The sequence below is a fragment of the Triticum aestivum genome, chromosome 6D, assembly GCF_018294505.1.
Source record: "Triticum aestivum cultivar Chinese Spring chromosome 6D, IWGSC CS RefSeq v2.1, whole genome shotgun sequence".
In the NCBI taxonomy this organism is placed as follows: domain Eukaryota; kingdom Viridiplantae; phylum Streptophyta; class Magnoliopsida; order Poales; family Poaceae; genus Triticum; species Triticum aestivum.
In genome coordinates, this window is record NC_057811.1 from 221,061,092 (window position 1) to 221,205,270 (window position 144,179).

The following is a 144,179-nucleotide window of genomic DNA, read 5'->3' on the forward strand; positions in this document are numbered from 1 at the left end:
CGTCGGTTCTATCTAAACATATCGTATATGCTTTAATACGCTGCCCTAAGAAGAAGGCATGCCCCTTTCCCTGAGAGAATATTGGACAATAGTAAGCACTTTGAATATTCAAGACTAATTATCTAATGCATTTGCTTGTATCTTAATCGAATTTAGTAGTGACACAAGTAAAATATTCATTTATTAAAATAGAGTGCAGGACAATTGTTGTTAAGGTAGTCCTTATAGACAATTTACAAGTTGTAAATGGATTTTAGTTAGTTTAACGCATGAGTGTACAGTGTACAGTTCAACAACATGTTATATAGTACAACTAAAAAATAAAGGAAAGAGAACCAGTATAGTACTAACAACATAATTTGGAGCATTACATGTCCCGTTGTAGAGAGGAAATAACCTGGCCATGGTGTCGTATGTCGAAGTGCGTACACACCACAAAGTAAGTGTTGTGAAGGTCCCAATTGCAATATACCTTTGTGTATGATTGGAATGAGCAAACACAACAAAAAATTAACTGAAATCTGTTGACATTCTACTTTTTATAGGTTTTGTCTAATTCTCCACACATTGTTATTTTTATTTCATCTTTATCCTACGACATCAATGTCTGAATGAACATTCTTCAGGCACAAACCTATTCGTAGGTGCCAGAGATAAATATATCAACATGGATTCTATTTATGCAGCTCTCATAGGCACTTGGTTAAACAAAATGTCAAGAATAGCCTAACATGAGATCCTGAACAAAAACAAATTAAGGAGAGAGTATGTACCAATTATGCCCAAGCATATAGAGAATTCCATGACAATTCAACACCAAATCCCAAAGCTCGTGGTTAGAGAGTACTCGTCCAAGCAGTATCTCTTACCTCCAATCCCCTAGCTGTTGTAGCCTGAATGCCTGATGAGATGACATAGATATTTTAGAGAAAAGGATTACTTCCCGAATATTCCTATAATAATGGTGAAAAGGGAGAGAAAATACTTGTGGGATTTAGAGACATGATGAGCAGGAAGAAGTGCACGATAAGAGACCTGTGGAGCTTCTTGGGAAGTTCAGTCACCAAATTTGCATCATCCATTATCCATTTTAAGAGACGACAAATGCAACAATCAAATTCCTACAGGCATAGATCAGTCGATAAGAATTTAAGATAAACATACAAGCACTAAAGTACATGGGTTGTCCTTCAACATTTCAGTCAACCTTTCATAGGAACCCGACCAAATCTAATAAAGCTTCTCAACCGGAGAGGGTAATAAAACAAGGGGAGAGGAGGTGCTAGGTGGGATTCTTCGCTGCTGTTGCCATGGATCTGGAGCTTGGGGAGAAGGGGTGCCGCTGCTTGCCATCTGCCTTGCCCGATCCTGGCCGCCAAGGCACGACACCATCAAACAAGTTCACCAGAAATTTTCTAACCTGCATACACTGCACTCTCCTGAGCCAACTATTGGATTGACAAATTTATGGACCTACACAAGCAGCATATTGTCAATTCAGATGAGAACATGATTTTTTTTGTAAGACAAGGCAGATTTACAATTCCATCTTCCTTTTGCAAAAATATGTATGATTTCACATGTATAACTGCATATCTAATCTCTTTTTCTTTATGATATTGCTGGTATTAAATATCTATGTGTGTGTAACTGTGTATACAACAACAAGCATGTACAAATGTGCAGTCCTGCATAGAGAGATTGATACCTGATTCTTGTCTAGAAGCATGTCTAAATTAACACAGAAGAATGCTACCCAAGCGCTTCTGTAATTGCCACAACAGTACAAATGAGCAATTGTTGTTCAGATAACCCGAGTGCTAATTCAGGTTCTGTCCAACTTTAGTAATTAGATCAGATCTCCTATGGTGATTGTTCCATAGATATCATGTTCACGCATGCTTGTTCTTCTTATTTGTAAGATTACAAGATCATTTCCCAGGAAGTAATATAAATATAGGAAACCAGTGCAAAAATATAAATTGACGGAATATGGTTATCATACATCCTATCTGCTTAAATGATATGTGCCTACTGTAGGCATAGATGTATAACAATATGCAAGATCATAACTTCCCTCCAGCACCACCGTGCTTGTCAACATATTTTCCTGAACCACCAGCTTGACAAGCTTTCTTAGATGGCCCAGCAATGCCGGTATACCTCCTGAAAGTTTGTTCCTATGTAGCCTCCTGCGTACACCAACAAATTGTTTTTAGAAGTTGGAGACAATGGGCATTTTAGCATCCTGTCAACTGAAAATTGTTGCAGCAATTCACGTCATACAGGAAACGCAACTTCTCACCTCCAGTTCTTCTTGGGCTTACACCCGGATGCGATGATAGAGGTGGGGGTGTCCCGATCTTTCGACGAGATGATAACTATCGATTTGGTGGAGACGACTTTGACGATCCGACTACAAACGTGCATGACGTTGCGCCTTAGCAATCGCTAAACCAACTCCGAGAGGTTATTGACCACGCCGGAGCATGATCAACCTGACCACGAAGGTCTATTCCTGCAAGCAATCAAAGAACAAGCAAGAATATGATTAAGCAATCTGAATATTATGAATGTGGATGAAGTATTGATAAAAGTGGGGTTTCATAAGCGGTCTTGGTCTGGTCGTTGGACATAAACGAAGTACACGAAGTTGCAGCGATGGCTAACTTTTAACTAAATAAAACTCAAGTCTAAACGATGCCTTAAGGGCTATATTTATAGAGAAAAGAGAGGGGATTTTGTCCACCCTTGGCAAGGTGGGACTAAAACACCTCCTAAGTCGTTTCCCCTACAATATGGACTCTAAAAATAGATTACATGGGTCTGGCCCAAAATAAGGTGGCGCAACACCAATAATAAGCTATGGACGAAATTTATGAAAGACCATCTTGTATATTTCTTCCATCTTCTTGTATGTCATCATGGTGGCTTCAAAGTCCGGAAATCTCCACTTGAACCTCCGTTCTTGTTCTCTTCGCACGCACCTTCATCTCCGTGCTTGACCATGCTCCAATGCTCAACCTTCTTATCCGTGCTAGGCCCTTCAATTGCAAGCAACACAAATGTATCTAAGTTAGGCAGCATCATATTCTCATGAACACTAGAAACATTACCAAGAAACGAAAGTACCTGATAATCTAATTGGCGTATCTGAGCTCTAGCAACTGTTCCAAGAGGTAAAACAGCAGGGGATATGGGTGTAACTGTGGTAGCCATGTCCTCATCATCCTCCCCTTCTTGAAAACAAAGCCGTCCTCGGCGTTTCTTAATCTGAAATCTGGCTAACAAAAGAGACAAGGTGTACATGTTGTATATGTATATGTCATCCATTTTTACTGATCTCAGTTGGGGCACATGTGACACAGTTATACAAGAGCACCCTTCAAAAGTCATGAAATATAAATCCAATATATTATCACAAGAAGTCAAAGGCATGAAAATATTGCAACTCAGTTTGCACATATAAGTGAAGCTCTTATTCATATCAAAAGATTGACAATGCTTATCATTAAACCATCCCAACATTGATGAACCATCACCAAGATTATAGGTCATATCAAAGTGATTAAACATTGGCACAATTATTTTCGAACGTATTTGATCCAAATCTGATTTATTCCATGACTCACTTGATTCTTTTGCATCGATAGTTAATTCAATGGGTTCACTCAAAATTGTTTGATCATATGGCAAAGTCAAATCATCAACATAGTCCTCTAAAATAGCTGGTGTGATCAAAGTAGTGCCGCTCACCGCATGGAGCATTTAAATTGACAAGACATTCATCATACTCATGTGGAGGTGGAAGATTAGTACCTTTGTCATTACCTCTTATGATCAACTCACATGATGTAGGCACTCTTGGTGATGATGTGTCACATGGTGGAGGTGATGTAGTCCTCACAACAACGGATGTGGTTGTCATAGTATGCCTAGTAGTTGAAGGGACAACCGTATCAACTCTTGGAATGTGCATCTCGCGCTTGTTCTCCTTGTGGGCAACACGTCGTTTTATTTCCTGTTCAGCTTTGCAAGCAAGATGAAACAAATGGTCCATAGGATAACACTATTCATGAATTAGTATCTCCTGAATGTCACGATTTAATCCTCCCCAAAATTTATCCATAAAATCTTCTTCACTTTCTACTAAAGAGGAATGCAGCAGGGTAGTTTGTAAAGTATCATAATATGCGTTACGGTGTCACTACCTTGTTTTAAATGTTGCAGCTTTTTAATCATGTCACGAGTATAATAAGCGGGAACGAATGTATGTCGCATGGCAAGTTTCAGATCATCCCAAGTAGTAGGTATATCATTAGGGTGTAACCGACAATATTCACTCCACCAAACTATAGCATAACCAGTGAAAGAACCAACCGCAACCTTAACTTTTTTACATTCATCAAATTTATTGGAAGCAAAAGTATTATTTATGTCAAACTCCCATTCAATATATAAAGCGGGTCTAAAACGGCCATTAAATGGTGGTATAAAAACATTAACCTGATCATGTGCATTTGGATGTTTGTGCACCTTTCGTGACGGTTGTGGTATTTGCATAGGTGATGGCACGTCTCCCACGATCGACAAACCCCATGAATTGACTCTAGATCCTGTCATGATTAGTAGAAACAAGAAACAAAATCCAAAAATAATATTCATATGAACTACTGGATGGTAAAACACTCACAGTATAGCAAATCAAAGTCTTACAAGTTCTTACCATGCAGCAGGTGGTGACCGGCAACCAGCGGTGTCAAATAACTCCAAGAGTTGGGTAAAGCGATTGCCAGGTGAACGTATGTATGCACGATGTAGAAATATGTGGAGCTGGGTTGGCTTTATATATGTGGGAAAAATGCTACAACCACGTTAATTAATGCAAGCTGAAAATTCGTTCAAAGTGATTGAGTGTTGGTTCTAGGGTAGACTGTGCTAGAGACGCGAGCCTAAGACACAGACAAGTTCACGAAAAACAACTATAATGAGCGACGGAATGGTGGTGTGAAAATGGACAACCGTCTGATCTCTGTGAATAGCACACTTGTACGTGCAAATAATAGATGAAGGGCTCACGACAAAAAAAATATGTCTCGGAAATTGCATGTCACCAAACTGCAATGTATAGTCCAGGGAAACAGATTCCCAGTTGCTCTCACGTAAAAAGTTGATGTGGCCACTTTTTTTTTGCAACAACAATCGTGCCAAACCAGGACACAACTTCAACACGTCAATGAAGTCCGAACAGACTATTTGACATGAGTGGTAAGCTATAAAAAAATGAAGTCCGAACAATGTTTTCTTTCCTTTTCTTTGAAACTATCCACGTGCACACCGAAAACAGATCTGCAGCAAGTTTTTTTTCCTTTCCAAACGCGCAACCTTTTTTTTTGGCCGACCCTACCTTCACACGTAGAATCTGTCAACCACCAAACCGTTTTTTTTACTGCTCCCTCTCTCTTATCTCCACGTTTGGCTCTGCGTGCCACCAAGATATTCTGGTTTGAAAACAGCACGAAGATTGGAAACTTAAACCAGTAGGATTCCCAACGAAAAAAAAACACAACCAGCACTTTCCTTTTCTTTTAATTTCGTTTGGAAACCCAAACTTGCCAACAAAACTGATGTGTTCCTCCAAAATACGTATCTTTCCTTCCCTAAATATCTCTCTTAATATTTTTTTTAGTAAATCTCCACGGATCTGATTCTCAAGACCACAAATCCAATCTTTCCAAACCAACTCAACCGACCAGCTTTCAATAACTTGTTTTTTTACCAACGAAGTCTCCCCAGCCAAAAAAAAGGAACTTCTTATTTTGGGGACCCGGCCAATATTTCTTTCCTTTTACTTCTGAATTTTTTTTCAACAACCACGTGACCTGATTGACTTGCAAAAGGAAAGAACCACGTCGGGGATCAGGCCCCTAAATATGCACCATGTTATTTCGTGGTCAACACTTTCCAATCTCCACAAAATCACGAAATTAATTGATGGCTTTATATGGAAAACTGGTACACAAAAAAAACTTCCCAAAGGCAGGAAACAATTAGTTATTTGGTAGCCGAACAAAACCTCCTTTTTTCTCTCTTTCCAAACGTGATCTTGCCAAATAAACAAACCAATCCACACTTTCCTTCTCTCTTTGTGTGGAGAGACCAAACTGCAGTTTTTTTTTCTCCTTTCTTTTCAATCTGGCTGATCCACTTATATTTTTTTCCAAAAACCAACGTGGCTGACTAGTACTTTCCAAATAAACCAAACAACGTGGGAGGGAATCACGTCCCAATCCTAACTGATCTGCTCTTTTTTTTCCTAGCTGATTTGGTCTCTTTCCTTTTCAACCGATCCGAGCTTGCTCTCTTTTCTTCCAATTTTTTAAAGGAACCGTGAGAGATTGCAACCAACGATGGATGTGTGCACCTAACCTTTTTTTTGTGCTTCGGTCTCTACTTGCAAAACGAATTTGATCTCTCTTTTTGTAGGATCTTTCCTCAACTTGTTCTCTCCACGAGACTAATGATGCTCCAAGACGGCGACGAACAACAACAATGGATGGATGGTGGTGGTGGCGACAGTGGTAGCGGAAAATGAGAATGAGATGAATGATGGTGTATGTGGACGTGGCGTGAACAAAACGTGACTAAAACTCGAAATTCTAAAAGTCTAACACCAAAAGCAGCAACTCGACACACGATGCAACCAAAAATTCAACAATGCAAAAACTAAGTGGCAATGGCGAAAAGGCTGAGACTGTCTGGGATATGATGAACTAATCTAACTTTTTTGTGGCTTTTCCTTGGACTCTAGGTATGAAGAACAAATGCGATCTAGACTATGAAAAACTGGAAAAATCTCACCGAGCAACCTGAAAACTGATACCACTTGATAGAGGCGGGGGTGTCCCGATCTTTCGACGAGATGATAACTATCGATTTGGTGGAGACGACTTTGACGATCCGACGCACGACGTTGCGCCTTAGCAATCGCTAAACCAACTCCGAGAGGTTATTGACCACGCCGGAGCATGATCAACCTGACCACGAAGGTCTATTCCTGCAAGCAATCAAAGAACAAGCAAGAATATGATTAAGCAATCTGAATATTATGAATGTGGATGAAGTATTGATAGAAGTGGGGTTTCATAAGCGGTCTTGGTCTGGTCGTTGGACATAAACGAAGTACACGAAGTTGCAGCGATGGCTAACTTTTAACTAAATAAAACCCCCAAGTCTAAACGATGCTTTAAGGGCTATATTTATAGAGAAAAGAGAGGGGATTTTGTCCACCCTTGGCAAGGTGGGACTAAAACACCTCCTAAGTCGTTTCCCCTACAATATGGACTCTAAAAATAGATTACATGGGTCTGGCCCAAAATAAGGTGGCGCAACACCAATAATAAGCTATGGACGAAATTTATGAAAGACCATCTTGTATATTTCTTCCATCTTCGTGTATGTCATCATGGTGGCTTTAAGGTCCGGAAATCTCCACTTGAACCTCCGTTCTTGTTCTCTTCGCACGCACCTTCATCTCCGTGCTTGACCATGCTCCAATGCTCAACCTTCTTATCCGTGCTAGGTCCTTCAATTGCAAGCAACACAAATGTATCTAAGTTAGGCAGCATCATGATGAACACTAGAAACATTACCAAGAAACGAAAGTACCTGATAATCTAATTGGCGTATCTGAGCTCTAGCAACTGTTCCAAGAGGTAAAACAACAGGGGATATTGGTGTAACTGTGGTAGCCATGTCCTCATCATGCGAGGTAGGCAACGAGGTCCTCCATGGTGAGCAACCTCCGTCAACTTCGTTGCCTCATAGGGGGGCAGGCCGCCACAGCCCTGCCGTGCCGCCTCCCACGCCGCACCGCCGTGGTGCATCTCCACCCCCACCTCGCATAAAACGACCACCTGTGCAACTCCTGCCCCGAGGCAGGGTCTCCGTCGGCACCTCGATGGCACCACCTTCAACCCCCCTCCCCCTCTCCTCTGCAACCATCGTGGAGGTTGGGTGGGACGTGAAGACGAGAAGGTTTGGGAAGAGCTGATCTGAGGAGGGCGCCTTCTCCAGTGGCGGGCCGCCGGAGGAGCTGGGATGCGCCGATGGGGCGGGGCGGCGGCTGCAGCAACCCTATCCCACCCGGGGAAGGGAGAAAGGAAAGGGGAGATTTTTAGGGGGAGAGAGAAGAAAGGGTGGCTTCGTGAGGAAGGAAAGGCAATATTTCGTCGTTGTAATGACTTGCGCTAGGCGCTGCCCAATCGGGATCAAATTGTTTTCTTGCCCAACGATCTCTTTTTGTATCCTAGCGATCCGACGTGGCATAGCTCAGATAGCGCACAACTCCCGTACCTTATTGTTTTCGATACTCTGAAACAACACACACATTCAGCAAAGAACAATTGCAATGAGCTCACAAGCTATAATTCTGCGGGTGCTAGATACATTAAGCTGGAACAAAAACAACCAAAGACATGCTCCTTGTTGCTATGCAGCTCATACAAGTGTAGCAGGCGCATGTCATCAGGGTAAGAAGCAAATACTGCATGCGAGGGAGGACCGGCAAGACGGCGGCCGGGCGCAGAGGTAGGCCAAACACGGTGGATCTCGGCACGGCTATCAAAAGGATATGTGCGGCCGTTTGAGGCGGACGACTGCGGAGGCCGGCCAAGCGCGGCCACCGTCGAAAAGATCATGGGGCCATGGAGCCGTTTGAGGCAGAAGAACGCGGAGGTCGGCTAACTGCGGTTGTTGTCGAAGGATTCGCCAGGCCATCGCCAGCGATTGGAGAAGATCCAAATTGAGAAATTGATATTTTAGCAAAGGTCTACTTTGGTTGAGGGTTCATTAGAGCAACTCCAATGGGCCGACCCAAACGGACGGCGCATTTGTTCGCCTTTTGTCCGTTTGGGTCGGCCGTCCGCCCGGCGTCCGCTGATAACCCACAAGTATAGGGGATCGCAACAGTTTTCGAGGGTAGAGTATTCAACCCAAATTTATTGATTCGACACAAGGGGAGCCAAAGAATATTCTCAAGTATTAGCAGTTGAGTTGTCAATTCAACCACACATGGATAACTTAATATCTGCAGCAAAGTGTTTAGTAGCAAAGTAGTATGATAGTAGTGGTAACAGTAACAAAAGTAACGGTAGCAAAAGTAATATTTTTGGTGTTTTGTAGTGATTGTAACAGTAGCAACGGAAAAGTAAATAAGCAAAGAACAATATGTGAAAAGCTCGTAGGCATTGGATCGGTGATGGAGAATTATGCCGGATGCGGTTCATCATGTAACAATCATAACATAGGGTGACACAGAACTAGCTCCAATTCATCAATGTAATGTAGGCATGTATTCCGAATATAGTCATACGTGCTTATGGAAAAGAACTTGCATGACATCTTTTGTCCTACCCTCCCGTGGCAGCGGGGTCCTAGCGGAAACTAAGGGATATTAAGGCCTCCTTTCAATAGAGTACCGGAACAAAGCATTAACACATAGTGAATACATGAACTCCTCAAACTACGGTCATCACCGGGAGTGGTCCCGATTATTGTCACTTCGGGGTTGCCGGATCATAACACATAGTAGGTGACTATAGACTTGCAAGATAGGATCAAGAACACACATATATTCATGAAAACATAATAGGTTCAGATCTGAAATCATGGCACTCGGGCCCTAGTGACAAGCATTAAGCATAGCAAAGTCATAGCAACATCAATCTCAGAACATAGTGGATACTAGGGATCAAACCCTACCAAAACTAACTCAATTACATGATAGATCTCATCCAACCCATCACAGTCCAGCAAGCCTACGATGGAATTACTCACGCACGGCGGTGAGCATCATGAAATTGGTGCTGGAGGATGGTTGATGATGACGATGGCGACGAATCCCCCTCTCCGGAGCCCCGAACGGACTCCAGATCAGCCCTCCCGAGAGGTTTTAGGGCTTGGCGGCGGCTCCTATCGTAAAACGCGGTGAATCCTTCTCTCTTATTTTTTTTTCTCCCCGAAAGCAAATATATAGAGTTGGAGTTGAGGTCGGAGGAGCTCCAGGGGGCCCACGAGGTAGGGGGGAGCGCCCCCCACCCTCGTGGCTAGGGTGTGGGCCCCCTGGTCTTCATCTTTTGCAAGGATTTTTTATTATTTCCAAATAGACGTTCCGTGGAGTTTCAGGTCATTCCGAGAACTTTTGTTTCTGCACATAAATAACACCATGGAAAGTCTGCTGAAAACAGCGTCAGTCCGGGTTAGTTCCATTCAAATCATGCAAGTTAGAGTCCAAAACAAGGGCAAAAGTGTTTGGAAAAGTAGATATGACGGAGACGTATCAACTCCCCCAATCTTAAACCTTTGCTTGTCCTCAAGCAATTCAGTTGACAAATTGAAAGTGATAAAGAAAAACTTTTACAAACTCTGTTTGCTCTTGTTGTTGTAAATATGTAAAGCCAACATTCAAGTTTTCAGCAAAGATTATGACTAACCACATTTGCAATAACTCTTAAGTCTCATGTTTACTCACATCAATGGCATAATCAACTAGCGAGCCATAATAATAAATCTCGGATGACAACACTTTCTCAAAACAATAATGATATGATATAACAAGATGGTATCCTGCTAGCCCTTTCTGAGACCTCAAAACATAAATGCAGAGCACCTTTAAAGATCAAGGACTGACTAGACATTGTAATTCATGGTAAAAGAGATCCAGTCATAGTCATACCCAATATAAATTAATAGTAATGGATGCAAATGACAGCTGCGCTCTCCAGCTAGTGCTTTTTAATAAGAGGGTAATGACTCAACATATAAGTAAATAGATAGGCCCTTCGCAGAGGGAAGCAGGGATTTGTAGAGGTGCCAGAGCTCGGTTTTGAAATAGAGATAAATAATATTTTGAGCGGCATACTTTCATTGTCAACATAACAACCAAGAGATGGCGATATCTTCCATGCTACACACATTATAGGCGGTTCCCAAACAGAATGGTAAAGTTTATACTCCCCCTCCACCAACAAGCATCAATCCATGGCTTGCTCGAAACAACGAGTGCCTCCAACAAGCAACAGTCCCAGGGGGAGTTTTGTTCGCAATTATTTTGATTTAGTTTGCATAAAGCATGGGACTGGGCATCCCGGTGACCAGCTATTTTCTCGTGAGTGAGGAGCGGAGTCCACTCCTCTTGAGAATAACCCGCCTAGCATGGAAGATAAGGGCAGCCCTAGTTGATACATGAGCTATTCGAGCATACAAAACGAAATGTTTATTTGAAGGTTTAGAGTTTGGCACATACAAATTTACTTGGAACGGCAGGTAGATACCGCGTATAGGAAGGTATAGTGGACTCATATGGAATAACTTTGGGGTTTAAGGGATTGAATGCACAAGCAGTATTCCCGCTTAGTACAAGTGAAGGCTAGCAAAAGACTGGGAAGCGGCCAACTAGAGAGCGACAACAGTCATGAACATGCATTAAAATTAATAAACATTGGATGCAAGCATGAGTAGGATATAATCCACCATGAACATAAATATCGTGAAGGCTATGTTGATTTGTTTCAACTACATGTGTGAACATGTGCCAAGTCGAGTCACTTAAATCATTCAAAGGAGGATACCACCCCACTATACCACATCACAACCATTTTAATAGCATGTTGGCACGCAAGGTAAACCATTATAACTCATAGCTAATCAAGCATGGCACGAGCAACTATGATCTCAAATTGTTATTGCAAACATGTTTATTCATAATAGGCTGAATCAGGAACGATGAACTCATCATATTTACAAAAACAAGAGAGGTCGAGTTCATACCAGCTTTTCTCATCTCAGTCAGTCCATCATATATCGTCATAATTGCCTTTCACTTGCACGACCGAACGATGTGAATAATAATAAGAGTGCACGTGCATTGGACTAAGCTGGAATCTGCAAGCATTCAATAAACAGGAGAAGACAAGGCAATATGGACTCTTGGTTAAATCAACAATAATGCATATAAGAGCCACTTCAACAATTTAATTATGGTTTTCTCCTATCGACCCCCAAAGAAAAGAAAAGAAATAAAAACTATTTACACGGGAAAGCTCCCAACAAGTAAAAGAAGAACGGGAAATCTTTTTGGGTTTTCTTTTAATTATTACTACTACAGCAAGGAAAGTAAACTAACTAAAAGCTACACTATTTTTTTTTTGGGTTTTTCTCAAGGTTTAACAAACACACAAGAAGAAAGCAGGAAAAAGGAAAAATAAACTAGCATGGATATTACAGTGAAAGAGTATGAGCACCGACATCTAGCAATGAGTGTGTGTGAACATAAATGTAATGTCGGTGGGAAATACGTACTCCCCCAAGCTTAGGCTTTTGGCCTAAGTTGGTTCATTGCCAAGGATGGCCTGGCGGATATCCGTAGTTGTAGTCGGGGTCGTACTGAGATGAAGAAGACTCTGACTGCCACTGGCTGGCAGTCATCTCCGGATCCCAAAAGTAATCAGACTGTCGTGGAGGCTCAAATTGTGGTTCCGGCTCAGGGGCTGGTGTAGGGTTCCGGTAGGCTTGAATGGCCGCCCACGGAATGAGATACGGACCTTCAGATAAATTAAACAAGGAAGGAGCAGGCAAGGTAATAGTCTCAGGGTGATGTTTATCAAAGAACAATTTGTATTTAAGCTCCCCTTCCTTATTCTTAACAATAAATTCATGTGCCACCATACTCTTATAATCTAAATAAGCATTGGGCAGCAATTTTTCTTCTTTCTCATAGAGCCTGATATGTATGTTATAATGTGCAGCAAGGCGTGAAGCGTAAATACCTCCAAAGATGGGACCCTTAGTACGGTTCAAACTTAACCGTTTAGCAATAATACCGCCCATACTAACAATGTTATCGAAAAATAAACCATGGAACAAAATGATAATATCAGGAACACTAAGGTTTCCACAGTTTCCGCGACCAATCAAGCAACGACTAGCAAATATGGCAAAGTAGCGTAAAACAGGAAAATGTATGCTGGTGATTCTTGCATCAGAAACCTTCCTGGTTTCCCCCACAGTAATGGTGTCAATAAACCCGTCCACATCTTTACGATGTGGTTCATCTAAGGTACCCTCGAAGGGTATTTTGCAAACCTTGCAAAATTCATCTAGTGGCATCTTCTTAACAACATCATATAAATGAAACTCTACTGAAGGAGGTGTTTCTTTAGGAAAATAGTAGAAGTTTTGCACAAAAGTATTGGTGAGTAAGAGATACTGATGACGTTGGTCGCGGAGGAAGTCGGTGAGGCCAGAATTCTTAGCCAATGAATAGAAATCATCATATATCCCGGCTTCTCTCAAGAAATCATTGGCAGGCCATTCACACGGCCGAACCTCCGCGGTGCGAGGCAAATTATATTTGGGCCTCTGTGCTTCTTCATTTTGCTTTTCCTTCGAGCTTCGACTCGATGAGCCCCTCAAAAATCTCTTCATTATTTTCTGAAAAATTCTGAAATTTTTAGTAACTTCAAACAAAAGTGAACCAAGCTCAACAAAATTGATAGCAACTACTCCTACAAGTGCCTAGAGACTATATCATGCATTAGAACTACTTGGAACCATGTAAATTTGACATGCAAGCTCAAGAACATGGTCACCTAGGCAGCACAAATTTGCAATGAATAAAGCACTAGAACAAAAACTAATTGGACCAATGGAGGAGTCACATACCAAGGAACAATCCCCTAAAGCAGTTTTGTGAGAGGTGCTTTGAGCAAGGAGATCGAAAATCGCAGCAAAAATAGCTAGAACTCGTGCTTGAGCTGGATGGTGATTTTTTTGGGAGGAACAAAAAGTGTGTGGGTGCAGGAATAAGTGGAGGGGAGCCACCATGGGCCCACGAGGTAGGGGGCGCGCCCTGTAGGGGTGGGCGTGCCCTGGACCCTCGTGGCCAGGTGCTTGCTCCCCCTGCTGTGTTCTCAGTGCCAGATATTCTCAAATATTCTAGAAAAAATCATATTCCATTTTCAGGGCATTTGGAGAACTTATATTTTCGGGGTATTTTTATATTGCGCGGATAATTCAGAAAACAGACAGAAAAATACTATTGTTGCTTCATTTCAACTAAATAACAGAAAGTAGAAAGAGGGTACAGAAGGTTGTGCTTTCTAATTTCATCCATCTCATGCTCATCAAAAGGAATCCACTAACAAGGTTGATCAGGTCTTGTTAACAAACTCATTCCGAATAATCATGGAACCGGAGAAATTTCGAATAACACTATGTTACCTCAACGGGGATATGCACATCCCCAATAATAAGAATATCATATTTATTCTTGACAGTAGGAAGAGGAAATTCAAAACCTCCAAAAATAATCGATGAAATTTTTCCAATAGAGTTGATACCATGAACTTGAGGTTGTTTCCTCGGAAAGTGTACCGTATGCTCATTACCATTAACATGAAAAGTGACATTGCCTTTGTTGCAATCAATAACAGCCCCTACAGTATTAAAAAAAGGTCTTCCAAGAATAATAGACATACTATCGTCCTCGGGAATATCAAGAATAACAAAGTCTGTTAAAATAGTAACGTTTGCAACCACAACAGGCACATTCTCACAAATACCGACAGGTATAGCAGTTGATTTATCAGCCATTTGCAAAGATATTTTAGTAGGTGTCAACTTATTCAAGTCAAGTCTACGATATAAAGAGAGAGGCATAACACTAACACCGGCTCCAAGATCACATAAAGCAGCTTTAACATAGTTTCTTTTAATGGAGCATGGTATAGTAGGTACTCCTGGATCTTCAAGTTTCTTTGGTATTCCACCTTTAAAAGTATAATTAGCAAGCATGGTGGAAATCTCAGCTTCCATATCTTTCTTTTATTAGTAACAATTTCTTTCATATACTTAGCATAAGGATTCATTTTGAGCATATCAGTTAATCGCATACGCAAAAAGATAGGTCTAATCATTTCAGCAAAGCGCTCAAAATCCTCATCATCCTTTTTCTTGGATGGTTTGGGAGGAAAAGGCATGGGTTTCTGAACCCAAGGTTCCCTTTCTTTACCATGTTTCCTAGCAACAAAGTCTCTCTTATCATAACATTGATTCTTTGATTGTGGGTTATCAAGATCAACAACATGTTCAATTTCTACATCATTGTCATTACTAGGTGGAGCATCATCATGAACATCATCATTAGTATTTTCACTAGTTTCATGTTCATTACCAGATCGTGTTTCTACATCAGAAATAGAAATATCATTTGGATTCTCAGGTGGTTCAGCAATAGGTTCACTAGAAGCATGCAAAGTCCTATCATTTTTCTTTTTATTCTTTTTAGAAGGACTAGGTGCATCAATATTATTTCTCTGAGAATCTTGCTCAATTCTCTTAGGGTGGCCTTCAGGATACAAAGGTTCCTGAGTCATTCTACTAGTTCTAGTAGCCACTCTAACAGCATAATCATTTTTCTTACTATTCATTTCATTGAGCAAATCATTTTGAGCTTTAAGTACTTGTTCTACTTGAGTGGTAACCATAGAAGCATGTTTAGTAATGAGTTTAAGTTCACCTTTAACATTAGCCATGTAATCACCCAAGTGTTCAAGCATATCGGAATTGTATTTCAATTGTCTACCAAAATAAGCATTGAAGTTTTCTTGTTTGACAATAAAATTATCAAACTCTTCTAAGCATTGTCTAGCAGACTTATAGTTAGGAATATCAGCTTCATCAAATCTATAGAGAGAATTTACCTTTACTACCTGTGTCGGGTTATCAAGACTACGAGGTTCTTCAATAGGTGGAGGATTAAGATCATATGTTTCTTCAACAGGCGGTAGATTAAGACCATGTATTTTTTTCAATAGGAGGTAAATTCTTAACATCTTCAGCTTTAATACCTTTTTTCTTTCATAGATTTTTTGCATCTTGCATATCTTCAGGACTGAGAAATAGAACACCTCGCTTCTTCAGAGTTGGTTTAGAAATAGGCTCAGGAATTGGCTCAGGAGCTGGCCCAGGAAGTGTCCAATTATTTTCATTTGTCAACATATTATTCAATAGAATTTTAGCTTCATCCGGTGTTCTTTCCCTGAAAACAGAACCAGCACAACTATCCAGGTAATCTCTGGAAGCATCGGTTAGTCCATTATAGAAGATATCAAGTATTTCATTTTTCTTAAGAGGATGATCAGGCAAAGCATTAAGTAACTTGAGAAGCCTCCCCCAAGCTTGTGGGAGACTCACTTCTTCAATTTGCACAAAATTGTATATATCCCTCAAAGCAGCTTGTTTCTTATGAGCAGGGAAATATTTAGCAGAGAAGTAATAAATCATATCCTGGGGACTATGCACACAACCAGGATCAAGAGAATTAAACCATATCTTAGCATCACCCTTTAATGAGAATGGAAATATTTTAAGGATATAGAAGTAGCGAGATCTCTCATCATTAGTGAACAGGGTGGCTATATCATTTAATTTAGTAAGATGTGCCACAACAGTTTCAGATTCATAGCCATGAAAAGGATCAGATTCAACCAAAGTAATTATATCAGGATCAACAGAGAATTCATAATCCTTATCAGTAACACAGATAGGTGAAGTAGCAAAAGCAGGGTCAGGTTTCATCCTATCATTAAGAGATTGCTGATTCCATTTAGCTAATAACCTCTTGAGTTCATATCTATCTTTGCAAGCTAAAATAGCTAAAGTAGCTTCTTTATCAAAAACATAACCCTCAGGAATAACAGGCAAGTCTTCATCATCACTTTCATCAATATAATCAGTTTCAATAATTTCTTTCTCTCTAGCCCTAGCAATTTGTTCATCAAGAAATTCACCAAGTGGCACAGTAGTATCAAGCATAGAAGTGGTGTAAGGGCATGTTTATCCCTTAGTTGGTTTTGGTGATTGATGACAATGCTTTTGCGGACTAATCATGTGCATCGAATATTTCAGATATATTGACTAGGCACAAGATGATTTGGTTCCCCTCGAAGGCTATGGAAGACGGTGTTTCTCTTCGGTTCTTTTCGGTGGTATTGAGTCGTAGGGAAGCCGTACTATTAAGAGGGGGTCCACATTGGAAAGGTTGGGTGGATTCATCACGTACACATCTTCCTTTGCACCTCCTTTCCTCTAGCCTTTGGAGCATCCTATGTTTTCCTTGTCTATGCAAATATTGCTCTTGCTTGCCGAACTAGGGCATGCGGTAGTACTGCTCCTTAGAGCGGTAGTACCGCAGGACCTTGCGGTAGTACCGCCTGCTGGTGCGGTAGTACCGCAAGGACCCACGGTAGTACCGCTCCTAGCAAGCGGTAGTACCGTGGTCTCTGACTTAGTTCCGCAAGTACGCGGCAGTAAGGGGCAGATGTAATTTTTTTCATCCGCGCCCCGCGCGGTAGTACCGCTGCTGGCTCACGGTACTACCGCGTCGGGTTTTTGCATCGACTCCAACTCTGCGGAAGTAGCCACGGATGTAATTTTTTATATCCGTGCCTTCCCATCTCTGGACAGCCCCTGCCTTGCGGTAGTACCACAAGGGGGAGCGGTAGTACCGCGCCAGCAGTACTACCGCCCTCTACTTTAGTGCATTTTAGGCTATTCTGGTCTCTGCTGTGTGGGCGGTAGTACCGCGGGGCCCTGCGGTAGTACCGCGCTGCGCAGGCTGAGTTGGTGGATAACAGTTGGATTTGTTCTTCCACTATATAAGGGGTGTCTTCCTCCTCTAGTTGACCATCTCTTCCACCTCCAAGCTCCATTTTCGCCTGATCTCCTTCCCTAGCCAATCAAACTTGTTGATTCTCTAGGGATTGGTCGAGAAGGCCCCGATCTACACTTCCACCAAGCGAAATTTGAATCCCCCCACTAATCCCTTGTGGATCTTGTTACTCTTGGGTGTTTGAGCACCCTAGACGGTTAAGGTCACCGCGGAGCCATAGTCCATTGTGGTGAAGCTTCGTGGTATCGTTGGAAGCCTCCAATTAAGTTGTGGAGATTGCCCCAACCTTGTTTGTAAAGGTTCGGTCGCCGCCTCCAAGGGCACCAATAGTGGAATCACGGCATCTCGCATTGTGTGAGGGCGTGAGGAGAATACGGTGGCCCTAGTGGCTTCTTAGGGGAGCATTGTGCCTCCACACCGCTCCAACGGAGACGTACTTCCTCTCAAAGGGAAGGAACTTCGGTAACACATCCTCGTCTTCACCGGCTCCACTCTTGGTTATCTCGTGCCTTTACTTGTGCAAGCTTATTTGTGCTTTAACTCTTGCTTGCGTGTGTGCTTATTGTTGTAGCATCATATAGGTTGCTCACCTAGTTGCATATCTAGACAACCTACTTTGATGCAAAGTTTAAATTGGTAAAGAAAAGCTAAAAATTGTTAGTTGCCTATTCACCCCCCCTCTAGTCAACTATATCGATCCTTTCAATTGGTATCAGGGCCACGTCTCTTTATTAAGGACTTACCGTCCGAAGAGTATGGTTGACGTCGTAGAAGGTGTGGAGGAGCACTCCGGTGCGAATCCGGTATCGTCTACGGGAGATGGGGGTACCGCGGTTTCTCGTGAGGAATTCAATATGGCGTTGGACACATTGAAAACCTCCATGACGACCGAGGTCGAAAGCATGTTTAATAAATTTCTCGAATGGCTTAAACTTTCCACCGCACCGTTGAAAGTGGGTGATCCCGTTAACAAGGTGACGGATGCTACCTCCGACAAGGGGGGAGCTACTAGCGAGAAAGCTCCTTCTTCTAGTGGTAAAAATGGCACCGACATCTTTGCCCATGTGGAACCTCCACTTGTCTATGATGGACCGCTTCCTTCCACTCATTTGAATCATGCCGGCCCGGCCCCTAAGATTGAGAAGAATGTGGAATTTGATTCTTGGGTCTATCGTTTTAAGCGTCATTTAAATCATGTGAACACTAACCTTTGGAGAATCATTGAAGAAGGTTTCTATCCGCATGACCAAAGCAACTTCACCCCTAGAGAAGCCGTGGACCATCAATTCAATGAGAATGCTCTCTTCATCATCCAAGAAGCAATCCCACCCGAAGATCTTCCTCATCTCCGGCCCTACACCATTGCCAAAGATGCTTGGCAACAAGTGGTTTCCCTCTATCGAGGAAGCGCAAGCATTCAACGCTCCAACTATGAAGTGGTGCAAGATGAAGCCGATGAGTTTGCAATGAACGAAGATGAAGAACCTCGTGAGCTTTATCGGAGAGTAACCAAACTCGCGGTCTCTCTCCGAGATCATGGAAGTAAGGACACGGATGACAATTGGATCAAGCGCAAATTCCTCAAGGCAATGATGCCCTACCACAAATCCATGTCCTCCGTCATTCCTCAAAGGCCGGACTTCCACACCTTGCCCTCAAGTGAAGTGTTGGATGAGTTCGTTGCTATGAGCATCCTGGACAAGACCGCTGACAATGCGGTTCTCCGCTCTCAAAGAGTGAAGAAGCCCAACCTTGCTCTAAAGGCCAAGGTTAGTATGCAGGAAGAGGATGAAGAGGAAGAAGAGGAGAGCAACCTCGAAGATACGAAGTATGCCTATCATGAACACATGGCTCTTGCTTCAAGGCAATTTTGGAGCAAGAAGAACTCAAGGCCAAACTTCAACAAAAACAATTCAAGTGGCGCAAAGGGCAAGCAACGAGTGAGGACTTGCTTCAATTGTGGCAATGTGAGCCACTTTGTTGCGGAGTGCCCTTACGAGAAGAGGGAAGACAATGGTGGCAAGCTCATCCGAAAGGACAAGGCCAAGTCATTCCCCAACAAGAGCAACTTCACCAAGAAGACTCCTCCCAAGGCATTGGTGGTACAAGAAGAGTACAATGAGGATGATGACGATGATGAAGATGGTGAGTCGGTTTCCATGGCCTCCGTTGCCATTGCGATGACTCCATGGATGTCTCTCTTCGACTCACCCAATGAGAACATCACCGCCAAGTTCCTCATGGCTAAAGCCACCAACAAGGTGTTTGCTTCCGATGGGGGATCATGGTTGCTCGATAGTGGAGCTACAAATCATATGACCGGAAGCAAGGACTTGGTGGTGGACGTGCACAAGATTCCATCTATGCCCACCAATGTCGAGTGGGGTGATGCCTCGTCTTCTAAGGTATTGGGACTCGGCAAAGTTGTCATTTCTCATGATCTCACGGTCGAGAAGGTCATGCTTGTTGAGTCCCTTGCATACAATTTACTTTCCGTTCGTCAACTTGCAATCATGGGTTTTGCCACTTTCTTTGATATTGATACCGTGGCCCTCTTGTGGAGCAAGACTCTTAAAGTAGCCTTTGTTGGGCATGTCGAGAACGGTCTCTATGTGATTAACTTTTCGGAGCGACCCACTAAGACCGCGACATGCCTAATGGCTAAAGTTGACGTGGGATGGCTTTGGCATTGCCGTTTAGCCCATGTCAATATGAGATCTTTGCAAAGTCTTCTCAAGGGGGACCATGTCCGTGGACTAACGAATGTTAGTTTTGCTAAAGATCGTGCTTGCAGTGCTTGTATCGAAGGAAAGCTACATGAGAAGGCTCACCCTCCCACGACTATCATTTACTCGAAGAGGCCTTTGGAGCTCCTTCATTTGGATCTCTTTGGGCCTCCATCTTTTGATAGTCTTGGGGGTAGGAAGTATTGCTTGGTGATTGTGGATGACTATTCAAGATACACTTGGGTGTATTTCTTCAAGAGGAAGAGCGAGACCCAACAAACCGTCATTGACTTTGCAAATGAAGCCCAACGTCAACACAATGCAAAGATCTTGACAATAAGAAGTGACAACGGCACCGAGTTCAAGAACTACACCTTGGATGAGTTTCTTAGTGATGAGGGGATCAAGCATCAATATTCCGCACCTTACACCCGTCAACAAAACGGTGTTGCGGAGAGGAAGAACCGGACGTTGATGGATGCGGCAAGGACCATGATGGCGGAGTTCAAGTCTCCATACAACTTTTGGGCCGAAGCCATCAACACCGCGTGTCATGCATCCAATCGGCTCTACCTCCGCAAGGGCTTGAACAAGACTCCATATGAGATACTCACCGGTAACAAGCCCAACCTCAAGTATTTTCGGGTGTTCAGGTGTAAGTGCTTCATACTCAAGAAAGGTGTTCGGTTGTCTAAATTTGAGGCTAGAGCTTATGAGGGCACATTTGTTGGTTATGCTACAAACTCTCATGCTTACCGTGTCCTCAATAAATCCACGGGACTTATTGAGGAGACATGTAATGTGGAGTTTGATGAGAATAACGGCTCCCAAGTGGAGCAAAGTGGCACTTGTGATGTAGGTGATGAAATTCCTCCTCAAGCCATAAGAAGAATGGGTGTTGGTTTTATCCTACCCATTGAGGAACCCCTTGTGGCCGAAGGAGAAGGACAATGCTCCACTCAAGTGGAGCCATCACCAACCCAAGGCCCACACGCTTCCGAAGAACAAAGTGAAGGCCCTCAACCTCATGAACTAGACCAAGGGTAAGATCATGCTCAAGACGGTGCTGACACACCAAGTGATGCCCAAGGTCAAGTTCTCTCCTCCGAGCAAGTTCAATATCAAGAACAAGCTCAAGACGGCGCTCAAGATGATCAAGTGACCGCTCCTCAACTCACCACCGAGGAGGAATTGGAGCGTCGTGCCGCCAAGATTGCATCCAAGCTCTCCACCTAGGGTAATCTCATGAAGAATGTGCTTGGAAGCATTCAAAAGGGGGTAAGCACTCGTAAACAATTGGCAAACTATTGTGAACATCACGCGCTTGTCTCTTGTGTGGAACCCCAAAAGGTGTATGAAGCACTCGAAGATCCGGATTTGCTTAATGCCATGCATGAAGAACTCAACAACTTCGAGTACAACAAGGTGTGGAGATTAATGCCAAGGCCAATGGGGAACCACAATGTCATTGGAACCAAGTGGATATTCAAGAACAAGCAAGATGCTCATGGGACCATCATCCGCAAGAAGGCACGATTGGTGGCACAAGGCTACTCCCAAGTCGAGAGTATCGACTACGGTGAAACCTTTGCTCCCGTTGCTCGCCTTGAATCTATTCGTTTGTTGACTGCTTATGCTTCTCATCACAACTTTAAGTTGCAACAAATGGATGTGAAGAGTGCTTTTCTTAATGGTCCTATTAATGAGTTGGTTTATGTCAAGCAACCCCCCGGGTTCGAGGATCCCTACTTTCCCGATCATGTGTATCAACTCGATAAGGCACTCTATGGCCTTAAACAAGCCCCACGTGCGTGGTATGACCACCTTACCGAGCTGTTACAAGATCATGGGTTTGAAGTTGGGCTAATCGACCCCACTCTTTTTACTAAGAAGGTCAAAGGGGAGTTGTTTGTGTGCCAACTATATGTTGATGACATTATCTTTGGTTCCCCTAACAAAGCTTTCAATGAGGAATTTGCCGCACTCATGACCTCAAAGTTCAAGATGTCTTCCATGGGAGAGTTCAAGTTCTTTCTCGGTTTCGAAGTAAAGCAAAGAAGAGAAGGAATCTTCATCAACCAAGCCAAATACACTCAAGATATGCTCAAGAGATTCAAGTTAAGTGATGTCAAGCCGGCGTCCACTCCAGTGCCCACCAAGTGCCAACTTGACATCGATCCCAATGGTAAAGTGGTGGATCAAAAGGTATATCGCTCCATGATTGGCTCCTTGCTTTACCTTTGTGCATCTAGACCGGATATCATGTTGAGTGTGGGAATTTGTGCATGGTTTCAAGCCGCACCTAAGGAAAGCCACTTTGTGGTGGTCAAGCGAATCTTTCGATAGTGCCAATTCCTTGGTTGCTCTTTGGTAAGTTGGTCTTCTAAATAGCAAAATTGTGTGTCTCTCTCGTCCACCGAAGCAGAGTATGTGGCGGCCGGTAGTTGTTGTGCACAACTCTTATGGATGAGGCAAACTTTAAAGGATTACGGTGTCATTTGTGACAAAGTGCCTCTTTGGTGTGATAATGAAAGTGCCATCAAGATTTCTCTCAACCCCGTCCAACACTTCAAGACGAAGAATATTGAGATTCGGTATCATTTCATCTGAGATCACATTAGGCGAGGGGAGATCGAGCTCCACTATGTCAACACTCATGATAACCTTGCAGATATTTTCGCGAAGCCTTTGGATGAAGCAAGATTTCGCGAGTTAAGGCATGAGCTAAATATCATTGATTCAAGCAATGTTGCTTGAACCCTTGCACACCCCACCACACTCAACTTGTTGTCTAATCTAGGTGTAGGCATGGACATAGGGGGAGTGTTGTTCTCTCAATGAACTCTCCCTCCCCCATTATGCATAAAGTGATCAGCTCTTTCACATTAGCCATTTTTGATGGTACTTGTACTTCAAAGACGAGTTTTGGTCATGGTCCCAAGGATAATTCTTCGCGGTGCCATACCAATTGACTCAAACATAGGTGGCTCCGGCCACCGCCCCTCTCCTTGGAGAGTTTGTGTCTCATTTTTGTCTATGTTGTCTCTTACCTCTCTTCCTTCGTGCCGAGCTTGTGCTTGTGGTGTCCAGTGTGTTAGCTCTTTGGTGTGGTCTCTCGCTTGAAGGTTCCGTGCTTCGGTGTTCTCTCTGTTGGTTGAAACTGTCTTTTCTTGAGCTCACGGTACTACCGCGGCCTGCCACGGTACTACCGCAAGGGGGGCGCGGTACTTCCACACCCAGCGCGGCAGCAATTTTTTACTGCCGCCTGGGGGAGCGGTACTACGGCCTCGGTGCGGTACTTCCGCCCAGGCGGTACTACCGCAATGACGTGCGGTACTACCGCGTGAGGAGCGCATGGTACTTCCGCACCCAGCGCGACAGTAATTTTTTACTGCCGCCTGGGGGGCGGTACTAAAGTCACGGTGCGGTACTTCCGCCCGGGGCGGTAGTACAACGATGACGTGCGGTCAAGGGCACGTGGGGGTTAAACACGGGCAGGGGGAGTTCTAACTCCCCCATACCCATTCGTCTCTCTCCCCACTCCGTCTCTCTCTCTCGCTCAAGAACGGCGCCGGAGGTCCTCGCCGGATCTTCGTCTCCGGCCGCTCTCCTCGGATTCCGACCGGTGGGATCGTTCCCCACCACTCCCTCTTGCCATGGAACAAGGTTTCTCCCCAATCCCTCCCTTTTTCTTGTTCGTCTTGTTTCTTTTAGGTTTTGGGGAGATGCAAGTTGTTCTTGAGATTTTAGGCCAAATCTATGCAAGAGTAGGATGTAGGAGAGTAGTTTTGTGTAGTGTTGGTACTTGCTATAGTTGTCCCGTGATGGATTTGATCGACCGTAGTACCGCGTGTTGACACGGTTGTGCTCAGATCTCCATGGTTGTTTCGAATCTGCAACCGTGCGGTACTACCGCTCTTCAGGTGCGGTACTACCGCCCTGCTGGTGCGGTACTACCGCGTCTACAGTACTACCGCTCCTTGGAGCTGTACTACCGCACGTGGTGCAGCTCGCGATACTACCGTTGTCTCAAATCCCTCTTGTGGCACTTCTCACGTGCCATGTCTACTTGTTTCTCCTACTTTGCTATGGTCTTTGCATTGATCCTTCTCGTGTTTCGTGCGTGTTTGTTTTGTGGTGTGTGTTTTAGGTGGTGGCTCAGGTGCTCCAGCTCGCCGCTCCAATCCAAGCCGTGACACGGGCTCCAAGCGTATGCGCAACACAGAGGAAGCAGAGGGCTCCAATGCCCCCCAACGCAGAACCAAGACCACAGCCACCAAAGAGAAGGAACCCGCCAAGGGTATGGATGAGATATCGCTTGTTGAGTTCATCTCTCAGAGGAAGATCAATCCGTATGGAAACCCTCGTACTAACTTTCGAGGGAATGATCTATTCTGGACCAAGCAGCAGAATCTCATTTATCTGGATGTCATCAAGGCCAAGCAAAATACCCATGTGGAGGTGAAGTGGATCAACATGCATCACATGCGAAAAGAGGCGCACCGGGAATACTTTGGTGAGGATTTGGACCTAGTGGAGCAATTTGGCATTGAGCATATCATCTCATTCCACAAAGACTATGATCCTGAGATCCTTGCTCAGTTCTTTGCCTCAGTGCATTTTCATCCCAATGAGGAAAGGACCATGACTTGGATGACCAATGGTCGGCAGCTGACTACTACTTGGAAGGAATTCATGACCTTGCTTGGGGTTCCGGATGAGGGGCTCGCCACACCCCAAGGTGTTCGCCCTCATGCCAATCCCGAGTCTGCCAACAAGAACAAGCTTATGCCCTACTATGTGGAGAAGAGGCTCTCCAATGGCAAGTCATCTTGGGTACTCAACTCCTTTCTTGACATCATGCACCGGATCTTCCGTAACACTCTCTTCCCACGCATTGGGCACAAGGACAAGGTGCATGCCTATCTTGTGGATATGATGCTCCTGTGTGAAGATGCTCGCAACTCTCACACACTACCACTTGATGTCTCACATATCATGTGGCATGAGCTTCGGCTTGCGGTCTACAACCGCAAGGTCCCCATCTATGGACCTTATTTGTTTCAGTTGATCTCAGCTACTTGGGAGCGGGTCTACCCTCAGGATAAGTTTGAGGCCCCTGGTTGGATCCGGCATGAGCCCATCAACCTCCGCATCAAGCCTTAGTGGGCCAACACTACCTCTCGTGTTGATACTGCGGCTGCCATGGACGTGGATGCAGATGAGGATGAGGAGGAGGCAGCAGACGAGGACAGCTCTGAGGGTTACATCCCTCCCACCTCTGAGCCTTCTTGGGCTAAGCGACTGAAGAACAAGATGAAGATGTTGTTCTGTATGTAGGCAAAGGGGCAGTACCAGACCCATGTGGCTTCCAAGGAGACTCGCCGCCGCGACAAGCAGATTTTCAGGACCTTTGGCGAGAACATTTCTAGCGGGTCAGAGGTGAACATCACCCCAGAGGCAGAATGGATGCACAAGCAGGGTTATCGGTGGACCGAGTCTGAGGAGGAGTTCGTCCCAGCTACAGAGTCTGACGGGGAGCGTGCAAGTGACTACTCCGCTTGAGCCACCACTATTGCTGTAGGTGTCCTCTCTGCCTTTTTGGCATCTCGATGCCAAAGGGGGAGAGAGTGTAGGATTTGCGAGTTGTGTCGTGTTTGGGTCAGTTGAACTTCGTTTTATTTCGTTTGCTTTGGTTTGTGCTCGTGAGACCTTCGATCATATGGTGTAAGACATATGCACTCTATCGTACCGTAGTGAGCTTATTCTATCTTGTGCTTATTACACTATGCTCCTGTCTATCTTGCTTAGCTTTAGCCTTATTGCAAGATTTGCCATGTCTATAAAATATAGGGGGAGTGTTGATCCTAGTATGTGTGTCGTGCAGTCCAAAGCACTCATCAAGATAGCACACATCTAGGGGGAGCCCGTCTATATTTTAGAGACTTGGGGTTTGCCCTTACTCTTTGCGTTATACCATCATGCAACTCCTGTGTTGTCATCAATCCACCAGAAAGGGGGAGATTGTAAGGGCATGTTTATCCCTTAGTTGGTTTTGGTGATTGATGACAATGCTTTTGCGGACTAATCATGTGCATTGAATATTTCAGATATATTGACTAGGCACAAGATGATTTGGTTCCCCTCGAAGGCTATGGAAGACGGCGTTTCTCTTCGGGTTTTTTCGGTGGTATTGAGTCGTAGGAAGCCGTACTATTAAGAGGGGGTCCGCGTTGGAAAGGTTGGGTGGATTCATCACGTACACATCTTCCTTTGCACCTCCTTTCCTCTAGCCTTTGGAGCATCCTATGTTTTCCTTGTCTATGCAAATATTGCTCTTGCTTGCCGAACTAGGGCATGCGGTAGTACTGCTCCTTAGAGCGGTAGTACCGCAGGACCTTGCGGTAGTACCGCCCGCTGGTGCGGTAGTACCGCCCGCTGGTGCGGTAGTACCGCAAGGACCCACGGTAGTACCGCTCCTAGCAAGCGGTAGTACCGTGGTCTCTGACTTAGTTCCGCAAGTACGCGACAGTAAGGGGCGGATGTAATTTTTTACATCCGCCCCCCGCGCGGTAGTATCGCTGCTGGCTCACGGTACTACCGCGTCGAGTTTTTGCATCGACTCCAACTCTGCGGAAGTAGCCACGGATGTAATTTTTTATATCCGTGCCTTCCCATCTCTAGACAGCCCCTGCCTTGCGGTAGTACCGCAAGGGGGAGCGGTAGTACCGCTCCAGCAGTACCACCACCCTCTGCTTTAGTGCATTTTAGGCTCTTCTGGTCTCTGCTACGTGGGCGGTAGTATCGCGGGGCCCTGCGGTAGTACCGTATGCCCCTGCGGTAGTACCGCGCCTCAGGTGCGGTAGTACCGCGCTGCGCAGGCTGAGTTGGTGGATAACGGTTGGATTTGTTCTTCCACTATATAAGGGGTGTCTTCCTCCTCTAGTTGACCATCTCTTCCACCTCCAAGCTCCATTTTCGCCCGATCTCCTTCCCTAGCCAATCAAACTTGTTGATTCTCTAGGGATTGGTCGAGAAGGCCCCGATCTACACTTCCACCAAGAGAAATTTGAATCCCCCCACTAATCCCTTGTGGATCTTGTTACTCTTGGGTGTTTGAGCACCCTAGACGGTTGAGGTCACCGCGGAGCCATAGTCCATTGTGGTGAAGCTTCGTGGTATCGTTGGGAGCCTCCAACTAAGTTGTGGAGATTGCCCCAACCTTGTTTGTAAAGGTTCGGTCGCCGCCTCCAAGGGCACCAATAGTGGAATCACGGCATCTCGCATTGTGTGAGGGCGTGAGGAGAATACGGTGGCCCTAGTGGCGTCTTGGGGAGCATTGTGCCTCCACACCGCTCCAACGGAGACGTACTTCCTCTCAAAGGGAAGGAACTTCGGTAACACATCCTCGTCTTCACCGGCTCCACTCTTGGTTATCTCGTGCCTTTACTTGTGCAAGCTTATTTGTGCTTTATCTCTTGCTTGCGTGTGTGCTTATTCTTGTAGCATCATATAGGTTGCTCACCTAGTTGCATATCTAGACAACCTACTTTGATGCAAAGTTTAAATTGGTAAAGAAAAGCTAAAAATTGTTAGTTACCTATTCACCCTTCCTCTAGTCAACTATATCGATCCTTTCAAGTGGTTTCATCATAAGTATCATGCATAGCAGAAGTGGCACCATCAATAACATGCGACATATCAGAACGAATAGCAGAAGCAGGTTTAGGTGTCGCAAGCTTACTCAAAACAGAAGGTGAATCAAGTGCAGAGCTAGATGGCAGTTCCTTACCTCCCCTCGTAGTTGAGGGATAAATTTTTGTCTTAGCATCTTTCAAGTTCTTCATAGTGACCAGCAGATATAAATCCCAAGTGACTCAAGGAATAGAGCTATGCTCCCCGGCAGCGGTGCCAGAAAATAGTCTTGATAACCCACAAGTATAGGGGATCGCAACAGTTTTTGAGGGTAGAGTATTCAACCCAAATTTATTGATTCGACACAAGGGGAGCCAAAGAATATTCTCAAGTATTAGCAGTTGAGTTGTCAATTCAACCACACCTGGATAACTTAATATCTGCAGCAAAGTGTTTAGTAGCAAAGTAGTATGATAGTAGTGGTAACGGTAACAAAAGTAATGGTAGCAAAAGTAATATTTTTGGTGTTTTGTAGTGATTGTAACAGTAGCAACGGAAAAGTAAATAAGCGAAGAACAATATGTGAAAAGCTCGTAGGCATTGGATCGGTGATGGAGAATTATGCCGGATGCTGTTCATCATGTAACAATCATAACATAGGGTGACACAGAACTATCTCCAATTCATCAATGTAATGTAGTCATGTATTCCGAATATAGTCATACGTGCTTATGGAAAAGAACTTGCATGACATCTTTTGTCCTACCCTCTCGTGGCAGCGGGGTCCTAGCGGAAACTAAGGGATATTAAGGCCTCCTTTCAATAGAGTACCGGAACAAAGCATTAACACATAGTGAATACATGAACTCCTCAAACTACGGTCATCACCAGGAGTGGTCCCGATTATTGTCACTTCGGGGTTGCCGGATCATAACACATAGTAGGTGACTATAGACTTGCAAGATAGGATCAAGAACACACATATATTCATGAAAACATAATAGGTTCAGATCTGAAATCATGGCACTCGGGCCCTAGTGACAAGCATTAAGCATAGCAAAGTCATAGCAACATCAATCTCAGAACATAGTGGATACTAGGGATCAAACCCTAACAAAACTAACTCGATTACATGATAGATCTCAGCCAACCCATCACAGTCCAGCAAGCCTACGATGGAATTACTCACGCACGGCGGTGAGCATCATGAAATTGGTGATGGAGGATGGTTGATGATGACGATGGCGACGAATCCCCCTCTTCGGAGCCCCGAACGGACTCCAGATCAGCCCTCCCGGGAGGTTTTAGGGCTTGGCGGCGGCTCCGTATCGTAAAACACGATGAATCCTTCTCTCTTATTTTTTTCTCCCCGAAAGCAAATATATAGAGTTGGAGTTGAGGTCGGAGGAGCTCCAGGGGGCCCACGAGGTAGGGGGCGCGCCCTAGGGGGGTAGGCGCGCCCCCACCCTTATGGTTAGGGTGTGGGCCCCCTGGTCTTCATCTTTTGTAAGGATTTTTTTATTATTTCCAAATAGACGTTCCGTGGAGTTTTAGGTCATTCCGAGAACTTTTGTTTCTGCACATAAATAACACCATGGAAAGTTTGCTGAAAACAACGTCAGTCCGGGTTAGTTCCATTCAAATCATGCAAGTTAGAGTCCAAAACAAGGGCAAAAGTGTTTGGAAAAGTAGATACGATGGAGACGTATCATCCGCCCAGTTTTGCATTTGGGTCGGCAGTGCGCCCAACGCGCCGACCCATTACATGTCCGCACTCAACTTTTAAAAAAAGGCCCGTGGCCGATCATGCCAGCGGCCGTGTCTCATGCCGGCACCATGCCAGCGCCGGCATACAATGCCGGCTTCAAAAAATATCACCACAGTTCATGCTGGAGCACTCGCCAGCCGACCGGCACACATGCCAGCACACAAAAAAGGGTGGGACTTGAGTTCGACCACGCCATCGCGGCCCCCGTGGTCATGCCAGCACACCTGCCGGCATATAAAAAAGATGGCGATCGCCGCCATAGATCACTCGTCGTCGAACTTGAGCATGTCGGCCTGCATCTTCTCGAACCACGACCTCTTCCTTGGCGACACGGTGTTGAGATCCACCTTCATGATCTCCACCATGGTCATCATGCTCGCGACAGCCACTTCTTTCGCCTTGATCTTGGCGTTGGCGGCCTCGATCTCTAGCATCTTGGCTTGCTTCTCCGCCTCCAGCTCGAACATCTTGGCTTGCTTCTTCGCATCCATCTCAAGCCTCCTCCTTTGGATCTCCATGAAAGCGTCCATTTGCTCCGCCTTGAAATGCTGACGCTCCTCCTCCCTTGAGTCCTTCTTGTTCGTCATGCCCTCCACTCTTGCGATTAAAGCGTTCGATGCCACATCCCGCTTGTCCTCCTTCTTGGAGTTGGTCTTCTCCCGCGGTCGTGCCGGCTCGCCCTTCCCAACCTCCTCCACGACTTGCTTCCCCCCATGCAACTTGAGGGCGACATTGAAGGAAATATGCCCTAGAGGCAATAATAAAGTATTATTTATTTCCTTATATCATGATAAATGTTTATTATTCATGCTAGAATTGTATTAACCGGAAACATAATACATGTGTGAATACATAGACAAACAGAGTGTCACTAGTATGCCTCTACTTGACTAGCTCGTTAATCAAAGATGGTTATGTTTCCTAGCCATAGACATGAGTTGTCATTTGATTAACGAGATCACTTCATTAGGAGAATGACGTGATTGACTTGACCCATTCCGTTAGCTTAGCACTCGATCGTTTAGTATGTTGCTATTGCTTTCTTCATGACTTATACATGTTCCTATGACTATGAGATTATGCAACTCCCGTTTACCGAAGGAACACTTTGTGTGCTACCAAACGTCACAACGTAACTGGGTGATTATAAAGGTGCTCTACAGGTGTCTCCAAAGGTACTTGTTGGGTTGGCGTATTTCGAGATTAGGATTTGTCACTCCGATTGTCGGAGAGGTATCTTGGGCCCACTCGGTAATGCACATCACTATAAGCCTTGCAAGCATTGTAACTAATGAGTTAGTTGCGGGATGATGTATTACGGAACGAGTAAAGAGACTTGCCGGTAACGAGATTGAACTAGGTATTGAGATACCGACGATCGAATCTCGGGTAAGTAACATACCGATGACAAAGGGAACAACGTATGTTGTTATGCGGTCTGACCGATAAAGATCTTCGTAGAATATGTAGGAACCAATATGAGCATCCAGGTTCCGCTATTGGTTATTGACCGGAGAGGTGTCTCGGTCATGTCTACATAGTTCTCGAACCCGTAGGGTCCGCACGCTTAACGTTACGATGACAATTATATTATGAATTTATATGTTTTGATGTACCGAAGGTTGTTTGGAGTCCCGGATGTGATCACGGACATGACGAGGAGTCTCGAAATGGTAGAGACATAAAGATTGATATATTGGAAGCCTATGTTTGGACATCGGAAGTGTTCCGGGTGAAATCGGGATTTTTCCGGAGTACCGGGAGGTTACCGGAACCCCCCAGTAACTTAATGGGCCTTAGTGGGCCTAGGTGGAAGAGAGGATAGGAGGCCAGGGCAGGGCCGCGCCCCCCTTCCCCCCCAGTCCGAATAGGACAAGGAGAGGGGGCGGCGCCCCCCTTCCTTCCTCCCCTCCATCTCTTCCCCTCTTCCACTCCTAGTCCAACATGGAAAGGGGGGAGTCCTACTCCCGGTAGGAGTAGGACTCCTCCTAGGCCGGCGGCCTCCCCCTTGCTCCTTTATATACGGGGGTAGGGGGGCACCTCTAGACACACAATTGATCAACGATCTTTTAGCCGTGTGCGGTGCCCCCCTCCACCATATTACACCTCGATAATATCGTAGCGGAGCTTAGGCGAAGCCCTTCGTCGGTAGAACATCATCATCGTCACCACGCCGCCGTGCTGATGAAACTCTCCCTCAACACTCGGCTGGATCGGAGTTCGAGGGACGTCATCGAGCTGAACGTGTGCTGAACTCGGAGGTGCCGTGCGTTTGGTACTTGATCGGTCGGATTGTGAAGACGTACGACTACATCAACCGCATTGTGTTAACGCTTCCGCTTTCGGTCTACGAGGGTACGTGGACAACACTCTCCCCTCTCGTTGCTATGCATCACCATGATCTTGCGTGTGCGTAGGATTTTTTTTGAAATTACTATGTTTCCCAACAGTGGCATCCGAGCCTGGTTTTATGCGTTGATGCTATGCACGAGTAGAACACAAGTGAGTTGTGGGCGATATAAGTCATACTGCTTACCAGCATGTCATACTTTGGTTCGGCGGTATTGTGAGATGAAGCGGCCCGGACCGACATTACGCGTACGCTTACGCGAGACTGGTTTCACCGTTGCGAGCACTCGTTGCTTAAAGGTGACTAGCGGGTGTCTGTCTCTCTCACTTTAGTTGAACCGAGTGTGGCTACGCCCGGTCCTTGCGAAGGTTAAAACAGCACCAACTTGACAAACTATCGTTGTGGTTTTGATGCGTAGGTAAGAATGGTTCTTGCTAAGCCCGTAGCAGCCACGTAAAACTTGCAACAACAAAGTAGAGGACGTCTAACTTGTTTTTGCAGGGCATGTCGTGATGTGATATGGTCAAGACATGATGCTATATTTTATTGTATGAGATGATCATGTTTTGTAACCGAGTTATCGGCAACTGGCAGGAGCCATATGGTCGTCGCTTTATTGTATGCAATGTAATCGCCATGTGATTGTTTTACTTTATCACTAAGCGGTAGCGATAGTCGTAAAAGCAATAGTTGGCGAGACGACAACGATGCTACGATGGAGATCAAGGTGTCGAGCCGGTGACGATGGTGATCATGATGGTGCTTCGGAGATGGAGATCACAAGCACAAGATGATGATGGCCATATCATATCACTGATATTGATTGCATGTGATGTTTATCTTTTATGCATCTTATCTTGCTTTGATTGACGGTAGCATTATAAGATGATCTCTCACTAAAATTTCAAGATAAAAGTGTTCTCCCTGAGTATGCACCGTTGTGAAAGTTCTTCGTGCTGAGACACCACGTGATGATCGGGTGTGATAGGCTCTACGTTCAAATACAATGGGTGCAAAACAGTTGCACAGGCGGAATACTCAGGTTAAACTTGACGAGCCTAGCATATGCAGATATGGCCTCGGAACACGGAGACCGAAAGGTCGAGCATGAATCATATAGTAGATATGATCAACATAGTGATGTTCACCATTGAAACTACTCCATCTCTCGTGATGATAGGACATGGTTTAGTTGATTTGGATCACGTAATCACTTAGATGATTAGAGGGATGTCTATCTAAGTGGGAGTTCTTAAGTAATATGATTAATTGAACTTGAATTTATCATGAACTTAGTACCTGATAGTATCTTGCTTGTCTATGTTAATTGTAGATAAATGGCCCGTGATGTTGTTCCGTTGAATTTTAATGCGTTCCTTGAGAAAGCAAAGTTGAAAGATGATGGTAGCAATTACACGGACTGGGTCCGTAACTTGAGGATTATCCTCATTGCTGCATAGAAGAATTACGTCCTGGAAGCACCGCTAGGTGCCAGGCTTCCTGCAAGAGCAACACCAGAAGTTATGAACGTCTGGCAGAGCAAAGCTGATGACTACTCGATAGTTCAGTGTGCCATGCTTTACGGCTTAGAACCGGGTCTTCAACGACGTTTTGAACGTCATGGAGCATATGAGATGTTCCAGGAGTTGAAGTTAATATTTCAAGCAAATGCCCGGATTGAGAGATATGAAGTCTCCATTAAGTTCTACAGCTGCAAGATGGAAGAGAATAGTTCTGTCAGTGAGCATATACTCAAAATGTCTGGGTATAATAATCACTTGATTCAACTGGGAGTTAATCTTCCGGATGATAGCGTCATTGACAAAATTCTTCAATCACTGCCACCAAGCTACAAGAGCTTCGTGATGAACTATAACATGCAAGGGATGAATAAGACAATTCCCGAGCTCTTCGCAATGCTAAAGGCAGCGGAGGTAGAAATCAAAAAGGAGCATCAAGTGTTGATGGTCAGTAAGACCACTAGTTTCAAGAAAAAGGGCAAAGGGAAGAAGAAGGGGAACTTCAAGAAGAACAGCAAACAAGTTGCTGTTCAGGAGAAGAAACCCAAGTCTGGACCTAAGCCTGAAACTGAGTGCTTCTACTACAAGCAGACTGGTCACTGGAAGCGGAACTGCCCCAAGTATTTGGCGGATAAGAAGGATGGCAAGGTTAACAAAGGTATATGTGATATACATGTTATTGATGTGTACCTTACTAATGCTCGCAGTAGCACCTGGGTATTTGATACTGGTTCTGTTGCTAATATTTGCAACTCGAAACAGGGGCTACGGATTAACCGAAGATTGGCTAAGGACGAGGTGACGATGCGCGTGGGAAATGGTTCCAAAGTCGATGTGATCGCCATCGGCACGCTACCTCTACATCTACCTTCGGGATTAGTTTTAGACCTAAATAATTGTTATTTGGTGCCAGCGTTGAGCATGAACATTATATCTGGATCTTGTTTAATGCGAGACGGTTATTCATTTAAATCAGAGAATAATGGTTGTTGTATTTATATGAATAATAACTTTTATGGTCATGCACCCTTCAAGAGTGGACTATTTTTTGTTGAATCTCGATAGTAGTGATACACATATTCATAATGTTGAAGCCAAAAGATGCAGAGTTGATAATGACAGTGCAACTTATTTGTGGCACTGCCGTTTAGGTCATATCGGTGTAAAGCGCATGAAGAAACTCCATACTGATGGACTTTTGGAATCACTTGACTATGAATCACTTGGTACTTGCGAACCGTGCCTCATGGGCAAGATGACTAAAACACCGTTCTCCGGAACTATGGAGAGAGCAACAGATTTATTGGAAATCATACATACAGATGTATGTGGTCCGATGAATATTGAGGCTCGTGGCGGATATCGTTATTTTCTCACCTTCACGGATGATTTGAGCAGATATGGGTATATCTACTTAATGAAACATAAGTCTGAAACATTTGAAAAGTTCAAAGAATTTCAGAGTGAAGTTGAAAATCATCGTAACAAGAAAATAAAATTTCTACGATCTGATCGTGGAGGAGAATATTTGAGTTATGAGTTTGGTCTTCATTTGAAACAATGCAGAATAGTTTCGCAACTCACGCCACCCGGAACACCACAGCGTAATGGTGTGTCCGAACGTCGTAATCGTACTTTACTAGATATGGTGCGATCTATGATGTCTCTTACTGATTTACCGCTATCGTTTTGGGGTTATGCTTTAGAGACGGCTGCATTCACTCTAAATCGGGCACCATCAAAATCCGTTGAAACGACACCTTATGAACTATGGTTTGGCAAGAAACCAAAGTTGTCGTATCTTAAAGTTTGGGGTTGCGATGCTTATGTGAAGAAACTTCAAGCTGATAAGCTCGAACCCAAATCGGAGAAATGTGTCTTCATAGGATACCCAAAGGAGACTGTTGGGTACACCTTCTATCACAGATCCAAGGCAAGACATTCGTTGCTAAGAATGGATCCTTTCTAGAGAAGGAGTTTATCTCAAAAGAAGTGAGTGGGAGGAAAGTAGAACTTGATGAGGTAACTGTACCTGCTCCCTTATTGGAAAGTAGATCATCACAGAAACCAGTTTCTGCGACACCTACACCAATTAGTGGGGAAGTTAATGATAATGATCATGAAACTTCAGATCAAGTTCTAACTGAACCTCGTAGATCAACCAGATCAAGATCCGCACCAGAGTGGTACGGTAATCCTGTTCTGGAGGTTATGTTACTAGACCATGACGAACCTACGAACTATGAAGAAGTGATGGTGAGCCCAGATTCCGCAAAATGGCTTGAGGCCATGAAATCCGAGATGGGATCCATGTATGAGAACAAAGTATGGACTTTGGTTGACTTGCCCAATGGTCGGCAAGCCATTGGAAATAAATGGATCTTTAAGAAGGAGACTGACGCTGACGGTAATGTTACTGTCTATAAAGCTCGACTTGTTGCGAAAGGTTTTCGACAAGTTCAAGGGATTGACTACGATGAGACCTTCTCACTCGTAGCGATGCTTAAGTCTGTCCGAATCATGTTAGCAATTGCCGCATTTTATGATTATGAAATTTGGCAAATGGATGTCAAAACTGCATTCCTGAATGGATTTCTGGAAGAAGAGTTGTATATGATGCAACCGGAAGGGTTTGTCGATCCAAAGGGAGCTAACAAAGTGTGCAAGCTCCAGCGATCCATTTATGGACTGGTGCAAGCCTCTTGGAGTTGGAATAAACGCTTTGATAGTGTGATCAAAGCATTTGGTTTTATACAGACTTTTGGAGAAGCCTATATTTACAAGAAAGTGAGTGGGAGCTCAGTAACATTTCTGATATTATATGTGGATGACATATTGCTGATTGGAAATGATATAGAATTTCTGGATAGCATAAAGGGATACTTGAATAAGAGTTTTTCAATGAAAGACCTCGGTGAAGGTGCATATATATTAGGCATTAAGATCTATAGAGATAGATCAAGACGCTTAATTGGACTTTCACAAAGCACATACCTTGACAAAGTTTTGAAGAAGTTCAAAATGGATCAAGCAAAGAAAGGGTTCTTGCCTGTACTACAAGGTGTGAGATTGAGTAAGACTCAATGCCCGACCACTGCAAAAGATAGAGAGAAGATGAAAGATGTTCCCTATGCTTCAGCCATAGGCTCTATCATGTATGCAATGCTGTGTACCAGACCTGATGTGTGCCTTGCTATAAGTTTAGCAGGGAGGTACCAAAGTAATCCAGGAGTGGATCACTGGACAGCGGTCAAGAACATCCTGAAATACCTGAAAAGGACTAAGGATATGTTTCTCGTTTATGGAGGTGACAAAGAGCTCATCGTAAATGGTTACGTTGATGCAAGCTTTGACACTGATCCGGACGATTCTAAATCGCAAACCGGATACGTATTTACATTGAACGGTGGAGCTGTCAGTTGGTGCAGTTCTAAGCAAAGTGTCGTGGCGGGATCTACGTGTGAAGCGGAGTACATAGCTGCTTCGGAAGCAGCAAATGAAGGAGTTTGGATGAAGGAGTTCATATTCGATCTAGGTGTCATACCTAGTGCATTGGGACCAATGAAAATCTTTTGTGACAATACTGGTGCAATTGCCTTAGCAAAGGAATCCAGATTTCACAAAAGAACCAAACACATCAAAAGACGCTTCAATTCCATCTGGGATTTAGTCCAGGTGGGAGACATAGAAATTTGCAAGATACATACGGATCTGGATGTTGCAGATCCGTTGACTAAGCCTCTTCCACGAGCAAAACATGATCAGCACCAAGACTCCATGGGTGTAAGAATCATTACTATGTAATCTAGATTATTGACTCTAGTGCAAGTGGGAGACTGAAGGAAATATGCCCTAGAGGCAATAATAAAGTATTATTTATTTCCTTATATCATGATAAATGTTTATTATTCATGCTAGAATTGTATTAACCGGAAACATAATACATGTGTGAATACATAGACAAACAGAGTGTCACTAGTATGCCTCTACTTGACTAGCTCGTTAATCAAAGATGGTTATGTTTCCTAGCCATAGACATGAGTTGTCATTTGATTAACGGGATCACTTCATTAGGAGAATGACGTGATTGACTTGACCCATTCCGTTAGCTTAGCACTCGATCGTTTAGTATGTTGCTATTGCTTTCTTCATGACTTATACATTCCTATGACTATGAGATTATGCAACTCCCGTTTACCGGAGGAACACTTTGTGTGCTACCAAACGTCACAACGTAACTGGGTGATTATAAAGGTGCTCTACAGGTGTCTCCAAAGGTACTTGTTGGGTTGGCGTATTTCGAGATTAGGATTTGTCACTCCGATTGTCGGAGAGGTATCTCTGGGCCCACTCGGTAATGCACATCACTATAAGCCTTGCAAGCATTGTAACTAATGAGTTAGTTGCGGGATGATGTATTACGGAACGAGTAAAGAGACTTGCCGGTAACGAGATTGAACTAGGTATCGAGATACCGACGATCGAATCTCGGGCAAGTAACATACCGATGACAAAGGGAACAACGTATGTTGTTATGCGGTCTGACCGATAAAGATCTTCGTAGAATATGTAGGAACCAATATGAGCATCCAGGTTCCGCTATTGGTTATTGACCGGAGAGGTGTCTCGGTCATGTCTACATAGTTCTCGAACCCGTAGGGTCCGCACGCTTAACGTTACGATGACAATTATATTATGAGTTTATATGTTTTGATGTACTGAAGGTTGTTCGGAGTCCCGGATGTGATCACGAACATGACGAGGAGTCTCGAAATGGTCGAGACATAAAGATTGATATATTGGAAGCCTATGTTTGGACATCGGAAGTGTTCCGGGTGAAATCGGGATTTTTCGGAGTACCGGGAGGTTACCGGAACCCCCCGGTAACTTAATGGGCCTTAGTGGGCCTAGGTGGAAGAGAGGAGAGGAGGCCAGGGCAGGGCCGCGCCCCCCTTCCCCCCAATCCGAATAGGACAAGGAGAGGGGGCGGCGCCCCCCTTCCTTCCTCCCCTCCACCTCTTCCCCTCTTCCACTCCTAGTACAACATGGAAAGGGGGGGAGTCCTACTCCCGGTAGGAGTAGGACTCCTCCTAGGCCGGCGGCCTCCCCCTTGCTCCTTTATATACGGGGGCAGGGGGGCACCTCTAGACACACAATTGATCAACGATCTTTTAGCCGTGTGCGGTGCCCCCCTCCACCATATTACACCTCGATAATATCGTAGCGGAGCTTAGGCGAAGCCCTTCGTCGGTAGAACATCATCATCGTCACCACGCCGTCGTGCTGACGAAACTCTCCCTCAACACTCGGCTGGATCGGAGTTCGAGGGACGTCATCGAGCTGAACGTGTGCTGAACTCGGAGGTGCCGTGCGTTCGGTACTTGATCGGTCGGATCGTGAAGACGTACGACTACATCAACCGCATTGTGTTAACGCTTCCGCTTTCGGTCTACGAGGGTACGTGGACAACACTCTCCCCTCTCGTTGCCATGCATCACCATGATCTTGCGTGTGCGTAGGATTTTTTTTGAAATTACTACGTTTCCCAACAGACATATTGCGCCTTGAACTTCTCCTCGTCCTTGATGACCCGAAAGCAATAGGAGAGGTTGAAGCACTTGCCATTGTGTTGAACCTTGAATGCCTCCAAAGCTTGAAATGCCTACAAAATGTTTCCATGCAAGCATATGGGCAAATGATATGCAAATGAACATGCAAGCATGAACTTGATGACACAAAAGAGGGCGGCTTGCTAGCATACCATGTCTTGCATGCCGATGCCGCTCACGGGGCGGGCCTTGATGCTCTCAAGAGTGGCGCAAAACTTGTTGCACTCTTGTTGGATCACCCTCCATCGCTTGGAAATGGACACCCACCCGCGCGTGCTCACAAATTGGTAAGGCAGAAACTTCTTGCGCTCATGAAACTCTCGGTGGACACGAATCCAAAAGGTTGAATGCTTTTGTTCGGCGCCCGTCTTGGGGTCTTGTCCAATGTCTCGCCAACACTCGCAAAGGAGCTTGTCCTCGGCAGCCATGTATGCCTTCGTGCGCTTGCTCATGCGCTTCGGCTTAGGTCCGGCGGCTTGGTTGGCGAGCTCGTCCTCGAACAAAGGCCCCACTTCGGTGTCGCACTCGTCCTCTTCCTCTAGCCGTAATCGTCTGGGAACTCATGGTCGAGTGGGAAGCCGTCCAGGTCGATGCCGACCTGATCACACATGAAGGCCGCCTAGTCGGGATCATAGCCAGCTACCGGCGTGAACGCCCCGCGACCGTCCTGCCTTTGTGTCTCATCAGGATCGTAACCAACGGCCGGCGCACCGCCCTCGAAGATGAGGTTCTTGCTACCTCTTGAGCACTGCGTTGGTTTTCCCTTGAAGAGGAAATGGTGATGCAGCAAAGTAGCGTAAGTATTTCCCTCAGTTTTTGAGAACCAAGGTATCAATCCAGTAGGAAGCCACACGCAAGTCCCTCGTACCTACACAAACAAATAAGAACCTTGCAACCAACGCGATAAAGGGGTTGTCAATCCCTTCACGGCCACTTGCAAAAGTGAGATCTGATAGAGATGATAAGGTAATATTTTTGGTATTTTTATGATAAAGACTAAAAGTAAAGAAAGCAAAATAAACGGCGATATAAATAGCTTGTTGACGGGAGATTAATATGATGGAGAATAGACCCGGGGGCCATAGGTTTCACTAGTGGCTTCTCTCAAGATAGCATAAGTATTACGGTGGATGAACAAATTACTGTCGAGCAATTAATAGAAAAGTGCATAATTATGAGAATATCTAGGCATGATCATGTATATAGGCATCACGTCCGTGACAAGTAGACTGACTCCTGCCTGCATCTACTACTATTACTCCACACATTGACCGCTATCCAGCATGCATCTAGAGTATTAAGTTCATAAGAACAGAGTAACGCATTAGGTAAGATGACATGATGTAGAGGGATAAACTCATGCAATATGATATAAACCCCATCTTTTTATCCTCGATGGCAACAATACAATACGTGTCGTTTCCCCTACTGTCACTGGGATCGAGCACCGCATGATTGAACCCAAAGCCAAGCACTTCTCCCATTGCAAGAAAGATCAATCTAGTAGGCCAAACCAAACTGATAATTCAAAGGGACTTGCAAAGATAACCAATCACACGTAAAAGAATTAAGAGAAGATTCAAATATTGTTCATAGATAATCTTGATCATAAACCCACAATTCATCGGATCTCGACAAACACACCGCAAAAAGAGTTACATCAAATAGATCTCCAAGAAGATCGAGGAGAACTTTGTATTGAGATCCAAAGAGAGAGAAGAAGCCATATAGCTAATAACTATGGACCCGAAGGTCTGTGGTAAACTACTCACACATCATCGGAGAAGCTATGGTGTTGATGTAGAAGCCCTCCGTGATGGGATCTCACAGGTACAGAAGGTTGCGGCGGTGGAATTAGGTTTTCGTGGTGCTCCTCGATGGTTTTGGGGTACGTAGGTATATATAGGAGGAAGAAGTAGGTCGGTAGAGCCACGAGGGGCCCACGAGGGTGGAGGGCGCGCCTAGGGGGGGTAGGCGCGCCCCCTGCCTCGTGGCCTCCTCGTTGATTGCTTGACGTCCACTCCAAGTCCTCTGGATCACGTTTGTTCCAAAAATAACTCTCCCGAAGGTTTCATTCCGTTTGGACTCCGTTTGATATTCCTTTTCTGCGAAACACTGAAATAGGCAAAAAAACAACAATTTGCACTGCGCCTTGGGTTAATAGGTTAGTCCCAAAAGTAATATAAAAGTGTATAAATAAGCTCATTAAACATCCAAAACAGAATATATAATAGCAGATACGTTGGAGACGTATCAGTTCTGCATGTAGTCCTCGTCGACGACGAACAACATTCCCTCAAACAGGTTGCGGGCGTCCGGGAGCACGCCGGCCGGCGTCTGCCGTGCGCGTTTCCTCGCGCCGCCAGATGACGAGCCACCGGGCACCGGGGTGGCGTTGAGGTCGATGGGCGCGGGCGTGGAAGGCGCGACCACGCTCACGTCGGGGGAGCACTCCCCGGAGAGGCGGGAGGCTTGCGGGTACACGTGGAAGCCGGGCATCGGGTTGCAAGACGACGCGCGGGGCGAGTCGGGCAGCACCATCCGAGGAAACACCGATGAGCCGGTGCTGGCCGCGACGACGACGGCGTTGACGAGGCCGTGCTGGCCAGGGTTTAACCCTAGCATGTAGAGCGCCTCCCTCGTTGCCGCTGCGACGCGGGCGTTGGTGACCTCCTGCTGCGCGGCGGCGGCGGCCGGTGCGGCGGCCTCATCCCTCGCATCCGCGGCGTGCCTCCGGTCCTTCCTCTTGGCCGACTCCCTTGCCCGCTGTGCGGGCGTCAGCGGCTTCTTTGGATTGGCTGCGGCGGCTGTCTTGCACGTGCACGAGGCTTGCCTTTCCCGGAGAGGGGGGGGGGGGGGGCGGCGCCGGACGAGGCGAGGCCGGCGGCGGCGTCGAGGTCGATGGCGTCGCCCATGGCGGGTGTGGGGCGGGAGCGCGCGAGCGGGAGGGTTTTTGCAGGAAATGGTGGTGGTTGCCACCGACCGACGGCCCGGGAAAAGGAGTAGGCACGCGCGTGCGTCTCATATCCGCGCCGACACAAATCCGGCTCAAAATTGGGCCGGGAATGGATCGCCATGCGGACGCCAAGCGAACGCGCGTCCGTTTTAGTCGGCGCGTTGGGCCGTTTTTTCTGTTTGCGCGAACCCAAACGGACGCCAGCGGATGAAATAGGTCGTCTCATTGGAGTGCTCTTAGCAAATTAGCAAGAGCGGCTGCGGATGTGTTTTTTTAAGTCGGTGTTGCTTTTGATCCCATGCGTGAGATCTTCGTCGGCTGGCCGAGGAGCCACCGGATATAGGGATGTACGAGCTATCCCGGATGCATTTGATATGACGCCTTTTCCATTAGTATTACTCCCTCTGTTCGGAATTACTTGTCATTAAAATGGATGTACCTAGAATTAAAATACATCTAGATATATTCATTTTAATGATAAGTATTTTCGAACGAAGAAAGTATTAGGTAAAGAAAGATAAAGATGTGCTCTAATACCTTCTCTTCCCAACCCACCCACCCTCAGCTGCACTACTAATCACGTCACAAGATCCCCTTTTCCTCTCTCCCACAACCACCGAACGACGTCGTCCCCCGCGCGCGCTACTTCACGCGGGGCTTGGGCTCGCGTGGCCGCCGGAATTCCGCGGGCGAGGCTCTCCTCTCCCCGCCGCGTCCCCAGGTATGCCTACTCCCCTCCCTCCACTCCCGTCTCGTCCTGCCGAATGCGACCGCTGTTTGTTCCTTGCACGAAGGGGATCTGTTGATGCGTCGGTGCGGCATTCGGGGCATTCGTCGTTGTGAGTGGGTCGCGACTTGGTGGTGGAGCGGAGGGGGCTGCGGAGGGTACGGGAATGGTGGTAATGCTGCTCCCGGCGTTGACCTCGCTGCGTTGGTCAACGCCGCGAGGGTTTTAGGTGGAGTTGGATGGGAGAGAGATAGAGTTCGTCTGCCTTGGTTGTCTGATAGATTGTGCCACACCAGCGTGAATGCGTGTGAGGCTGCGGACGCTCAATGGTCAAACGAGGTTGTGGTGTTTGATCAAGAAAGGGGGTTCAGACTGCGTGCTGAAAGAGACTGACACCCGAATATGGATTAGGCATTTCGCTGGTTATGGCCGAGCGTTGTGGTGGGTGAAGTGAATGTCGCCAATCTACTGACCCGTTTGGAAATTGGTGATTTTTTTGGGCTGTTGTATAAGTTTTTGTTTGACTTATTTGAAAAGAGCCATGCTTCCCTTCCCTATAACCTGTCATATTGATAGTATAGTACCTCATCCAGTACTAGAGTAGTTACGTGGATTACTGGGTGGAGTTGGATTTCTTGCTTTTCAACTTTTGGTGGTAAACTGCACTGTGCTGGCTGTTGAACCACACCAAACATGTTGCTGTCGGTCTGATTTGGTCACATATATATTTACATCTGGTTACTGTGACCTCCACAGCTTGGATCTCCGAAAAACAAAAAAATGTCGCAAAACTACCACGGCAAACTCATATATCTATGTTGAGATCCCCTGCCTGTTCTGAAAGTAGCACATGGAAGAACATGTAGATAATTTTTTTTGGGGGGGGGGGGGGGGGGATTTTCTGGAATCACCTCTCTTCTCTCGCGTGCCATGAGTACCAACACACACACCATTCATAATCTGCTTGTAGAACAATCTGCTATTTGTTCTCCAGAGGTTACATGGCTTACTTCAAGGTACCTCATGGAGCCTCTCTTTGATGAAGAATTGATCTGTTTCCACATGCTTCATTCGGTCATGCTGAACTGGATGTTTGCAATATTAATGGCTGACTTATTATCGAACCAGAGATTTAGCGGCCCTCTCTTTAATAAACTCGAATCGGATAGGAGGCCTTTCATCCATAGCATCCCACTCAAACACTTACATGTTACTCTATACTTTTGCTTTTGCGGTTGATCGGGGGACCACCTGCTGCTTCTTGCTCATCCAAGATACCAAGTTTCCTCCAACAAAGACACAAAAGCGAGATGTTGACCTTCTATCCACCAAGCAAGTAGCCCAATCAGCTTAGCAATAGCCCTCTACATTCAAGTGCCCATTGGCATTGAACCATAGATCTCTTTGAGGACTCTATTTTAGATAGCACAAAATTTGGTGTGTTGCCTCTAAGTGCCTGCTTCTTGGATCATGCATGTAGCGGCTGACCACACTCACTGCGTGGATAGGTGTCATGTGACATATATAGATGAGAGACCTACAAGCTGGTCGTGGCTCTCTCTATCAATTGAATTCCCTAATATCCCTAAAAAAATGGATTTCTTGATTGCGCACACAGCTGATGATTTTGCTCCATCGGAGTTCGAAGAAGAGGTGGTCGACAATGACTTTGCTGTGAATCGCGGTCGCCGCAAGTTACCCGCTGTCGAAATGGCGTGGATCTGAATCTTTGGAATTGGATCCGGGCGTGGCAGGCGAAAGGTGCCGCGGCGGCACAAGCGAGCACGGTGTACAGAAGCTCGAGCGTGTAGCGAGGCAAGATGTGAGAAGCAACACTACGCAAGGAGTGTAAGGAAGGTCAAGGAAGGATTTGGAAGGTGACAGGGTAAAAACACACTTATACCCCACCTTCCTATCTTAGGGGTATGAGCCCAGGCGGTGCAACCCCATCATGTGCCATGCATTGGCTCCCCCACTATCGCCAAGGAGGTGGCATGACGCCCCACGTCACGCGTAACCCCTCGAGTTCCATGCTCAGGGCAGAAACGACACATTGATTACCACTCCTCCACCACTTAGTTTTTCGCGCCAAATCAACTGAAGGGGTGGAGATCATGTGAATCTCTTGGCCCCAAGCAATCGTTTGACTGAAGACCAAAGGAGCGACGGCTGTTCGCTCAACTACTTAGTGGGCTCCATGCTCGTCGTGATGTGCCTCGGCCGGTCCAACCATAGTACGCCTTCACCAGGCTTTCGGCCGAGAACCGAGTTAATCGAGACTCTTATACTGCCAACAATGGGCTGCCTTTATGGTCCAAACCACTCACGGGAGTGAAGGGCTACTGTGGTGCACCTTCAATATGTCACTAGACGGATGCCAAACCACCCAGGCACCAAAGTACCATGGCCTTGGTTCCATCCTGAAAGGAGCATGACGATATTCCCCAGAGGGACACTAGCTGCCCTCGATTTACTCAGGAACCAAGTATCGTTCGCTGCCTCAAACTTGATTCATGGTATGTCCTTAGCCGGGTCACGAGCCAGTTTCCATCTGCTGGAGATAATTGGGTACCATCGAAACTTACCCGTTATTAGCTCATCTGTCACTACCAACCTCTCGTGGTGAATACTGCTCGACTCCTTGTCCTTTTTCTTCCATGAGTTTAATGAGTCCCTCGCAATCTACCTGCAAGCTCCAATACGTCGCACTCGGACTCGGACGGGAACCGCAAGGACAAACATTAATTTGCTCGTGAAGGACTTGAGAGCTACTGACGAGGATACGACACTCGGATATGGCCAGCAAGGCCGGAAGCCAGCCCAACAACCTTGACATGGGCCGACATGGTGACTCGGGCCCATCTTCTAGACGGGACGCCTCCATCAACTTGGGGGCAAGGCAACCATCCAGCACACCCAGTGAGCCATGGACGAGTGCGGCCTCGACATGGGCTGGCATGGTGACTCGGCCCTACCTTCGAGACGGGACGCCGACATCAACCTGAGGGACAAGGCAACCATCCACCACACCCAGTGAGCCATGGACGAGTGCGACCCAACAACACATACTGACTTGTAAATCGCCCCCAACCATGTAACCCTAACCGAGCAAGGTACATAAGGTAGTTAGGGGCCTCTCGATTGGGAGGATTCCAACTGGGACATTCCTTACACCATCGAGGTCTAGGGTTCCTCACCTAACCCTCCATCTCCCACCTTCGTCGCCTCCGGTGGCTCACCTTGTAGCCAAGAGCTCTTACCGAGATCCCTTTGATCTCCGGCAGTGTCGAAATCGGGGCTCCGGGGACCCAAGAGGTTTGAACTCTGGGGTGTACTCGTTCCTACCGCCCTACTCCTTCCTGCTTCTAACCACGGCGATGCTGCGTTGAGAGCAAGCTAGCGGGGGCAGGCCGGAGACACAACAGTTACCCAGGTTCGGGCCACCTTGCGGTGTAAAACCCTACTCCTGCTTGGTTTGTGGGTTGCTATGGTGGAGGAGACAAGAGTACAAGGGCTGGAGAGCCAGAATGGTCGATCTTCTCTACAATGGCACCTTGCCTTCCTTTATACATGCCTTGGTCCTCTTCCCCGAAAACATTGGCGGGAAGGGTTGCCACACAACGGCAATTTGAAGGGGGACATGGGCGTAGTCTATCCTGACAAAAGGGCGGTCTTCCTCTGCAAAGCCACCACCCGTGAGGCCGTGACGCGCTGGTGGGCTCGGTGATGACCTTCGTCCTGGCGCGTCCGTCGTCTTGGTCTTCTTGCACCGATCAGGCAACCTTTGGGGTTTGCTTTGGGAATTGGCGGGCTGGCCTTGCTCCCTTAGCACCAAAGTGGAAATCCTCTTCATCCGCGCCTGCTGGCACGGCTTCTGGCGTCGCTCGTCATTGTGCACGTCACCCACGTGAAGGCACGCGGCCGCGCAACAGGCTGAGCAGCTCTTGACCTGCTTGCCCCTGCGAGGGAGCCTCGGGAGACCGCCTCATGAGGGGGCCTTGCGAGGGGTCTTGCTCGTAGTGCTTGCTGGTGGGCCAGGGGTTGAACCCTTGTCGTGCGCCGCGCCTGGGTACCCCCGGGCCCGCGGCGTGCACGTCTCCGCCCTCTGGGAGGGGGGGGGGGGCGAAGCGGTGTGGGCCCTAACCGCCTGCGTGCCAGGTGCGACACGTGGCATTCAATGGTGCGGGGGACGCCCACACTCCTCCCACGACGCCTCGGCAACCGCCTAGGCTGACATAAAGCTTGCCTGCGCGCGACGTGGAGCCATCATTGCCTTCCTTGTTCTCGTCCGCCTTTTGAAGGCGAGGGGGCGCGAACTGCCCCTCCGTCGAACGCTATATAAAGGCAAGGGGGAAGGACCCCTGGCTCATTTCTCCTTCCAGCTCCTCCCTCTTGTCCCATGGTCCGAGCCAATCTCGCTCCCGCAGCTGCTGCAGTGCCCAAGGTGTCGCAGACGCTCTCCTGTGGCCGCCTACGTTGGCCCCAGCGAGCGCGGGGGGCGAGGTGGTCGAGGCGGCGCGGCCGCCCTGCCTCCCCAGTCCCCAGGTACGGAGCCATTCTGCCGACGCGGCCCGCGAGTTCATCGTGGGCATGCACCCCGCCAACCCTGCACCTGGCTCCGGCTCCCAGACTCCTTCACGGAGGAAATGGCGGACCGCACGCCGCTGGGCCTGTGGGTGCAGCCGGGCGGCTGCTGCAACGGCCCCTCCTGGGTGGCGACGGAGTTCACCCCCATGGGCTTCATGTTCTTGAAGCAGGGGTGGAAGTCATTCGCCCTCGCACGCGGCCTGAAAAAGGGGCACGTCCTCCGCGTCAAGTACGACCGGGCCGCCACGCTTTTCATGATCTTCGTGGTCACCGGCTCCCGCTTGAAGTGCTGCATGGAGAGCGAGGGTAGCGACTACTCCGGTGTAGGCGACGGCGACAACGACGCGTCCTCTTTCGTCGGGAGCGGGAGCAGCGACGGCTCCCGCCGTGTCAAGAGCGAGCATGAAGACTTCGATTAGGCGCGGACGGCGTCCGAGCCGGAGCCTCGAGGATGGTCGCGCCTCGTCTCAGGCTTCCCTCTTTATTTTGCCCTGTTTCCTGCACTTAGACCGACGTAGGCCCCACGGGGGGTGTGTAAGAAGAATGGCTCTCTCACTTTAGGTTTAATGCTTTTGCGATTCGAATCCTGTGTTTCCCCCTAAAAATTCCTCACAAGGCTCACTCCTTTTTTTCTTGCTCGCCCAAATGCTCTACATTGTCAGTACCCAGCCCTCGGGCGGGCCTCACCGTCGCTGGTATGTCAGGTCGCGATGCCTGGAACAAGGGCAGGAGGTGAGGGGCGCCGGGAGCTAGTGAGGGCTCCAGAGACGCGACGCTTTGGGAACCCCCCTTTTAATGTGCAAGCGGCTCGCGCGAAAAAGAGGCGACAGGCTCTGCCAAGGTCGCGAGAAGAGGGAATTCTAGGGATGATAGCTGCACCTCATGAGGTGGTTAGACTTAGCTTTTGCGAAGGGCAGTGCCGATAGAGCCACGACCCGTGAACGCGGCCGCTCGAGGTGCACTCCTCGAGGCTTGTCTCCTTGGGGCTTCGCGAGCCGTCGCTTTTTGGTGCACGGGGCGCCAAGGACCTTGGTGAGGTGGCGTGTGCAGGGGCAGGCCCGCAAGCCAGAGCTCGATCTCTTGGATTTATCTACGATGCAGAGACGGACCCAAGCACATACGCCATGCCAGTAGCCCCTGCTCGTGGGACGGTCAAGAGGGTAGTCGCGAGCGCATGGCGCTCTCAAGGTGGCACGGCACCCGACACATAGTGATGGAAAAACACAAGCTTAGCAAGGCATAATTAAGATTCTTTACACAACCAAAAAGTGATGCTGCTACCGGGACGAACCCTAGCCAGCTTGAGGATGATCCAGCCCGTGGGGCGCCCTCAATTTAAGCAACCAAAAAATCACCTGGCGACATGTCGCTGTAGGAGCGTCGAGCTGCTTGACGAAGTGTGCCATGGGGGTCCGTTGCTCAGAGGCCGGGAGGCTCCCAACGCCCAGGGGGCTCGCGACAGCCAGAAGGCTCGCGAGGTTCTAACGTGAGCCGTGCTAGCCTTTGGAAGGTGGCACCGGCGTTCATCAGGACGAAGGGCATGCGGGTGTAGTTGGTGGCGAGGCCCATGCTCCGGCCGATGCGCAACGACCAGAAGAGGTCCTGAGAGCAAGCCCTGTTGAGGCTCGCGAGGTCGATGCACATGCGTGCCTTGCCGCCCTTCTCGGGGACGATGGCCGGGTTGACAGGCTGCTCGAGGCGGTGCTCCCCACAGATGGCTCGAGCTTCCTGCAGCTTGGAGATTTTTTGGGTGATGAGCTCTTGCTTCTCTAGCGCTTGGCGTCATATTCCTTGCTTGGTGGGGCGTGCGCTGGGGCACCCCGCTAGGTGGTGCTCGATCACCTCCCTCGGCACACTTGACAAGTCTGATGCCTTCCTGACGAAAACACCCGAGCCTGCCTGAAGGGAGGTGTCGAGCGCGCCTTCCTATGTGGGAGGGAAGCAGGAGCCGACGGTGAGGGCAGGGCCTGGGCCACTGCCGTCAGCCGATGCCTTCTCTGCCTCACGGTGGGCTTGAGAGAGCAGCTGCTTCTTCCTTGCGGGAGCGGCCTCGGGAGGCCCGGTGGCATCCTCGCCATCCAAGTGTGCGGCCGCGGCGGCCCTGTAGGCGTGCTCGAGGGAGCAGACCACGTCCTTCTCGTCGCATGCGATGGTGATGACGTCGCTGTAGCTAGACATCTTGAGGACGTTGTAGCCGTGGTGGGTCGCCGCCATGAATTTGGCGAGTGCCGGATACCCCAGGATGGCGTTGTATGACAGACCAATGCACCATGTCGAAGTCGATGAGCTCGGTGTGGTAGTTGTGGCGGGCGGGTGCCGAAGGTCATTGGGAGGCCCACTTGCCCCAGAGGGATGGTTGACCCATTGGTCACCCCGGAGAAGGGACGGGTGGGGGGCCAACTGGTCGTAGGGCACTTGGAGCGTTTTAAGGTCTTGATGGAGATCATGTTGAGGTTGGCGCCTCCGTCGATGAGGGTCTTGGTGACTGTGACGTTGCCGATGGTGGGGGTGCACAACATGGGGAGCGCGCCGGCAGCGGCCATGCACCTGAGGTGGTTCTTGGAGTCGAAGGTGATGGATGGCGTACTGCGACCACTTGAGGGGCCGCGCGGTCTCAGGGCTCGGGAGGGCGGCGTTCACCTCGCGAGAGAACTGCTTGAAGACGTGGTTCGACGTGGGGCCTGAGCTCCGCCGAGGATGTAGACTACCGCGCGAGGCCCCCAGTCCCCTTGTCATGCTGGTTGATGTCGTTCCTTCTGGGCGGTGACGACAGCGGCGGAAGTGCAACATTGGCCTGAGGGTGCGCCTCGCGAGGCTGATCACGCAAGGCGCTCTCACGCGGCTGGCCGCGCCAGGCCTGGCGTTGGTTGCCGTTGCGGCTGTCCCATCAGCCGCCGCTACGGCCTCCCCCACGGCCGGGGCCGCGATCATTGCGATCCCCACCGCGGCCCAAGCGCTCGTCGCGGAGTGACTTGAGCTGGCAGTCTTCAGTGTTGTGGGTGCGCACGTTGTGGTAGACGTAGAACGGGCGGTTGTCCTTCTGGTCTCACCGCAGTCGCGACCGCGCTTCTGCTCAGGCCCCGCTGCCAACACGGCAGGCCCTTGCGCTTCACCTCCTTGCCCTTGGTCTTGTTGTCGTCGGGCGCGACGTCGGGGTCGTTGTGGATGAAGAGGCGGCCTTCTTCGGCCAGATCGTCGTTGATGGCGAGCTTCTCGCGCATCCTGACGTCCGTGATGTCGGTGGAGAACGCCAGGATGATGGCCTCATCAGAAGCGTGCGGAATCTTCTGGCGCACTTGGCTGAAGCGCTGGATATATTTGCGGAGGGTCTTGCCAGGGCGCTACCGCACACGTCGCAGGTCGTTGACGGTGAGGGGGCGGTCGTGCCTGCCCTTGAAGTTAGCAATGAACTGGTCACAGAGCTTGCTCCATGAAGAGATCGACTCATCGGGCAGGTTCATGAGCCGGGAGCGCGCGCCGTCCTTGAGGGCCATGGGGAATTAGTTTGCCATGACCTTGTCGTCGTCGTTCGCAGCCTCGATGCTCAACGCGTAGAGCTGGAGAAACTCCGTGGGGTCTGGGACGCCGTCGTAATGTGGGGGCAACTCTGGCTTCAACTTAACGGGCCAGACCACCCGACGCAGCTCGCGGGTGAAAGCCCGGCAGCCCACGCTGTTTGAGGGTATGCCGCGCGCGAGGGCTGCGAGTTTCTGGCGCCTGGCCGCTGCGACTTCTTGGACGATCCGGTCTTGGCGCTGACGCTGTTGCTCGAGGAGCACACGCGCATCAGGCGGTGCGCGGTGGACGATTTGGCAACTGGCCTCATCTCGGGCCGGCGGGGGCGCTCCGCAGGTGGCTCGCGTGGACGTGCGTAGCGTCAGGGTTCGGTGAGGTCGCTGTGCAGGGTAGGTGGCGGAGGCGCACCGTGGGCCACGTCCCCAGCGCGAGACGGCGGAGGGCGGAGCGAGTGAGAGTGCCCCGGCGACGTCTCCGGCGGCGTTGACGAGCTCGGTGATGCGGCCAAGCAAGGCGTCGTAGCCCACGTCGCCCGGGCGGTAACGTAGCAGCTCGCGCGCCATGAGCAGCATGGCCTGCGTGTTCGGCGGCCGAGGGAGGAAGAGGCCGTATCGGTGCGGCCGTCCGACTGCACGGAGGGGTGCATGGAGGAGTCTTGCTGCTCGCGGGCAGCGGGGTCGATGGTGGCAGCTGCCGCGGCTCTAGCAGGGCGTCGGCGTCCGTCGTGGCCCACAGGCGCCGTCTGGGCGATGCGCCCTGCCCGGTGCTTAGCGCGCTCGCGACGAGCTTTAGCCATGAAGCTTGGTGAAGGAGGCGAAACGAAGCGGGAGAACGGCGGCGCACCCCTACCTGGCGCGCCAAATGTTGAAATCGGGGCTGCGGGGTCCCAAGAGGTTCGAACTCTCGGGTGCACTCGTTCCTACCGCCCTACTCCTTCCCGCTTCTAACCACGGTGATGCTATGGTGAGAGTGAGCTAGCCGGGGCAGGCCGGAGGCACAACAGTTACCCAGGTTCGGGCCACCTTGCGGTGTAAAACCCTACTCCTGCTTGGCTTGTAGATTGCTATGGTGGAGGAGACAAGAGTACAAGGGCTGGAGAGCCAGAATGGTCGATCTCCTCTACAACGTGATGTAGGGTAGAACCCTAGATGCCCGATCTTTCACGAAATGGAGGGGATCCTACGAAGAACACGAAGAACACCAGGAGAAACAAGAGGGAAAACACGAGGGGAATCACTCAAACCAACAAGATTCGATTACACATGTGCTAGATCTTCGAAACACAAAGAGATACACGATCCAAAGTCAACAAAGGACGATACAAGAGGTAACTAGTTCATCTCCGTGAGGAGGCCTTGAGGGGGTCTTCCCGTGAGGGGTCTTGAACCTGCTTGGGGGATCTTCTCCGAAGAGGTCGTGAACTCCAATGGAGAAGTAACCAAGTGGATGAGGAAAGCTCTATCCCTCAAATGAGCTATCACATTGCTAACCCTAGAAAGAGGTAGGAGGAGGTCTATTTATAGTCTAGTGTTACGAAAGGGTAAGTGGGCTTCGGCCCAACACGCGGTCGGCATACAGGCGTCGGACGTCCGACCTTCATCGGTCGTCCGGAGGCTCACGGGGGATTGGACGTTCGGGAAGGGTCGGACTTCCGATGTTTGGTTCTGTTGGGGCTTTGTCGGTCGTCTGGTTGTGGTCGGTCGTCCGGGCACTTCCATACTTCCAATGTTTTGGTGCTGTGATGGTGGTGCCGGTCGTCCGGAGGGGCTCGGTCGTTCGGACGCTGGGAGGAGTAGGTCGTCCGACCGCTGTAGCGTTAGCTGGCTGGGACTTGTCCGGCTGACTGGAGCTTCAGGCGTCGGCCGTCCGGTCGGGGTCGGTTGTCCGACGGCTGGAGACTTCTAGGCTGCTTTTCTTCTCCCTCCTTGTACTTGGTGTCCTCGCCGTCTTGTCCGTCGGGTGTAGCTGCTTCATGGCCTTCCTCCAAGTACCTGATCACGCATAGGGTCTCCGCTTGAGGTAGTAACCATGTCTCATATGTAGAGAGTGGAAGTTCGGAGAGGAGCGAGTTCACCTTATCTTCGATTGCCTTTGCTCGAGCTCTTGTCATTAGTCCAAGTGGTGTCGTGGGAGACGTAGGTAGGTCCATGGGGATGACCTTGGGATGCTCCGCATCGTCTCCCCCCTTGGGAAAGATCCGACCTCAGATCAAATTCTTCATCACTATGGTAGGGCGAGAGATCTTTGACATTGAAGACGTCGCTCACGTTGTACTTGTCACGTGGGAGGTCGATCTTGTAAGCGTTGTTGTTGTAGCGTGCTAGCACCTTGAAGGGTCCGTCGGCTCGAGGTAGAAGTTTGGACTTGCGTTTGTTGGGGAAGCGGTCCTTGCGAAGGTGTAGCCACACGAGATCTCCAATTTTGAATATCATGGGTTGCTTGTTGAAGTTGAGCTTGGTCGCGAGTCGTCGTACTTGACGCTCGATGGTGTGCCTTGTATCTTCATGCATTTTCTTGAGGTAGTTGACTCGGGCACTCGCATCCATGTTGATGCGCTCTTGTAGTGGTAGAGGAAGAATTTCCAATGGGGACAACGGGTTGAAGCTGTAGACGACCTCGAAGGTGGACTTGCCGGTAGTCGAATGTCTTGCGCGGTTGTAGGCGTACTCGGCGATGGGTAGGCACTCTTCCCACTCCTTGATGTTCTTCTTGGTCAACACGCGTAGTAGAGTGGAGAGCGTTCTGTTCGTCACCTCCGTTTGGCCGTCGATTTGAGGATGGTATGCCGAAAAGAACAAGAGCTTGATTCCTAGCTTGGCGCATAAGGTCTTCCAAAAGTAACTCAAGAACTTGACGTCGCGGTCCGAGACAATCGTCTTTGGCACTCCATGTAGGCGCAAGATTTCCCTACAAAAAAGATTTGCAATGTGTGAAGCATCATCTATCTTGTTGCATGGTATGAAATGTGCCATTTTAGAAAATCGGTCCACAACAACATAGACGGAATCTTTGCCATTTCTAGTTCTAGGCAAACCAAGTACAAAGTCCATACTAATATCTTTCCATGGGTGATATGAAATAGGAAGTAGCATATAAATGCCTTGAGATTGAGCTTTAGACTTAGCTTTGCAACATGCAGAGCATCGGTTGGTGAAGCGTGAGACGTCGCGGTACATCTTGGGACAAAAATAGTTCTTGAAGAGCGTAGCAAATGTTTTGTCGCGTCCAAAGTGTCCCAATAGTCCAAATGTTGTATGATGCTATGGTTCTTGCTTAAAAGCTCTTTGTTTATCTTTCCCTTTTGCTTAAAAGCTTGTTTGGCTCTTTCTCTTTTGAGCTCTTTTGATGGCCACTTATGCAAAACTTCACGAACCAAGATAGCAATTAACATGCGATGACAACCTTGTGACACAAGAGATGATATCAAGATATGTATCAAGATGATATGGTATGTATGCAATGAGAGGTATGATCACTAATGTGCACAAGTAACGTTGCCGGCAATACTCAAAGGCTAGTCTCGATGGGCAAGGTACGCAAAATGGGTTTATGGGGTTATCAATGCAATGGCAAGAATGTACAATGATGGGATACCACGAGACCGAGATGATATAGAGGTTACCGTTCTTGCTTACGGTGATGGTGTCAAAATGGTGGAGTGGTCGATGTCGATGACGAGTCCGTGGCGAAGATGAGCGGCGGTGATGTCGATGTCGAACCGTTCCTAGTTAGCCGAAACACCCTAGGAAACGATGAACCACAACTCAACTTCTCAAAACCAAATGTGTCAAAATTTGTCGGGGTGCGTAATGAGTAAGCAATGGTGGTTTGCAAGTGCGTATGCGGAAGTGGAGGTATGGGGATAGAGTGTGTATGCGGAAGTGGATGCGGATCGGTGAAGGTGACCGAACTAAAAATGTTCAGTTTCGTCAGGGATCGTCGGTCGTCCTATGGTGGTCGGACGACCGGTACTCGTCGGACGTTCGGTGCCTGGGCGATTTCGGGCACGGGATGAACTCGGGTTTTCGAGGTAGAGGTGGCAAAATTGGTCAAATTCGAGCGATTTTTTGGATGGAAATGGTGGAGATGATGGGGGAAAGCTAGATCCACTCGTGGCAAAGCAAATCCATGGATCAAATCCAACAAACTTCATCACACCAACAAATCACAAAAAATTTTGGGGCTATTTTTGGTGGGGAATTTTCGAAATTGGGACAAAATCAACAAAACTAGGATAGAAAACAAGGGGTAGAGGCTCCAAATTCGTGATCAACGTGGCTCATGATACCAAGATGATGTAGGGTAGAACCCTAGATGCCCGAATGGAGGGGATCCTATGAAGAACACGAAGAACACGAGGGAAAACATGAGGGGAATCACTCACACCAACAAGATTCGATTACACATGTGCTAGATCTTCGAAACACAAAGAAATACACGATCCAAAGTCAACAAAGGACGATACAAGAGGTAACTAGTTCATCTCCGTGAGGAGGCCTTGAGGGGGTCTTCCCGTGAGAGGTCTTGAATCCGCTTGGGGAATCTTCTCTGAAGAGGTCGTGAACTCCAATGGAGAAGTAATCAAGTGGATGAGCAAAGCTCTATCTCTCAAATGAGCTATCACATTGCTAACCCTAGAAAGAGGGAGGAGGAGGTCTATTTATAGTCTAGTGTTACGAAAGGGTAAGTGGGCTTCGGGCCCAACACGCGGTCGGTATACAGGCGTCGGACGTCCGACCTTCATCGGTTCGGAGGCTCGCGGGGGATCGGACGTCCGGGAAGGGTTGGACTTCCGATGTTTTGGCTCTGTTGGGGCTTTGTCGGTCGTCCGGTCGTGGTCGGTCGTCCGGGCGCTTCCATACTTCCGATGTTTTGGTGCTGTGATGGTGGTGCCGATCGTCTGGAGGGGCTTGGTCGTCCGGGCGCTGGGAGGAGTCGGTCGTTCGACCGCTGTAGCGTTCGCTGGCTGGGACTTGTTCGGCTGGCTGGAGCTTCAGGCGTCGGTCGTCCGGTCGGGGTCGGTCGTTCGACGGCTGGAGACTTCCAGGCTGCTTTTCTTCTCGCTCCTTGTACTTGGTGTCCTCGCCGTCTTGTTCGTTGGGTGTAGTTGCTCCATGGCCTTCCTCCAAGTACCTGATCACGCATAGGGTCTCCGCTTGAGGTAGTAGCTATGTCTCATATGTAGAGAGTGGATGTTCGGAGAGGAGCGAGTTCACCTTATCTTCGATAGCCTTTTGCTCGAGGTCTTGTCATTGATCCAAGTGATGTAGTGGGAGACGTAGGTAGGTCCATGGGGATGACCTTGGGATGCTCCGCATCACAACGACACCTTGCCTTTATACATGCCTTGGTCCTCTTCCCTGAAAACATTGCCTGGGAGGGTTGCCACACAACGACAATTTGAAGGGCGACAGGGTCGCAGTCTATCCCGACAAAAGGGGGGTCTTCGTCTGCAAAGCCACCGCCCGTGACACGCCGGTGGGCTCGGTGATGACCTCCGTCCTGGCGCGTCCGTCGTCTTGGTCTTCTTGCACCGATCAGGCAACCTTTGGGGATTGCTTTGGGAGCTGGCGGGCCGGCCTTGCTCCCTTAGCACCAAAGGGGAAATCCTCTTCATCCGCGCCTGCTGGCACAGCTTCTGGCACCGCTCGTCGTTGTGCGCGTCACCCCACGTGAAGGCACGCGGCCGCGCGACAGGCTAAGCAGCTCTTGACCTGCTTGCCCCCGCGAGGGGGCGTCGGGAGGCTGCCTCAGGAGACCGCCTCGCGTGGGGGCCTTGCAAGGGGTCTTGCTCGTACCGCTTGCTGGTGGGCCAGTGGTTGAACCCTTGTTGTGCTTCGCTCCCTGGGCCGAAGGCAGATGGGCCTGGGTACCCCAGACACACAGTGCAATACATCTCAGCATCAGGAGTAGGGTTTTACCTCTCTATGGGGGGCCCAAACCTAGGTAGATCGCTGTTTGTTCTGTGTAGCCATCCCTATTTGCCACTCGTACGCCCCTTCGAACAAATTAGCTATCCATCTCAGAACATTGACAATGTCCTTTAACTTGGACCAACTTGTAGGTAGGTTCTTCGAAAGATGTGAGTTGCTAAAAGGGAATGAATTGTACCAAAGTTACCTCTTGCAGGAAACATGATACACTACGTTATCGCAAATAAAAAATTCTACCACGAATGCCCAAGAATATGCCGCGGTTGTAGGTCAAGGGATTAGCAGTAGACGCGTAGTCACCTAGCGGAAGGAGAGCCGTTGAACCGTGTTTCCTCCTTGTGGATCCCTTGAGCGATCATACAAGCGTCGCAACAGCAACACCTCCAAGGAGCCCATAAGTATGGTGTGCCGGCAACTCCGAACAACAGTTAAGGTGGAGGCTTTCTAGGGTAGCGGCCCCTAGCAGTATGTGGCAACTCCCAAACATACGGAAAGATCATATCAAATGAACCTACACAATGTTGTGTACTTGGAATCCATTGCTAGGTTAATTCTTAAGCTCAAGTAGCACAACCATGCATTTTTGGATCTGATCACTCGATGACCCTAGAGATATCTCTCTCATTGAAGAGAGGGGCAAATCCCATATCAACCGGCCATGGCTCGAAGTATGCTTCATGACAAACAAGAAAGCGAACTTTATAACTAATCAGTTATGAGGTAGTGTTTGGCAACTCCTAAGTAAGTCACCACACATCTCAAGTACATATGACCGTCTCACATCTAAGGACATAACATACACATTGTAAGAGGTAATTAACATTCACGCTATGTCTCAAGTTGGGTTTATCCAACCCCACATAACATTTCACATTGTTGGTCTGACATCTCCATGTCCATGAAGTGTGAAACATGGTCATCAACCAATACATGTGCTAGTCGAATATTCATATGTGTTCTCAAATTAAGTCCCACTAGGGACTACTTCAGAATAACCATTCAAGTATAGAGTTTCACAAACAAGTCACATACTTGCCAATCAACACAAATGATCTTATTCAAGGAACATTTAATAATTCATGGATTCAATGGAATATAATCATTGCTATGATTGCCTCTAGGGTATATTTCTAACACCTTTTTCCGATGAAGTTGAAAAGTAAAAAGGACCTCCCGATTGACAGTTGGAAATGAGAGATAAGTTGGCAAAGAACCTTGTCTGCGCACCTACACACTCGCAACAAGGCTATATGTGGATCTTGGTAAGGTCAGTGGAACAAAATCAAGGATTAAGTGGACCAAGATATTGAAAAGATTGGTAAATATCCACAATGAACTCAATGTAATGCAATTTGATCACAAATGTAAGAATGATTGGCTTATCGAAGACTAAGCTCTTGTTACACAAACACAAGAAAATACGCTAGCTTGATTTCATGATAGGGCAAAGATTTGCAAACTTGCATGCTTGACTTATCTCTATATTATATATACCTGGCACATATATCTCTTTTGCTCTTAATCTTTTTGCTTATAAGCTTTGTATCTTTATTGTTTTAACTTTACTTGCATTTGTCACTTCCTTTGAGACTTGACCAAAAATGCAAGACAAACTATCGCAAGATACTAAGTATCTCTTTTGGTTATATATCACAAGATGTATCTCTATATTAAGTATACCTGGCACATATATCTCTTTTGCTCTTCCTCTTTTCGCTTATTTAAGTTTTGTATCTTTATTGTTTGAACTTTACTTCCTTTTGCCACTTTTTTGAGACTTGACCAAAAATGCAAGACAAACTATCACAAGATATTGCACGGATTAACTATGAGGCACCAAATGGTGTGCAAGATGTCACTACGATGCTCAAGGCCACGAGGCCCAACAATACTCAAATAGCTAGTCTCGATGGGCTCAAATTTGTCGTGAAGGGGTTGAATGACTCACAAAGGTAATGTCAAGGGAAGAGTAAGCTTATGTTGGAATGGATACCTCAAGTCAGCACCCTTGACAAAATCAAAATGACCTGCCTCGCTTCACGTAAAGTTGTCAAAAGAGGATGAAATTGTCGCCGACGTGGGCGATGTATGTGGTGTAAGTTGATGTGGTAGGGGTACCCAATGGGTAAATGTGAATTAGAAGGCTTGGAGCTTTCCTATCCCTCCCGCCTTTGGTTGGGAGGCCTGGAGCTCCCTCTCCGTCCTGCCTTTGCTTCATCTGGGTGAGTCACTACTCCTCAGAGAAGTAGACCTTGCTGCTGGATAGGATCGGCTGCTCCAACTTGGTTTACGGCTCACAATGATCATAAGCAGTCTTGAGCTGGCTTGTCACCTATTCAATTGAGAGCTTCGTTGTATCGAGTATAGTCTCGATTGACGGCACAATCTACACATACCTCCAAGGGATGACACACAAAAACTTCTCGACAACCCAATGTTCATCGATGGGATTGCCATGGATGGTCAATGAACTAATGAAGCCCTCCATATAAAGAGAAAAATACATTGTATGCTAGAGGCGACGAATCGTAATCGCCGGGTTCGCGAACCCCTTCTCTAACTACGATTCGCGAATCGTAGATGTGTATCCCCCATCGAATCTGATTTGGTAGATGTAGCGAATCCTGAATCGTGAACCGAGCGAATTGCGAATCAGGTAACTGTGGGCTGAACAAGGGAGGTTGAGCTTGTATTGTTGTTGTGAGGTCTAAATATAGTACATAGACAAGTTGATTGCTAGCAATCGACCCATATATGCAAAAGGCATCTGCTAGTACATGTAATAGGCAAATTGACTACGCTGTGTACCTGCATATACTGTCTTACTGACTAAGAAAGTTCTAGCTGACCTGTGTTAATGTGCCAATAAAACAAAAGGCACAAGGATTACAGCTAACACTAAGCGAAAACTAGGATCACTTATATCGTGGTAAATACTGCCCATACTGTATACACACTGCTAGCTAAATGCAGCAACTCTTGCTGCATAAGTAGGGTGTGTATAACCAATGAAGTTTAAATAATAGAAGCTGTGCTATTGGTATCTGCTCTTTCCTTTTTACTGGCCAAATACAAGAATCAACATTCTATCTCTTTTTAGCTTATGCACACTAAGAGTCAACACTCGTCTAATTCAATCTATTTGTTGTACTTTTTCGTTTGCAGACTGGTTGATCTGTATGATGACATTTGTAAAATGATACTGTATTTTAACATATATTTGAGATGGATGATCTGCCAGATGGTGAAGGGCAATCTGATACACACTCTACTGATGCAAATTGGCTGTCCTCACATGAAGAGCATAAGTTCCAATCCATTTCCTTGGCTAAGCAGGACCACAATTCGGATTTGGCAGATTCTTCTCTTAACTGTATGAAAAGTGACCATTCATTTTGCGCTTCTCAGGAATTATGGTCTACTGGATCTCTATCGAGTCCAATACCCAATGGATTTTACTCAATTATACCGGTAAGTGGATCTTATTCGAGGTACCAATTTGTTAGCACTCTCTCTGTACTTCTTTATTTATTTTATATTATCATTCTGAACTTTGCAGGATAAGAAACTGAAGGAGTGTTTTGACGCCATTCCTTCTCCTGATGATCTATATTCCCTTGGAATAGAGGGCTTCAAGGCTGAGATAATTCTTGTGGACTTAGAGAAGGATAAAAAGCTATCTGCGATAAGGCAGCTATGTGTAGCTCTGGTAAAAGGATTGAGTTCTAACCCAGCCGCAATGATAAAAAAGCTTGCAGGTTTGGTAAGTTCTCTCTGAGATCCTTTATGCAATGGGGGACAATGATGCCATCTTCTTTTCTTCTTTAGAAAAACCGTTTGCTGCAATTTCTCTATGATCAATTGCTGTGTAAATAAATTACAAAAACTCTTACTACTTGGAACTGTTCAATTTGTTGTTCTGCAACCATTTTAACTGACCTATTTATTCCTTGAAGTGTTTCGTGGATTTTAGTTGCTGCTTGATGTATAAAATAACTCATTTCTGAAGTATAGATTGTTTTTTCTTGTTTTTCCAAGCCTGTACAGATATGGTTCTAATTACACATTTTAAAAGGCTGCCTTTAGTTACATTTCTTCCGGCCTGTACTGATGTGAAACTATTTACATATTTCCGTGTGAGCATAATTTTTAATGATAATTGCAGGTTTGTGACTTCTATAAGCGACCAAACCCACAGCTAAGCCCTGCAAGAACTTCTTCTGAAGAAATTTTTCATTTCATGGAAAACAAGGGAATTCAATTATTGGGGCAGATAAGACATGGATCTTGTCGGCCCAGAGCAATTTTATTTAAAGTCCTTGCTGACTCTGTTGGTATAGATTCTAAGCTGTTGGTGGTAAGTTCTATTACCTTCTCATTAGTGCGTCTGCACTTTGAAATAGGATTCTTCCCACTCGTGAAATTCCTGAACCCTACATTATTATGTTATTTAATATATGCAGGGCATTTCAGATGAAGAATCTCATGAACACGATGACTCACCCAAACATATGACTGTTGTTGTTATGCTGAAGTCCATGGAGTTCCTCGTTGATCTAATGCGTTTTCCAGGACAACTAATTCCATTCTCATCCAAAGCTATAATCACATCCCATATATCTGCTGCTGGAGAGAGTGACTCTGCTGACTATGATTCTTGTGATTCTCCTCTTGAACCGAATAGTCCTTTGTGCTCTCAACGGTATGCTTGTGTATTCCCTTTTTGATATACCTGTTTCTGGTTCTGGTTATGTTTGGTCCCTTGCAGGGATCTTATTATTGCTGATACTGCATTAGCAACATATGATAGTATGATACTGCTCTGTTTGACTTCAGCTTTGGGCATAGAAATACCTGTGCAAACTTAAAATCATCGTCTTGTTTGCCAGGAACAATCTATATTTCTAAACATCAATCTGTAGTCTTAGAACTATACAATTGTAGCCTTCTAGTGCCTTGATATTGTTCCTGATAAGCACTATTGCCAATTTATGTCACTTTTCAGGCAAGAGCAAGATGAAAACAATAGGTCATTTAAAGTTACGTCCCTAAGAGACATCATGCGCCGAACTTCAAACTCTATGGAGGGCAAATTGAGATGGTAAGCCTCAAATAAATATAACAATTTTCTTCCATTCTTCTGCATTCTCTTTCATCTTTGCTCTGTTTTTTCAGTGTTCACGTTTCAGAATTACCTTTTTATTTTTTCCATTTCATGGTTTACAAGTTCATCACATAGTGAACCAAATGTTGCCAATGCCTTATGTGGACGCCGTGGGAGGAAAGCTAATGAACATCAAAGAACTGCCAGTTCAAGGTTCTTAGTTTTATCCTTTTCTGTTTACACAGTAGCTATTGTCACCAATCTGATAAATTTGTTCATTACATGGTTCAATCTGGTAAATTTGTTCATTACATGGTTCTTTTAGTCTGGCGTGAGATCTCTTTTGCCGTAGTAATCTTCTGCACTGTCAAAGTTCTGTATCTTACTATTTTCTACCTCTAATATGCATGATAGCTGCTCAGACTCCGTTCACCATCAGAACTTAGTTCTACACATGATGGCGGAGGGTCACACTTCTGTAGAATGTTAGCAACTAGAGGCTATGGTTTTTTCGTGCAGAGATTAGCAGTTGTTTGTTAGAGAGATAATCATGTTCTATCTATCCAGCACTTCTAAGGGCCTACCTGAACTGTAGAAATTCGAGAACGTAGGAATAGGAATAACACAGGATTGATAGGATCTTCAAAAACATGGGAATATCTGCAGTGATGAGTTTTTTTTTAATATTTCACTGTTTTGACTATAATCTTAGGAAAGATGAAAATGTTGTAAATTATATGAAGAATTAGATCAAATGTATCTAGATATTTATCTTCTTTTAATTTCCTTTTATTTATACCAGTTTTATGTTTTCCATTTCTGCTTATGATTACTGGTTTCCAAATTTATTTTCCTCATTATTTTTTGATTTTCCGAAGTTTATTGAAATTTTACTAAATTGTTCATATTTTCCTTGATTATTAAGATTTAGACTTAGTTTATTGGCACTAAACTATGTTGTATTGAACTTTCCTTATAAATTCTGGGCGGTAAGTAGCCACGAAAGCAGGAAAAAAGATGGTTAGCCAAATAGAAAAAATAGCAAAAGCTGGATTATCATAATCCATCTCAATGCCAAATGCAGCCTTACCATGGTGGTTTAGGAGTGCAGGTCACCTTGTCGCCGAAAAAGACGAGGTCCTCCTAAAGCCCGAATATCTGGTAGAAGGAATATCCTAATGGCTCTCAAAAGACAAATATGCCCATGAATTTTGCCTTCAAAATTATCTTTTCAAGGGCACTTGTGTCTTTTTAGATTTAACCACGTGACCTTGCTGAGACAGTTAACACCAGCCTGGGTCACCATGTCAACCAAAAACCATCCGGGTCAGCGGGGTTTGTCTGTATAACTGCCGTTGTCATTGTCGAGCTGTAGCCCGTAGGAGTGTGGGTCACCTTATCGCCAAGAAAGACAAGGTTTGAGCCACTGCCTAAAACCCACATTTCTTATGTCCAGCCGTCAGATCCAAAATGATATACATGGAATATTCTAATGGCTCTCAAAAGACAAATATGCCCATGAATTTGGCTTTCAAAATTATCTTTTCAAGGGCACGTCTGTCTTTTAGCTTTAAGCATATGTTGAGACAATTAAAGCGAACTTTGGTCACAAGGTCAACCAAAAACTATCTAGGTCAGATGGTTTTTGTTAAGAGGAGCCACTTGTCTTATATTGCAGAGCCCAAGGCGTAAATATACAATACAATGGACTTAGAGTACAAGGAAGGAAATCTAGGCTAATAGACACCTAGACCAATACGTACTGTTGCAGTGTTGCAGTAATGGCTCTGACCCTTCTTAAGGCACCACCCCTACCCTGTGTAACATGCCATGTGGGCAGTCAACACAAGTCAGAGTAACTCTTCATGGGTCCAAGCAAGCCACCCTGGCCAACAAAAGTCCAAGCAAGGCTTCATGGTCAACTAGTCAAATGAAGATCCCAAAAAGTCAAAGATGTGTAGTTTAGGGGTTCTCCCCTAATGGGCTACAACCCATCTCCAACCCCAACTAGAGACATATGGGACCAAAGGAGGGAATATTACCTAGTAGCCTTGGTCATTTGCCAAAGACCCCTAGGCTATACAAGGCCCTCCATAGGCATGTAAATCACCCACTCCCACTTGAAAAAACTTAAGAGGGGGGTCACTCTCCCTCACTAGCTCTCTTAAGAGTTAGGAAGGCCGAGATCTGGAGTCCGAGGGACCAGGTGTGGACTAGTTGGGAGTCGTGGCGACACAAGTGTTACCGTGCAGCGGGCACCACTCTTGACGACCCTTCCATAGGATATTGGTCGTGCTCCCACGAGGCGACCAAACCTATTTAAAAACATCGTTGAGTCGAGTGTACGACGACCTTTACTATAAGGCCGCCGTATGCAGCCCTGCCTACTCGTTCCCAACCACGCTGCTAACGATACCCTTAGTCGAAAGTTGATTCTTGAACGTCCGCAAGTAGTCCTTAACACCCCCTCTCTCAAATGCAAAGCGTAAGCAAAGCATTTCATTTGAAAAAGTGTAAGACTAAGATAAATAGCGAAATCCCAAAATCCACGTCTTGAGAGTATCATAGTAGCATGGAGTTTTTAGAAACATGTTGAGTCAAGCCAAAAAGGGATAGAAGAAGCATGTTGCAAAGATCATAGCAAAAGAAACCGGTGGCGCAAAAAGCTCGGGGGCAAGAAAGGGGTGTAGATCAACAGCAGTGCAAAAGGAGGCTACATAAATCGTACAAAGACAACCACGACGAGAAAGGCCGCAAAAATTGTACAGAAAGGGCCAATGCTAGAAAAGAAGGCTGACATATAAATGTATGGTGGACACACATGACATAATAAACACGAGAGAGCAACAAATTTGGTGGACACAACGGAAAGTAGAAAGCTTGAAGCTAGAAAGCACTCAGGAGACTGATACACGAGCCATTGTGTCTACAGGGAAGGCTCGGCTTGGGAGGAGGCCTTGCAAGTGAAATGCCGATCAATACCCAACACCGATGCAAGGTGCATGTGTGAGACGTGTCCGCGAAATGACCACCGTAAGAAATCAAGAATCGCCAACAACGAGAGAGACGAGGTTTGATGCCACTGTACCTTTTTGATACCCATTTTCTGTTTCTTTTTCTAAACTAAACACATGGTCATGAAGGATGCTTCATGAGAGAAACAAAGCACGTATGGTGTCGAGCAAGAACCGGGAAATGGTGGGATAGCGGCGTGGGGTGGGACATTGGAAGGCTTGGGGAAGTGTGTGCATAAGAGATCAGGACATGGAAGGCGATGACATCCTTCGAGTCGGGGGGGGGGGCACGGAGTCCCGACGTCGAACGAGTGCACCCAACCCAGTCACCGTCGGAGTGCACCACAAGTTCGTGCGGCGGAGTGGCACAATGAAGTTGGAGACCTTGGTGAGCTGCGCTGTGCACATACCACAATGAAGATGGGGCTCGGGCAGCGCGTGCATGAACAAACACGCTTGCTGCACAATGTGAGTGATGCATGCATGAGGAAGGAGGGTCAAGTAGTATACCATCCTTGAAGGGGTCAAGTAGACACGTGTAAAGGAGAAGATTCACCTTTATATGTATGATGTGAAACATGCATGTGCCTATGGGATGCTCCACATCACTTTGAACTTGCATTAGCACCACTAGTGGGTGTAGCTTGTTGGTATGGCACCATGCTTCAAGTAATTTGAAAGTTGGTGGTGAAGTTCCTTGAAGTGTATGCCGTGTACTTGTAGTACTTCTTGATGTCATCTTGGAGTTGTCGCTTGATGAACCAACTCAAGCAAAGTTGTGTAGGGTTGAAGATCCGCAAGTCTGCTTGATTGGGGGTTGAGTCTATTGAGGAATTGCGCCATCGTTTGCTCATCGGACTCCTTGACATTAACATGAATCGTTGTGATTTCCATCTCCTTGTAGTACTCTTCGACGATCTTTGTTCCTTGCTTGAGGACGCCACAAATCTCGCTCTCATGACTTGCTTCGTGTCATCCCAAGTAGCAATGGGAGAATCTCCTTGCTCTTGTTGAAGTTCTTGTATTTGTTCCCACCATATGAGTGCATAGTCGTCGAACTCGAGTGGGGTCATGGCAATCTTCTTTGGCTCTTCATAGTTGTGGACTCGAAAGATCTTGTTCACCTTGAGTGCCAAAGAGATGTAATCCTCGGCGTTTATGCCGTCGGAAAACTTAGCAATCGCGAACTTGAGCTTGCCAAAACGTTCCCCTCCGTCTTGACGATTGCGAGTTTGGTGTTGTTCTTGTCATTGAGGCGGTGGGTTCTCTTCATTGCTGTCGTCTTGTCGAGTGCGCTCAATGCAAGGTGCATGTGCCCTTGGTTGTAGCTCATGACGTTCCTTGCATTGAGATAATGCGTGGAGTAACTATAACACGATATGATGCACAAGTGATCACTAAGCTGCACAAGTTAACGAGGCTCGACAATTCTCAAATAGCTAGTCTCGATAGGTAAATGTATTTACAAAGGATCGAATGGCTCTCAAAGGTAATGGCAAGGAAGGTAAGGTTTGTGTGATGGAACATATACCTCGTCGACACCTGTACCACGAGAAGAGTGACGGTCTTGCTTCCGGTGTCTGTGTTTGAGGGATGATCGTCGTCGAAGGCGAACTTGGGATTGATGTAGCGGTACACATGGCCTTGGAGTGTTGGCGAAGATGCCAAAGTGATCTACAAGGGTCGGATCTTCGGGGTGGTCGGGTGTAACGCCCACGATGCGGCTATATCTCCCACGTGTCGAGGCACGACTTAGAGGCATAACCGCATTGTGGTTTTGTCGCAAGAAGGGTCATCTTCACACAATCCCATGTAATGAACAAGAAAGGGATAAATAGAGTTGGCTTAGAATCGCCACTTCACACAATGAACAATTCATACATCATCCAGAGTACACACATAGTCCGGCTACGGACAAATCCAAAAGAAAAGAAGATAACCCCAAATGCTAGATCCTAGATCGTCCCAACTGGGCTCCACTACTGATCATCAGGATAAGACACGTAGTAACGACCAAGGACCTCGTTGAACTCCCACTTGAGTTCGGTAGCATCATCTGCACTGGCATCATCGGCACCTGCAACTGTTTTGGTAGTATCTGTGAGTCACGAGGACTCAGCAATCTCAAAACCCGCGAGATCAAGACTATTTAAACTTATGGGTAGTATGTGGTATTGAGGTGGAGTTGCAGCAAGTGCTAAGCAAATATGGTGGCTAACATACGAATACAAGAGTAAGATGAGAAACTACGCAACGGTCGTAAAACTAGAAGCGATCAAAAAGTGATCATGAACTATTTACGCTCATTCATAACCCAACCGTGTTCACTTCCCGGACTCCGCCGAAAAGAGACCATCACGGCTACAGACGCGGTTGATTCATTTTAATTAAGTCAAGTGTCAAGTTCTCTACAACCGGATATTAACAAATTCCCATCTGCCACATAACCGCGTGCACGGCTTTCGAAAGTTTATACCCTGCAGGGGTGTCCCAACTTAGCCCATCACAATCTCTCACGATCAACGAAGGATATTCCTTCTCCCGGAATAACCCGATCAGACTCGGAATCCCGGTTACAAGACATTTCGGCAATGGTAAAACAAGACCAGCAAGACCGCCCGACTGTGCTGACAAATCCCGATAGGAGTTGCACATATCTAGTTCTCAGGGCACACCGGATGAGACATCCTACGAGTAAAACCAACCCTCAAGTTTCCCCGAGGTGGCCCCGCAGTCTACTCGGTTCGGACCAACACTCAGAGGAGCACTGGCGCGGGGGGGGGGGGGGGGGGGGGGGGGGGGTTAAATAAAGATGACCCTCGGGTTTGCAACCCCTAGGGAAAGTTATAGCTTGTTAGGCAAATGTAAAACTAAGGTTGGGCCTTGCTGGAGGAGTTCTATTCAAAGCGAACTGTCAAGGGGGTCCCATAACCCCAACCGCGTAAGGAACGCAAAATCAAGGGACATAACACCGGCATGACGAAAACTAAGGCGACAAGAGTGGAACAAAACACCAGGCATAAGGCCGAGCCTTCCACCCTTTACCAAGTATATAGATGCATTAATTAAATAAGAGATATTGTGATATCCCAACATAATCATGTTTCAACATGGAGCAATCTTCAACTTCACCTGCAACTAACAACGCTATAAGAGGGGCTGAGCAAAAGCCTTAACATAGCCTAACAACGGTTTGCTAGGAAGGTGGGTTAGAGGCTTGACATGGCAATATGGGAGGCATGATAAACGAGTGGTAGGTAGCGCGACATAGCGATAGAACGAACAACTAGCAAGCAAAGATAGAAGTGATATCGAGGGTAATGGTCATCTTGCCTGCAAAGTTCTCAGAGTTGTCGAAAGCTTGCTCGGTAGCGTACTCAACAGGTTCCTCGTTCACGAACTCGTCTCCCGGCTCTACCCAAAGCAAGAACACAAGCAATGGAACAACAATCAATCACGGTGCAATGCACAAGCAACATGATGCAAGACATGGCATGACATGCAAGGTATGATGTGCAATGCATATGAGTACTCCGGAAGGGAAAGGATGATCAAGGCATCAACTTGGCAAACCAAGCATGCCACTGGAAAGATGAGGTGATTTCGGTCAAAATCGATATAAGGATCACCGGAAACGGATGCACGGTTTGCAAATGACAAGCAAAACAAGAATGATGCAAAACTGCGCTTAACAGCATCATAGCACTTGGAATGCAACAAGAAACTATGCTACAGCACTCCAACATAGTAACAAAGCACATGGCAACGAAGTACACATGAAGCTCTACAAATCATGAACACTGAGCTCCTGCTAGAACTCTCTAGAACAAGCTTAAAACAGTATGGCAAAAATGCAAATGATAACAGCTTCACAGACTTGGTGAAAATACTAACATGGCATAAACAGCATCAGGTAGCAATGTTTAGAGCTAGCAAATAACATGCTACAAGAACATATCATGGCAAACAAAGGCATGGCATGTTAATACTAGAGGCATATAACAAAACTCCCTTACTGAACTTTAACCAAAGATGCATAGAAAATATGGTAGCACCCATGCAAACATGGCAAGTGATATGATCAGTTTCAGACTTAGAAGAAAAACAGAGCATGGTAGAAACAGATTCATGATAGCAACTTTACAAGCTCATGCCACTCACCATAAAGCATTTCATGGCATCACAAGGTAACCAACAGTAAGTAGACATATTTATGAAGCTAAGAATGGCAAGAGCAAGTTCATAGGGTACATGGATCACTAGCAAAACACATGGCAAAACTGAATCTCATGTTAACAATCTGCCAGGAACAATATTTAGCAAAAGTGGAGCATGGAAATGACAAGCTAGAGTACTCCATATTTGCAACCAGAGGCATGAATTGATAGAGCATAACCATATCTTCAAAACACTCTTACTGAACTACCTCAAAATGTGCATGGATCTACTGGTAGCAACAAGTTTACATAGCATCAAAATGTAACAGGAAAAGGACTTAGCAAAATACTAATTGTCTGAAATCAGCAACATCATGGAGCCTACTTTGCATGCTTGTGCTAGTCACCACAGAGCTCATAAAAATACAAGGCTTGCACCTCTGTAAAGATGGCATCGAGATGCTCCAAAAACATATAGGCATCATGCTCATGGGATGCACACACAAAATGCAACGAAAATAACAAATCAGCAAGTTCTGATAAATGCCAGCAGTTAATATCATATAGCACTTTTGCAACGAGGATAATGGCATCAATATGGACAGTAACATGCATGCAAATGACACTAACATGAAGAGCATCACGAGACGAACATTTTGACATATCATATGCACAAATCAGAGTCACAGGCATGGAGATATGGCATGATGAACAAGTGCATAAAAAGTTAGAGATGCCAGGGACTTAGTGGAATTCGGGGTCAACCTTTGCAGATCTAGGGTTTCGGCGCGTTCCACAAGGTTCGCCGGGATCTTGCCGGAGAGGAAGAGGTGGCGACGGCCGGAGTGCGGGGAGGTCGCTGGAGACGTGCGTGGCACTGGATCCGGGACCGGCCGGAGAAGAGGGAGGAGGAGGCGGCGCGCGGCGCGGTGTCCGGCATCGTGCGGCGGCGTGGGTGGCGAGGTCGACGCCTGCGAGGGTCGGCGGCGGCGCGGCGAAGGAGGCAGGCGGCGGCCGGAGGAGGGAGCGGGCGGCGGCGCGCGGGCCGGGAGTGCCTCCCGCGGGCCCGGCGGGCTTCAGCGGCTGGCGGCGGAGATGCGCCAGTGGCGTGCGGCGATTCGCTGCGGGGGGCGGCGCGGGCGTGTCCGGCGGCGGCGGACACGTCCGGCGCGGAGAGGGAAGGTGGCTAGGGTTTCATCTGTGAAATTTTTGGGGAGATGCACATATTTATAGGCAGGGGGAGCTAGGAGAGTTCAAATGAGGTGCAGGTTTCGCCCACACGATCGTGATCCAACGACGGAGAGCATGGAGGGGGTTTAGATGGGCTAGTGGGCTGTTTGGAGGGGTGTTGGGCTGCAACAAGAGAGAGAGGCTTTTGCGGTTACCCGGTTAACCGTTGGGGCATCAAACGACCTCCAAATGGAGCGAAATTTGATAATGGAGCGAAATTTGATAGGCGGCCTACTGGTGATATACCAAGGCCACTCGACAAATCTCGGCCCATTTCGAGAACGTTTTTTCCCCACTCACGAAACGAGATTTGAGGGGTGCAATGGGTGCATGTGGGAGTGTCGGATCGCGAACGGACAACAGGGAAAATGACCGGATGCATGAGACGAACACGAATGCAAATGAGATGCACATGATGACATGACATGAAATGCATGACATGAACAAAATGCAAAAACGAAAGACAAAAGCCCAATCACGAAGGAAATATCATATCGCATAGCCGAAAATGGCAAGAGTTGGAGTTACAAATATGGAAAGTTACATCCGGGGCGCTACATCGGGTTTTCGGTGCTATTCTGGATTTCCATGCTTGGTCGAATGTCTGGGGGTTGGGGTACCTGACATCCAGAGGCGACAAGTTTTGAACTTGTAACCGACGTGTAAAAGAAAAAAATTCGGGATGTAACGCAAATTGTGGTAGATCCACTTGCACAACACTGGATCCATGTATTAAATCGCTCAAAATTGCACATGGCTATTTTTGTGGAGATTTTCCAAATAGGTAAGCAAAATTCAAATCGAGGCTTGAAAATGGAGATGGAGGGGATCTAATTCATAGCAACCTTGCTCATGATACCAAATTATATGTGGCAAGCCGCTAGGGTGGCTCGATCTTCACGAATTGGAACTGGATTTGAGAAGTAACCCAAGGATCAAGGCAAAATAAACGGAACACAAGAGGAAAATCACTCGCAGGACAAGATCCGCACCACTTGCTCCTCAAATTCCAAGTCAATCTAAAAGGTGCATCTTAGATCCAAGAACAACAAAGGAAATAAAGGTAAACAAGGGTAGTTCTACCCCAAATCTCTAGGAAAGATGGGGATCTTGAGAGATAGTTCTTCTTCAACTTCTAGGAAGTGGACGTCTTGAAATTCATAGGATTCTTCCCCAATCAAGAGGACTTGATCCTACCAAGAGGAGATAGATTGAGTAAAGTCTCTTACGTTTTCTAAGATGAGGGGATAAGTGAGGGTATAAGGGACATTTCCCGTCATTTGCACAGCTGAAGACCAGGAGGGGGTGGGGTGGGGTGGGGTGGGGGGGGGGAGGTGGTGGAAATGCTGGATGTCCATAGAGCAAACCATCCCGAGCTCGAATTTCCGGGGGTCCGAAGGCCTGGTTCTCATGGGTATCCAGAGAGCGTGCCATCAGTGGCCTTGAGCTCCGCGATCCTTTGGGCTGGATCTCCGGGTTGTACAGAGGGCGTGCCACCAGCTGGGGACTGTTAGGAAAGAAACTTATCTTTATTGAAGGCCCAAGGGGCATATATATATTACACATGACTTGAGGTGCAAGGAAACTAAACATAGACTAATAAGGACTCCTAGACCAATACTAATACTCCTTAACACCCCCCCCTCAAATGCAAAGCGTATGCAATAGCATTGCATTTGAAGAAGTGTAATACTAGAAGAAGAAAAAAATGATAATCCAAATCCGCATCTTGAGAGGGTCGTCATAGCATGAAGAGTCTTCAAAACCTGTCGAGTCGCCAAAGGGGATAACAAAGAGATGGCACATCAGAGGAAGACACCGCATCGATAGAAGATACAAGAGAAGTATTAAAGAGAAGATGGGTTGTCAAAAGAAGATGGCACATCAAGAGAATGAAGCATTGCTTAAGAATCATGGCCCATGAAAACCGACGGCGAAAGAAGCTCGACGACAAGAGAATGGGCTTAGATCAACAATGCAAGGAGAGGCCACAGAAATCCTATACGGAGGACAATGACCAGAAAAAGGCTGACAGACAAAGCTATTGTGGACTCGCATGGCATGAGAAACACAAAATATCAACGGATTTGATGGACGCAGCGGAAAACAAAAAAGAAAATAGCTAGAAAGCGCATAGTAGACTATGGAACGGCAGGTGACAGGAGCATCACATAGCAGCAGGAAGCAGCATCACGTAGCAACAGCAAGCAGCTAGTAGCAGCATGCAACCATGCGTTGTAGCTGCATGAAGAGCCGAATCAATCTAGTGAACACAGGTTTGACCGGATGGCTGGACATATACTAGAGGCGGCAGCGTCCGTGATGCGGATGTGGCAGCCCAGCGTTGGCCCGAGCGGAGAAGGAAACGGGCGGGCCGATCTGGTCTAGGCATTGACAACAGACAAAGAGATCTAGCAAGGCAAAGTGGCAGAGGATATCGATCGGGGCAGCGGCCAGCGGGCATAGTGGTGGACATTAGTGACTGGAGTAGCGCCGGTCGCAAAGAGGAAGGCAACAACGGCCGGCAAGGAAAGCAACGACGCCGTAAGATTGGATCGGGAGGGCGAGTTGTGGCGCCCGAAAAAAATAACCTAAGCTCTAATACCATGTTAGGAAAGCAACTTATCTTTATTGAAGGCCCAAGGGGCATATATATATTACACATGACTTGAGGTGCAAGGAAACTAAACATAGACTAATAAGGACTCCTAGACCAATACTAATATACTCCTTAACAGGGACTTTGGGCTACGCCTTCTCTCTCCTTATCATGGGCTTGGCATTCCTACCTCGCTCCGTTGTTGTCGTCGACATACCTAATCATGTAGAGTTCCACTTTGAGGTAGTAGCAATGTCTCATCCAGATGCATAGGAAGCTCATAGAGGAGTTAAGTCACCTAAGTTTCAATAGCACGTGTCCGAGCTCTTGTCATCGGTCCAATTGGAGCTTGTGGGGTTGACGATGGGTTCATGGTGATGTCCATGGGATGCTCTGCATCAATTTGGATTTGTGGAACTCAAGATATGACAAATATGCCTAGATGCACATTTGAATATTTTTTATATGGTCAAAAGGGTGAATTAAGTGTAGTTTTGGAATCTGCAATTACTAAGTATTCCAGAAATATATTTCATTTTTTTTGAAGATTAGATGATTTTCTGGCTAAAAGAAATGGTTTTAGAAAATAGTAGGACATTCACACATGGCGGATTCTGATAGGCCGGTACCGTTTCGTTGTGATGATCAAAAAACATATCCGTCTTATCAGAGATCAACGACTGCCACCACGTACTGCTTCGGGAAGTTTAATGGATTAACCAAGGACGTTGGTCCAATGATCAATGATAGCGCATACCTCTTTGCCGATATAAGTGATCTAATCGTATGCGCCTACTATGGATCCAACTATTGATAGAAAAGGGGATCAAAGGCTCACTGGACTGGGCTAAAAGGCCGCCGACATTGAGGAAGAAGATGGTGGCGCTTGGAAGTGGTTGTTTTTATTGTTTTTAGTCGTCGGGGAGGTTGAAGGAATAGCAGATGGGCTTGGTGGCGTCAAGGCGATCTCATTCCTGGTTGTGATGGCGTCAAGCTTGTCCTCTGGCGTTGGAGATCGCTGGTTACAGTTGTCAGGCAGTGGGCATGCATACAGGACATCATGTCTTCGTGCTCTGGCGTAGAGCTCAAGTCAGCAGAGGTGTCAGCGAGATTCACAAGGACAAAAGAAGAAGAAAGAGGGAGAAATCGGGGCTTGTCTCACCTTATAGGTGGCATGGCCTTTGTTGGAAGCCGAGGAGAAAATGGGGCTCCATAGAGCAATTGTGCTCGACAATGTGCAGTGCTTCAACGAGGAGAGGAAATGCAGTGTAGGGGTGCTCAGACTGCGCTTTTTATAGCAAGGGGAAGGTGGCGCTGGCGAGGTGGTTGAGGGATGGGTGCTGGCGGTTTCAGTCTTCGTTATTAAGGGCTGTTAGGGGTTCATTAAAGTGCACTGAGTAGATAAGTGTGTTACAGTATATGTGGATTGCACTAGCCCTTTCCATCAGTTCGGACTTTTGGTTGCGTTGGCTAGTGCATGAAGCTTAACATGGTATTAGAGCTTAGGTTACTTTTTTCGGGCGCCACAACTCACCCTCCCGATCCAATCATGCACGGCCGTTGGTCGTCGCTGCCTTATCTCCCGCCGCCGGCTGCTACTCCCGTCGCCAGCTGCTCCATACCCGTGCTTCTCCTCTCCAAGTCAATGCTCATCGCTCGCGATCGAAGCGCCCGTCGTCTGGATGCTTCCGTCTGGTCAACATCGCTGGCTCCAATCCTGCATCGAGCCTTTGGGCTTCCATGGCTCTTCCAGCCGGCGCTCTGATGCTAACCGTAGCTGGGCCCGCTAGTACATGAAGCTTAACATGGTATCAGGGCCTAAGGTCTTGAGTTCAAGTCCTGGCTTTCGCAGTTTATCTAAAAAATTGCTGCTGCCCCCCTTTGTGTGCACGTAGAGGCCTCTTGAGTCATACGTGAGTTTCGCGCGCCGTCGCTCTCTTCCGGTTGCACGTGTTGACTTGTCTTCCCCGTCACACGTGAGAGGGGGTGTTACAGTATATGTGGATTCCATTAGCCCTTTCCATCAGTTCAGACTTTTGATTGCGTTGGGTAGTGCATGAAGCTTAACAGAGTGATTGTGGCGGAGCTTTTGGGTGCTTCTCATGTCATTTGTGGTCCTAGGGAGAGGTGAGAGGCGGTATTGGCCGTTGCGCAGTCGGTTGGTCGGAAGCCTGGCCATCAGGAGGTTGGAATGGATCTGGCAGGTGGGACCCAACTGCCGTTGGGAGAGGGAGAGACTAAGCTGGTGCTAGGTGGGCCTGTTGTGTTGCTGCTCTGTGCGGTATTGTGGGCTGGTTTCGGCCTGATAGTCTTATGGTTTTCTTTTTCTATTTATTGTTTTCTAAAATAGGATTAGGTTTTGATTCTTATATAAAATATCAAAGCTTATCCATAAAATCCAGAAAATTCACAAAAAATAAACTAGATATTTTGGACTAAGGTAAATATTCCAGTCAATATATTTAATAAATGCATTTTTATTTTTGTAAACCCATTATAGGCTTTATAAATTCCTTAAAAAATAGTGTGTAGGGTTTTATAATTCCTATAATTATACTAGAACTCCAAATATGCATATGAGGTATATCTAAATCATTCCCTATAATTTGAGGAAGTCATGTCATCCTCGACTCTTTTTTGTTTTTATTTTGGAAATCAATTTAAATATTCCTTCCTTAAATCTAAATGTGCAAGCAAAAGATTATGAGAATGCATATGCTTCTAGTAACACCCCAAATTCATTTTGGGGGTGTTACTTTGTTGCGCCATTGTGCGTTTCTTTAGGGGATTGGACTCCACCTCCACGTGTTCTTGGACGCCAGACTTGCAGATGACTAAGGGTAGTTGCGGGCGGCGAGGTTGACATAGAACGTGACGTAGCCGGTGATCTTGAAGTGTATCGAGAGGGTGGTAGCTATGGCGGGTAGGGTTGAGAGGGAATTGGCGGAGGGTACCTAGGTGATCGACGGTACTATGGCGAGGGCCCGTGCACCGCGGAAGGGGAGCCGGGTGGGGAGATCACGGTGTCGTTGAGGCCGGCTGCTTGAGATCCTGAAGGATCGGTAGCAACAGAGGTGGACGAGGAGCTAGGGCTGAGGGCCGTGGTGGTGTCAGCCATGGCGAAAGAGAGGGAAAGCTTCTCGCTCTGATTACCAAGAAGAATGTTGTATTACTCACATGATGATTACATACACTGTACATGACGCTACATATACTAGCCGTGGAGCAACGACATGATAAGGTGTGTACAACACGCCTATCTAGGTGTAGGCATGGGCTTCGTGCGCGATGACGAACTAGGCGCAGGAATCGATCGAGCTGGTAGAGCTGCAGACATGGAGGAGGATGACGTCGTCCAACATATTGATCCCTCCACTTTGAGACTTGGTGTAGTCTGACCCTCAGGATAAAGCAATAACATGACACGGCATGGCATATCATGGCGTGAAACTGAGTTAACGCTACATGTAACTAACTCAGCACCATTATCCTCTCACTCTGATGGTGAGCTCCGGATGGCCCCAACCGCATCATACTGCCCTGCCATTTCCAGATTGCTGCTTTTCATCTAAAAGCTGACCACAACAAAGGCTGATTTTTAAGCAACTAATATGTCAGAGGCAGACGATTCTTAATTTGAGTTAATTGTCCCATATTTATATCTCTTTGAGGGTTTTGTTTCCTGCTTGCTTTATCTTCCCGTCCTATATTATTTATATCGATTCTTCTCTGCTATATAATAGAATCTGTAACTGCTTTAAAGATTCAGAATGGATTTAGATTAAAATGTATTTATTTGTTCCTGTAGTCCAGACCATCCATTGTCCAGAGCACATGGGCGCTCAAACTTGGGTGATAGACAGTACGGAGATGGTGTAGCTGTATCAAGGTACCTCAGTAAGTTTCTATTTTATTAATTTGTTAGGACTTAATCAACAAATAAGAAGATTGTTAAATAGCTCATTGCCATGATTTAAAGGAAAACTAATCTGCACTTCTATGCTTTGTTAATCTGTACTTAACTTTGGAAGCCAGCTCATATTTACAAGCTATTAGTGATTAACAATATTGCAGTTAACATTGTTGCTAATGCTGCAGTATTATCTTCTTTTTGGCCTAATTAATTGTGTCTTACTTGATGTTAGGTCAGATGGTGCATCAACGTCAAGTGCGCGGAGAGGACGTCCAAAAAGTATGAGTACATCCCCTGAAATTGGTGATGACTTTGCGAGGTTTGTAAAAAGGACTTCACTCGCTAAATAAGAAGATTTGCGCGAAGTTTAGTGATGACCTTGATATTTATATTTTCCTCAAATGATCAACTTGACTAAAATACTTGGTTAACTTCTAAATAGGCAGTATTAGATTTTTTTTCATTTTTGGACAAAAATAAAATATGAAAAAAGGAAACAAACTAGGTATATGATTACTCGGGTTCACTTTATCGATGGCCATGTCGTGTATAGTACACATTCTACCTTATGCTCCATTCCTGCCATTACTCTTTCCTACCTTGTGCGCGCAGTGAAGCTGTGTGGTTTGAATTTTCATGAATTACTCTCCTAGCGTCTTTTAGTTCCAACTAGACATGTAACCACTTTATATTTCAAGTAATTATCTTGGTGTTGGTTACGTATTTTCTCTCAATAGTTTTCGGAGGCATTTCGTAGTCGGACCTTTCGCAGTTCGTACTGTGGCAGATAGTAGCCGCACAAATCTTTCTGACGACCTCTCATTTGGTGCTGAACGGAGTCCGGGATTTTCACGCCTTGTTCGTGCTACAAGGCGACCGTCCATGGCTCAATTGACTGTTGCAGTTGGAAGCTTACATGGAAGTCCCGGGTTGCCACCATAAACCGTTGTTGGACCATCATTGCCTTGCTCACCAAAACCTACTGCACAACCCATCATGCATGTTAAGCGGCCAAATATTAGAGAGAATACATCACCTCCTTGTGGATTGGCTTCTCTAGGGTCATCTAGTGCGCAGTTCTCTCCTGGATCTATGCCCCTAGTTGTGTTCTCGTGTCGATTCAGCTGGTGAGTATATCTCGTTTGTTGTGTTACTTCCTTACTGAGCAGGGCACTTTTGCTTAGTTCTCTTGTCCCGGTGCTCACACCTACAATGGTGTTGCTTAGCGCAAGCATCATCACCTTCTTGAGACGACTCATGTGGATAATTGTCACTTCTCTTCCCTTCACTTTTGGGGTGAGGTTGCTTCCACATCAACCTATCGTCCGAATTCAGACTTCCTCCGGTTTGCAGGGTGGCACTTCCCTTGAGTGTCTTTGTTGGTCGTTCTACTGACTACTTTGCACTTCGGTTGTTCGGTTGCGTTTGCTATTTCCTTTTGGCACCTCGTGAATGCAACAAACTGACTGTTGACTTTGTCATCTTAGGTTACAGTGATGAGCACAAGGGCTCCCGGTGTTGGGATTCTATTGGCTGTCGGATGCAGATTTCTCGGGATGTGACTTTCGATGAGTCCCATCCTTTATCTATGTCGATCCTCTCCTTTGGCCTCCGTGGATGATATTTCCTTCCTGACTTTTCTTGAAACACCTATCACTCTAGTTTTCCCCATAGTAGCCTAGTTTGGGGGTCGAAGGTCCATTCCCTGAGCCGGGGTTGGGATCGATCGACCCAGATCGAGGGCCAGGAATGATGTGGGGTCAAGCTGGGCCAGTTGTTGGATCGCAACCACAATCGATGAATGTTTATCCCAAACAGTGTGCAAAGTTCACGTTGATTTACCAGGCAATCCACCGCATTGTACGTCGCTCCACTGGTTTCCTCAAGTCCCCAGGTCGCAACTCCGCCTTCGAGCCATCAAACTATATACTATGGTATACATCTCTCCCATCCTGCCATTGATGGATACACCGTAAGCCAGCAAGGTCTCACTACGCCGCTGCCCTACTCCGTTTGGTTGTAGTCGCCGCCGCCGTTTGAGAATCTCCCACAACACCTGCTGATGTAGGAAAAAACCCTAGTTCATGATCTTTTCACACTTGGAGGTGAGGAAAGGATCAAATCAAGAGAAGAACACAAGATGAACACTCAGTTGACAAAGATCGAATCATTCATGTGCTAAATCCACATACACACGAGGGATACAAAGGTCCAAATCCAACACAAGAAGGTAAAGAGGAACTAGTTCATCCCAATCCTTAGAGGAATTGAGGGCTTGATATCCAAGAGGATCTTCCCTAGAAGGGGTCTTGAATCCACTAGGGGATCTTCTTACATGGAGGCCTTGATCTCCATGGGAGAGGGTAGTGGATGAGCAAAGCTCTATCTCAAATCTGAGCTAATCCTTTGCTGACCCTAGTTCGTCCAAGTGAAGGGGTATATATAGTCTAGGGAGAGAGAGGGGGATACATGGTGTAAACCTGAGTGGCTGCGCACAGTCAGGTATCGGACGTCCGGTGGCTCGCGCGGATCCGAACGTCCGGAGGGCGTCGGACTTTCGACGGTTTGGCTCTGTTGGGTCGGCGTCGGATGTCCGGTGAGCGTTGGTCGTCCGGAGGCTCGGTCGTCCGGTAGGCGTTGGATTTCTGGTGAGGGGCCTTCCAGGAACCACCACTCTCATATCCACTCTCATATCGACCACCTTGGCTGCTGCTGCCACCACTGTACCCTCGGCCTCTATCTCTTCTGGGTCCAGTGCAGAAACGACTGATATGCCCTGTTTGACCACAATTATAGCACTCCCCGAAACCTTGCTAATTAGCCACTCTGTAAGCAGATTCATTTCCATCTCTTCTTCTCGACTGTAGGCGTACCTGTTCTTGGGACATCACAACAATGGCCTCATCATGGGACACAAGCGTCGGCTGATGTAGCAGCGCAGCATGCCTACTCTCAAAAGTTTGATCTAGGCCTTTTAGAAACTGCATCACACGCCTGTGCTCGACCCACTTCCTGGCAATCTCCATGGACTTTGCATGTGGAGGCTCAAGTGGATCACACTGATCCAGATCTGCCCAAAGGTGCTGCAGCTCATTCACATACACCAGTCTATCACCTTGATGAACATCATGGATCTTGTCTTCAATTTGAGACATGAGCATCGGTTTCCCTTACCGGAATACCTCATGGACAACATGTTCCACACAGCAAAAGCATTTGGCAATGCCTCAACAGACAGTGCAATGGCTGGAATCAGGGAGTTCAACATCCAGGGCAGTATTAGGGAGTCAGTGACGCTCCATTTCTTCCATTCTGAGCTCTCCTTGTCAGCCGGTTCTTCCACCGTTCCAAGAACATATCCCGTCAGTCCCTTTGTCTTCAAGATCAACAAGGCCCGCCCCCACGCTATTCAACTTGACATCATTGGGCATGAGCTCAAGCTTGAACACTTGATCCACGTGGGGCACAACAATGGCGCCACTTGCAGGAGGTAACTCCTCGGCAGCTTTCGCAGTCATGAGCTGCTCAAGTTTCTCTACAGCAGAAGTAAGTTCAGCCTCCATGATCGCCTCCCCTTTCTCCAATCAGCAGCACCAGAAGCAAAACAGCAGCAACTCTCAGTAGCAGCAGACACAGCAGCAGCACCTTGCCGCCTCCAGAACCACAGCCCCTACCAGACAGTCTGGTCGTACGAGAGTGCCTTCCAGATCGACGAGCAGACCACCGGATAGTCTGGTCCAACTCGCCGGACAGTCTGGTCCCAATCTGTTCTTCAATCTGCACACACGTAGCAGCAACCACCTCCACGCGCAGCTCCTCTCCGCCTCCAGCACCACCTCTTCTCCTACCTGCGCAGCAGCACCAAGCTCAGCAGCAGCAGAATCAGCAACTGAGGCACCAGCAGCCAACTTCACCGCCCCTCTTCCTCAGCTCAGCCGCCTCTCCCGGTCCCACTCGCTCACCCAGCAGCAGCACCTCCGCCTCGTGCGCGTGCGCAGCTCGCAGGCAGCCGCTTGTCTCCACCACGCAGCTCGCTGCCGTTTTCCCCACCGGACCTCGCCGCCTCGCCGGCGACTCTACCGCCGTCGCCTTCCTCCCTCAACCTCGCTCTCCGATACCATTTAGTTGAGAGAGGAAAGCACCTGGCGGCTGCTCGATCTAGTGTGAAGCGGCGCCCATGACGAGACAACGTCTCCTCTTCTAGGTTAGTGAATGGGCTTGGGCCTTATGGGCCAGACTGGAACATGGGCCGACATACGACATATTTACTTCTCCAATAGTAGTTCGTGTCTTGTGTGTAATTCACCTTTTTTCTTTGATGCATGTTTGGTCAAAATGAGAAATAAGAGATATTGGGAAAATAAATGTAATAGCATCGAGGAATAACCGCAATATCCACAATATTGTGATATGAATAAGAGATAATAGCTTGCTACTTGAGTGAAATTGCATTGGAGCACACGGCACCACACCCACCGGAATCTGCCCCATTCATTTGCCTCGGGATTCATACCATTATATTAGACAGTCTGTATTAGGAGATTATGAACCATGTATGTCACATAATATAGGCTTGTATTCGATATCCTTTTCGGACTGACGTTGTCAGTGAGCACAGACCTCAACCACCAGCGCCCAAAAACCTAATCAATGCACCCACGCCGCTCCTTCTCTTCACAAAGCCATCTTCCCCTGGTCGCCCATTCTCCTCTACCATCAACTGACACTGCTCATGTTCTTCTCTCCACTTTTCTGTTTCTTCTTTTCATTCCTGGTCTTCTCCTTCGGCGACGTGGAAAAAAAGCTAGGAGGAACAAGGAAGACTATGTCGCCGACGGGGAGCAACGTTGGGGACGAACGAGGTAGCCGTCCGAGCTTGCCGCGTCCCGTGCGGACACGGCCAATGACACGACGTCCGCCCTAGCCGCTGACACCAAGTCTTGCGTCCCGCGACCAGCGAGAAATGCAATCGCCGTTCTAGCTTGTCGCGTCCTGCGTGACAGCGGCCAGCGACACCGCGTCTTCCCCGGTCGCCGGCACCATGGCCTTCGTTCCTGTTGCCAGCGGTACTACATCCAATGGTCGCCGTCAAGCTCGGCATGGCACCGCGTCTTCCCAGGTCGCCGGCACCATGGTCTTCATTCCTGCAGCCACCAGATGCGTGTACGTCGTCCGCGTCCCGGTTGTCCCCATCGACGTCGAGCTCGGCATGGACGTGCTCCGCCTCAGCAACCGTGCCTGCAGCCAGCGGTACTGCATCGAGGTCGTGGGCTTCATGCTTGTGGCCTGCGTCCTTGACCTGAGCTTTGCGCGTGGTCGACGTCCCTTGACCTGTTCCCACTTGATGGTCACGAACTTTTACTCCAACACATCTCAGCCTGAGCTTCCTCGCATGGGACATGACAGAGTTGTGGGGCCGAAATAAATGTGATTCATTGTTCTTACTACGTTGTATACTTCTCGTATTGGTTGGAGGCAAAAGTAAACTGCATTAACTGTATTCATCCCGAGACAATAATGGACGTGCAGATTTGAGAGGGGTGCAGACCCGAGTGCTCCTCGTCCCCGTCCGCTGCTTGAGTCTATATTTTAAAAATTATGGCTCTTACTTTGAAGGAGGAGAGAGATTGTCAAAACTCTGAGACCGGGTTTACCTATTATTAATTTTTGTTTGTTATATTATGCTTTTTAAAGTTCACGACAACCATACAAATGGAAAATATACTAAGAGTTCTTGTAAAAAAGGCCCGCCTTATTGTCTTTGCCCCAGGCGCCCAATATGTCAGGACTGACACTGGCTCCCTGGTGATGTTTGACGGTGTTACACCGACTTTGTCACCGACAGGTGTATTCACATTTGTGGTGTTTGTCTTTGGGGCGTCCTCTGTAGCAAGATCTCTTGTCGGCTGTGCCATGTTGCCTATGTGGAGTCTTCACCACCGGTTCTTGTCCCGGGTGCTGATCCAGCAGCTGTGAGGCTTCCAATGTTGCTGATGATGCTACTGTTGCTGCCTATGAGTAGAAGGTGTCTGACTACCAGGTGGCTCTACTCTTATCATGATGAGCTGACGCCTACACTATACTTAGTGGTTTGGTGATGATGCACGGTCTGTGGCTGTCCTCTGGTGGTGTCTTGCCTCAGTTTTATTCTGATGTTGTGGGTTTCTCTACGGCCTTCAAAATGTGGCTCTACTCTTATCATGATGAGCTGACGATACTATACTTAGTGGTTTGATGACGATGCATGGTCTGTGGCTGTCCTCTGTGCTGGTGTCTTGCCTCAGTTTTATTCTGAGGCTGTGGGTTTCTCTACGGTCTTCAAGATGTGGGTCACCTTTGTCAGCTTTATCAGCCCTTGGGTGATGCTTACACAGCGGGATAATACATGAAAAGTGTATGCAAGTAATAAAAACATCTAAGGCAGAGAAGACCAGTTAAGAGAGGAAGAGGGAAAAAAAGGAGGAGAATGACATGGTTGGTGTGTAGATTCTTAGTCAGGCATGCAAAGCAACAGTCGGACCTATTTGAATGACTGATACAAGTTTAGTTTTAGGTTGATATATTTGGTTCGTGCCCAAATCCACAATACCGTCTTTTGACCATGAGCAACAATTTGGTTCTCAATGGATGATTGCCAAATTTTAGGCACGCCTATGCTTCCTTTGTTCACGCTATGTCTAGTGTATTACTTTGCTAATATGACCACACCAAACCTTTGTTAGCCAACTTTTTAGTAGGGTTTGCTTGTGCTGTGTAGTTTTGAAGTTCCTGAACTTATTTGCACTCTTGCAAATTGAAGGATTTCTACGCAACTTCATCTTTTCAGAATTTTGATCTCTGGGTTGACATAGTATATTGTTTTGCTTGTCTTCAGGGCAGTTAAAGAAATGAGTGAAAGCATGAGGAAAAATCGCCATTCAAGGGCACATAATGATGGTAGTCCAGGACATTCAAATGATTCACAGAGAAAAGTATGCTTTTGTTCTTTTAATTGTTGACATATCTTTTACTAAAATTTCAGTGATCTCAGCACAATCTGCTTCTTTTCACTCTGTAATACACTTGATAGTTTGTCGGAGCGGCTCTAAATTACTAAGTTTGGTGGTTGACAATTGCAATTGGTTCCTTGTTATATATAGGAGGAAGCAGTAGGTGACCTCAACAATGATGAGGTGTCAGTAAGAGAACCAAATGTTCAGGAGGGTTCAAGAAGGCACATTATTACTCAGAAGGCATTGTCATTACCTTCATCACCGCAGCGGTTAGGTAACCATGGTTCTAATCTTAGAGAGCCAGCTGACTTCCTTACAGCAGAAGATCTGATGTCCACTTGGAATAAAGCATTGCAATCTTCACCATTTCTGAACAAGCCATTATTGCCTTTTGAAGAATGGCATATTGGGTTCTCAGAGATTGCTGTTGGCACTCGTGTTGGAATAGGCAAGTACTATGTCTCATCCATCGGGCTATATTCTAGAAATCGGGCTATATTCGAGTAACTTTTATGAACTTGCTAGACAAACGGGATGTTTTGAATGTAATAGATGTTCTTGAAACTGAATTTCTCTAGAGACGTTTCTATTATTTAAAGCTAATGCTCATGTTTATCCTTTTAGGTTTTTTTGGGGAAGTTTTCCGTGGCATCTGGAATGGAACAGATGTAGCTATAAAAGTATTTCTGGAGCAAGATTTAACAATGGAGAATATGGAAGATTTCTGCAATGAGATCTCCATACTTAGGTTTTCATATAGCTTTGCTGCAATTTCTGTTATTCTAGCAGTTCTGTTCACTTATTATTTCCTTTTTCTTATTTTCAGCCGTCTCCGACATCCCAATGGTATTTCCTGTACAATCACTTTATAGCAGTTTCAATTTGTTTGTTTGCAGTTTTGGTTTCATTTTCTGTGCTGATCTTACCGGTCTGACTGTTTGAAAGTGTTATTTTCTATTCATGCAAGACCTGATGTAATTCAAGGTCTTCTGACAATGATTATGTTGTGCTGGACTGCAGTCATATTGTTCCTTGGTGCATGTATGAAGCCTCCTCACTTATCCCTAGTCACTGAATATATGGAAATGGGTTCCTTGTACTATTTGATTCACACAAGTGGCCAGAAAAGTAAGATCAGTTGGCGAAGGAGGCTAAAAATGCTCCGTGATATCTGTAGGTGAGCAGATACACTTGTTTATCGCTAGCATTTGGTTTTCTGGAGTACCTGGTACATCTCCTTTTAGTTGTGTAAAATCTTCATCTGATTATTTGTTTGTACAAGGGGTCTTATGTGTATGCACCGTTTGAAGATAGTTCATCGTGATCTAAAGAGTGCGAATTGCCTTGTTAACAAGCACTGGACAGTCAAGTTATGTGATTTTGGGCTCTCTCGGTTATTGTCGAATTCTGCAATGAGTGACAACTCATCTGCAGGCACTCCAGAGTGGATGGCTCCTGAGCTTATTCGTAACGAACCATTTACAGAAAAGTGTGATATCTTTAGCCTCGGAGTTATCATGTGGGAGCTTTGCACTCTGAGTAGGCCCTGGGCAGGAAAGCCGCCAGTTCAGGTAACCAACATACTTTGTACATCCCTTGCACCTCGTCACCAGATGTAAATCAACTCACACAAAGTGTTGTGTAATTTTAGGTTGTTTACTCTGTTGCGAACGAAGGGGCAAGATTGGAAATACCAGATGGACCTCTGGGTAGCTTGATAGCAGGTATATTTAAGTTTATTTACGAAAAAAGGCTTTCGCCCTGCTTTATTATATATAAAGCAACGATCAACAACAACCCGGTACAAACGCACGCCAGCACAACACACGCACACACCCAAGGCAGGATACATAGGTGCTGAGCGCAACAACACTACCCCTAGCACTACAAGAGCAACCAGGGGCTTCAACCGCGAAGAGATGAAGCCGCATACGATGAACCATGGGCTCCAAGGCGGTGCCTTCAGGAAGGTTACAACACCGGATTTTACACTTGTAGTCGACCAACATTTGGCTACAGCAATTCTTCTTTATAAATGGACAAAAGCCATTTCCTTAAAAGCTATAGAAGAGACAGATTAAACCTCATAGGGCTCGTCCCATACTTCCAGCTCTAGAATATACTGGTAATTAGTATGTGCAGAAGCACGTTAAATAGGTATGAAGGGTACAATAAATGGCAGCCCAGTGCATGTAGCTCCCTTTGGGTCTATTGTACGCTCCCTTTGGGTCTATTGTACGCAGCCCAGTGTATGAAGGGTACAATAAATAGGTATGAAGGGTCCGACCACTTTGGGTCTATTGTACGCAGCCTTTCCCTACATTTCTGCAAGAGGCTGTTTCCAGGACTTGAACCCGTGACCTCATGGTCACCTCATGGTCACAAGGCAGCAGCTTTACCACTGCGCCAAGGTTCCGTATGAAGGGTACAATACAACTTAAAATTGGTAATCTTCTAAAAGCAAAAAATATTGACATGGAGAAATAAAAGCATATACAAACAAAGATCTAGTACTCATTCTTGAAACTACTACATGATACGTGCGAAGATCAAGAGAGGAGCAGCATTTGGAGAAAGCTACAGGCTGCAGGCGGCAGATTCTCTGTTGATGGGTTCCAGGTTCATCCATAGCCTTAAGATATATTGTGTATGTCACTTGCGAATCCCTGTATTTCAGATGCATGTCAGGCCCTCCTATGCTCTCTGAATCTCATGTACCTGTTCATTGTCCGACAACAGCCGTAGACCTTCAGATCCTCATCGCGTGGCTGGAGTGTAGTCACAAAGCGGTACGCAGAGTCACTTAAGCCGTCGTCTGAGCATCATCCGATCTCCATCTGCCGGCTATGATCAAATCACTGTAGCACGCGCACTTACTGTACCTGTTCATGTCGCTGTCGGGCTGCTTTTACCTTCAGTGAACTTTTCCTCTTTATAAAGACCTCAGATCCCATCGGGAGAGGCATCGAATGTAAACTGGGTTGTAACCCTAGCCGCCACTGGAGTGGTTGGCCTACTTTCCTCTTCTTGTAAGAACCCTAGCGAGTTTCCTCTGAAATCAAGCAAGAATTCCTCCCTCGCCCTCCCTGTTTGTGTTCTTTATTCTGTTTGGTGTGAAAGCTTCCTGCTTTCATAAACCCTGACGGAATCATGGCTCTCAACTCTTAACTCCGCGGACACGGATCTCCTCGAGCTCAAGTCCCTCCAGTTAGATGTGCAAACACTCCAACAACAGCGAGCTGCAGATCGCCAAGAATTCATCGAGTTCAGCCACTCGGTCAATCAAAAATTTGCTGTTTTCAAAGCAGTTTTTCCAAAGTTTAGTCGAGTTTGGATGGTTTCTTCTCAAACCAACCGAATCTGGGCAAACGCCTACTGACTGAAGGCCCTCCGGGCACTCCTGAAAACCTACCAGTCCACAAAGATGCGGGGATTTCACCTGGACAAGGCAGCATCAACCAAGCAGCACCTAAAGTCCATGGCCTGGTGACCACTGTTGTGCCTGATCCCACCACCAAGGAAAATCCAGCCGAGCTGGCTGCCAGACACCCATACAGGCACCCCAATTATGGACAGCAACAACAGCACAATACTGTGCAACCTTACAAACCAGACACTCCTCTGTACTTAACTGATGAAGATGGTGGAGAACAGGGTCACAAACAAGCAAGGAACAGAAGCAGAAGCCCACATGATACTAGGAGAGGGTTTGTCAGTGTCAAACCTGCAAAATTACATATCCCTGAGTTCTCTGGAGAGGACACTGAACATTGGATTCAGACTTTGGAGCAGTACTTTGACACTTCTCGAACACCCCTGGAACAGTGGACTGAACTTGCTGTGTCATACCTCCAGGGCACTGCAGTTCAATGGTGGAGAGGCACTGGTTTTCATGCTTCTACCCTGCCCTGGCACAGACTGCAGGTACATAGGAGATAGATTTGCAGAAAGTTCAATTTGTGACAATTTCATGGCGTGTCCCAAACTGGAACTGTGGGACAGTACATCGAACAGTTTGAGAGGTCCTTGAACCTAATGAGAAGAGATAACCTCAGCCTTCCAGATGATTACTACACAAATAGTTTCATAGCTGGCTTATCTGATTATATCCAAGCCCACTTGCAGTGCAACAAACCAAAAGATTTGCAAGATGCCATGTGGATGGCAAGAAGACTTGAACAAGCATCTACTGTAAAGAAGCCTGTCTTTACCCCCTTCTCTGTCAGAAGACAAGTGAACTTTGATTTAACCAAGACATCCACAGTTCCACAACTAAACTTGCCATCCAACCAGGCCCTCATCCAACAAGCAAGACAGAAGGGAATTTGCTTCAGGTGCAAAGAACCCTGGGTACCTGGACATAGACAAGTTTGTAAACTCAGCCAGAAAAATCAGATCCAAGCACTACAAGCACAAACTGAGGAACCACCTGAGATTGTTTACATCATTGAAAGTGATGAAGATCTGGCTGAATTCCAAGCCTTGCAAGGAGAAGAACAACTGAAAATATCCATGCATGCTCTTATGGGAATTGCTGCTACTAGCAATACCTTCATTGTGAATCTGCAGATAGGATCATCTGCCAGTGCAACAGCCTTCATTGACAGTGGAAGTACATCCACTTTCATGTCTCCTGCTCTTGCTGACAAAATATCTGTCCCTACTGTAGCAACTAAGAGATTGAAAGTACAAGTTGCAAATGGTGGAACTTTGTGGACACAATTTATGTGCAAGTCCTGCTCCTACTCCATCCAGGGAAATGATTTCACTAGTGATTTTAGGATTATGCAACTAAAAGGCTATGACATTATACTTGGCACTGATTGGCTCAAGAAATACAGTCCTGTAGAGATGAACTTCATTCTCATGACAATGAAGATCACTGATACTAATGGAGCTCAGGTTTTATTCCATGATGAAACAAACCAACTGCTGCACCAGTACCTGAAGTTCTCAATTTCACAAGACTAGTAGATCAACCTGATTGTGGACTACTCCTGCTGGTTTCCTCTGTCCTGGAAAAAAGCAAAGAACTACCTACCAGCTGCCCTCCTGCCATACAGGACATATTGAATGAAAATGTGGACTTATTTCAAGAGCCAACAACACTACCTCCTGCTAGATTCTGCGATCATGCCATTCCCCTGACCCCATATGCTAAAATCATCAACCAAAGAGCTTACAGACTTCCACACCACCAAAAGATGCCCTGGAAGAAATTATCAACAACATGATGCTGAGACACATCATCCAACACAGTTCCAGTCCTTATTCATCTCCTGCTATATTAGTCAAAAAGAAGGATGGGACTTGAAGACTTTGCAATGACTACAGGAAGCTGAATGCTATGACAATCAAGAATAAATATCCTATTCCTGTCATTGAAGATCTCCTAGATGAACTGCATGGGGCAAAATATTTTTCCAAAATAGATCTCAAGAGTGGGTATCACCAATTTAGAATGAAGCCTGAGGACATTGAGAAAACAGCTTTCTCCACTCACATGGGCCACTATGAGTATATTGTCACGCCCTTTGAGTTGACAAATGCACCTGCCACTTTCCAATCCCTCATGAACTATTTATTTGCCAAGTATCACAGAAAATTTGTGGTTGTGTTCTTTGATGATATTGAGTGAAACTTTGGAAGAGCATAAAGAGCACCTCAGAGAAGTATTCAGAGTGCTGAGAGAAAACCAGCTCTCTGTAACTTAGCCAAGTGCACTTTTGGACAAACTAGTGTGGAATACCTGGGCCACATCATCACTGCTGAAGGTGTAGCAACAGACCCTGCTAAGATTGAGGCCGTCACTAACTGGCCTGCTCCTACCAACATCACTGAACTCAGGGGACTTTTAGGGCTTGCAGGCTACTACAGGAGGTTTATACAGGGTTATGGAGTTGTGGGCAGGCCTCTCTTTGATGCTCTAAAAAAGGGCAACTTTCACTGGTCTACCACTCAAGAACAAGCATTCCAGGACCTTAAACTTAGACTCACAGATGCCCCTGTCTTGGCCCTCCCTAACTTTTCCAAGCCTTTCATCTTGGAAGCAGATGCTAGTGGCTATGGTTTTGGTGCTGTCCTCATGCAGGAAGGAAGGCCCATTGCTTATATGAGCAAATCTCTTGGCCCTAAAGCCCAGACCATGAGCATTTATGACAAGGAAACTATGGCAATTATGGAAGCTTTAAAAGAATGGAAACATTATTTTGCCAGCTCTTCCCTGATCATCAGAACAGATCAACAGTCTCTCAAATAAATCCATGAGCAGAAACTTACACAAGGCATCCAACACAAGTTACTGGTCAAACTCCTGGGCTACAACTACACAATTGAGTAAGGGAAGAGAAAACAGAGCAGCTGATGCACTCTCTAGAGTGAGACACTGCTTGAGCTCTTTAGCTGCTAGTTCTGTTGTTCCCTTGTGGATCACTGAAGTTGTCAAATCTTATTCCATGGACCGCAAGTACAAGGCCATCATTACTGAGCTGGCACTTGATCCCCAAGCTCATCCTAATTACACATTCCAACATGGCATCCTCAGATTTAAGAACGAAATTGTGATTGGCAACAACACTTCCCTCAGACAGGATTTAATCTAGACATTCCATAAGTTTGAACTTGGAGGACACTCTGGAGAAAGAGCAACTTACCAGAGAATACACTTGCTATGTCACTGGTCTGGCCTGCAATAAGATGTGATTGCATATGTTAAAGCATGCCCTGTTTGCCAGCTCAATAAATCTGAAAATACCCCATATTCTGGCCTTTTACAGCCCTTGCCAATTCCTGACTTTGCCTGGTGCCACATAAGCATGGACTTTGTGGAAGGTCTGTCAATGTTTGAAAACAAAAACCTTATACTGGTGGTTGTTGACAGGTTCACTAAATATGCCCATTTCCTCTCTATGAAGCACCCTATCACTGTTCAATCTGTTGCCAAACGAGTAAATTGCAGGAAACCACCACTTTGAAGGCTAGGTTTGCAGAAAACACTACGTTACATTTTTTTTGCAGAAAACACCACGTCTTGTGTAATCTTTTTGCAAAAACCACTGATCGGTGGATCTTGCTATGTAAAGTGAGATTATGACAGATGGGTCCCATTTTTTGCTAACATGGCATAACATTTTACCAAAGACAGCGCTAGACGGGTAAAAAAGCGAAAACACGCGCAAGTTTTTCCCCCTGTGCTGCCCAGGCCCTTGCCCTGTCATGCCATCACAGTCAGCCGCCAGAGGAGAGAAGCCCCCCATCCCACGTGCCGTCGCACATAGCAGCCCGCCGGAGCTCCAACCCTCGACCTCGTCTGCCCTCTTCTCTCTCTCTCTCTCTCTCTCTCTCTCTCAACCCTCCTCCCAGCGCCGCCACCTCCCTCCTCCGGGCGAAGGTTGCCAGGAAGAAGACAAAGCCGGTGAACTGCATGCCGGCCGCCGCCTTCCTCGGCCTCGATGGCGCCGGTCACCACCATGCGCCAGCGCCGCCGTGCTCACCTCCCTGCCCTGCAGCGCTCCCGCCTCTGCCCGGCCGTGCCCGCAGCAATGCCAGCCGCGCCACCGCCGCCCTGCTCCGTCCGCGCTCGCCGCTGCTCTGCCAGCCGCGCCGCTGCCGCCCTGCTTCGCCAGCGCCCGCCGCCGCCGCGCTCCGAGGAGGAAGATGGAGAGAGGAGGCTGCGCTCCGCGGCCACCGAGGATGGAGAAGGAGAGAGGAAGATGCGGTGTCTCAGGCGAGGGAGCGGCTGCCCGGCCTCCTGTGTGTCGGCGGCCGCCCTGCTCTGCCCGCCGCCGCCGCGCTCCGAGGAGGAAGATGGAGAGAGGAGGCTGCGCTCCGCGGCCACTGAGGATGGAGAAGGAGAGAGGAAGATGCGGTGTCTCAGGCGAGGGAGCGGCTGCCCGGCCTCCTGTGTGTCGGCGCCGGGCGGAGGATCTGGCAGGAGAGATGGGGATTGAAGGGAGTGGGCTAATTGCATGTCTTCTTTTTGATTCAGGGGTTTCTGTGTCAAAACTAAGGGCTAGTTGTAAATTCAGAATAGAAGTGATCTGGCACGCATATAGGCAAAAAAGGGCCCTAACTGTCATAAGCATGCTCGGTGGAGACAAATCCGCCGATCAGTGTTATTTGCAAAAAGATTACTGAAGACATGGTGTTTTCTGCAAAAAAACTGTATTGTAGTGTTTTTCGCAAACCTAACCTTCAAACTAGTTGTTTTCTGCAATTTACTCGGCGCCAGACAGTTTTGAGACCACATATTCAAACTCCATGGCCTCCCCAGTGTTATTGTAACTGACAGGGACAATTTTCACCAGTAACCCATGGCAGAAACTTTTCAAAACACTGGGCATCAAGCTTCACATGAGTACTTCATACCACCCCTAGTCTGATGGGCAGACAGAAAGGGTTAACCAATGCTTGGAAAATTACCTCGGTGCATGGCTTTCCAACAGCCTACTAAGTGGCACTCCTGGCTGGCACTAGCTGAATTGTGGTACAACACCACTTTCCACACCTCTCTGAAAATGACTCCTTTTCAGGCTCTATATGGTTTCCCACCCCCCATGGTTGCTGAATCCAGTCTGCCTGATTTTCTGTGTGAGGACTCACCTGACTTGCTGCTCAACAAGGACCTAGCTCACCAAGTGATCAAGCAAAATTTGCAGAAAGCACAAGAAAGAATGAAAGAGAAAAGAAAGGATCTTCCAGGAAGGTGATATGGTGTATCTCAAGATCCAACCATACAGACATACCTCTCTCAGTATCCATAGACATTTGAAACTACACTCCCAAGTAGCCTTTCAGAATTCTCAAAAGAGTGGGTAATCATGCTTATCAGTTCTGCCTGAAGGGTGCAAGCTTCATAACACATTCCATGCGAGTCAGCTCAAGCAACACATTGGTACACATGTCATTCCCACCCCCCACCTGCCATTGGTGACTGAACGAGGGCAGATACAACTCCAACCTGAAGCTATCCTAGACAGAAAATTAATTCCTCGACCTCAAGGTGATATCTCTATTCCTGTGGTCAGATGGTTGGTGAAATGGCTCAATTTACCTGTAGAAGAAGCTAGCTGGGAGGATTCTGCATTTATCCAGAAAATCTTCCCAGATTTCCAGCCTTGAGGACAAATCTGATCTTCACATGGGGGTATTGTCAGGCCCTTTGCTCTCTGAATCTCCTGTACCTGTTCATCGTCCGACAACAGCCGTAGACCGTCATATCCTCATCGCGTGGCTGGAGTGTAGTCCGAAGTGGTACACAGTTACTTAAGCCGTCATCTGAGCATCGTCCGATCTCCATCCATCGGCTATGGCACTTACTGTACCTGTTCATGTCGTTGTCAGGCTGCTTTTACCTTCAGTAAACTTTTCCTCTTTATAAAGACCTCAGATCCTATCGGGAGAGGCATCGAATGTAAACTGGGTTGTAACCCTAGCCGCCACTGGAGTGGTTGGCCTACTTTCCTCTTCTTGTAAGAACCCTAGCGAGTTTCCTCTGAAATCAAGCAAGAATTCCTCTGAAATTCCATGTGTTTGTGTTCGTCAGTTAGTTAGAGCCTGACAATACATAGGATCCAACTGTTCCAGTTGCTCCCAACTGTGAACCGCCTGATTGAAATTCCAGTGGCTGTTATTGGTCCATATTGGTGCACTACGTAGGATTGTAGATATAATTATACTTGTCCCACGGTGGAATCCTAGTTACACAAAATAGTTGCTGTGCTATTATACAAATGGTATGTGTTGGCAACCTGCATACATCTATTTGCCAAATCTGCTTACTTTTGAAATATATGCATACATACAAAATTCAGTGATACCTAAGCTCCGGTCAAGAACTTGATGTTGACCGTGTGAAACATGTTGCAATTTTGTTCGGTAGATTGCTGGACAGAACCGGAGAAGCGACCAAGCTGCCAGGAGATCCTGACCCGTTTGCTTGATTGCGAGTACACCTTATGTTGAGCTATTTTAGCGCTAGTATGTATAGCGGCTAGAGGCAACACATTGGTTTGGTTTATACATCATTTCTTTTCCCCCTTTTCACCATTTTGACATCTTTGAGATGTAAATTATCGAACTTAAGTATAATAATAAGAACTTCTCATAGCATCCTGAATATTACACCATTGTCTTGGATTAAGCAATTTCCATTATAGTTGTGTATTTCTTTGTTCATGTGATGGAAATGCTTATGGGATGTACCATTTGTCTAATATAAGTTTGACATAGCTATTATGTATTGTTACAGTTTAGATTTATCTGGGTGGGGAGCTGGGAGAACTAGATGATACCCCGCGTGTTGCAGCGGGACTTATGCTTCTCAATTGTTGCAAAGTGAATTGAAATATCACGTGACAATTGAAATGCTTGCTGACAACTATGCCTTACTTCTAAATTAATTGAAGAAATTTGAAGATCATATTGCCTTGAATTTTTGTTAGTGAAAAACCATTACATGTTGCGCCATTCCATTGCACAATAGTACAATATGTGCACAAAGATCCATTACAATGGATTATTACCAGACAACCCAGAGTACACAGTATTCTTTGCGAGAATGGGTTCTTCATGCTTAATCTGCAACAGAAAAAGGCAGCTATTGAAAATTTGAAATCTGACTGAATATGAAAAGAATGAACCGATGGAGGATATCAAGATTTAATTATACATATGTCAGATTAGAACGCTCCAAGCTAGATTCAAATTAACAATGGCAAGGAGATCTCATTACTACAGGACCATATTTTTCAGAATTTAGAATAACAAAATTGTTATTCTTATACCACTAATGTTTCCATAATAATCAAATAAAAAGAAAACAACAAATACATGTAAAGTTGAGACTTCTATAAAAGATCTCAGGAATATTGATTTGATACAGTTAAACCGAACACATGATGTAATGAGTGTAATACATCAGTAATCTAAGTTTGGTTAAATCTTGGTCCACATCAAAACTGAAAAGATAACACCTAGGGAAAAATTGCAGTCAATCAAATTTTGCGCGACTGGAAGGTAATCACTGAGAGTGGTCAGGGCCCCAGGGCCGACGTCGGCACAGTGGCATCCTCCATGAGGCGCTCTGCTTCCAGGGCCGGCAGCCGGACCCCAAAAGACCTCGTCGTTGTGAGGAACACCTCCACGTCACTTACCCTATCAATTGTATGTTGGAGATCAATTCAGTGATAAAATCCACAAACAAAATCGTTAGTCACATAACACCCACTCAGGTTGACCATACCTAGATACGCTGCCTCTGTCCATGCATCATAAGTTCACTAGGTAGGAAGTGCGGCTTGCCACACCCAGCAGCACCGTTGCCGGGTATAGTAATATCCAACCTGCTAATAGAGTCATTAAAGCATTGCAAATATAAAAAATAGCATAATGTAGTTGTGTTTACCAACTAATTTACAGTCGTTTAACATTGCACCTGATCCAGTCTTATGAAAAATTAGATAGTTAAAACTCTATTAGAGTTGCCATGTACTTAAGTATTTGGTAGCAACATTGGTAATTTTAATCAGACACAAAGAATGGATCGAAAATCAAAGAGAGCATCAAAAGGCTCAACAAATTACACTACAGGGACCAGCTAACTATTTAAGAAACAGTCGCCAACAAATATATAGTTAAACAACATCCATACCTAGTCCTCGACTTCCTTGTCATTACATACCATATTATAGGTAAATAAAGTACAAACCGGATCCTGGGCAGCAATTCAGATAACTCAACACCAAGTTCCATGCATTTAGACAGAGGTCGGCGTGATTCGTTATTACATACTGCATCTACCAAAAGAGAGCACAAATTCAGGCTTCTCGCTTATAAGAGGCATAATACTGAAGCGTGTCTTTCGAGATTCTCAACAACAGTGGATAGCTGCAGAGAGGAGCATGTATGCTGCTTAAACACTGATAAATTCTGTAGATGCTATAGGAAATGATTTTAAAAACCAGCTTACATGCGACCCATGCATTTAGTCTTTAAAGACTAAAGTCCTGCGGGCAGTAGGATGGGACTTTGTTTTTTGCTGGGCATGTGGTATGTTTCATTGGGAAAGCAACAAACATGAGTAATACATATAGTTGTAGAAGTCTGAAGAGTAGGAGGGAGGGTATGTCAGTTTCAGTGAGGCCATCCTAGAGGTCAATGTCCATTTTTGGCACAAGTTTTAGGTAAGAATGATACTTGGACAGTAAATAAAAAAACAACTGATTAGAGTTATTTCTCAGTTTAGATAGAAAAGAAAGAACCAATGATTGTTTACATATAGCAGAATTATGTCTGAGTTCAGATCAAAAAGAAATAGGCACCGATTGTTTCCATATAGCAGAATAAATGCTAGGTGAGTAATTTGTTGATGCCAAAATAACATAATTAGATACATATCCATAATTAGTTAAAACCATGGAAAGAAATCATATATAGTATAAGCTGGAAGACATAGTACGTCAAATCTGAAGGAGAAGCACTCTAGATAACAACCATTGATTTGATAATCAGCAACATCAATATAAATGAGAACAATCTTTAACCGTAGTATCCTATACAACACCTGCAAAACACAATTAGCTTACTCTACCTATATAACTTCCTTGGAGAGGTCGAACGAGAAAAAGACGAAGGGTACCTGACCAATGGGGACGAGATCGCTTCTTTGGTGTGCTCCCTCTCCGGTCAAACCACAAGACAACCCTCCGCCACGGCACCGACCGAACTGCAAATCACCCAGAAATATCAATAGTCATCCAGAAACAGGGTACGCCATGCGAGTTCTGCATCATGCCAGTTCTGAATATGGTAGGGAGGTTTAATATATCAAATAGCTGAGGCATAATAGGTTGCATTTGCCTAATATATGAAGTATGTCAGATGTTAATAGATTAAGTAAATTACTTAGTACCATGGATTTCGGTGGTGAAAAACATAAAACACTATGTATATTGAATGTTAAATTAGACAAATTCAAATTATTATTCAGAATGTTACAGCCAAAAATAGTGCACCCAAGCAAAAAATCAGTGGCACTGAGATGCATGGTGACATCTTCTTACTGGCCTCCTTTCCAACAGAAGTTCAATAAGCACTGCACTAATAGACTAACTGAACATGAAAGACACAAACATCGCGAAAACTAAAAAAATTGCTATATACTTTCTATCTCCTATAGGACACTGATTTATGATAACAGAAATCTGAGGGTGAGCCCTCGTCGTTAAGTAAAACTATATATTTTCTATAAAAATTCCTGCAAGAGTAAATTAATAACATCCTTGCCTTCAAGTGAACCCAACATTTTGGTGGACATATCAGAGGCGGGGAAAGAGAGAGTAAACAGAACATACATGCATTTTATTTCCTTCAAAATTTGTGCTTTCATGCATAAAGAAACAATGACTGCCCGTTAGACTATCACAAAGAAACTCCAAGGAAATTAAACCGTAACAGTAGGAGACTGGAAACTAAAGAGGGAATATGTTGAGGCAGCCTCTATACAGTAGGAGGGATTAGCTAAATTCTGTTGCTTGTAAAAGAACTACCATAATGTGACTGGCATTGATCATTCACATGATCAAGTCATGTGTGTACCAAGACAAAATCAAATACATGGTACCGACACATTGATGCATAAAACAAAAAGATTCCTTGCCTATTGGCATTACAGACCACGATTCCGCTAACAAAAGAAATGCAAAATTGGCATTACAGATCACAACTCCGCTCACTAAAATAATCAAGGGAAGTACAAAGAATATATATATAGACACACACACACACAACATATTTGGACTGTGTACAGCAGCAGAAACCAGAAGGAACAATAATAAAAACAGAGCATCCGAAACAGAGTGTCTCCCGAGTAGAGGACGGTGGCATGAATAATAATGCAGTGATGGATTGCAAAAGAAAAAGAGAACAGAGGATTATTGCATTATTATTCATGGCACGGCTCAACACCTATATACTCCTTTTCAAATTGGAGTATATTCATTTCATTTCAGTGCATACATTTCATTTCAGTGTATAGCAACATAAAAGGAGCAAAGCAACCAGCAATGGAGAAGAGGCACTTACCGTGGACAAGGGAGAAGAGGCTGCCGTTGGGGTAGTAGTCGCTCCTCCTCTGCCTGCTCCACGTCGACGGCCACACGCCCGAGCCTCGACGCGGTCACGGCCGTTGCAACCTGCCATGGACGAAGTTGACTTAAAGTTAAGTTCAGGTCTGTTTCAGAATGAACAACAACATATGCATGCAGAGAGCATGTATCAACACAGCACCCACATGCATGATAATGATCCAGAGCTATAAAATCTTAAGACTTCAGATTACTTCAGAGTACACTCTAGCTTGAAGTAACAGGCGTGATTGACCTTACATTAGGGCCCAGAAAAGTAGGGGTTGTTGTTGAGGTTCAGGATCCTGTGTGCTTTGAGTGCTACCGCCTGGCAGAGTAAATCATCTCTAGCCCTGGAATTTGTAACCAGCAGAAAAAGGAATGTCTACAATCAATCTCCATGCATGACGAAGAGCTAGCTTGATGGATCGATGACGATTGCTCACCTTCTCTAGGAGGAACATGCGGTCGATGAACTGCCCGGAAACCTTGTCCAGCTCCACAACATCGGTGACCTGCAGCGGTCAGAGAGAGGGATGGTGAGCAGAAGCAGCGCGAGATTGACGGGGAGAGGAGTCTCGCGTCTTTAATCGAACGTGTCTCACCTTGAGTCCTCGACGTCTCTGCAGCCCGTATTCTAAAGCAAGCTCGGCACAGGCATAATTTGCAAGATCTTGGGCATGAAATGAACGCCAAAAGTGAGTGCACCAACAACGGAAAGAAACGCTAAAAGGGAATATAGAGCAGAAACCAACCCAAAATGCAAGCAAGAATTTTTAAAAGGGAACATAGAGCAGCATGAGCATGAGGCATAGAAAAATGGGGTCACCTTAAGATCAAGAATCAGTGATTCTCTCTCAGTTCAAATCAGAAGGAAAGAACCACTATTATTGATTAGAGTTATTTGTAATTAGGCAAAGCACTACAACACTGGATCCTAAGCAACAGTTGAGGCATACAAAACTACAAGTGTTTGTTCTTTTCATATATAAACAACCTTTAGTATCTCAACCAGAACCAAAGCAAAACAAAAATCATGGTTAAGTAACCAGAAAGGAAGAATGAACCTTTTTGGAATTTTAAAGTAGCAAGACATGAAAAGTTCTTTTTTTTTGCCTTCAATACTACACACATTAGGGGAGGTAGCTATAGTTTTATTGCATAGTGGGCTCAGATTCGCCTTTCCTCGATCATATAACCTACCCCCATCATCTCTTATCACCAGATCAATCTGTTTATACAGTAGAGCTGCCCTGGTTATCACTCAACAAGAATGACCATCCAAGGACAACAACAACAAGTATCACAAGATAAAAAAGGATTCTAGAGACAAGAGGGAGGATCCAACTTGATACCCACAGGTGCCTCAATTGCTCAAAGGCACACTAATTGCAGCCAAGGTAATCATCATCGCCCTAGCACGAACACCACTTGAGCATAAATAAGCAACACCTTTAAATACAAATAAAAATGGTTCAGGGTTCATTGCATAGCTGCCATGGACGCCATCACCAGCGTCGCTGGTCTGCCGCCCTCCTTCGTGGCCGTTGTCGCCGTCGTCGTGGTTGGTGGGAGCCACCTGTGTGGGAGGGAGGGAGGGAGGCGGCTGCAGGAGCGAGTGAGAGAGGAGGCGACCTGATGTAGGGTGGAACCCTAGATGGCCGATCTTTCACGAAAGGAGCGGATCCCAACGAGGAACGCGAGGGGATAACGTGGAGAAACACGAGAGAAATCACTCAACCAACAAGAATAGATCACACATGCGCTAGATCGATAAACACAAAGGTGAGATACAAGATCCAAGTCCAACAAAGGACGATACAAAGGTAACTGGTTCTTCTCCATGAGGAGGTCTTGAAGGGGCCACCCAAGAGGGGGTCTTGAATCCGCTTGGAAGGATCTTCTCCGGTGGAGGCGCGTCTCCGAGGAGAAAGGTAACCAAGTGGATGAGCAAAGCTCTCACACAAACATGAGTAATCCTTTGCTGACCCTAATTCAGAGCTAGGGGACGAGTACTTATGGTCAAAAGGGGTAAGTTGGGGTCACACGGGTCGTTGACCCTTTCACTGCGCACAGGCAGGCCGGTAGTACCGGTCACGGGGGCGGTTGTTCCGTTGGGAACTCATGCAGGGCGGAAATACCGGACATGGAAGGTGGTAGTACCGCTGGGAGGTCAGGCGCTGGCTTCTGGAGGTGAACGTCGAAAGGGGCCAGCGGTTGTACCGGTTGTCGGGGCGGTAGTACCGGTCTTTTGGTAGTTACCGGTACATCCGGTGCAGTACCGGCCTTGCACCGCTCGATCACAGAAGGTGGACCGGTTGTTGGGCGGTAGTCGGCCGGTTGTTCCGCGCTGGCGGTAGTTGGGCGGTTGTTCCGGTCCTTCAGGGCTGGGCAGATTGTCTCCATGCTCTTGATGTCCATCTTGCACCATTCCTTCCCCTTGGTTGCTTACATGGTACCTAAGCACACAAAGCATCTCCGTTTGAGGTAGTAGCCATGTCTCAAGTGGGTCAAGGGGGAGTTCAACAAGGAGAGAGTTAACCTCGTTCTCGATGGCTCTCGCATGAGCTCTTGTCATTGGTCCAAGTGGTGTCGTGGGAGATGTAGGTAGGTCCATGGGGATGGCCTTGGGATGCTTCGCATCATCTCCCCCCCCCTTGTGAAAGATCCGACCTCGGATCAAAATCTTCATCACCATGGTAGGGCGAGAGATCCTTGACGTTGAAGACGTCGCTCACGTTGTACTTGTCGCGTGGGATGTCGATCTTGAAGGCGTTGTTGTTGTAGCGTGCAAGCACTTTGAAGGGTCCATCGGCTCGTGGTAGAAGTTTGGACTTGCGTTCGTTGGGGAAGCGGTCCTTGCGAAGGTGTAGCCACACACGATCTCCAATACTGAAAATCATGGGTTGCTTGTTTACGTTGAGCTTGGTCGCGAGTCGTTGTACTTGGCGCTGGATGGTGTGCCTTGTATCTTCATGCATCTGTTGGAAATATGCCCTAGAGGCAATAATAAAATGGTTATTATTATATTTCCTTGTTCATGATAATTGTCTATTGTTCATGCCCATAATTGTGTTATCCGGAAATCGTAATACATGTGTGAATACATAGACCATAACATGTCCCTATTGAGCCTCTAGTTGACTAGCTCATTGATCAATAGATGGTTACGGTTTCCTGACCATGGACATTGGATGTCATTGATAACGGGATCACATCATTAGGAGAATGATGTGATGGATAAGACCCAATCCTAAGCATAGCACTAGATCGTGTAGTTCGTTTGCTAAAGCTTTTCTAATGTCAAGTATCATTTCCTTAGACCATGAGATCGTGCAACTCCCGGATACCGTAGGAATGCTTTGGGTGTACCAAACGTCACAACGTAACTGGGTGGCTATAAAGGTACACTACAGGTATCTCCGAAAGTGTCTGTTGGGTTGGCACGGATCGAGACTGGGATTTGTCACTCCGTATGACGGAGAGGTATCTCTGCACCCACTCGGTAATGCATCATCATAATGAGCTCAATGTGACTAAGTAGTTAGTCACGGGATCATGCATTACGGAACGAGTAAAGTGACTTGCCAGTAACGAGATTGAACGAGGTATTGGGATACCGACGATCGAATCTCGGGCAAGTAACGTACCGATAGACAAAGGGAATTGTATATGGATTGATTGAATCCTCGACATCGTGGTTCATCCGATGAGATTATCATGGAACATGTGGGAGCCAACATGGGTATCCAGATCCCGCTGTTGGTTATTGACCGGAGAGTTGTCTCGGTCATGTCTACGTATCTCCCGAACCCGTAGGGTCTACACACTTAAGGTTCGGTGACGCTAGAGTTGTAGAGATATTAGTATGCGGTTAACCAAAAGTTGTTCCGAGTCCCGGATGAGATCCCGGACGTCACGAGGAGTTCCGGAGGTAAAGATTTATATATAGGAAGTCCAGTTTCGGCCACCGGGAGAGTTTCGGGGGTCACCGGTATTGTACCGGGACCATCGGAAGGGTCCCGGGGGTCCACCGGGTGGGACCACCTATCCCGGAGGGCCCCATGGGCTGAAGTGGCGTGGGAACCAGCCCCTGGTGGGCTGGTGCGCCCCACCCAAGGGCCCAAGGCGCCTAGGGTTTCCAACCCTAGGGGGCCATTGCCCCCCGAGGGGGCGTGCCCCCTGGTTGGAAACCCTAAGGGGGCCGTTGCCCCCCGAGGGGCCGCCGCCCCCCTCTAGATGGGATCTCCAAGGGGGGCATGCGCCCCCTAGCCCCTATATATAGTGGAGGGGAGGGAGGGCAGCCGCACCCTAAGCCCTGGCGCCCCCTCTCCCTCCTCCAGTAGCGCTTGGCGAAGCCCTGCTGGAATCCAGCTGCTTCCACCACCACGCCGTCGTGCTGCTGGATCTCCATCAACTTCTCCTTCCCCCTTGCTGGATCAAGAAGGAGGAGACGTCTCCGCTCAGTACGTGTGTTGAGCGCGGAGGTGCCGTCCGTTCGGCGCTAGGATCATCGGTGATTTGGATCACGACGAGTACGACTCCATCAACCCCGTTCTCTTGAACGCTTCCGCTCACGATCTACAAGGGTATGTAGATGCACTCCTCTCTCTCTCGTTGCTAGATGACTCCATAGATTGATCTTGGTGATGCGTAGAAAATTTTAAATTTCTGCAACGATCCCCAACAGTGGTATCAGAGCTTGGTCTATGCGTAGTTTCTATGCACGAGTAGAACACAAGTTGTTGTGGGCGTCGATTTTGTCAATTTACTTGCCGTTACTAGTCTTATCTTGATTCGGCGGCATCGTGGGATGAAGCGGCCCGGACCGACCTTACACGTACGCTTACGTGAGACAGGTTCCACCGACTGACATGCACTAGTTGCATAAGGTGGCTAGCGGGTGTCTGTCTCTCCCACTTTAGTCGGATCGGATTCGATGAAAAGGGTCCTTATGAAGGGTAAATAGAAATTGGCATATCACGTTGTGGTTTTGGCGTAGGTAAGAAACGTTCTTGCTAGAAACCTATAGCAGCCACGTAAAAATTTGCAACAACAATTAGTGGACGTCTAACTTGTTTTTGCAGCATGTGTCATGTGATGTGATATGGCCAGAAGAATGTGATGAATGATATATGTGATGTATGAGATTGATCATGTTCTTGTAATAGGAATCACGACTTGCATGTCGATGAGTATGACAACCGGCAGGAGCCATAGGAGTTGTCTTAATTTATTTATGACATGCGTGTCAACTGAAACGTCATGTAATTACTTTACTTTATTGCTAACCGTTAGCCATAGTAGTAGAAGTAATAGTTGGCGAGACAACTTCATGAAGACACGATGATGGAGATCATGGTGCCATGCCGATGACGATGATGAACATGGCGCCCCGAAGATGGAGATCAAAAGGAGCAAAATGATATTGGCCATATCATGTCACTATTTGATTGCATGTGATGTTTATCATGTTTTACATCTTATTTGCTTAGAACGACGGTGGCATAAATAAGATGATCCCTCGTTAAAAATTTCAAGAAAGTGTTCCCCCTAACTGTGCACCGTTGCGAAGGTTCGTTGTTCCGAAGCACCACGTGATGATCGGGTGTGATAGGTTCTAACGTTCGCATACAACGGGTGTAAGCCAGATTTACACACGCAACACACTTAGGTTGACTTGACGAGCCTAGCATATACAGACATGGCCTCGGAACACAAGAGACCGAAAGGTCGAACTTGAGTCCTATAGCAGATACGATCAACATGAAGATGTTCACCGATGATGACTAGTCCGTCTCACGTGATGATCGGACACGGCCTAGTTGACTCGGATCATGTATCACTTAGATGACTAGAGGGATGTCTGTCTGAGTGGGAGTTCATTAATAATTTGATTAGATGAACTTAATTATCATGAACTTAGTCTAAAATCTTTACAATATGTCTTGTAGATCAAATGGCCCACGCTAATGTCAACCTCAACTTCAACGCGTTCCTAGAGAAAACCAAGCTGAAAGACGATGGTAGCAACTATACGGACTGGGTCCGGAACTTGAGGATCATCCTCATAGTTGCCAAGAAAGCATATGTCCTTGAAGCACCGCTAGGTGAAGCACCCGTCCTAGCAAACCAAGACGTTATGAACGCCTGGCAAACACGTGTTGATGATTACTCCCTAGTTCAGTGCGGCATGCTTTACAGCTTAGAACCGGGGCTCCAAAAGCGTTTCGAGCAGCACGGAGCATATGAGATGTTCCAAAAGCTGAAAATGGTTTTCCAAGCTCATGCCCGGGTCGAGAGATATGAAGTCTCCGACAAGTTCTACAGTTGTAAGATGGAGGAGAATAGTTCTGTCAGCGAGCATATACTCAAAATGTCTGGGTTGCACAACCGCTTATCTCAGCTGGGAGTTAATCTCCCGGATGATGCGGTCGTTGACAGAATCCTTCAGTCGCTCCCACCTAGCTACAAGAGCTTTGTGATGAACTTCAATATGCAGGGGATGGAAAAGACCATTCCTGAGGTATATTCAATGCTGAAATCAGCGGAGGTGGAGATCAAAAAAGAACATCAAGTGTTGATGGTGAATAAAACCACTAAGTTCAAGAAAGGCAAGGGTAAGAAGAACTTCAAGAAAGACGGCAAGGGAGTTGCCGCGCCCGGTAAGCAAGCTGCCGGGAAGAAGACAAAGAATGGACCCAAGCCTGAGACTGAGTGCTTTTATTGCAAGGGAAACGGTCACTGGAAGCGGAACTGCCCCAAGTACTTAGCGGATAAGAAGGCCGGCAATACCAAAGGTATATGTGATATACATGTTATTGATGTGTACCTAACCAGCGCTCGTAGTAGCTCCTGGGTATTTGATACCAGCGCGGTTGCTCATATTTGTAACTCAAAGCAGGAGCTGCGGAATAAGCGGAGACTGGCGAAGGACGAGGTGACGATGCGCGTCGGGAATGGTTCCAAGGTCGATGTGATCGCCGTCGGCACGCTACCTCTACATTTACCTACGAGATTAGTTTTAAACCTCAATAATTGTTATTTAGTGCCAGCTTTGAGCATGAACATTGTATCTGGATCTCGTTTGATGCGAGATGGCTACTCATTTAAATCAGAGAATAATGGTTGTTCTATTTATATGAGAGATATGTTTTATGGTCATGCCCCGTTGGTCAATGGTTTATTCTTAATGAATCTCGAAAGTGATGTTACACATATTCATAGTGTGAATGCCAAGAAATGTAAGGTTGATAATGATAGTCCCACATACTTGCGGCACTGCCGCCTTGGTCACACTGGTGTCAAACGTATGAAGAAACTCCATGCAGATGGACTTTTGGAGTCTCTTGATTATGAATCATTTGACACGTGCGAACCATGCCTCATGGGCAAAATGACCAAGACTCCGTTCTCCGGAACAATGGAGCGAGCAACCAACTTATTGGAAATCATACATACTGATGTGTGCGGTCCAATGAGCGTTGAGGCTCGCGGTGGCTATCGTTATATTCTCACCCTCACTGATGACTTGAGTAGATATGAGTATGTCTACTTAATGAAACACAAGTCTGAGACCTTTGAAAAGTTCAAGGAATTTCAGAGTGAGATTGAGAATCAACGTGACAGGAAAAATAAAGTTCTTACGATCAGATCGTGGAGGGGAATATTTGAGTCACGAATTTGGCACATACTTAAGGAAATGTGGAATTGTTTCACAACTCACGCCGCCTGGAACACCACAGCGTAATGGTGTGTCCGAACGTCGTAATCGCACTCTATTGGATATGGTGCGATCTATGATGTCTCTTACCGATCTACCGCTATCATTCTGGGGTTATGCTTTAGAGACTGCCGCATTCACTTTAAATAGGGCTCCGTCGAAATCCGTTGAGACGACACCGTATGAATTATGGTTTGGAAAGAAACCTAAGATGTCGTTTCTTAAAGTTTGGGGATGCGATGCTTATGTCAAGAAACTTCAACCTGAAAAGCTCGAACCCAAGTCGGAAAAATGCGTCTTCATAGGATACCCTAAGGAAACCATTGGGTATACCTTCTACCTCAGATCCGAAGGCAAGATCTTCGTTGCCAAGAACGGGTCCTTTCTGGAGAAAGAGTTTCTCTCGAAAGAAGTAAGTGGGAGGAAAGTGGAACTTGATGAGATGACCCCTCTCGAACCAGAAAGTAGCGCAGCACAAGAAAATGTTTCTGTGGTGCCTGCACCGACTAGAGAGGAAGTTAATGATGACGATCATGATCAAGTTACCACTGAACTTCGTAGGTCCACAAGGACATGTTCCGCACCAGAGTGGTACGGCAACCCTGTCATGGAAATCATGTTGTTGGACAACGGTGAACCTTCGAACTATGAAGAAGCAATGGCGGGCCCAGATTCCAACAAATGGCTTGAAGCCATGCAATCCGAGATAGGATCCATGTATGAAAACAAAGTATGGACTTTGACAGACTTGCCCGATGATCGGCGAGCGATAGAAAATAAATGGATCTTTAAGAAGAAGACGGACGCGGATGGAAATGTTACCATCTATAAAGCTCGACTTGTCGCTAAGGGTTATCGACAAGTTCAAGGAGTTGACTACGATGAGACCTTCTCACCCGTAGCAAAGCTGAAGTCCGTCCGAATCATGTTAGCAATTGCCGCATTCTACGATTATGAAATATGGCAAATGGACGTCAAAACGGCATTCCTTAACGGCTTCCTTAAGGAAGAATTGTATATGATGCAGCCGGAAGGTTTTGTCGATCCTAAGAATGCTGACAAGGTATGCAAGCTCCAGCGCTCAATCTATGGGCTGGTGCAGGCATCTCGGAGTTGGAACATTCGCTTTGATGACATGATCAAAGCGTTTGGGTTTACACAGACTTATGGAGAAGCCTGTGTTTACAAGAAAGTGAGTGGGAGCTCTGTTGCATTTCTCATATTATATGTGGATGACATACTATTGATGGGAAATGATATAGAATTCTTGGAAAGCATAAAGGCCTACTTGAATAAGTGTTTTTCAATGAAGGACCTTGGAGAAGCTGCTTACATATTAGGCATCAAGATCTATAGAGATAGATCGAGACACCTCATAGGTCTTTCACAAAGCACATACCTTGATAAGATATTGAAGAAGTTCAATATGGATCAGTCCAAGAAGGAGTTCTTGCCTGTATTGCAAGGTGTGAGATTGAGCACGGCTCAATGCCCGACCACGGCAGAAGATAAAGAAAAGATGAGTGTCATCCCCTATGCCTCGGCCATAGGGTCTATTATGTATGCCATGCTGTGTACCAGACCTGATGTAAACCTTGCCGTAAGTTTGGTAGGAAGGTACCAAAGTAATCCCAGCATGGAACACTGGACAACGGTCAAGAACATCCTGAAGTACCTGAAAAGGACTAAGGATATGTTTCTCGTTTATGGAGGTGACGAAGAGCTCGTCGTAAAGGGTTACGTCGATGCTAGCTTCGACACAGATCTGGATGACTCTAAGTCACAAACCGGATACGTGTATATTTTGAATGGTGGGGAAGTCAGCTGGTGCAGTTGCAAGCAAAGCGTCGTGGCGGGATCTACATGTGAAGCGAAGTACATGGCAGCCTCAGAGGCAGCACATGAAGCACTCTGGATGAAGGAGTTCATTGCCGACCTAGGAGTTATTCCCAATGCATCGGGGCCGATGACTCTCTTCTGTGACAACACTGGAGCTATTGCCCTTGCCAGGGAGCCCAGGTTTCACAAGAAGACCAGGCACATCAAGCGTCGCTTCAACTCCATTCGTGAAAATGTTCAAAATGGAGACATAGATATTTGTAAAGTGCATACGGATTTGAATGTCGCAGATCCGTTGACTAAACCTCTTTCCACGGGCGAAACATGATCAACACCAGAACTCTATGGGTGTACGATTCATCACAATGTAACTACATTATTGACTCTAGTGCAAGTGGGAGACTGTTGGAAATATGCCCTAGAGGCAATAATAAAATGGTTATTATTATATTTCCTTGTTCATGATAATTGTCTATTGTTCATGCTATAATTGTGTTATCCGGAAATCGTAATACATGTGTGAATACATAGACCATAACATGTCCCTAGTGAGCCTCTAGTTGACTAGCTCGTTGATCAATAGATGGTTACGGTTTCCTAACCATGGACATTGGATGTCATTGATAACGGGATCACATCATTAGGAGAATGATGTGATGGACAAAACCCAATCCTAAGCATAGCACTAGATCGTGTAGTTCGTTTGCTAAAGCTTTTCTAATGTCAAGTATCATTTCCTTAGACCATGAGATCATGCAACTCCCGGATACCGTAGGAATGCTTTGAGTGTACCAAACGTCACAACGTAACTGGGTGGCTATAAAGGTACACTACAGGTATCTCCGAAAGTGTCTGTTGGGTTGGCACGGATCGAGACTGGGATTTGTCACTCCATATGACGGAGAGGTATCTCTAGGCCCACTCGGTAATGCATCATCATAATGAGCTCAATGTGACTAAGTAGTTAGTCACGGGATCATGCATGACGGAACGAGTAAAGTGACTTGCCGGTAACGAGATTGAACGAGGTATTGGGATACCGACGATCGAATCTCGGGCAAGTAATGTACCGATAGACAAAGGGAATTGTATACGGGATTGATTGAATCCTCGACATCGTGGTTCATCCGATGAGATTATCATGGAACATGTGGGAGCCAACATGGGTATCCAGATCCCGCTGTTGGTTATTGACCGGAGAGTTGTCTCGGTCATGTCTACGTGTCTCCCGAACCCGTAGGGTCTACACACTTAAGGTTCGGTGACGCTAGAGTTGTAGAGATATTAGTATGCGGTTAACCGAAAGTTGTTCGGAGTCCCGGATGAGATCCCGGACGTCACGAGGAGTTCCGGAATGATCCGGAGGTAAAGATTTATATATAGGAAGTCCAGTTTCGGCCACCGGGAGAGTTTCAGGGGTCACCGGTATTGTACCGGGACCACCGGAAGGGTCCCGGGGGTCCACCGGGTGGGACCACCTATCCCGGAGGGCCCCATGGGCTGAAGTGGCGTGGGAACCAGCCCCTGGTGGGCTGGTGCGCCCCACCCAAGGGCCCAAGGCGCCTAGGGTTGGAAACCCTAGGGGAGCCGTTGCCCCCCGAGGGGGCATGCGCCCCCGTGGTTGGAAACCCTAAGGGGGCCGTTGCCCCCCGAGGGGCCGCCCCCCCCCTCTAGATGGGATCTCCAAGGGGGCATGCGCCCCCCTAGACCCTATATATAGTGGAGGGGAGAGAGGGCAGCCGCACCCTAAGCCCTGGCTCCCCCCTCTCCCTCCCGTGACACCTCTTCCTCCTCCAGTAGCGCTTGGCGAAGCCCTGCTGGAATCCCGCTGCTTCCACCACCACGCCGTCGTGCTGCTGGATCTCCATCAACTTCTCCTTCCCCCTTGCTGGATCAAGAAGGAGGAGACGTCTCCGCTCCGTACGCGTGTTGAACGCGGAGGTGCCGTCCGTTCGGTGCTAGGATCATCGGTGATTTGGATCACGACGAGTACGACTCCATCAACCCCGTTCTCTTGAACGCTTCTGCTCGCGATCTACAAGGGTATGTAGATGCACTCCTCTCTCTCTCGTTGCTAGATGACTCCATAGATTGATCTTGGTGATGCGTAGAAAATTTTAAATTTCTGCAACGATCCCCAACAGCATCTTCTTGAGGTAGTTGACTCGGGCACTCGCGTCCACATTTGTGCGCTCTTGTAGTGGTAGAGGAAGAATGTACAATGGTGACAATGGGTTGAAGCCATAGACGACCTCGAACGGGGACTTGCCGGTAGTCGTATGTCTTGCACGGTTGTAGGCGTACTCGGCGATAGGTAGGCATTCCTCCCACTCCTTGATGTTCTTCTTGATTAGCACGCGGAGAAGAGTGAAGAGTGTACGGTTTGTCACCTCCGTTTGGCCGTCGGTTTGTGGATGGTATGCCGTGGAGAATAGTAGCTTGATTCCGAGCTTGGCACATAAAGTCTTCCAAAAGTAACTCAAGAACTTGACGTCGCGGTCTGAGACAATCGTCTTTGGCACTCCATGAAGTCGCAAGATTTCCCTACAAAAGAGATTGGCAACATGTGAAGCATCGTCTATCTTGTTCCAAGGAATGAAATGAGCCATTTTGGAGAATCGGTCCACAACAACAAAAACAGAATCCTTGTCGTTTCTAGTTCTAGGCAAACCAAGCACAAATCCATGCTAATATCTTCCCATGGTTGATATGGAATTGGAAGTGGCATGTAAAGGCCTTGAGATTGAGTTTGAGACTTAGCTTTGCGACATGTAGAGCATCGATTGGTGAAGCGGTTGACGTCGCGGAACATCTTAGGCCAAAAGTAGTTCTTGGAGAGCGTAGCAAGGGTCTTGTCGCGTTCAAAATGTCCCATTAGTCCTCCTCCATGAGATTCTTGCAAAATCAACAAACGAAGAGAAGACTCGGGGATGCAAAGTTTGTTAGCTCTCATAAGATATTCATCTTTGATGTAATAGCATTCCCAAGATGTATGCGTCAAACATTTGGCATAAGGAATGGCAAAAGTAGGATCATGCTCATACAAGTCTTTTATGTGCTCAAAGCCAATGACATTCAATTCAAGTTGAGTAACAAGCATGCATATACGGGTAAGTGCATCCGCCACAACATTTTCCTTACCTTTAATATACTTGATGACATAAGGAAAAGACTCAATAAATTCACTCCATTTAGCATGACGCTTGTTCAACTTAGTTTGACCCTTAAGATATTTAAGCGTTTCATGATCGGTATGGATGATAAATTCATGAGGGCGAAGGTAATGTTCCCATTCACGCAAAACTCGCACTAAAGCATATAGCTCTTTGTCATAGATGGGATAATTGAGTTGCGCGCCGGAGAGTTTCTCACTAAAGTATGCTATGGGGCGCTTCTCTTGCATTAACACACCTCCTATGCCATTACCACTAGCATCGCAATGAATTTCAAAAGGTTTGTCAAAGTTGGGTAATGCAAGCACGGGAGCATGAGTAAGCAAATTCTTAAGCTCATTGAAAGCGATATCTTGGGATGTTCCCCAAACAAACGGTGCATTTTTCTTACTCAAAGCATGCAAAGGTGAAGCAATGGTGCTAAAATCCTTCACAAATCTACGGTAGAAACCGGCTAAACCAAGAAAACTACGCACTTGTTGCAAATTGGTCGGTTGGGGCCAAGTTTTAATAGCATTGATCTTAGATTCATCAACATGAACACCCTTATAAGATACTACAAAACCCAAGAAAACAAGCTTATCAACACCAAAGAGGCATTTTTCCATATTAGCATAAAGTTGCTCTTTTCGAAGAGTTTGTAGCACGGTGCGAAGGTGGTTGACATGCTCTTTGAGAGATTTGCTAAACACAAGGATATCATCAAAGTAGACAACAACAAATTCACCAATGTAAGGGCGAAACACATAATGCATGAGACGCATGAAAGTACCGGGTGCTTCCTATAAACCCATAGGCATGACTAACCACTCATATAGACCAAACTTTGTTTTGAAAGCGGTTTTCCATTCATCACCCTCTTGTATGCGGATTTGATAGTAACCACTTTTAAGATCAATTTTGGAAAAGATAGTGGCACCGCTAAGTTCATCAAGCATATCATCAAGGCGTGGAATGGGGTACCTATATCGAACGGTGATAGCATTGATATGTCTACAATCGGAACACATGCGAAAGCTACCGTCTCGTTTTGGCACAAGAATGACCGGAACGGCACAAGGGCTCAAACTTTCACGCACATGTCCATGGTCGATGAGATGTTTTACTTGCCTTTGTATTTCTTTTGTTTCTTCGGGGTTGACGCGGTATGGGGCCTTGTTAGGTAGAGGTGCTCCGGGGATGAGGTCGATTCGGTGCTCAATGCCTCGTAGTGGAGGTAGACCCGGAGGTAGCTCGTCGGAGAAAACATCTTAGAATTCCTGCAATAAAGAAGATAACACCAAGGGTAGATTGTGAGAGGTGTTAGTTTTTGGAGCCTCGTCCTTGCACAATAGGACATAGTGTAGAACACTTGATGGGTTCTCACACACTTCCCTCATCTCATGTTTGGTGGCAAATAGGACTAAGTTCTTCTTGTCGCTCATCGTGGAGGCACTCAATTTGGGCTTGTGGCGCTCACTCTCTTTTTGGTGGTTCGTTCTCTCACTATTCTCTCCACGATGGGTGGCTTGCTTGTCGGCGAGCACTTGGCTTGGAGACATAGGTCGTAGCACAAACTCCTTCCCTTTCATCTTGAAGCTATAGTGGTTTGTACGACCATTGTGGATGACACCTCGGTCAAATTGCCATGGCCGTCCAAGAAGGAGGTGGCACACGGTCATCGGAAGGACATCACACTCCAAAGTGTCTTCGTAAGCTCCGATCTTGAAAGAGACTTGTACCCTATGCTCGACTTGTATGGTGCCGGTGTCGCTTAGCCATTGAACCTTGTATGGGTGCGGGTGCTTCATCTTGGCCAATTGGAGTTTGGAGCAGAGGTCTTCACTTGCGAGGTTATGGCAACTCCCTCCATCGATGATGACCTTGACGGAACTTCCATTGATGCCGGCCTTTGTGTGGAAGATATGGCATCTTTGATCTTCGTCTTGTTGATGTTGAAGAGTCAAGACCTTGGAGACAACAAGAGCGGAGCTTGAATCTTTGTCGCAAAATATGTGATCATCTTCATCGTCGTTGTTCACTTGTCGGTGCATGGCCACTTGCTCAAGGGCTTCCATTTCTCCTTCACTCATTGAGTCATAGGTTTCGTCGTCATTGAGGATCATGGTGCGCTTGTTTGTGGACTCGAAGGACTTGTGGCCTCGGCCTCCGCATGTGAAGCATTTGATGGAACTTGTCTTGATGGTCTCATCGGTTGGGGTAGAGGATGATGAAGCTCGCGGCTTGAAGTTGCTTGTAGTAGGAGGACGACTTGAGCTTGTCGAAGTCTTCTTGTAACTTGACTTGTCGCCGTGGCTTGTAGATGGCTTGGTTGAGGTAGAAGGTGTTGGAGTCGTTGACGCTTGAGAGTTGGAGAAACCATATGACTTGGATGAGAACTTGGCGTACTTGAAGTCGTCTTGTACTTGCCTTTCCGCTTTGGTGGCTTGGTGCACTAGCTCGATGAGGTTCGAGTATGGTTGGAAGTCGGCAATCTTCTTGATAGGGTGATTGAGTCCATTCAAGAAACGTGCCATAGTTTGCTCATCATCTTCTTTGACATTGGCTCGTATCATGGCAATCTCCATTTCCTTGTAGTACTCTTCAACGCTCTTGGTTCCTTGCTTGAGTTGTTGGAGTTTCTTGAAGAGGTCTCGGTTGTAGTAGTTTGGCACGAATCGTGCTCTCATGACATCCTTCATTTGTGCCCAAGTGGTGATGGGTGGTTCACCTCTTGCCGCTCGGCGCTCAATGACTTGTTCCCACCAAATGAGGACGTAGTCTTGGAATTCAAGGGATGCCATTGCGATCTTCTTCTCTTCTTCGTAGTTGTGCAAGCGGAAGATTTTGTCGACCTTCAATGCCCATGATATGTACTCTTCGGGGTCATTGCTTCCGGTAAACTTGGGCATGGTGAAATTTAGCTTGCCATATCGTTGCTCTTCATTGTGTTGGGGTCGGGGATGATGACGCCCATGTCGTTGAGGATTGACGATCTCATGTTGCTCTTGGCGAGGAGGGTTGTCTTCCTCATGTTGCTCTTGGCAAGGAGGGTTGTCGATCTCATGTTGCTCTTGGCGAGGAGGGTGTCCATTGTCTTCTTGCTCTCGATGGACATGACGTTCTTGTCTCGCTTGAGGAGGAGCTTGTCGATCTTGACGAGGAGCTTGTCGATGCACACGTGCTTGGTAAATCCTTTCTTGAGCTTCGTCGCGAAGTGCTTCTTGATGTAGACGAGCTTGTCAGCCTCGATTGGCTACGACACGACTTGAATCTTGAAGGGCACGTTGCGCCTCAAGTGCTTGAGCTTCACGTAGTTGTTGTTCTTGACGTTGTGCCTCGGCGTCTTGTGCATCTTGATGTTGTTGCGCTCGCTCCTCTTGTTCTTGTTGTCGTTGGCGTTGCCGTTCTTGTGCTTGCGCAAATGTAGCTTGGTTTTGACGATGTCGAAGCTCTTGAGAGTCGGTGTCGTGTAGAGGATTTCGGTTAGCTTGACGGTCTTGACGCGCGGCACGACGAAGAGTGTTTGATGTCGGTGTACTTGAACCGGAGAGGGTGTCGTCGGAGTGACGACTTGAGCGGCTCCGTCTTGAAGAGGACGAAGTTGTAGAAGAGCGGACCATCATGGTTCGGATATCTTCTTTGAGGGAACTCATGGATGTGTCGAAGTAGTATCTTGTACGTTGCTCGGATTGTCGTAGGTCGGTGGCGAGATTGTCGATGCGGTCGCCCAAAGCAAGTTATTCTTGATGCAAAGCCCGATGTGCACCAAATAGTTGAGTCTTGGTGACGTAGGATGACATGTCGTCGTCTTGCTCCAAGAAGAGTGGGTTGGTGAAAGTACTTGGCCTATCCATCATTCCAAACAAATATATGTGAGTTGGAGAAAAAGAAGAACCAATACCAAATGTACCTTGACCGATGTTGAAAATGGATCAAAGAGCACTCCAATGTGTAGCAAAGAAATAGCACAATTGGTACCTATTCTTGTCGGTTTCTCACACCTACACAAGTAAAAGCTTATGGTGGAGCTTGGTTAGGATGGTGGCACAAAATTTGATGCAATTGTAAGTGAGACTCAATAATGTTGGAAAAGATTCACGAATTTGCAAATGCAACAAGTAGACCAATGGCAAGATATGGTACACGGAAACACACACGCAAATAGATAAATGGGGTTGGGCAACCAAGGATGAGCCAAAATGTGGAATCCACCAAGATGCTCTTGTTGCACAACACTAGAGAGACACTAGAACGATTGCACAATAGGCGGATACGAACTTGTGCACAACCTACTAAGCAAAAATGCAACGACTTCTATCCCAAGTGTGCTATATGTATGATGTTCCGATGATATGATCCAAGATAATCGAGTATGACAATCTTAATGTTGTATGATGCTATGGTTCTTACTTATAAGCTCTTTGCTTATCTTTCCCTTTGGCTTAAAAGCTTGTTTGGCTCTTTGTTGTTTGAGATCTTTTCTCATAAGATAGCAATTGTGTATGCAATGACAACTTTGTGACACAAGAGATGACACCAAGATAGGCAACACGATGATATTGTATGTATGCTATGGATAGTATGATCACTAATGTGCACAAGTCACGTTGCCGACAATACTCAAAGGCTAGTCTCGATGGGTAAGTGACGCAAAAGTAAGGCTATGGGGTTATCAATGCAAATGCACGAAAGTATGATGATATCACGATACCAAGATGATACCAAGATGAGGTGATACCGAAGTGATGTAGTCGTTCGTAGTAGTCCTTGGCGAAGATGAGCGGCGGTAGTGTCGATGTCGAACCGTTCCTAGTTAGCCGAAACACCCTAGGAAACGATGAACCACAACTCAAATTCTCAAAACCAAAGTCAAAATGGTGGTATCGAAGTTGGCAATGCGGAAGTGAGATTGTTTGCGGAAAGCGGTGGTGGTATGCGGAGGATATGGTGGAGGGCCTAGGCAAAGATGCCCAAATGACAAAAGTTTGAAGGTGTCAAATTGTGTTGGAACCTATCTATGTGGATGGGGGATGTCAATAGCTACTCAACGAGCTAAAGAACGCGAAAATCAGACTCCGGATGTGGAAGTTATGGTCAAAACTGTCAATCAGCTAAGGCTGAACCTGGGAGGGGCGGTAGTACCGGTTAGGAGGGCGATTGTACCGCTCCTGGAGCTCAGCGGTAGTACCGCTAGTGTTGGGCGGAAGTACCGCTGGTGTCGGGACGAACTTGTGGTGGAAATGGATGATTTCGAGGTGAAAATTGGAGGGATTTCGTGGATGGAAAGTGGGGAAACTTGGGGCGATGCTAGATCCACTCGAAACCAAGCAAATCCATGGATCAAATCCAACAAAACTTCATCACACCAACAGATCACAAAAAAAATTTGGGGTTATTTTTGGTGGGGATTTTTGAAATTAGGACAAAAACAACAAAATCAAGCTAGAAAACGAAGAGGGGAGGCTTCGAAATCGTGATCAACGTGGCTCATGATACCAAGATGATGTAGGGTGGAACCCTAGATGGCCGATCTTTCATGAAAGGAGCGGATCCCAACGAGGAACACGAAGAACACGAGGGGATAACGAGGAGAAACACGAGAGAAATCACTCAACCAACAAGAATATATCACACATGCGCTAGATCGATAAACACAAAGGTGAGATACAAGATCCAAGTCCAACAAAGGACGATACAAAGGTAACCGGTTCTTCTCCGTGAGGAGGTCTTGATGGGGCCACCCAAGAGGGGGTCTTGATTCCGCTTGGAAGGATCTTCTCTGGTGGAGGCGCGTCTCCAAGGAGAAAGGTAACCAAGTGGATGAGCAAAGCTCTTACACAAACATGAGCTAATCCTTTGATGACCCTAATTCGGAGCTAGGGGACGAGTACTTATGGTCCAAAGGGGTAAGTTGGGGTCACACGGGCCGCTGACCCTTTCACTGCGCACAGGCAGGCTGGTAGTACCGGTCACGGGGGCGGTTGTTCCGCTGGGAACTCATGCAGGGCGGAAATACCGGACATGGAAGGCGGTAGTACCACTGGGAGGTCAGGCGCTGGCTTCTGGAGGTGAACGTCGAAAGGGGCCAGCGGTTGTAACGGTTGTCGGGGCGGTAGTACCGGTCTTTTGGTAGTTACCGGTACATCCGGTGCAGTACCGGCCTTGCACCGCTCGATCACAGAAGGTGGACCGATTGTTGGGCGGTAGTCGGCCGGTTGTTCCGCGCTGGCGGTAGTTGGGCGGTTGTTCCGGTCCTTCAGGGCTGGGCAGATTGTCTCCATGCTCTTGATGTCCATCTTGCACCATTCCTTCCCCTTGGTTGCTTACATGGTACCTAAGCACACAAAGCATCTCCGTTTGAGGTAGTAGCCATGTCTCAAGTGGGTCAAGGGGGAGTTCAACAAGGAGAGAGTTAACCTCGTTCTCGATGGCTCTCGCACGGGCTCTTGTCATTGGTCCAAGTGGTGTCGTGGGAGATGTAGGTAGGTCCATGGGGATGGCCTTGGGATGCTCCGCATCACGACCGCTAGGTTTTCATCGTAGGAAGCCGCGGTCATTTTATAGCCGGTACGCGAAATGACACAGATGCCCTAATGGGGGCATGTTATTTACATTTTGTTTCAATTGGAATTTTATCTAACGGCTCACAACGATCTGGTAAATATGCGACGTCTCACGTGAGCTAAACCTGAGATCCGACGGCCGGAATCGCATTAGGAAAACGATCAGACGGCCGAGAATCCAAACGCCTGAGGAGGCTCCATTTTGGTCCAGACTCTAACAATGGGATTCAGGGTTCATTGCATTGTGGGCTCAGATTCGACTTTCCTCGATCACATAACCTACCTCCGTCATCTCTTATCACCAGATCAATATGTTTATACAGTGGAGCTGCCCTGGTTATCACTCAACAAGAATGACCATCCAAGGACAACAACAAGCATCACAGGATCAAAAAGGATTCTAGAGACAAGAGGGAGGATCCAACCTGATACGCACAGGTGCCATGATTGCTCAAAGGCACACTTATTTCAGCCACGATTAATCATCATCGCCCTAGCACGAACGCCACTGATCAGTCTAGCAAATCCAGGAGCATAGCTATAGGACCAGGGCATCCACATGTAAACCAGAGCATCACATGAGCTCCCATGATAGCAACTAAACATGAACAACAGCCTGCAAACTCTAAAATGGCATGGATCCACAACTACATAGCTCAAGTAGGAACCGATGGATGAGTAGGGCATAGAGCATCAACCAAACGAGCCCCACATCAATATAGTCATGGCCATAGCCCATAAGAAGATGGAGCTCACTGAGGGAGGTTGTAGCCGAGGCAGTACTCAGTGGGCATCGGGGTTGCGCCTGAACGCCATCCAGCCGACGAGGAACTACTTCCTACACCGCACATCCATGCCGTCGTCGGAGTTACGCCTTGCACTGTCCCACCGACGAGCACGGATGCCACGGGCACCGAAGCGGCCAAGGAGCCTTAAGAGCACTGCATGTGAGATAAAAAGCCAAAACGAGATAACCAGGTCAAAATCCTAGCCGAGACTTTTAACGGTTCTGCAAATTCGGTCCAAATAGCATGAATAAGAAAATGTACAACTGTTATTCCAAAGACCTGGAAAGAATTAACACTTCCACAAAATCGAGAAAATAAAAATCATGTAATACTGCTTATCAGCCGGTATATGGATTGAAACTTACCTCAAAATAATGTATGCATTCAGATTTAACTACGCATGCTTTCATCCCAGTTTTCTTCTAACCAGATTGTCTAAGACACCATACTCAAAATGCTAATTAAGAGAATCATGTGAACTATCATGAAACAAGACACGGACAACACCTTTGTATCATCTACTTTAAGCTGGAATACATCAGACTCACATCTAAAAGAGAATCGCTTTGGACAAATATTACGTAGCCGCTTCAACATAAAAAATATGGAAGATAAAAGACATTTTTTATAGTTACTCCTTTTAGTTTAAAACTATGAGATAACACGAATGGAAAAAAAATGAGGCAGAATTTCAGAACTACTCCAATAAAATGGCATTCAAATCTTCGAATGTATAGCTATTTTTTGCTGTTTGGCACATCGATTTTAGTTGTATATACCAGAGGTCAATACATTTAAGAAATGAGGAGAAATGAAAGAGATGGTGAGTACTGATGAACATGCATGGCCAATGTCTAAAGATACTAATCACAATCAAATTTCCCTATGGAGGTTAACTGATTATCACGAACACGTGGGAAAGAAGGTCGCAGCTCACCCACGTCATAGAGCTGGCATAAAAAGTAGGAGCTCATCATTTCCCATTACTCCTGAAAAATTGTAAAGCAAACAAAAATTAGTGCTTTGCGACTGACTAGCAAGAACTAGAAAACAAATTATTATAACCAAAGGTGCTCTGAACCCAAATCTTTTCTTCATAAACATGGAGAAACTCTCGTGAAGCACGCCATATAAAAAGATATTATAAGAAAGAACACCAGATATGAGCTAACAAAATTAAGTTTAGAATATATGCTAGCAAATCAATAATTGTACAAAATTATTGTGGGCCAAATCAAATTCATATAGGCCACTAACTAAACTGGCAGGAACTAAACTCTTGTATTTTAACCAATTGTTCCACATTAGTCTGAAGCTCTTGTTATTTCATTTTTCCAAATTAGGACTATCATTGTATAAACTGAATATGCTTAAAGCCTCTATCTGATTTAGCCAAAGCAGGAGAGCATCTAATATAAAAAAAGCGGGGATCGGCAGCAGTGGTCGCATTCGGTCACCGGCAACCATGGAGAACCCCACGGACGCCTCTCTACGGGTCAGCAATGAGACCGACAGTATTATAAGAGCGTTTAGAAATACTTTACAGAGGGAATATTAAGCAAAGAGAACATTTTCCCTCCAAAGATTAAAAGACACAGGCACCAAACAGAACAAACAAGCAAACATATTCTCAATTTTCACACAAAAAAATAGGTAGAGAAGACTGGTTATACTCATTTATTTAAACTGAATATGCTTAAAGCCTCTATCTGATTTAGCCAAAGCAGGAGAGCATCTAATATAAATAAATAGCGGGGGGTCCAAAGAGAAGGGGGCGAATGGGAGCACGAAGAGGCAAGCCAACCGCCCTCGCTCACCTCATCGACGCGCGGATCAAGTACTGAAGCTAGTCAAAATTCGAAATAGTTGGCAGTGCACCAATCCAAATTAGTACCACCAACGACATCTAGTCTTTAATATGTACATATCCTTCCAACCTAGTACTATTAAGCAACTATAGTACTACTGTGAATTGAAAACCAAAGAATCATTACAACGTAGAGGCTCTGTTCTTTTAAGGTACAAGCAAGCAATAGGAAACATATTAAAAAGATGACTACAAAATGTTGGAATATTAGGCAAGTTCATGATTAATTCCAGTAAATAATTCATGACTAGAAGAGATACTAGCATGCAATAATCTAGCAAACTAGAAGAACAGCAAGACATGCATAACAGCAGCAAACACGTAACAATAGCTGTAGAAACAGACATGAACAGAGGATGTTGGACATACTGATCGTTAGCTATTATGGGTGCGACAGTGTTGATGACGATGTTGGCGACGATCTGCTGCTGACGGCGATGAATACGACGATGAGTAGCACCGCCCGACTTGGACGGAAGACGACCCGTGATGACGAATTTGAGCAGTCGCGCACAGCGCTTCCCAAAAACCTAATTCGTCCTCTCCCGGTGCAGGATCGCAAAGATGAACGGTTCCGGAGACCTGCTCTCCCACGCGCCGATGCACGCCGGCGTTTGGGATGGAGTAGACTACGATGGCGGCGCAAGTTGTGAGATGAGGCAAAACCCTAGGTGTTTTTTCGGTGTGTCTCTGGCCGCAGCCGGTAGCTGTATATATATATTAGGACCAGAGGCGGTATTGTGTCGCGACCACAATCCCAAACCGACTCGGTTTCTAATTCGTATACTTACCGGACAAGAAATCAAAAACTTGTCTGCCAAGACATAAAAATAAAACGGCAAAAGGAAGCTGCGCTCCTGCAAGGAGACGGACCGGATTTCGGCGGACCATTCACGCGCATGTCGCTTGTACGCCTCGCCTCGCCACGCCACGCCACGCCACAGCTCGGCCCGGCCCGGCCAAGCCAGGCCAGGCGAGGCGAGCGAGCGCGCGCGTGTGGTTTTCCCTTTCTCTTCTCACACACCACTTAGAGTGGTGGAGAGAACCCACTATATAAAAAGGTCCAACTCTTCTTCAACTTCCAAGGTGGGATTAAACTTAGCACCACCACTTGCCATTTTACACATGGGCTTTGAGATTTCAGAAATTGCTATGGGCCTAGCCCATTAATTCTAACAATCCCCCACCAGATCTCAAATACCCATTTAGAGATTTGCCTTCTCTCACCACTTGTTTAATATACCAGTGTTGCAGCAGAGACTGTTAAGTTGAACTTCTGCCTAGAACTTTAAGCTACATCCATTCACAACTTGACAATGGACTATGCCTTGAATTGCTAGTTTTGTGTGAACAGGTTTCACTCAAAGTCTTAACCAGTACCTGACCGCCAGTAGGCTACCCCGCGGTTTGGAGCTTATACGTCATACTCCCTGGTCTCTTCGTGAGCTTACTAGAGATCACCCAAATCTCATAGACTGCGACGTTTACAGTCAGAACTCATATAGGTGTGTTCTTTCAAGACTGCTCTGTAGGACAGCATCTTTGCTAATTATAGCCAATAGAACCACATTAAGGCATGTTGCCAACCTGCCTTACAGATCTGAGCCTTACAGCTCTGAGAGTTTTGCATCTTCACTTGGAGACGATCATAAAATCTTTGTATGGTCTGAAACAGGCACCTAAGCAATGGCATGAGAAGGTGGGACTAAACTTAGCACCACCACTTGCCATTTTACACATGGGCTTTGAGATTTCAGAAATTGCTATAGGCCTAGCCCATTAATTCTAACACAAAACACACAGAGGCATATGATTAGGTAGAAAATCTAGTCCAGAGTATTCCTTTTCATGCAAGGCTACCGACCTAATCCATGACCCAGAAAGTCAGAGCTAAATGTATTTGTACACATACATAAGCAATAGATACAAAAGGATGAGCAGATTTACCAAAGAAACTATAGGTAGTGTAGTAAGGATGGAGGAATCTGAAACCATCGATGACACGAAAGCTGAAAGCGCATATCCAATCATATGCATACTGCAAGTCAAAAGTAAAAATTGATCCATTAGTTGGACAGCCAGGTGTACCTCAACTGCAGGCGAACCGAGGGAAAATAAAGCCGAGTCAAGGAAATTCGTTCTGGCTTGAGATTACATTAAAGCATAACATAGATCTACTAAGCATTGAGGAGGAAAGGCACTATATTTCTCAGGATTGACGTAAAAGAATTGTTTTTATTGTACCACAGAGTGTGCATACCTATTGATTCATGGCTCATTTTTATGTACTCTTTCCACAATATTTACAACATAAAACTTACTAGAGAAAACATAAATAATTCATTTTATAAATAAAAAAAGTAACTCAATGCAACATACATGCTGCCTCTGTTACTTTTATCCAACAGAATAGAGTTAACATCAGGGAGAGAGTGTGAACTGCAGTGTCCATTTAAATAGTTTATTTGCATATGATCTGAAATATGGACATAAATACTGAATGTCACATGGCATCATCTTTTTAACTGAACTAAACCTCCAATTAGATCTGGCATTAACCAAAAATATGGCCTTAACTAAACCATATCAGTACCCAAAACACAGCCAACTACCTATACACAATCAGATAGAAGCAGAAAGGACAACCTGACACCTGACAAAGTCACAAAATTATATATTGTTCTCATCCAAAATGAGTTGCTTCCTGAGCCGAGAGGATGAACAGATCAACATATTTAATCGAATAGATCTTGAGCGGATGAATAGGTAAACCCACAAAAGGGAGAGGGAGAATGCCTATATGTGCTCCATTCGAATGCTTCAAGGGCTCCGCTAAACAGATCAAGATGAAAACGCACAAATCAGACACAAATCAACTCACCCACATTACCAATATAAGGAACAAACATCAACCACCCACCTCCACGGCGACCGGAGAGTAGAAGAGACGGGGCGATGGCCGACAATGCTTGCTCGTGGAGAAGAGGAGGGGCCGCTGTCCAAAAAATCGAAGAAATCAAAATGGGGAGTTATTTCTAATTAGGCAAGAAAATGAATCGGTATAGACCATTTCAGCTATTTACCATGTTATTAGCCAGACCCAAACAAAGTTGGCAGCTAATCTGGCACTACACTCCAACATGCAAGAACAACAGATAAAAAGAACAATTCCATACCTAAACTCCTACCACTTGAGTACAGGGGGAAAAGCTAACCATGCAAAGGAACAAAAGGCCCTGGCTCCCAGATAAAACTGTCCTCCTCCATGACAAATAAAAGGCTAGGTACCCAACAAAGCAAGAAAGACAACAAAATTTTCTTTCGATGGAATCTAGCTAAACATCAACATCTCCTCAACAGGAAGGCTCAGATTCCACCTTTATAAAAGACAAGAAAAATCCAAATCACTATGTAATGTTGTTATTCAGTATTTTGGTAAAACACAACAAAGAGCTTTGTATTCAGTATTTTGCTAGCTGCTTGCCCCCTGCTTGAAATGCGTACAGATGGACATGGATACATTACAGAAAGAGAGAGCATTAGGGGGGGTTACCTAGCCCACCACCAAAGGTGCAGGGGCATCCAAACTTGTCCGCTCCAGCAAAGGTCAACTCCATCAGAGGAGAGGAGTGGCAGGCAGGGGAAGCCGACGCCGACGAGGAGCCTACCCGGCCTACCTGCATGAGGAAGAAACCAAGCTCATGGCCATCTGTGAGAGGGGGAAGAGCAGTGAGAAGGGGAAGAGCAAATCGAACCAAAGATGGGTCCCCACCCGGTCAGATCAGAGCAGCGGCGAGCAGCATCGCAGCGCGGCGTGGCGCCGGCAGGAGGGGCTCCGCGATGAGGAGGGATCTGCCCGCTGTTGCCGCTCGGGAGCTTGGGTCTGCGCCAGGGTCTAGGCCTCCTCGTCGTGTGGCCGCGGTCCCTGGTGGTGCGGTCATCGGCCACGGCGAGCGGGACGGGCGGGGCGGGGCGGCGGGGCATCGTCCACGGCGAGCGGGACGGGCGGGGTGGCGCGGCGCGGCATCGGCCACGGCGAGCGGGACGGACGGGACGGGGCTGGCGAGGCCGCGGGGCATCGGCTGCCACTGCGAGCGGGATGGGCGAGGCGGGACGGCAGGGCGGGGCGGGCGAGCAGGGCGGGGCGGGGCGGGCGAGGGAGGGGGCGCGAGTGCGGGAGAGAGGCGGCGGCTAGGTCTCCGCCACAGGAGTGGCCGCATTTTATACCTCCCTACGCGAAATGACTGAAATGCCCCGGTGGGGGCACGGTATTTACCTTCTGTCGCAATTGGAATTTTATCCAACGGCTCACAACGATCTGGTAAATATCCGACGCCTCATGTGAGCCGAGCCCGAGATTCGACGGCGGGAATCGCATCAGGAAAACGATGGGACGGCCCAGAATCCAAACGCCTAAGAAGGCTCCATTTTGGTCCAGACTCTAACAATGGGATAACAGGTTTGTGCTATTATAATTTGGGTGAAGGGCACGATAATAGTGGGTTCATGATAGCTTGGTGATTGCGGCATGGCTAACATGTGGAAGGTAGAGACAGGCAGACAGCGGGAAGAGGAAGGAGACGGTGAAGAAAAGGGTTGTCGGCCACATGCAAATTCTGAGTGGTAGATCAAGGACGAAACGGTAGATCCACGGGAATCAATGACCTACGGCAACATGGACGGGGCGGCAAAAGGAGGTGAGAGCGGAGGCCGGGTGCGTCGCGAGGCAGCCGGCAGCGTGCGTGACGCAGAGGGAGTAATAATTTATGGAAGAGGAAATCGCTAGACGATGGACTCTTCAGTTACGCAGACGATATAATAGGAAGCGGCGCTCGCTCGAGTAACCGTGCGAGGGCATACTCTAAGCGTGTAGCAGGAGAGAGAGAAAACGCAAGAATTTCAAAGGGTTGGGAGTGGATATAAATTGGACACGGGAGAGAGAAAATAAATGTCTAAAATCTAAAAAATGCATACGCACTATGTGGACACAACAAGCGGCCGGCTCCTAGCCGCTCGATCCCCCCGATACGTCGCACACGTGGGCAGGTGCTACTTGGTCGGACGCTCTCAACGACTGACGTTTATCCCTATCCACTCGCGTCTATGCCCTTCATCCTCAGCCCCCTCGCTTCCGCCGCCGCCACCACGCCTCGCCGGACACCTCCGCCTTCGCCCCAACTTGAACTGGCCGCAGTAACCCACCTCTGGCACCCCATCGCTACCCCCCCCCCCCCCCCCCCCTCTCTCCAGAAAGAAAGATCACATCCATCACATCTGTTTCCCAGCTCGATCCCCTTTGCCTGGTCAACGTTCGATGCTGGAGCTGGCGATGAAGCATGGAGGAGCAGAGGAGCACCGGCGTTGATGCACTGCTCCATCGTCTCGCCGGGGCCGTCGTATTCCCTGCTGCCTCCCTGACTCACCGTTCGCGAGCACCCCGCGGCCTTCGGCGCGCTTAGGCCGTCATCTCCCTGCGTGTGTGGCGTCGTCCATGCCGACATCTCCCTTCGGCGCATGGCGTCCCGGGGGCCGGCGTCTACCTCCCTCGTGTGGCTCACCGTGGCTGCATCAATCTATATCTACGCAAGGCAGCCATCTTCAATCTGACGTGCGTGACGGCGTCCTGGTCGCCATCGATCTCCTGCTCGTTGGCTAGGCATCGGAGCCTGCAAGCTGTGGCAACCTCCCAGTGCATGGATGCATCGACCTTGAGTAGTGGCTGTCGCTGCCATCCCGTTCATGGCAGACTCTTTTTCCTCTCGTGTGTGTGTGTGTTTCTTTCTCTCATGGTGTGTGTGGATTGACGTTTACTAGTTGGCTCATGTCAGGTGGATGGATCTGAGTGCTAGCTTCGTGTGTGTCGTGTGCATATGGATCTGAATGCTAGTCACATAGTGTTGAATTCATGTCCCTTGCTGTGTGTATGTATGGAGATCAAATCGATATATACAAAATTGATTCTAGTTGGAATTGCTACCCTCTATGAAGCTCCGTTCTGTGTGGTACATCTTTTTTTTCTTTTAAATGATATATGCAATGCTGAAATTGACATGCTCACGCGATGGTTTGCACAATACGTAGTTTAGGGCAAGCAGACGATGTTGCACACTCACGTTTTTGCAGTTGGCTAGGGAAGTAGACGAAGTTGAGATGGTGAAAACCACACATACATGACCGAATAGTGGGAAAAGTTGCACATGGACTAAGTTGGCAATGGTAGTAGTCCAAGTTGAACACGACAATTAAAAAGTTGCATAACACGGTGATACTAAATTGGCTAGATGTATTTTCGCCTAAGTTAAACTATTTTTGCAAGTCATGTTTGGGAGCCATAGTAATTGTAATTGCACCGTATGGTAGTTTTCAATTGGATACGACTATTAACCCAAGGTACATAGTCTTGGGCCCCGCATCACACGAAGTACTACACACCTGGTTCAACTTTAGTTTTCATTCAGTCATCTAATCTAGTGTGCTACGTTACCCTAATAGTATTACTAGTACTGAAATACTAACAACATTTTCATTCTCACGGATTATTAACCCAAGTTGGATACAAATTCACACTTGGACAACAAGACGATACTAAGTTGACTAAATGCCTCTTTCTAAGTTGATCTATTGTTTACTATTTTTTGTTGGCGTCCATAGTAGTCGTAGTTGCACACATAGTAGTCCTAGTTGGCACACGCATGGCCACAGAGTTGCACAATCTAGTACGCATAGTCACATATGAATTGTTGTGGGAGGTTCTCACGCCCCGCTGCGAAGTTGCACACTTTCATCGACGCAGTCGCACATGCATGGCAACAGAGTTGCAAATGAATTATCGTGGAGATTCTCACGCCCGGCCGCGGAGTTGCACACTCTCGCCGTCATAGTCCCACACGCATGGACACAGAGTTGCACAATCTCATCCGCATAGTCGCACATGAATTGTCGGTGGAGGTGCTCACGCATGGCCGCGGAGTTGCACACTTTTGTCGGCACAGTCGCACATGCATGACCACAGAGTTGCACGATCTCGTCCGCATAATCGCACATGAATTATCGTGGGAGGTGCTCACGCCCGGCCGCAGAGTTGCACAGTCTTGTCGGTATAGTCGCACATGCATGGCCAAAGAGTTGCACAATCTCGTGCGCATAGTCGCACATAAATTGTCGTGGGAGGTGCTTACGCATGGCCGCGGGGTTGCACACCCTCGTCGGCACAGTCGCATATGCATGGACACAGAGTTGCACAATCTCGTCCGCATAGTCGCACATGAATTGTCGTGGGAGGTGCTCATGGATGGCCGCGGAGTTGCACACTCTCGTCGGCACAGTCGCATATGCATGGCCACACAGTTGCACAACTTACTACCAGGCAGTTGGTTAGGACACCGGGCAGCAGACGAAATTGCACATTTCACTGTTAGAGAGTAGTATGGGGTGGTGCCACTAGTGAAAACTGCATGACCTGGTCAACAAACGAAGTTGCACATCTCATTGGAAGGAGTCAGATTGAGGGTGGAGGTAGCATAGAGGAAAACTGTACGTCTACGGTGTACGAGAAAAGTTATACATCCCTGTCAGATAGTTGCACATCAAAGGCTAGTCAGTTGCACAAAACGAAGACAAAATTGCAAAAAAAACATTCGCCGAAACATACTCATGTGAGACCTAGTTTCGAAGAGCACGGTGCGAGGGTTCCAACAGTGAAAGCGGATCTTAATTTCGATATTCCGTTCAAAAGTTATGTCTTTTCAAAAGAAGTTGAACTCAAAAATAAATACTTTCAAACCTGTCGGATGAGTGTTTTGTTGCATGTTACTTTTTTGTAGCAAATACAACAGATTTTTTTAATTTATTGGATGGGACAAAAATTTACTAAAAGAGAAAGGATGTCACGGAATACTAGCCGGCAGTTGGCGCTCGCTAGACGCGTCCAAATAAATGAGGAGAGGACGGAATCACCGGTGAAACCAGCGAGTTCTCTGCCTTTCCCATTTTTACTCCACATGGGCCACGCGGGAAGGTAAACAGGCAAGCAAATGGGCAGAGTGTGGCCTGGATGATTACGTGCGTGGTTTTTGTCTAAAAAAAGTCTGTGGTTAGCCTGTGGTGGGACCTCCTACTTGTAACTGAACGTTAATGTGGTAGTAGTGGGTCCCTTCTATAAGCCTGTACCGAATGCAAATGTGGCTTGGCTGGTGATGTGGATAACTTGCATGTTTAGATAAATAGAATAATAGGGATAAATCTCTTAGGTATATAGGTTTTGGCAGTTGTTGAGTATAATGTTTATTTAGAAAACATAGTATAGCGTAGGATTTATTTCACCTTGCCTTGTACTTTAAGATGATCATGTACTTTTATATATATGTTCACGATTGTGACGCCCGGATAATTAAGCTACAGTAATCCCATGTTAACGATGCCATGTCACCCCGTTTACTATTGCTAATCTCGCGTTAGTTCAGAACCGATCCAAATTCATATTTGAATTAAAGTCGAAACAATTAAAGCTTTCAGAAATCAAAACTAAATTGTTCCTAACGTGTCAAATAATCCATAATAAATGTAGGTGAAGAAATCAACTTTTAATAAAATACTTAAATGCACTAAATAAACTAAAAACAGCGATAAAACAATTATCTAAAATACTTTTTAAAATAATAAGCAAATGCAAAATACTTTATTTAAAGTGTCGAAATATTTGAGGCTGTGACCTATTTAATAACACCAAATCAGTTGTCGTTTTTAAATTTTATAAAACTAAAATAAAAGGAAACAAAAAAAATAGAATAAAGAAAAAGAAAAACAAAACATAAAAAAAAGAAGAACCCCCTCACTGGGCCATCTGTGGCCCAGCTGGCCAGCCCAACTGGGTAAAGGCCCAGCCGGCCGGCCCACCCCGCCCCCACTCCCTTATCCCCTCTTCCCCCGTAACCCTAACCCACGCACCACCCCCCACTCGCGCCCCCACTCTCCCCCTCCCTTTCCCTCGATCCAATCGGGATCGAGCTCAGATGCTGCCCCGCCGCCGGCGCCGAGCACCGCCACCCCTGGCCTCCTCCGCGCCTCTCCTCTCCCTCGCGCGACACCCGCCTGGGGCCGCGGCCTCGCCTCGTCGCCGACCCGACTCCGTCGCCGGCGCTCCCCGTCCCCGTCGCTCGTCTCCGACCTCCTCCCCGAGCACCGCTGCCCGAAACCCCTACAACCCCCGTGAGCGCCCCCTCGGCCCCGTCCCCCTCTCTCTCTCTGCACGCAACCGCCGACGCCGCTCGCTCATCGCCCCGTGCTCGCTGGCCACTGCACCTACTGCCGCTGCCCAGCAGCTCATGCCCGGCCGCCTCGCGCGCGCACGCGCCCCGCCTCGTCCCGGCTCGCCTGCACCCCTGTGCGTGCCCGCCGCTGAGCCCACGCTGGCCGCTCGCCGCGTCCGCCCCTGCCCCTGACCTCGTTGGCCGCGCCCGCATCCACACACCGCGGCCGCCGCCCCACCTCTCCGCCCGTGCCTCGCCCTTCGCGCTGCTGCACGCCCCCGCGCTGCTTCGTCCCGCTGTCGCTGTCGCTGCCGTGCCTCTCGTCGCCCGTGCCGCTGGCGCCTCGCCGCCGTGCCCGGCGCCGGCTGGCGCGCGCTGACCCCCCTGTCCCGCGCGGTTTCACCAAACGGGCGACGCCCGGATCCCCGAAGCCCGTAACCGCGCGCCCGCTTACCCGTGCGCCCGTTAGGCCCCTGGGGCCTATGACACATGGGCCCCGCCCAGAGAACGCGTTTAAAAAAAGAATTAATAATAATAATAATAATAAATAATAATATAAATAAAGCAAATAATAAAAATAAATTTAATTAATTAACTAAATTAATTAAGTTAACTAATCCTGTTTAAATTAATCTAATTAATTAGCTAATTTAATTAAACAGTAATTAGTTTAGCTAAACCCTAATTAACCTAAACAGAGAATGACAGGTGGGTCCCACTGGACCCACATGTCAGTTTGACTTAGTCAACCCCTGTTGACTGCTGATGTCAGCATGACATCATGCTGATGTCATAAATCCAATTTCGAACTAAATTAAATGATTAATTAAATTCCAGAAATTAGTAAATCTTTAGAAAATCATATATTTTAAACCGTAGCTCAGATGAAAATACTTTCTACATGAAAGTTGCTCAGAACGACGAGACGAATCCAGATACGCAACCCGTTCGTCCGCCACGCGTCCCTAGCATAGTGAACCTGTAACATTTCACCTCCGGCTCATCTGCCCGAAAACGCGAAACCCCGGGAATACCTTCCCGGATGTTTTCCCCCTTCGCCGGTATCACCTACCACTACGTTAGGTCACCCCTAGCACAACGTATCGCCGCGTCTTGCTTTGTGTTACATTTGATTGCTCTGTTATTTATTGTGTTCCCCCTCCGTTACTTCTTTCCGGTAGACTCCGAGACCGCTGCCGATGTTCGTGTGTTCGACTACATCGAAGACGACCCCTCCTTCTTGCCGGAGCAACCAGGCAAGCCCCCCCTTGATCACCAGATATCTCCTATTCTTCTCTATACTGCTTGCATTAGAGTAGTGTAGCATGTTACTGCTTTCCGTTAATCCTATCCTGATGCATAGCCTGTCATTGTTGCTACAGTTGTTACCCTTACCTGCTATCCTACTGCTTAGTATAGGATGCTAGTGTTCCATCAGTGGCCCTACACTCTTGTCCGTCTGCCATGCTATACTACTGGGCCGTGATCACTTCGGGAGGTGATCACGGGTATATACTATATACATGACGCATGTGGTGACTAAAGTCGGGTCGGCTCGAGGAGTACCCGCAAGTGATTCTGATGAGGGGGCTGAAAGGACAGGTGGCTCCACCCCGGTAGAGGTGGGCCTAGGTTCCTGACGGCCCCCGACTGTTACTTTGTGGCGGAGCGACAGGGCAGGTTGAGACCACCTAGGAGAGAGGTGGGCCTGGCCCTGGGCGGCGTTCGCAGATACTTAACACGATTAACGAGTTCTGGGTATTTGATCTGAGTCTGGCCATTTGGTCTATACGCACTAACCATCTACGCGGGAGTAGTTATGGGTATCCCGGCGTCGTGGTATCAGCCGAAGCTCTTCTTGACGTCAGCGACGGAGCGACGCGCGCCGGACTGGACTGGAACGCCTACTAGGCTAGGTCTGCTTCCGGCCGCGTACGCAACGTGCAGGTGTGCAATGGGCGATGGGCCCAGACCCCTGCGCGCATAGGATTTAGACTGGCGTGTTGACCTCTCTGTTGAGCCTAGGTGGGGCTGCGACGTGTTGATCTTCCACGGCCGGGCATGACCCAGAAAAGTGTGTCCGGCCAAATGGGATCGAGCGTGTTGGGTTATGTGGTGCACCCCTGCAGGGAAGTTTATCTATTCGAATAGCCGTGTCCCTCGGTAAAAGGACGACCCGGAGTTGTACCTTGACCTTATGACAACTAGAACCGGATACTGAATAAAATACACCCTTCCAAGTGCCAGATACAACCTGGTGATCGCTCTCTAACAGGGTGACGAGGAGGGGATCGCCGGGTAGGATTATGCTATGCGATGCTACTTGGCGAACTTACCATCTACCCTCTTCTACATGCTGCAAGATGGGGGTGGCCAGAAGCGTAGTCTTCGACAGGACTAGCTATCCCCCCTTATTCTGGCATTCTGCAGTTCATTCCACCGATATGACCCTTTACACATATACCCATGCATATGTAGTGTAGCTCCTTGCTTGCGAGTACTTTGGATGAGTACTCACGGTTGCTTTTCTCCCTCTTTTCCCCTTTCTATACCTGATTGTCGCAACCAGATGCTGGAGTCAAGGATCTAGAGATCCCGAGGATGATTCTACATGGAGTTCGGCTTCGAGGAGTAGTTAGGAGGTCCCAGGCAGGAGGCCTTGCCTTTTCGATCGTTGCTACTTTTGTGCTAGCCTTCTTAAGGCAAACTTGTTTAACTTATGTCTGTACTCAGATATTGTTGCTTCCGCTGACTCGTCTATGATCGAGCAATTGTATTCGAGCCCTCGAGGCCCCTGGCTTGTATTATGATGCTTGTATGACTTATTTATGTTGTACAGTTGTGTTGTGATATCTTCCCGTGAGTCCCTGATCTTGATCGTACACATTTGCGTGCATGATTAGTGTACGGTCAAATCGGGGGCGTCACAACGATGCTCAAGCAATAAACAATGATTCCACCAATCCTTCTCTATTTCCTCTAACACGGTATTAGTCTAACCGATCCAACCCTACCCTCGTCTCCGCTTCCGCCCTGCACCGTCCCCGGGGCGGTGGGCCTCCATGACCGCCGCTGGATGCCGCATCGCCCGTATCTAGGGTTCGTCCGTTGGTCGTGACTCGTGTTGATGGGCTGCCCTAGAGAGTCTTTTTCCCGATCTCTTGATCAGGTGTAACGCCCCGGATCCGATGCGCCAGGTGTCACCCAGTTATTCGCTGTCGTTGCCATGTCATTTGCTTGCGTGTTGCATTTTGCCATGTCATCATCTGCATTTCTTATCATGTCATCATGTGCATCGCATTTACATACGTGTTCGTCTCATGCATCCGAGCATTTTCCCCGTTGTCCGTTTTGCAATCCGGCGCTCCTATCTCCTCCGGTGCACCCCTCTTGTTTTCTTTCGTGTGCGGGTGTCAAACTTTCTCGGAATGGACCGAGGCTTGTCAAGTGGCCCTAGTATACCACCCAGAGACCACCGGTCAAGTTTCGTTCCATTTGGAGGTCGTTTGGTACTCCAACGGTTAACCGGGTAACCGCGAAGTCCGTTTTGGCATTGCAGCAAAACCCCCCTTCTAACAGTCCCAAAACCCCTCTAAGTCCCTGCCATGCTCTCGGTCGTTCGATCACGATCGCGTGGGCGAAAACCGCTCCTCATTTGGACTCTCCTAACTCCCTCTACCTATATATGTGTGTCTCTCCCGAGTTTTTCGCGCAGATGAACCCTAGCAATTTCCCCTCTCCGCCGCCGGACGCAATCTCCGCGCCGCGCCGGACATGTCCGCCAATCCCCTCCACGCCGCGCCGACCAGTGGCAGGGCGCCACGTCAGCAGCGCCGTCGCCCTCGCCCAACCCCGTCGTGCCACGTCGCCGCCTCCAGCTCCCCCGCCGCCGCGGCCCGCGGAGCCCATCCGGGGCCCGCGCGGGCCCGAGCCGCCGCCGCCGCCCCGAGGCGAACTCCCTTCGCCCCGCCGCCGGTCGCCGTGCCAGCCGCCTCCGTCCGCGGGTCGTCGCCCCGAAGCTCCCCGCCGGCGTGCTCCGGTGCCGGCCGCCGCCGTCGGCCGCGGCTCCGTCGGCGGGCCCGCGCTCCGCCGCCCGGCCGCCCCATCGCCCCCGCCGTCGCCTGACCTCGCCTCCCCTCCACTCCGGCCGCCGCCAATCGTCTCCGGCGAACCGGCCCCGCCTCGGACCTCGCGCGCCAGATCCGATCGAACCCAGCGTTGACTTCGCCCCCCCCCCCCGAGGTCGTTTTTTTCTGCTAAGTCTTTTGCATTTTTCAGTATCATGCCATGTTTGTCCTAGCATAACTTCATGCATATAGCTCCGATTCGCGCGTGTAATATGTCAAATTGTTCGCCTCGTGATGCTCTTCATTTTGTTCAATTGCACCATGTTCATTAGTGGTCATCTTGATGCCCAAATCTCTATTGGAAGAGGGCTAGTTGCTGTTATTCTCTGGTTCTTATCAGAACTTGGAGATTTGTCATTTTTGTATCATTTAATCTGTGCATCTTTTGAGCATGAGCTCTACATGTGTTTTGAAGTATGTCATGCCATCTTTCCAATGGTGTAGTCTATGTATTTTTGTGATCTCTGTGGTGACTAGCACAAGCATGCAAAGTATGTCCCGTAATATTTCTGATTTCAGAGACTTGGTGATTTCTCTAAGTCCTTGTCTGCTGTAATTTTGTTGCCATGTAAACTTGATGCTACAGAGATTGATCCATTCCTGCAATTTTTTGCAATTTAGGAGTGCCATAGCATCTTGCTCTACTTTTGCTATAAAATATTTCTGGCAGATTCTTAACATGATATTCATTTTTGCCAAGCTTGTTATAGTTGATCCATACATGCTATGCTTTTACTCTTGCCATGGTTAGCTTCATAAACATGCCATCTTGCTGTAGGTATGCTTGGTTTGTCATGCATTGCTCTGTAGTGAGTGCATCAAGCTCACAAAGAGGCCTACATATTATTATTTCTGCCATGCTCTGTTTTCTGCCAAGTCTGAACCTGTTAACGAAACTTGCTATGTTTACATGCTTGCCATGATATCTTCTGGTCCTTTTTGACTTATGGTCAGTAAGGGACTTTTGTCATATGCTTTGAGTAGATTCATGCCATGTTTTGTTTTGCCATGTTAAGGTCCTGTAGCATGTTGATTGCATGCTCTCAACATTGGTACCTGATGTTATTTCTGCCATGTCCAGTATTTCTGCTAAGTCTGTGAACCTGTTATTATTTGCAATCTTGCCATGTCTTTTTGAGCATGTTCTAGTGATTTCTGGAGATAGCTCAGTGTTCATGTTTTGTTGTGCTTTACCTGTACATCATGTCCATGCCTTCTGTTTTCTTGTTGAGTTGCTGTAGCATATTGTTTTGATGCTTGTCATATGCCTAGTTGCTGTTTTCGTCAGATTGTTGCTATCTATTGTTTGGAGCGTATGTGTTGCACCGTTGCTCCGTTTGGAGCGTGCTCTATATGAAACTTGCTTAGAATCGTATGTAGTTCCATATTATCATGTTGAATCCTTGTTTTGAGGTGTTTGCTTGATGTTTGTGTGCATTTTGCATCAATGCCATGCTTATCTTGTTTTGCTCATATCTTCTAGGCCGTAGCTCCGAATCTAATGAACTTTATATGTAACTTGACTAGAATTTCGTGTAGATCATCATGGTGCTATTTAACTTGCTGTTTAACAACTTCAACTTAATGCTTATTCAGTTCTGGACCAATTTCGAAATATGCATATGAGGACTTATCGGATTTGTTATATGTTGTTTCCGGCCTCATTTAAACTTGCCTTGATGTGTTGTTCTTGTATGCATCATCTCTTGTCATGAGTAGCTTCATTTAGCCTTGTCATGCATCATACTTGGTTGAGCATCATGCCTTGTTCTTGTGTGGTGTGTTTACCTTGTTGTGTGCTTCTTCTCGATAGTTCCCGTGTCGTTGCGTTCGTGAGGATTCGTTCGTCTTCGTGGCTTCATCTTCTTCATGGATTCGTTCTTCTTCCTAGCGGGATTTCAGGCAAGATGACCGTCACCTTGGATCTCATTACTATCATTGCTATGCTAGTTGCTTCGTTCTTTCGCTTTGCTGCGCTACCTACTCACTTGTTCCTCAAGCCTCCCAAATTGCCATGAACCTCTAACCTTTGTCACCCTTCCTAGCAAACCGTTGTTTGGCTATGTTACCGCTTTGCTCAGCCCCTCTTATAGCGTTGCTAGCTGCAGGTGAAGATGAAGATTGCTCCATGTTGGATTATGTTTTGTTGGGATATCACAATATCTCTTATATTATTAATGCATCTATATATTTGGTAAAGGGCGGAAGGCTCGGCCTTATGCCTGGTGTTTTGTTCCACTCTTGCCGCCCTAGTTTCCGTCATACCGGTGTTATGTTCCCGGATTTTGCGTTCCTTACACGGTCGGGTGATTTATGGGACCCCCTTGACAGTTCGCCTTGAATAAAACTCTTCCAGCAAGGCCCAACCTTGGTTTTACCATTTGTCAAGCCTATTTCTTTTCCCTAGGGAGTCGCTCTCTCGAGGGTCATCTTATTTTAACCCCCCCGGGCCAGTGCTTGTCTAAGAGTTGGTCCGAACTGAGTAGACTGCGGGGCCACCTCGTGGAAACTCGAGGTCTGGTTTTACTCGTAGGATGTCTCATCCGGTGTTGCCCTGAGAACGAGATATGTGCAGCTCCCATCAGGATGTCGGCGCATCGGGCGGCTTTGCTGGTTCTGTTTTACCATTGTTGAAATGTCTTGTAACCGGGATTCCGAGACTGATCGGGTCTTCCCGGGAGAAGGAATATCCTTCATTGACCGTGAGAGCTTATCATGGGCTAAGTTGGGACACCCCTGCAGGGTATTATCTTTCGGAAGCCGTGCCCGCGGTTATGTGGCAGATGGGAATTTGTTAATATCCGGTTGTAGAGAACTTGACACTTGACCTTAATTAAAACGCATCAACCGCGTGTGTAGCCGTGATGGTCTCTTCTCGGCGGAGTCCGGGAAGTGAACACGGTTTCTGGGTTATGTTTGACGTAAGTAGGAGTTCAGGATCACTTCTTGATCATTGCTAGTTCACGAACGTTCCTTTGCTTCTCTTCTCGCTCTTATTTGCGTAAGTTAGCCACCATACTTGCTTAGTCGCTGCTGCAACCTCACCACTTTACCCCTTCCTTTCCCTTTAAGCTTTGGTAGTCTTGATACCCATGGTAATGGGATTGCTAAGTCCTCGTGGCTCACAGATTACTACACCACCAGTTGCAGGTTCAGGTTATGTGATGATCATGACGCGAGAGCGATGTTTACTTGTTTGGATTTCTTCTTCTGCTTCTTCTTCGATCAGGGGATAGGTTCCAGGTCGGCAGCCTGGGCTAGCAGGGTGGTTGTCGTTTGAGTTTCTGTTTATGTTTCATCCGTAGTCGGATGTTGACCTCATGTATGTTGTATTGATGTATCCTTGCGGCATTTGTATGCCTTGTATGTATCCCCATATATTTTGTAATGTTGATGTAATGATATCCACCTTGCAAAAGCGTTTCAATATGCGGGTCTATCCTTGGTGGGACCTTCGAGTTCCTTTAGCATAGGGTCGCATATTGGGCGTGACATCAGGTTTCTCTCTCCCGACAGTCGTTTTAATCAGCGTTTACTTTTTGGTTTTCTGATCTAAGATCGGTTTGCGTCGCCCGTTGCCACCGTCGACACCATGCATCTACTTCGACAGTGGCGCAATAACCCGGCCTCCTCTCCGACCCGACGGCCTCGCGCGACGCGACGGCCCGTCATGGCCGTCGCTGCACATCCTCGCCCGTAGCTTTGTGCCGGCTGTCGTTGCCCTTCTTGAACAAGATTCCTGCATCACCACTATGCCTCCGCCGCGTATGTACGACCGCCTCCACACGGTGTTGGTCGCTCGGGGCGCCAGCGCTGACGCGCTCGTCCGGACGTCATCACACGTGGGCCGCCGTCGCCGGCTTCAGCTCGGACTCCACCACCATCCCGCCTCCACTGGGCGACGTCCACGACCTCACGCGCGATCGGGTTGATCACACGTCTGTGCCGCGATCTGCCCCGCCCGCGTCATGCAACCGATAGGACCCGTCGGTTGCGCACGCCTTCGCAGGTGCCGTGAAGATTGTCCCGAGTTTAGCGCGCCCCTCAACCGATCGAGCATTGGGCTGCCGCTGCGTCGCCCCGTCGGGCCGCAGCGCCGCCGCCCTATGGTTCTCCCCGCGACTACATCAACCCGCGCACTGCCGCTACATCGCCCCTTTGGGCTGTAGTGCCATGGCCCGCGGTCTATCGCCGCCCCGAGGACATTCGTTCCAGGTCGTCTCCGTGGTTGCACCGAACCTCGCGTTGCCACTACGTCGCCCCATCGGGCCATAGCGAGCCTAGCACGTGGCCCCTGCTGCCTGTGGCTCTCCCTGCGGCTGCACCGACCTGCCTGCCGCCGCTGCACTGCCCCTTCGGGCCGTAGCGCCGTGGCCCGCGGTCCCTGCCGCCGCCCTGAGGTCTTCCCGTCATCGCTTCGACCCGCCTGCTGCCGTTGCGTTGCCCCTTCGGGTCGTAGCGCCGCCACCCGCGGTCCACTCTGCCATCCCCGCGCGTAGACTTCACGTAGTATGAGCCACACCGCCTCCCTTGGTGCGGGAACGCCACCGTCCACACCAGTCTTTGTCATGTTGTCAGGTTCTTCGCCTACTTCGAGTACCGCCGCTGCGCTCCTAACCTAGCCGCCGCCGTCAGGCTGCCGCCGCCGCTCTTCTTTGGTCGCCGCTACCCCCGTAGCTGCCACCGCCCGTCCAACCCCTTCGTCCTCGTCCAGCACCAGCTCGTCGACAATGTTGCCATCATCTTCCCCGACCACTTCGTCTACTCCGACCACCGTTGGTGACATCAGCCCCACGCCGATTGGCGCCACAACCATCATCGAGTCTCCTTCTCTGCTGGCTCCTCCGACTGCTCGACATGGCGTTCAGCTCGTGCAGGTCCCTCGTCTACGCATGTCCGGTGCTGGCAACATCGATGAGTGGCTTTGTCCACGACGTGTCCTCGGGCCTAGCAAGCCTGGTGCGGCGATTCGTCAACTTTGTCTTCGTCCGTCTAAGCATGCCTAGTGTCGGCAACACCGATGCGTGCCTTTGTCCACGATGTGTCCCCGGGGCTTAGCAAACCCAGCGCGACGCACCCGGCCTCCGCTCTCACCTCCGGAATGAAATATGGCATCTCAGAGAAACGGTTCACAACAACAAATACCGAGTCTTTGCCGTTTTGAGTTCGTGGCAAACCAAACACAAAATCTATACTGATGTCTTCCCATGGGTGATATGGAATAGGAAGTCGCATATAGAGACCATGGGATTGAGCGGTAGATTTAGCTTTGCGACATGTAGAGCATCGATTGGTGTAGCGTGAGACGCCACGAAACATCTTGGGCTAAAAGTAGTTCTTGGAGAGCGTGGCGAATGCCTTGTCTCGTCCGAAGTATCCCATAAGTCCTCCGTCGTGAGCCTCTTGCAGAAGCAACAAACGAAAAGAAGACCCGGTGATACAAAGCTTGTTAGAGCACATTAGATAATCATCCTTGATATAATATCGCTCCCAAGATGTATGCATTAAGCATTTGGCATAAGGAATAGCAAATGAAGCATCATGTGCATACAAGGCTTTAATGTGCTCAAATCCTATGACATTATGTAACATCCCAAAATTCTAAATTTTGGGATGTTATATTAAATAAATAATTATGATTGTTTGTCTGATTGTTGTGTGATTGATTGTGTGAAATTGAAACTTTTTGGAAGTTGAATGAGAGGGAATTAAAGGACTTGCCCAGACTTTCATTTTTTGCATTTGGGTTCCATGAATTCAATTTCAAATTCAAAATGAACCCTAGAGTGAAAATGACATGACTTCTTTCAATAAAGACATAAAAAGGGGTTCTGAAAAGAATTGAATTCCATTTGAAAATATTTCAAACTCAGAAACTTTATGCCACTTAGGGATTTTCATGAGAGAAGATAATAGGACTTCTTCAAAATATATGAAATAGAGTAGGTAGTGAATGAGGACCACTTTGAAAATATGGGAAAGCACTTTCAACTTTCTCCATAGGAAGCTTTTCATTTTTTTTCATTTGAATCCCTATTCAATTTTGAGTTCGAATCTTTTCAAAATCCTCTGATAAAAGAAATAAAGAGTGAAGGAACATGACCCTTAAAAATTCAGGGAAAGATTTGAAAAGTATTTGAAGAAATAAAACAAAAATATTTGCAAAAGATTTGAAAATCAAATTCAAATCCAATTTGGAGTTATTGCAAAAAAAATATTTTTTATTTGGCCTTAAAAATTAGTTCATGTTTTTCTATGAAAAATTCTAAGAATTTTGATATATATTATGACTACTACCTTTTCTGTTTATATTTTGATCTCTTTTATTTTGTTTCTCTGTGTTTTTTTAAAGGGCCATTTGCATTTCTGTCCCTAACTCGAACCACCTATTCAGTTTTGCCCCTAATTTTGAAGCCTGCTCAAACTTGCCCCTTTGCCGTTAGGTGCCCTTACAGAAATGCTCTTCTGTGTCGTCACCGTCCGGTCAAAGGGCTTTGCCCGTCTAAAAAAGTAGCAAAAAAATCAAAAAATTCTGAAATTTTGTGGGAACAAAGATACTCAGGAGCGCAAGGTGCATGCAAATTTTCGTGCTATTTAGACGTACAAGGAGCTCGTGGAAAAGGAAAACAATAAATCTGTACGCATGTGAATGGTAAATTCAGAAAAAATAGCAAGAAAATTCAAAAAAAAATTGGCATCCAAGATGCTTGGGTGGGCAAGGTGGGTGCAAAATTTTGTTATCAAATGACATGCGAGGAGCTCTAGCATTTTTTTCTTCAAAATAGTGTGTTTTTTCAAAGATTTTTTCTGAGCTAAATTTTCTTTTTTATCTCCACGAGCTCCTACAATGTCGGAACACGTCAAAAAATTGCACACACCTTGCGCACCCGAGCATCTTGGATGCAAAAAATGATATTTTTGAATTTCCTTGCTATTTATTTTTGAATTTACTATTCACAAGCGTAGAGATTTATTGTTTTCCTTTGCCACGAGCTCCCGGTATGTCTAAATAGCACGAAAATTTGCATGCACCTTACGCACCTGAGTATCTTTGATCCCACAAATTTTTTGATTTTTTCCCTATTTTTTCGAGACGGTCAAAGCCCTTTGACCAGACTGTGATGGCGCAGAAGGGCATTTCTGTAAGGGCACCTAACGGCAGAGGGCAAATTTGAGCAGGCTTCGATATTATGGGCAAATCTGAGTAGTGGGTTCGAGTTAGGGATAAAAATGTAAAAGACCCTTTTTTAAAAGATGCAGCAGTGCCAGGCCAGGCGCCAGCCAACCGGCCCAGCTGCGCTTGAGGCCCATGGCCTCTTTCCCCGCGAAACCTCTTCGTGTCGGCCTACTGCCCTCCCTCTCTCCTCTCGCGGTCGCTGCCAGGTGGGGCCGGCGCCATCTTCTTCCTCCCCACGACACCAGAAATCCTGCACGCGCACGAGTTCTTCCCTGGCCAATCCAAATCCTCGCGGTATTTGCTCAGATCTTAGCCCCTCTCGCAAGCCGCCTCCCTATAAATAATGCCCTCGCTCCCCTCGTCTATTTTTCTCTCGAAATCATGGTCTCTTGATCCCGTTTCACCCTGATCCGCTCTCGTCGGAGTTCACCGCCACCGGAAGCTTTCGCTTGATGATTCTGTAGCGACCGGAGGTTCCCGAGCACCCACGTCCCTTTGTTTCTCTCTCCCTCGAAGCGCCGCATCTTCTGACCCTTTTATCATGTGGACTAGCATGGAGAAGTGCTTCCCGACGACTCCGACATCTCGCCGGTGCCGCCCGTACACCAACCACTCGCTGTCGTCGCCGCATGAGGCACCCGACGCAGCATACGCCACCATCCATCACTGAGATGCACCGGACCCCGTCGTCCTCCTTCCCGTGGCCCGGAGACCCCACGGATCGCCATTCGGATCAAGCAGAGCAGCCACGTTGATGTCTTCGTCATCTCCGACGCCGGCCACTGCCACTGTAAGCCGCCTGAACTTCCCCACCGTTAGATCACGTTTAGATGGCTAGGATTAGACCGTTCTGTTTTTTCTGATCGAAACGATATGCGTTAGTTATCGGCATCCGCAGTTTTAACTCCATGGCAAACAGGTTTCAGCCAATAGTATTGCGCCACGTGTCTCAGGAGTTCGGTGTAAAAAAAGTTTCTACCGATTAATCTCTAGATTTTACAAAACAATCCTTGAATTTCAAAACCATCCAACTTTTTAACAGTAGCTCCAATTGAAGTGATTCTTTTTGCAAACTACTCCTTCTGAGACCATCTTTCGAGTAAAAAGTAAATTTCAAAATTTGGTCAAGTAAATCTTATTCAAATTCAAATCTAGTTCAAACCTTCGTCAGATCGTAATTATTGAATCGGAGCTCCGTTTTTTATGAAAACCAATGCCAAATTCTTCATCTAGATACCATCTATCGAGTGAACCTATCAAATTAAGTTTCTTAGTTTTCAAATTTGAATTTGTTCAGATTCAAATCAAATCTTTCTTTGATCTTGACTTCCAACTCATAACGTCGTTTTAATTAATTCCTTTTGCCATGTTGAAACCCTTGGTGGATTTTAAACTCAAATTGCTCAGAGAGCGGGTTTCTCAATAATCTTCTTAGAATCAAACGAAGCAGCCGCCGGACAAAGCTGACGCGGGGTGGCTATTTATAGCCGCAGCCTTCCGAGATGCGAAATGACCATTTTGGACATGCGGTCCAGCCAATGGCCAACCGACACGTTCACAGAGGTCGGATTTCGGAGCAACGGTAACATTATTTGAGGACCAAGTAATGCTAACTCCTCGGTCTGAGACAAATCTCTCGCAGCGAAGAAGATCACAGTCTCTTGCTGGCAAGTATTTGCTTGAAACACAGAGATTTCTCTCGCTACTTTCATAGGATTTGGGTTTAGCATCAGTGAATCAAAGTTTCGAACGCTATGCCCTCTTAATAGTACGGTGGTCCTATGACTCAATAAAAAGAAGAAGAACAATGAAACAAATGCCACGTCTTCACTTCATCTTCATTCTCCTTTGACCCATTCATTTTCTTCGGACAGACACCGAACCAATTGCTTCACTTTAGCAATTTTTAGGGGTCACTCTTGTTAGCATCATCTTCAGTGATAACCTTCGCTGCAACGCAGGGAGATTATCTTCGTCGTTTGCATCAAATTCCTCGATATCTCAGGGACCTGTTACTCTGTGTGCACTAGCAAACAGATAAGTCCCATACTGTTTATGTCAACAAACTCCAAAACATAAGGGGCCTATCATTCCATCAATAATCTCCTCCTTTTTGGACGGTTGTTGACAAAACAGATAATCATCGAAGTGAAGATAGATAAGTGAAATGTATATCGAACAAGAGTGAATTTGCGTTACTTGGCTCGATGACGAAATATATTGCCCCTAGATGTCTGCAGGGTCAGAAATATGAGATAAAATTCTATGCAATTCATTGAAGTATGTGGAGGATTTTTCAACCATTCAAGGTAATGATTGGCATTGATGATATATAATCCATCAAGAATGTAGTGCAATCATTCATAAATTCTGATAATAATTCCACCCGCAAAACAAATGCTTAGAGAGAAATAGTGCAGCAGGCGGGGTTATTAATATTACAACACAAATGTTTTACATCAAAGCACAGGTAGTATTTAAAGCATAGAGCTCAAAAGTCTCATAAAACCAGACCAAATAAACATAGAGAGCAAATCTATCAGAGCAAATCTATCAAAACTCGATGTAATTCTCCCCCCTTTTGTCAACTAGTGTCAAAAAGGTGATGAAGAACATGAGTGCAAAAGAGGTGAACTTGATTCACTTTGAGTCATTTCCAGAGGAGCTTGCCGAAGAGGTTTCATATTCGGAAGTGGCTGGTATATCTCACCGTCAGCAGCCGCAGATGTTCCTTCAAGACTGGCTTGAGGCTGAGAAGATGAAGGCACATTGGGATCAGCTTGTTGATTCTTGCGAGACAACACATTTGCTTCAGCTGGTTTGCCAGTTGGTGAGGTAGCTTCTGATTCATCGAGCGACTAGCTGTAACACCATGTTTGTTAAGCTACAGTAAACCCCTCTTAGTGGTGCCATGTCATCAAATTACTGTTGCTAATCTTTGCTTGATCCAAATCACAATTCAAATTCAAAACCGACTTTAAAGTCAAAATCCAAATTTTGTCAAACATGAAAACTAAAATGTTCGAATTTTAGTATATTTTCCCCTGATCATCTGTCATGTTGAATCCAACATCATTTGGCTGTCCGATTAATCTCTAGTAAAATATAGAGCGGTCCAACTGCAACAAACGTAACCATTTCAAAATAAACAAGTATTTATGAGTTTCCAAATGACTCAAAACTTTATGTGCCACTCCAAAATATTGTGCTTGAATTTTGTGCCAAATTTCAAGCTTAACTAAATTCATTTGCTATAGCAACTAAATAGAAAACAGTTGTAGAAATGTAAAGAAAAGAGAAAAGAGAAAGAGGAAGAAGAGGACCTAATCTACTAGCACTATGGCCCATCTAGCAAAAGGGAAGGCCCAGCCCACCTCCCCCACTCATCTCCCTCCTCTGTACAGGAGGCATGGGTCGTGGCAGGCATCCCCCGGCCATGGCCGTGCCTTGCCACGCGTTGTCCATCAACGACGCCTCCGAGGTGGATAAGGTTGCCCTGGCT

The 144,179-nt window shown here is 46.8% G+C and overlaps 2 protein-coding genes across 9 annotated transcripts; one reads left to right on the forward strand and one right to left on the reverse strand.

The window, feature by feature from the left end:
• The first annotated feature begins 42,843 nt into the window (after positions 1-42,843).
• Positions 42,844-94,336, forward strand: LOC123144505 (serine/threonine-protein kinase EDR1). Of its 3 annotated transcripts, none has more exons than XM_044563682.1 (17): positions 42,844-43,016; positions 60,224-60,529; positions 60,618-60,821; positions 61,224-61,415; positions 61,522-61,760; positions 62,064-62,159; positions 62,286-62,375; positions 76,971-77,059; positions 77,313-77,394; positions 83,950-84,046; positions 84,215-84,515; positions 84,692-84,815; positions 84,894-84,913; positions 85,088-85,244; positions 85,350-85,638; positions 85,719-85,791; positions 93,948-94,243. In XM_044563682.1, exons 2-17 carry the CDS (start codon positions 60,284-60,286, stop codon positions 94,028-94,030), a joined length of 2,382 nt encoding a protein of 793 aa, XP_044419617.1. In that variant the 5' UTR covers positions 42,844-43,016; positions 60,224-60,283; the 3' UTR covers positions 94,031-94,243. The 3 variants fall into 3 exon arrangements, with proteins under 3 accessions (XP_044419617.1, XP_044419618.1, XP_044419619.1); XM_044563683.1 differs by having other exon boundaries at positions 76,971-77,051; positions 77,308-77,394; XM_044563684.1 differs by lacking the exon at positions 93,948-94,243 and adding an exon at positions 94,317-94,336 and having other exon boundaries at positions 42,856-43,016.
• Positions 94,337-117,708: 23,372 nt separating this feature from the next.
• On the reverse strand, positions 117,709-124,286 carry LOC123144506 (uncharacterized). 6 transcript variants are annotated; one of them, XR_006471605.1, is made up of 7 exons: positions 123,898-124,280; positions 123,679-123,802; positions 123,046-123,120; positions 122,779-122,957; positions 122,073-122,163; positions 119,196-119,247; positions 117,709-118,411 (listed from the first exon to the last, which is right to left on the reverse strand). XR_006471605.1 is itself a non-coding variant. In XM_044563686.1 (6 exons), the coding sequence occupies exons 2-6, from the start codon at positions 123,740-123,742 to the stop codon at positions 119,201-119,203; spliced, it is 333 nt and encodes a 110-aa protein (XP_044419621.1). In that variant the 5' UTR covers positions 123,743-123,802; positions 123,898-124,286; the 3' UTR covers positions 118,948-119,200. The 6 variants fall into 6 exon arrangements, 2 of the variants coding, with proteins under 2 accessions (XP_044419621.1, XP_044419620.1); XR_006471604.1 differs by having other exon boundaries at positions 122,772-122,957; positions 123,898-124,277; XR_006471606.1 differs by having other exon boundaries at positions 119,200-119,247; positions 122,073-122,957; positions 123,898-124,283.
• Positions 124,287-144,179: the final 19,893 nt, after the last annotated feature.

Excerpts from the sequence above, each read along its gene's own strand:
- LOC123144505 (XM_044563682.1), top strand. The coding sequence starts at position 60,284 with ATGGATGATCTGCCAGATGGTGAAGGGCAATCTGATACACACTCTACT. Across the intron at positions 62,160-62,285 it reads ATGGAGGGCAAATTGAGATG|TTCATCACATAGTGAACCAA; the intron begins GTAAGCCTCAAA and ends ATGGTTTACAAG. Across the intron at positions 77,395-83,949 it reads ATTGGTGATGACTTTGCGAG|GGCAGTTAAAGAAATGAGTG; the intron begins GTTTGTAAAAAG and ends GCTTGTCTTCAG.
- LOC123144506 (XM_044563685.1), bottom strand. The coding sequence starts at position 123,742 with ATGGAGTTGACCTTTGCTGGAGCGGACAAGTTTGGATGCCCCTGCACC. Across the intron at positions 123,121-123,678 it reads CACCTTTGGTGGTGGGCTAG|CGGCCCCTCCTCTTCTCCAC; the intron begins GTAACCCCCCCT and ends TTTTTTGGACAG. Across the intron at positions 122,958-123,045 it reads ACTCTCCGGTCGCCGTGGAG|CGGAGCCCTTGAAGCATTCG; the intron begins GTGGGTGGTTGA and ends TGATCTGTTTAG.